General features: G+C 38.2%; 1 protein-coding gene and 1 long non-coding RNA gene across 4 annotated transcripts; one reads left to right on the forward strand and one right to left on the reverse strand.

Moving 5' to 3' along the window:
- Window positions 1-2,183: 2,183 nt before the first annotated feature.
- Window positions 2,184-53,282, reverse strand: DAB2 (DAB adaptor protein 2). Of its 3 annotated transcripts, XM_045566358.1 has the most exons (15): window positions 52,875-53,282; window positions 22,816-23,008; window positions 21,682-21,821; window positions 20,877-20,975; window positions 19,118-19,249; window positions 18,531-18,611; window positions 18,048-18,074; window positions 17,773-17,826; window positions 17,303-17,365; window positions 11,532-12,185; window positions 10,376-10,538; window positions 5,580-6,209; window positions 4,923-5,032; window positions 4,275-4,345; window positions 2,184-2,576 (listed from the first exon to the last, which is right to left on the reverse strand). In XM_045566358.1, the coding sequence occupies exons 2-14, from the start codon at window positions 22,904-22,906 to the stop codon at window positions 4,280-4,282; spliced, it is 2,310 nt and encodes a 769-aa protein (XP_045422314.1). In that variant the 5' UTR covers window positions 22,907-23,008; window positions 52,875-53,282; the 3' UTR covers window positions 2,184-2,576; window positions 4,275-4,279. The 3 variants fall into 3 exon arrangements, with proteins under 3 accessions (XP_045422314.1, XP_045422315.1, XP_045422316.1); XM_045566359.1 differs by lacking the exon at window positions 17,303-17,365; XM_045566360.1 differs by lacking the exon at window positions 11,532-12,185 and having other exon boundaries at window positions 52,875-53,276.
- On the forward strand, window positions 52,496-78,399 carry LOC123648501. Its single transcript, XR_006738641.1, has 3 exons — window positions 52,496-52,666; window positions 76,555-76,613; window positions 78,123-78,399. It is a non-coding gene; the product is annotated as an uncharacterized LOC123648501 (long non-coding RNA).
- Window positions 78,400-144,179: the final 65,780 nt, after the last annotated feature.

A 144,179-nucleotide genomic window follows, 5' to 3' on the forward strand; every position in this document is an offset into this window, starting at 1 on the left:
AGCCACCGTGCCCGGCCAAGTGTGTAGCATGTTCTCAGCAGCCTTCTCCAGCTCATCCATGGCTTACTTTCTGTTTTCCTGGAAGCTGCTTTTGTGTAGAGTCTGTTTCTCTATATTCCACCTTACTATGTCAGAAAGAGACCAAATGTTCCCATTAAGGGAACAGGTAAGGCAGTAATATGAAACATTCCATAATAGTGTACACCAATAGATGACCCTGCCCCACAAGTTTGTCTTACTCCTTAGAGAAGTTAGGATTAACACTAAGACTTCTATAACCAGGCAAAGTCTGGCCTTAGGATTCTCTTCCTTGTAGTTGCAGGGCTTCTTGATACAAGAACCTTGAACTTTTATAATAGGTAAGTGTTTAATAATGTCCTAATGAGGAAAACATCTGATCCTTAGCTGCCCACCTCACACAGCAGCTCTCCTGAGTGGCCTGCACCAGCCTAGAGCAGGCTTGTCTTGGTGAGGTAAAATATGACTGAATAAAAAATAAGTGGAGGCAAACAGTGAAAAGTTCATGCCTTAATAGTTCACTAACGAATGATTTTTATCATGGATATCAGCTGAGGTTGTTCTGCTGTAGGTCTTATCTGCTGAACTCCATTAAACTCCCAGTGTGGGTCTGAGAGAGGAGCATAAAGAGAGTGTTGAAAGAGATTAGATGATAATTTACTTATCTAATTCTATTTCATGGATCTCCACTTTCTCTTCATCTTTGTGATAACCCAGAATGTATTATAACTAACATTTGCTCACCTTAGATTGGTATGTTTTATAAATTGTTGCTAATGTCAACTCAAAGCAAGGTCAAATATTAGAATAAACTGATGGTAACACATGAGATTCTGCCATTTCAGTTTATTAAAATGAGTAAATTTATAGCTTTATTTGCATACAGAAAAGTGCATGAGAAAATGAGTATGTACAAAACAGCTGCGTGGCTGATCATGACTTTTAAAAATTCAACTACCTAGAAATAGTTACCTCCAGTTTAGCACATTTAGGTATTTGGACATTTAAAGTACTAATTCAAGTCTGTGTTTATGACTGAGCAAGAAGCCTGATGGAAAATTATGCCATATATGATCTGCTATTACCATTAAACGTAAAACCACAGGACTTTAGCTTAACTACTGAGGTTAATCAATAGCGGTTCATGAGGCCACCATCTTGTTTAGATCCTGAGCAGTCATCCTCTTCTTCCACCTAAAGGTAACATTGTCTGAGGTTGATTAACATCCACAAGAACCTGAGCATTAAGGGTCAGGAGACAACATTAAGAATCCAACATAAAACAAAACAAAACTCATTTTGGCAAGAACGAACTCTTCAGAACCCTGCTAACAGCAGGACGAGAATGAACTGGGAAAGTTTCCAAGGTTGTGAGGGGAAAAATATTGCAGACATCAGATTTTCAAAGATAACCCCAAATACCCTTTCTACAGCTTTTTTCCCCTTATTTGTCTTCCTACTCACTATGAGACTGGGGCTTCAAGAAAGTTTTCCAGTTACTTGATAAAGGCCTAGCGTGACCCCAAAGAAGCACCTAATGTATTTGGCACAAACACAGTTAGCTTTGTGATGTGTTGCTCTTCAGAATACAGTCCTTCATTGCTGAGTTGAGTTTGATTTCTCTTCAATATTAACTGCTCTTCCAGAACTTCAGCTCAAGAGAATGGCCTCCTATTCCATTGGAAAGATACAGGTTGTGCCCATTTGCAATTCTAGTTACTGGGACTAGCAATTACTGAGAAAGAAGAGGCTCCAGATCTGTGAATCATTAGGTTTTTTTTTTTTTTTTTGCCCCATGAAAGTCTGTCGCTTGTGAAAGGGAGGTAATGCTATGTGAACCTGGACGCAAAACTGACTGCAAAGAGAATCAGAGGGAAAAGGAGAGGAGAGATGAATATGCTTTTCCCTAATTTGTAATAGCTAGCAAGAGATTGGAAAAAGGACATTTTTGGCCTCAGGAGAAATTGATCTTCAGAAAGAGAAGAAACTACATCTTTAAAAAGGTCCTTCAGTGTGTTTGATTCCAAAGTGTCTCAGAGGAATTCAGACTTGCTTCAACTTCAAAAATTTTTTGTCAGTGATGGTCTGAAGCAAGATTTAAGAAGGTGCCTTGTTCCATAGTCTTTACGTTTTATGCTCTAAAACAGAACCCCCAAACAACTTTGAACAGTAAGGATTTGAAAATTTATTCAAAACAGCATCATAGGAGGGGTTGTGATGGCTGCATCTCCCAAGCAAAAGGTAAAAGGTAAAGTGTTCTAGAAGGTTCTAGGGACACAATAGGCAAGGGTTCAGTAGGTAAACTAGTGTACTTCATTTACATTTAAGCTAGAGAGTTTAGGATCTTGATTTATTTAAAGCCATAGATTCAGTTTACCTTTAACCTAGACAGAAAGTGAAAGACATTTTACAAGTGGAAGAGGCAACAAGAAATAAGGCAACAGATAATATGTGAAAGCCGGACAGGGCAGAGATCAGGGTGTGTCTGGCTATTAGCTTTGTCCTTGTCTTCTAAGGCCAACCTCTTTGTTCCTCTGGATAGTCAGCAAACCAAGTTCCTAGAGAAGTATGGAGAAGAAAAACCTGTGGTTAGTATTTTGAATTGAGTATCAATGTATTAAATATTAAATATCAAGTCATTATTAAAAATATCACTCATAGTATCTCCTAGGGTTGATGTGAGGATTCAATAATATAATAAATGTAGAGCATGTAAGCGATTAACACAAGTGCTCAGTAATGTTACCTATTTTCTCCCATGATAGTTCTCCCCACCCAATCTATTAATTTAGCAGGTTGACCTAACTATCCCTCCTTTATGATATAAAGAAGAAAGGGCTCCCAAAGGAAAGTCTAGTCAATTCCATTTAGTCCAAACCATCCTCCTTGACTCCAGGGTAATTATTCCTTTCTGTTAATATTTGGGTATGTCTTCCCTTGAGTGGAGAGTGAGAATGAGTCACTGGCCAGACTTCTAATTCACTTCTTTATCACCATTAGAATCCCCTGGACTCTTGTTAAAAGGAAGCTTTTTATCAGCACCAGAGAGGAATTCTAAATTTAGGGCTGGGGTAGGGCATTTTTAACAATTCACCCAGTTTACTGAAGCAGAATTTATGGAAAGGTACTGTAAGAAACACTGTAGAACTGGGGTGAGAGAGAAGGATCCAAATACATATAAACTCAATTTTATTGTTGGCCAAGTGCAGTGGCTCATGCCTGTAATCCCAGCACTCTGGGATCGCTTGAACCCAGGAATTTGAGGGTACAGTGAGCTATGATGATGCCACTGCACTCTACTCAGGGTGACAGACCAAGACTCTGTCAGATTAAAAAAATCTTATTGTTGATGCCACATTTAAGATATTTATCTATTTAAAATAATTAAATTCTAGATGTGTCAAAGCATAGTTAAGTAGTATTGCTTGGGTGAGGCAAGATTGAAAAAAATGGGTTTGGGCTTTTTTCATTCATTTTATTGTTTTACCCTTACCAGCTGTACTCTACCTTCTCTAAAATGGAGATAAGCTTCCTTTCCCCTACTAAGTTCAATCTTTTAAGATCAGAACAAAGTTGCAACCACTTGCTGTTGAGAAAGAAACGGTTGCACTGAACTCTCACAGTTCCAATCAAAGGTGGTTATACCTAATAACTTGTCTAGGATAAAGTCCACTAGACAAAGAAGAATCAACCTTTGGACCCCTTTTGGGCTTCTGCTTACAAAGGAGATATTTAAGAGCTGTTAAAGCTTTTAGATTTAATACTGTCAAACTATTTCAGACTAACTTTAATTGAGATTGCACACAAAGAAATAAATGGTAGAAGAGTTGTGATCATCATCTGTTTAGCTTACTTGTGTGGTGGCTTCAGAAGGTCTTCAGAACCTGAGCTTTTTAAATAGGAAACCAAGTTATTATTAGGATGCTTTGCAGTAGCTTCAGTGTGAAGGTAAAAAGGCTAGAAAACTGTTATATGTTATTTTGAGTTTACTTCTATGCAGAAATGAAAACCCAAAAACAGGATAAGGTAGAAATCCATATTCTGGTGGGTATATTACTATTTTTTGATGTGCTTAAGAATTCTATCCTTAAGTTCCCTGCCTAGGTATTCTTGATTAGCTAAGTATAGATTTCCATGTCTACTTTTCCTAAATTATTGATATTTATTCTCTTTCCAATTTTAAAATTAAAATTTCACCTTTTTTCCCCTCTGTCACCAAAACCCCCAAGATAAGCTTAATAGGATTTTCTACTTACAAAAGTTAGGCAAAAGGATTTCCAAAAGGATCCCTATACATATCAGAAGATGCAGATTGAGGAGAAGTCATCTAAGAAGATAAAACCATATAATTGCAGTCATAAGAAAAAAAAATCTTACAATCAAGCCTTCCCAGATTCCTTTAAAAATCACTTAGGTTATAGGCTAATCAGATACTGTAGGGGTCTACAATGATTTGTGTCCAGTTGGTTGTGGGTGGTGATATATATTATTTACATCAAAATCAAGTTCAAGTTAAATTACATTTACTTCCCCCAAGTAGAAAGTATGTGATATAAAACCATGGGTGGAAAATTAAGAACTTAAATCTTTGAAAGGTTTTTTTAAGAGAATATTTTGGCTCAGTTTCCCCCCCCCCCAGAATACTTTCATAAGCCAGGTTAAGTGAGATCTGAAGGGTATTTTCTATGTGATATTATTTTTCAAATTCAGAAGATAGTACTTCCTATAAAAATAATCTTCCCCTAGTTTAAATGAATGTTTAGATTGTGAAGGTTCTCAATGATAAATCTTAGTCAAACACACTTTACCCTCAAAAAGTTATTATAAAAGCAAGGTTAATTCAAGAGGCAGTAGTTCTATGTGGCATGTACTTTGGAGCAACAGCTCTAGTAGTTGATACTTACAGGGGCTTGTGATGAGCTGAAAGAATCTTTAGTAAAAGGGTTCTCAAATGCATGGTCAACAGATTTGGTAACTGGTAGGGCACCTTGTCTGGGAACTGGCTTTGGTGGTTCTAGAAGGCAAAAAAATCAGAGTATTCAGTAGACAAGCTTTCCCCGAATATAGGCACAAGTCACCCAGTCAACTTATCTTTGAAATTTAGTTCTAAACTTATGAAATTTACATCAGTGGAACAAAAATCACCACCAGATACCAGGACTCCTGATGATTATTATAGGCAAATCCATCCCTTCTCAGAAGAGAAAGCCATGTATCTGAAGTGGAAGAGATGCAGAATCCCCTCATATAAGGCCAAGGCTATGGATGAGGCTTTACTATACAGCCTTCCCAGTGCCACCGCTCATTGAATTTCATTAGCTCTTGGCAGCCCTTTGAAGAACTACCACTAGAGGGCAGCATTGGGTCATCCCTTAGAAAGGGCTAAGGTACCTGGCTAGCTCTAAAAGGTAACTGGTTAAGTTGTCTCCATGTCCCTCAATTACCAAAAGAAACAAGAGCAAGACTTTCGGGGGGGTGGGAGAAGGTTCATCTGAAGGACCCTGTGGGCCCACCTGACAGTGGCAATATTGGTACAGTAGGCAGAGTAGTGAGTAGCTTACCATTGATCTTGCTCAACAGTTGATTCGCATCATAGTCATCGTGGTCTGCATTCTCTTGAGGAATGCCAACTTTGCTGTTGAAATAACTGGAGAAGGCACTTGAAGTCCCACAGGGAGTATGCTCCCCTTTCCGTGCAGGCACAGCAGGTGGTTGCCGCAGTTGGAAGTCCTTAAACATTTCTTTCACATCCTTGACTTCTTTATCCCCAAGTGGGTCTAAGGCAGTGAAGGCATCACTGGAGATGTCCTTTGGAGGGCCAGTTCTGGGAGGCGGCTGAGGAGTGACCAGGAGAGAGGACAGCATAGAAGGGGACTGAGTGGACATAGCAGGAGATGGAAAAATATTGCTCTGAAAAGGATTCCCCAAAGGGCTTGTTGACTGCCAAGTACTGGTTGCCACAGATGCAGAAGGGCCCCAAATGGCAGGAGCTGGAGGGGAAGTTGAGGCTGCAAAGGATGAAGGCTGGTTCCAACCTGGAACGGCTGGACTTGTACCAAAAACAATAGGCTGACCGAAACCTGAAGGCTGGCCACCCATCATGGCTCCCGGGACCATAGAAGTGGACTGATTGAAGACCGAAGGTGTTGCGCTCCATGGTCCTGCCTGAGGGAGTGTGGCAGAGACACTACCTGAAGGAAGACAGAAAAAGCACTTATCAGCAGACAAGCTTGAAGAGGATGCTTGAATTTCAGAAAGCACAACTCTCCAGGGAGCATTTGCCACTATCTTGGTGGCAAACACCTTCATCCAGCCCCAAGGCTGACCTGGGAAAAATAAAAGCTCTGGGAGATTAAATCACTCTAAAGGTTAAGTAGCTTTTACCATATAGCTGGCAGTCAAATGCTGGTTGCATTTCAAAGTCCATGTTCTTTCTACCATGCCTTTTTAACTTTCCTCATTAAAAAGGTAATACAGTAAACAGGTGCAGTGGGCCCGCTGTCTGGGGGATGGGCATGCTTGTAGCTCTGACTGGGGTGGTGCAAAGGCAATTTATGTAACCAAAGCATTTGTACTCCCGTAATGCTCTGAAATTAAAAAGAAATTTAAAAAGAAAGTGTTTATGAAGAAAAAAAAGAATAAATCAATGAATTAAGAAAAAGGTCATACGGTTGGTTCATAACTACCCGGTCGTGAAAAATAAGAGCCCTTCCTACATACGCTAGTTGTTTGATATGCCTCCAACAACTAGAACAGTCTGTCAATAGCAGGAACTTACTTGTTGAGTGAATACATTTACTTATACAAACCGCACTGATTATGAAGTGGTTAATTGAGATAATCCACTGGGCTTTCTGAGTCATGGATTTGATCTTTTCATTTGGCAGCTGGCTTGTGTCTGGAGTCTTATGAAAACCAGTGATCACACATGTGCATAAGGCCCCAACATGCTTACATCCTGAAGAAACCATTTCAAAGTTTCCTCGCTTTTTAATGCTGCCAAGGTTGACACAGCTATATAAAGGGAAGATAATGTTTGGCTGATGCCAAGATAGTTTTAGACTTTTATTATAAAAATGGAGGAAAGGCTGTTATCCTGAGAGGGCTGTTTCAAATAAAGTGCTTCCTGCCATGTGTCACTCACTAAACCTTGCCAGGAGTTAGCACAGAGTATTTAAAAGAGGAAGGGAGGGAGAGAGAACAATGGAAATAAAAACCTTCCGAGGTGAGCGATGGCCTGTGTCATGGCTTCTGATCTTTGTGGGTGAAAGGCTCCATCTCCTGAATCCTTGCTGTGTTCGGCAGGAATTAATTAAATCACTAGAATCCAGGTGTCTCCAATGTCTGTCCCCCTCTTCTGGAGAAGCTCATTCCCTGCATCTTGTTCCAATATATAGGGCATTTTTTCCCCTGCCTCTTCCCAAGTGTAATAATGATTCAGTTAAATGGTCACCACTAATAAAAGACCTAAATTCAACCTCTTATCTATTCACAGATGATGCTTTGCTCTGGAAACCTATTTACTTTGAGCTTTGTAGCACAGCATTCTTTAGTTATGAAAGTCTTTTAATTCAACTAAGAAAAGGCCATCAAACTTGGGTTAGGAATGTTTTTGTTTCCAGAGTGAGAAATATTTTGAAAATGGTGTTTAGGGGTATGTAGCACAATATCTATCTTAGATCCCCTCAGTATGGGAGACTGGTGTCACTTGACTCCACTCTTACTATCATGAATGCTGGTCATCTGGCCACGAATGCATATGTGTACTCAGTAGAGAGTGGTGTGGTTCAGAAACCACTTACTTACCAACATACTTATGTTGAAGGTGAGGAAACTGGGTACAAGAATATTGTTAAAATTGGGAAAGTCACAGCCTATGACAGTAGAGGCTGAAAGCCAGGCACACTGGCCCCAGACCCAGCACCCATCCTCTTGTCCTGCTTCCTTGGCAGAAAGGCAGGGGACTATTTTTTAAAAACTAGTGTGTTAATTCAAATACTGATTTCATAGATACAGAAATTAGACTTCATTTTCACTAAAGAATATACCCCTTTCATAACAAATCAAAGAAAAATTCCTCTTAGATTCTACAATACAGGCTCTAAAAGTGGGTTTAATAGGAACAAAGTTATTGCTAGCATTTTAAAACAAATTTTTAAATTTTATTAACAGGAGCCAGATCACTCACTAATAATTTCCACCCATTGAATGTGCAAAAAAAAAAAAAAAAAAAAAAAAAGAGGGGAGAATTTGATCATCTTTTATGTTGGACCACTTGCCTTCCCTTAGGAACATGCATGGCTTTAGTCATAGATCATAGTAGTGAGAATGGTGTTTGTAAAAGAGAAAAATATTGTATTTGCCAAAAATTAAAGACTTTCCTACTATATGCTTATGCCAGCCTTCATTCCCACCCACCAGATTCCGTACATTGTGTTTCAAGACATCGAGGGCCCAGCCGGAGAAAGCAGGGGCAAGAACTAGGAGAAAAGGGAACATAGGTATAAAACATCAATTTCATTACCTTCTGAAGCTAGATTAAAACACAGGATAGCAAGTCGAAGCTGAGGGCTCAGCTTTCTACAATACCCTCTCCCCACCCCCAGTGCTCCAGGGGAGGCAGTCCCCCAGCTGGGTCTAGCGGAAGCCAGACCCACAACCTTCCACGCCTTGGCTAAGGATCCCTGCTAGTGGACAGGGACTATACTGTGGAGCTCAGTTTGAGTCCCATGTCTAAACTTGGAAGAGTCATCAGTATTCTGCAGTTGTATACCCCAAGGCCTCAACAGGGGCACCTAGCCAAAAAGCTTCACTTCGTCTGAATAAATTAACAGTTATAGGGTCCAGCTGTATTTTCAGGCTGACTTGTTAAATATTGGCTGTAAAAATTCTTCAGGGCATTGATGTTAGATACAAAGCTCTGTGATGTGATCTAGTTGCAGACACTGCCTTGCAAGTTCTCTGCTTTTCTGTGAGGGAAAGGCACCAAGCAGCTCCACTTGGGGGTGCAGAGAAAAGAGTGATACAGAAAGGGAGAAGCCCCCAAGAGACACAGGGTGTTCAGGGAGAGTCTCCTGACAATATAAATCTGAGTGGAGACCTGGGACAAACTGGCTTCTCATACCCACATGGATATTAGCCACTCGGCAGGTGGGTAACACCTCCTCCCCTTTTTGCCACCCTACTCTAGATATGATTAAGCAGATTTCTTGTAAAAGAATCAAAACATTTTCCTTTGCAGGAATACAGCAGAAAAAAAAATATTAGGATCCTGATGACTGACTCTTCAGGAGGCAGAGAAAGCCAAGATCCCTGGTCAAATTTTACCAAAGGGGAGGAGAATCCTTCTTCATCTATAATCCTCCACCTCCCATGCCAGAGTCTATTGGGAGTTGGCAGAGGTGCCAAGAAGCAGAAAAACAAAGAGAGTCCCCAGCAGGACAGCAAAGACCATTGTTAGGGTTTCTGAAAACTGTACCATGCGGTCCAAAAAGAAGTGGCAGCTGTGGTCAAAGAGCAGCTGGCCAGCCCTCAGTCGAGCGCCTTCCCCATTGTTCTGCCAGAGTGGTTAGTGGCTCACCGGAGCTACGGACACCTTCATGCAGAAGGGCACCAACACATCCTAGGCATCTGACAAGATTCCATCTCTTGCCTTATCTCTGTGCTCTTTTCAACTTCAGCTTTTTAGTCCTTATGTTCTAACTCTAGTAAGACTGTCAAGCCAGCCAAAATATTGGCAAGGGGCTGCGAAGGCTTGAACATTCAGAGACTGCTCAGGGTGGTTGCCTGGCCCACCCTTACCATATGCCTAGGAACAGAGCCAGGCCCAGAACCCAGGACTTTTCATTCCATGACTTACACTTGCTTCAGACTTAGTTTATATCCTTCTTGAGGTATCTGTCCCTTCTAAGACAGATATAGGAATTGATAGGGGATAGGCCTTCTATCCATTATAGTAACTGACATAGAAGACATGCATGTTGCTATTTTTTCCAATAGTGATGACGGACAAGGCTCTCTCATCTCAATCCCTTTGCACCATTGAAGCTGGTCTGAGCATCAGGATCCCTTAACAGTTGTCTCCCAGGAAGCCATTACCAGTTGGCTCAAGTAAGTACAGTGTTGAAAATGGATTTCTTGGCACATGCCAACTCAAGGAGCCAAATTTCAGTTACGAGTCAAGAGTATCCAATGGAGCTGGAGATGTGCAGGAGTGAGAGTGGGAGAAGAGCTCTTGCGAATGCTTAAATCTTATGCCTGTGGAACTCCAATGGATGTGAAGTGGCTTCCCCCATACATCATCATTTTGTGAGTGAAAGTAACAGAGTCACGCCTAACTCTATCTCCAGACACCTACCTAGGCCTGCAAGGGGTCCCACTGGGGCAGAAGCACTTGTTTTGAAGAGATCCAGAGGATTGGTCTGTAGGGTTGCAGATTGTCCTGTGGGTGACATCTGGCTCGGAGGTTCTGAGACGGGAGGAGCAAAGATGTCTGATGCAAGCAAGTCATTGGCTGAAGACTGCCAGGACAGGGAGGGAGGGAGAAGTGTTAGTTACTCTGTAACAGCGAAATACAGCTTTGATCTATCTCCTACTTTTCACCCCAAATTTGAGAGCCACAAGAAGGAAAACTTTTTTTTATTACTGATAAACTACAACTGATTTAAAAACAAAAAGAGAGAGATTCCTGCGATGGACAGACTACTGGGGAGTCACTAAGGCAACTCCTACAACTGAGGACTTGCAAAGTGAAATCTATTTTGCTCATTTACACATTTGTATTGGTCTGGTCTCCTTATCAGCTAAAAGCTTGAAGCTGGGAAAGAAAGGGCAACTATAAATAAGTATCTTGAATATTTTTGATTATTCCATTGGATGTATATCAGGTTACATAGAGACGATATGGTGTTAATCATTAGATGAGCCTGCATATTCCTATGAGAGTTCCAAAAAGATATCTGTAGAAGCTGCATTTTAAATTGCTCTTGAATGAAGCTGGTCATGGCAGTAGTGGTAATAATAAAGATGTAAGTTTCTTCTGAGACAATGGGTTAGTAAGTCAGCAGTTAAAAGAGGAGACACACACTCTAAAATTTCACACCACCACCTTGACATTAATGCAACACGATGAGCGTGCAGGGCGTGTGTTAGTGTGGGGAAGGTACAAAGGGAATCACAAGAACTCTTGCCCTCCCATCCCAGAACGTGATGATCGAACTTACCAGAGGTACAGAAGCATAGCAGCATTAAAAACGAAAAAACTTGTGTTTAGTTTAATCATAAGTGACAAGACATGCAAATGGAAAGCAGGGTGTGACAAACACTGCTGAGAAGCTTTAAAAGGCTGGCGATTAGAGGAAAATACTCCTGAGAAACTGATGTGCCTCATCCCACCTTCTATTTCACAGCCACATGGGAAACTACAAGAGCAGCAGGAAAGAGAGCTTGCATCACACCACCCTTTGGTACCGAACATGCACTCTGCTAACGGATATGTGGAGAAGACAATTCACCTTAGCAGTCCTTCTGCCTCTTCCCGGTTTGGTACTTTGTGGAGGTGGGATAATGGCTATGGAGTCATGTGGTGAGGACTGGATAGAGCTTTCCAAGTCCTGCTTTACGCCATTCGGTACAGACAGTCCTTTGGGAGGGCTTCCCACAAAAGGGTTCGGGGAGGATTTGACATGGAAGCCGTTCTGTTCTCTTTCAGACACCCCATTTTGAGTTCTCACTGCTGGCTGGGTTTGCCCACTCGCAAAGGGCCACGGGCCTGCCTGTGCTTCCTGTTTGCCAGTCCGGTTAGAGATCTGGTCAAACTGCTGACCGAAATAATCAACATCACCATTCTGGGGCCCATTGCTCAGTGGAGCAGACAAGCTACTCAAATTCTCTTTCTTCTGATCTGGAGATTTGAGAGAATCAAACGAAGAGGGTGTCGATTGGTCTGGCTGTGTGAAAGGATCGTCACGGAAAGGATCAGGATTAGGGGTGGGAAAGAAGTTGAGATTGGTAGAAAAGGCGTTTTCAGGCAAGAAGGATGCCTGAGGCTTTGGTCGAGGAAGAGAGCAGGAGGTGATGCCATTTGTTAAGAATGGATTTTCTCTTAAAGAATTCTGATTGGTGTCGATTTCAGAGTTTAGATCCACTAACAGGATATCTTTGCTTTCCTATCACATTTGGAAAGAAAAAAAAAAGAAAGTGTTAGTCCATGTTGTGACTTCAAATAAGAAAAGTACATAAGATGACCAGGATTATCAAAAGTCCCATTTGAATTTGGTCCAGACAAAGCAGTTGGATGTTGCCTCCTCCCATCAGCTCCCTAAGTCCACAACTCTCTAGCTGTACTCTAGGTCCTCCCTGCCCCTGCACCATCCCATGCTCGTTTAAGTCTCAGCTTCATTTAGTGAAATCTTACTGTTGTTTACAGCCTGTCTCTGCTCGCCCTGATTCACACATACAGACTGGCTGAGTTCATTGTCAGCATTGTTTCAATTCATGCCTTGGAGTCTTAAAGGGACTAGATTAGCACGTTACTCAAAATGATTAGGAAAGTATGTTGAGCTTGAAAGTAAGTGACCTCAGAAGCCTATCCCAGCTTCCCACCTGAGGTACATACAGTCTCTTCTATGGACCCCCAGAGTCAGGTGGCATCACCTCTCTAAATGAGCAAATGCATTGGCTAACACATACACATTTTATAGTTCTAGCTGTGATGAAGTTTCAGGTCAATTACATTTCCCTATATATAATTGGTCCAGCTCTTTCCTCCAGCAGGACAGGGGGAAGATTTCCCTTTATGTCACAGCCTGCAGGTATGCCTTTTTAAATATTTAAGGCTCTTGTTGAAGGTGCTAGCCAAATAGGAACTCTTTTTCTTATCATCCTAGTCTCCCCTGTGGACATACATACCCTATTTGTCTATGTCCTATAAAAGTGACACTCAAAATACTGAGCTAATCTAATCTATCACACAATAAGGTCTCATATTTGTATGTCTTTTCATAAATTGCTTAGATTTGCCTTTGTAATCTCATCTATTCAGTGGTTAAAGTCAACCAATAACTAATATTTAATTTATACACAGTTGTCTCCCCTTATCCTTGGGGGATACATTCCAAGACCCCCAGTGGATGCCTGAAACCACAGATAGTACCAAACCCTGCATATACGATGTTTCTTCTTATACATACATACCTATGATAAAGTTTAATATATATTAGGTATAGTAAGAGATTAACAATAATAACTAAATAATAAAATAGAATCCTTATAACAATATACTGTAATACAAGTTATGTGAATGTGGGCTCTCGGTCTCTCGCTCTCTCGTGGTATCTTATTGGACTGTACTCACCTATTTTCATACCGAGGTTAAACACAGGTAACTGAAACCTTAGAAAGTGAACCCTGAAGATAATAGAGCACTACTGTATAAGGTAGAGATGTGTATTTTTAAGAGTTATTTTGAGTTATTTTAAGACATACCAAATGCAGAGCTGTACTAATTCTATTCCCTATCTATCATTTGTCTGGCATGTTATTTTGGGGGGATTTTCAATTGTTCAATAAAAAATCCTCTTCAGCAAAAAAAGCAGCAAATTTGATGAATCTGACATGTCTTTATTCCAGTTAATGACATAATTAATTATGATTCACCCTGGGATAGATCTTTCATACTGACATCCCTTCCTTCTGACTTTGATCCATTAAATACTTAACTGTGCTAGCCAGAGAAGAATATAAACAGTGAAAAATGCCTAGCTGAAAGTGGAAGTTAGAGTAGATTTCTAGCAGTACCCTGCACAGACTACTAAATACTTTAATAAAAACAACTTCAAAGAAATATGAAATTTTCAAACTAGTAAGTATAAAAAGGGTTCAAATAGGCCTCCTTGGCTTTTAAAGAAAAGAACAAATTTTTAGAAGGTTTACGTCCTACTTTGTGATCATAGAAGAGATAACAAAATCAGACCTACATGGTATTCTATCTTTTGGCTTCCTTTACTGTGAGGTATAAAAACACAATTTTTAAAAGCCAGGTTTTCTCTTTATAAGCAGAAGAATTTGTCACAAGAAAAAACGTGTAATTAAAAAAATTTTTTTTTAATCGAAGAAATGGATTGGAAGATCTCTTAATGTAGGGAAATTTATACAATCAAAAGGTAGGATAAAAATGTATTACAAAAGCTCATGATTTCAATATTTATTCATTTGTTATGAGCCACCTCTGGATTAGAACAGTTGGGCTTTCACAGCTGGTAGAGTTCTCCTTTTCAAATACTTCAGAAGAAGTTCTTAGGACATCAAACAGGAGCCACAAAGTTAGACTTCTGAATAGTCACCCTATAAGTAAAATGTATAAGGCTCTCTTCAGGTTGGGTTTGTCGTTAATCCAAGATTAAGAGTGTAGTTCATAGACTACCACTGAGAAGACGTAAGACTCCTCATCCACCCTCTCAGTCAGAGCTTTGCTAATTTTTGTTGGGCTGTCAACACTGCATCCACCTGGCCACTGTCTAAGCACCTGAGGGGCAAGCCCTGGAGAGCAGAAAGTGAGTTACAGTCCCTGCTCTTAAGAGCTCTAGTAAGGGGGGGCGTGCAGGCAACCCAAAAGGCATCTTCATGAAGACAAGTTTCAAAACACGGAGTTCCATAGCCTACCTCTTCTCTAATCTCGTCTAACCATTCCAGCTTATGACATTGAGGACTTCCCTACTCAAAGCCTTTGGTGACTTCCTGCTATTCCCTGTACTAAAATAAGCTTCTTTAGGCAGACTTCCAGAATGATCCACCACAGAACCCAATTTGTTTCTAGCCTAATGATTATTTTCCTATACACCTCAAAGGTCCAACTCAAATTCCTATTTTTACAAAGCCTTTCCCCACTGATCTTTCTATTCGTACTTCACCTGTGCTCATCTCATGACATTTTATGGGGTATACACAAGTGTATACATGACACCTGCACTTTGTACCCTGATCCCATTGTTTGTACCAGATTTAATCTCCGTGGTGGTAGATCATGCCTTGCATTCTTCTGATAATAGCTTTGCTTTCAGATTCAAGTTTTCAAGTTTTTAAAGTTAGAGAGCATTTTTTATGCTTGTTTTCTTTTCTTTCTTTTTTTTTTTTTTGAGATGTAGTCTGGAAGCATAATGCTTAAGTGGTTTTCCGATAAAGATTATATTCTTAAAGGATGCCACTTAATTTGCAACATGAGCATTATTTGAAATGCATAAAACTTTTCTGTATAAATTTTGGGGGAACGACAGCCATCTGGAACCAGTAATTGAGGCTAGATAATTTAGATTTCTTCCCTCTTCACATCTTTCAGAGCAATTGTTGAAAGAGTTAGATATTTTTAAACATGCTGGTGTTACTGAGTAGGGGTAAATCTATTTTGTGACCTATGAATGTAGAGTCAATATATAAGAACATGTTGTCAAAGTGTAACCAGCACATAGTTATATCCCTGTTAGCTTTCTCATACTTATCAGAGATCATCTATTTTCATGGTATTTATTACTTTAATTTATTATTAGTTTAACCAAAACTTGAATTTCTGTAAATCAAAAACTCATAGACTGTATGAGTTCTAATAAAAATGAAACTCAAGATTATCCATGTTGTTTTTCATTTCCTTTTTTCAGGACTTTCTAGAAGTCTATAAAAGCATATTAAATAGTCAGTGCTTCCTCGCCTATCCCACTGGAATTCCACTTCGCATCTTTAGTGCTTTGCTTTCTCTCAATATACTTGTTTGAATGTCAGTTATACTTAGGAAGCAGGTCGTTCAGGTGTACCTACTCACTTTGAGCAGACAGCTGCTGATGGAGAAGAGGGTGAAGTTGCCTAGGAATCAAAAGGGTCTCAGAGCTAGGATGGACCTTTCAGGGTCATCTAATCTAGTATTCAAAAAGTTTATCCTTAGAACCATAACAAACATGAAGAATGAAAGGTTCTATAGACCAGTGAGTCAGGACTTACTTCTAAAAGGAACATTTAGCAGGCTTCTCTAGTAGGGTCTTTTTAGGGCATTTAAAATGCTGTGGTGCTTTGTGATTCTCATATGGTTGGGGTCAGAGAAGAGTGCAGGCAGCCCCTGTGACTCCCTATCTCACTTGGAAGTTTTATGCAGTGAGGACTCACAGGCCTAGTGTTCTCTGCAATACTCCGGGAAGTGAGAATCTTACCCAGTCTTGGATCTGCTACTTGAATTCCTGTAACCTTCTTGGTCATATAATCTTGCATGATAATTTCCTGATATAAGAGACTTCTATCTAGATATTTTCCCCATTATTCTAGACTAATTCTTTTTGTCTAGTTACTGCCTTCTCATTTTTCATGTTCAAGTTGAGAAACTCACTTCCTCAGAAGCATCATCTAAACCTCTAAACCAGATAAATACCCTGTAATTAACATCAATTAATTAGCTTTGGATTAGTTTTAATGTTGGTCCCCCAATAGACAGCAAATTCCATGATCATGGATGTGTGCCTCTTACTGCCATACCTTGCAAATAGCAGGTACTCGGGAAACTATTAAGTAAATAATAGAAATTATAAGAAGGTATTCAAAATTACATTGATATTTTCATTTGAGGCCTTTTTTGAAAGGTTAGAAGACTTGGGCATAAACCTTGAATCTGGACTTCTTCCTTGGGTAAATCGGGTTTTTTTCTAAACCACCATTTTCTTATCTGTAAAGGAAAATATTACTCCATTCTCATAGGGTTGTTACAGATCAGTCAATATTGAGAAGACTCAATATACTATAATGTCCTTTAAAGAATGAGCAATTTGCTAAGAAGGACAGGCTTTGGCTAAACATAACTAAGCTGAGCTTCTTGTTTGTTTTAAGTCTTACTCCACACCAACCTTATGCTGCTAAATTACAACAGATGGAATGGGAAAGAAATGAAGAGGCTAGGAAGCTTCATGATTAATCATCTAACAATCATACTTTCCTCAAGGAGGCTTATGCCAAGGACTGACACTGGCCTCCTCCTTCTGATCCTAAGTAATAACAAGAGGGACTACATTGCCTGACCTATTGCTCATATTTAACCTTTAAGCAATATTAATATGTATGTCAGAATTAGTGCTAATAGTTTCCTACGGTGACTTAAGATTAAAATTCCTTCTAAAAGCCATTTACACTTTGTATGCAAAAATCAATAGTCACCTTCCGAGTTTCAATAGATGCTTAAGATTTCTGGTCAATTGCCAATTTGAGTTACAGATGCCATTTCCATTACATTGCAAATTTTAAAACAAACACTTACTTTTGGACTATTTAGGTCAGGAGGTGTAGACATGTCCCCAAACAAATCCATCTGGTCAACACCCTTAAAAAAGTATTTGGATTAGATTCAGATGTGTCTACTAAAAAGATTACTTTGTATATCACTGTAATTGTTTATTTCCTAAACTGAAGTTTAGGAAAATAGTTGGCACAATTGGATTTTCATTTAATTAGAACAAATTTGATACTAAGCTATTTAGGTCAGGAAGTGTAGACATGTCCCCAAACAAATACAACTGGTCTGCACCTTAAAAAGTATTTGGATTAGATCCAGGTGTGTCTACTAAATATATTATTTTGCATATAGACATGAATGTTACACTAACATTTAGAAAAATAATTGTCACAATTGGATTTTCATACAGATTCCACACAGATTTGGTATTAGCAAAATCTACAGGAAGTAGAACCCACATTCAGGTGAATAATTATAAAACATCGCATACATACCAACTTCAGTTTGTTAGCCTGGTCATCAAGAATCATTAGGGCCTCGCTCCCATTCTGAAAAGATGGCAAATATTTAAAAGTTTAACTGATGAGTTTTTCCTGTAGAATTTGTTTGCTTTCTGTAGTGGCTTGCTAAACAATTTTGGCATTGATCATTTAAATGTGTACCTCCCATGACCAGAGAGGTCATAAACACGATTAGCCAGGAGGTGAGAATGCCTGGGCAGGTAGCACATTACACACACAGTTCACAAGAGATAAATATGAAGTTTTACCTCTACTGCTTTGTTGGCTTCTTCCGTCTAAAAAGAAAGATACAGATGGAGCGATCTTAGTATTTGTAGATAAAGGGAGGAGTTAAATATAATATACCTATGGGTTCACAAGCATAAGGCAAGAATGAGACTTGCGTATTATTTCTGCCCTATGTTCTCCTCCCCCTTTCATAGCAATACTGGATTTGAATAGAGTTTCTGGATTTAAACGTGGTTGTCCCATATATTTCCCAGAATCAATATGAAACTTGTAGGAAGAAAAACATAAAAGTCAGGATCTGGAAATCAGAAGTGCCTCACCATAATACCCACCCATTACCCTACTGGTAAGAACAGACAACATATTTCTACAGTTTCTATACTTTGAAGAGTCATATAGAAGCCGACTCTTTAGACAGGCCATATGTGTACATAACATTAAACGCGGTCCTGAATATAGTTTTAGTTTTAAGTTCAATAGAGCCTTTATCAGGTAGTACTTGCCTTTTTCTTTTCTTCTTCCTTTTTCTTTACATTATAGATAACTTGAAAAAGGTCTTTAAGATCAACAACTAATGGCTCAGCCTGAAGCAAGAAAAAACATTGTTATCAGCATTTTAATCTTATTATTTTCTCCCCTTTGTCCCCCATCAATTTAGATTAATACTAGTTTTTTTATTCTTTTAAATCTCCTTACTACCCTACCTAGCTTACAGGGGATCACCACTGTCCCAATCCCCACCCTCAGGTACATAAAGGACAGCAGATTAATAAGTATTTAGACAAAACAAGAGGTACCATGACCGTTTTTGAAGTCCCTTCAAGGTTTCTGAGAATAATTCACTATTGTTCTAAAATCAGCATTGGCCTTATAACAGAGTCCATTCTCACAAGCCTTGTGCCACACACTACATGGGTATCAATGACATTTTTAAAAGATTCCTTAGACTAATAAAGATAGTTCCTCCTTGAATCGTTATTTAGCCCTCCTACATCGAAGTGTTTCCAGCAAGTTTTCTAGTTGAGAGGCAGACATTCCTATGCTCAACAGAGGACAAGTCCACAGGTATACCTCAAGGCTTACAGCTCACCTGTTGCCCTGTTTTTATGGCAAAAAACTGATGCTGGCCTTCTCCTCCACACACGTAACCAAACGCCCGGTTGTCTGTCACGTCACGGGCAATGAAAGAAATCTTATTGACTGGATGTTCATGCTCTATTACCTTCAAAGGAATATACAGAATGATTTAGTGAGAAAACTAGAATCTATTTGCCAAGCTAGCACAGCTAAGCATCAGACACATAGATGAAGACATATGAAAAGTTTAAGCCATTTGAAGAAAGACTTTTTAGTCTCTAGATGAAGGCTGGAGAAATATCCTTGTTAGAAAGGGTTTCAAAAGAAAGGAAGAATAGAAAACAAGAATTAAAAGAATGTTTCTTCTTAAAATATTGATACTTGATTCTGCTTACACCATAAAGCAAGGAAGGATTGAGGATTAGAAGACTAAGAATTTCTAAAGTGAAGAGGAAACATATAACCCAAGAACTACCAAGTAGGTAGTTCTCCTTTTCCAACTCAAAGGCAAACTTAAGTGAACAGTAACTGGGATCCTTTGACGAGGGCTCCTGTTGGCCAAGGAACCATGCTATATATTATTGGAACAAGTATCTCCAGTATATTCTGGAGGTTACCAAATATTGTCATCAAGTATTTATCTACCTCACCTAGACAGCCCACGTCATTATCCAGGAGTTATATGAGGCAGGGAGTTCACTGGCTTAGTAGTGTCTTTCCCTCTATTTTTCCCCCTTTCTGGTGATCCTTTCAAGCAGGTTGCACGGTTGAATTCTTCAGGGATATTTGTTGGTGACAGAATGTGTTTTGCTTTTGTTTCCAAATGCCTAAGGCCACTAAAAAGTTTATACTGAATATTTTAGAAGGTTTGAGGAAAGAGAGAACCTTGTGAGAAAAATCTGCCACCATTCTCTGATGAGCTTGGGAAAACAAGAGTTGAGAGAAGAGGGAGAATGATGGAGACAGAAGTGCCTGAGGACCCGAGGACCAGCAGGCTGAGTGAGTGTGCACCAGGGGGCCTAGGTTTGGCCAGTGGATTTTGCATATTAGATAATGGGTATCTTTCTAGGAAAGGATGAACAGTAACTGGAAGTCCCCCCAAGGTAAACTGATGCAATAGAGTATTTTATAGCAATGAAAATGAGCTACAAACAATATTTTTAAAGGGATGAATCATGATGTTTTGTTGAATATAGAAAAAAGTCTCGGAAGACTGGAAGTATGATAGCTTTTGTATCAGGCTCAAAAACAAATAATCAAGACTTTCCATATGTGATAGAATGACAGCAACCACAAAAAATGAGAAGGGTTGTATCTGTAGAGAAAGGAGGCAAGGAAGAGAGAGATGAAAAAAATCTAAATGTGTTATGGTTGATATTCTAGCTTTAAGTTAGCTGGTAATTCACATGTAATCAATATATTAAAATAAAATAAGAACCATACATAGACTTATACGAGTGTCACAATCCAGGAGTTAGGATTAATCTAATTCTGTATAACTGAGGTACAAAAAAAAAAATACCCAAGTGATATTTGTAGCATACCTGTGTTTATGGACTTAAGATTCACATCTATTATAGGAAATGCACTTCAAAATAAATTATCTTGACACCTTATCTCCTAGTCTGTTTTCTGCCTGTTACTTTTTGAGAAGTAATATATGGTATTTTTTCCCCTACGGAATTTTAAGAAGAAAAAGGGGAGTTGCAATTCAAGTAGCAAATTGTCAAACTCAGGTGGTCACACAGGTGTCTGTGAACATGAATTCTTACCCCAGTTTTCTCATCAATTATTTTTATTCCAGAAAGGGAAATGTTGACCCAGATCCTTTGTTTGTGTTGTCCCTGAGACCGACCAGCTGCCGCCATTCCCTGATGAGGTTGGGAGAACAAGAAAAATCTAATTAAAAGTACCCTCCAATGCTTCTAATACTAAAATTTTAAACAACAGTCAGCTCTGTTTTCAGCTTGGTTGGCCATCTATAGAAGAGTTAGGCACAAGTCACTCTCACTTTCTTGGCCTCAGAACAGTTATTGGTAAAGATGAGAAGACTGGACTAGAAGATCTTTAAAGATGTTTCTTCTAGGCCCTGCATGATTTAGCAAGTATTGATTTAGTTTCGCATAGTGACATAGTACTAAAATTTAAAAATTCAAAGAAAAGAAAAGCTAACCCTAAAGAACACCAGTTTCCAAGTAGAGTCCTGACTACTTCCCAGGTCTAAAATAGGGGATTCTGTAAGTAAGGCAAATAATATACATATTTGCACACAGACTTTCTAATCATTTAATGAGGGAAATGGTAGAGAAAACTTTGGTTTGTCCAACTGTTCAGTCTGTCAAAAGGAAAAGGCATCCAGAGTCCTGCTATACTTGATTAAATTAGGTCTCTAGAACAGCACTTGAAATATGTAAACAAACTCATGGCTTCTCTGAAAATGAGGCATTACTGGATCAATAATGTGATCAGAAAAATTTTTTCAAATAATTTGAGAGATAGGTCAACAAGAGCTTCTAACATAATTCACTGTGTTGAACTTTGACTAATATACAGACAAGGCATTCTTTTCCCCTTTACCTTCAGTTTCATCATAGAATCTTGGCTCATTTTGTCCCCTCTTGCATCTGGCACATCATCAATGCCGATTAGTTTGGCCTTGTATTTTACACCATCACCTTTGAACCTGGCCAAGAGATATTCATCTGTCTTTTCAGAGCCTGAGAAAAGAAAGAAATACAAGATAAAGTTTATATTTAAATACCAGTCCTAGTTATGACCAAATATGCTCCAGAATCTCCAAATTTTACATAGTATATATCCTGATTATACTACAATTGATCATACATGCACTATCTACCCCGTCTGATTGTTACTTTCTTTGAAGCTAAATCATGCTTCACAATACCATGTATAGAGTTGGGATGGGGAGAAAAATAAACTCTTAGAAGTGCAAAATTGACTGAATATGAGAAACTTATGGGAATATGTGAGGTGGGAATTGGGGATATTCTTCACCATAGCTTTTTTTTAAAAGATCTTGAAAGAATGTAAGGAGGATAATAGATATTTTTTGATGAAAGAAAAATAAGCCACCACACAATTAACCAACATTTTGAACTATCAATAAGGCAAAAGGGAATTATGGGTAAATTCCCTTAAAAATTATTAAGATCATTGTCCCATCTTTATTATAACTACGTTTGTTCCTCTTAAAGGCCTGTGCAGTCTCATTCCCAGAGCTAAAAAGTATAATAGTAAAAGACAAGCAAGTCCTAACATATTCCAAACCATGGGTCATTTAAGGAATCTGGTACTTTCTTCTAGTGGTACTTCAGGTCAAAGGAAGAGGGTCTCATAAATAAAGGTCTTGATTTTTAAAAAATAGTGACTTTAGGAAAGCAAAGTGGTAAGCATATTACTGAAAGATAACCATATAATAATAGATGGTTGTATTATTAACTAAATAAGACACTCTGAAAGTTTCCCAGCAGGACCTACGTTGGTACAATCACAGATTCAGAGATATAGCTTATCACACGTGGGGAGAACCAATCTCTTCTGCCAAAGCACAATTTTCCTGTTTAGATAATGAAACTAAACTGAAGATGAAGCAAGGCAAGAGCCAGCTTTTACTTTACCCTGAATCTCACATTTTTCCAGAGGTAACCATTTCTAGCTCCTGTCATTGGCCTTAAGAGGACTCCCCCATACCTTTCTTCTTTTCCTTCTTCGAGGGTGCTTTTGGTGCAGTCTGTTGGTCAGGCTGACCGTTGGTGGTACTTGTTTCTACTTCATTAGACATGGCAGGAAAGCAGGCAGCAGGTCCCTACACCAGCAGACACTTAGTGACAACAGGCGATTCCCGATGGAGAAATCTCAAATAAACATAACCTACCACAGACACCTGTAGGCAGAGTTAGAGGCATAATGATGTTAGAACACGGCAAACCCAGACTTTATGCCATAATAGGCCTACAACTAGTGATTTCCTTTTGTAGTCCTCTGGACTCACTTTGTTCCTTCTATATCAGACTGAACTCTGATAGCAGGAGAGTGGGTAGGACTGTTCCCTTTGTAGTTTCCAAAGTGGAAGAAGTGTGCTTAATAGATTTTTCTTTAAACACTTGATATCTGGTAAGATTTAAGGATTATCTCGCTATGCAGTATGTATTAGAACTTTGCCATAAACATCTAGTATTAAAGATAGGGATCAAAAACTTGCTAGGTTTCATAGCAAAGTAGAAATAAATTGAATGTGGAGGCTGATAAGATTTCAGGGGTGCCTGAAATTGAGCATGATCAATTTTGGTTCTTCACAAGATTGCTTAATTGTAAAGGCAGTGACAAGAGTAGATTATGAATTTTATCTTAGTCAAATTGAAAAATACTTTACAAAATGTTAGGATTCTGCATATGATCTCAAGGGCTATCCAAACACCATCCTTTACAACTGTGGTCCCCAATCCCTGGGTCGTGGCCCGGTACCAGTCCATGGCCTGTTAGGAATCAGGTTGCGCATCACCGCCTGAGCAATGCCTCCACACACACACCCCACCCCCCATCCATGGACAAATTGTCTTCCATGAAACCAACCAGTCCTTGGTGGCAAAAAGTTTGGGGACTGCTGCTTTAAAAGACATCCATGTTTGACACTAACATTTATAAGTACCAGAGAAAGAATGAATTTATGGGGTGCTGATTGCATAATTCAGTATAAATTGAGCATAAATACTTTTATGCTGTTATTTAGCATTGCCATCTCCAAACAGTTGTGTTATGTGCTCTTACAAAGCTTCCCCACATATCACAATAGGTAAAACAGAAAAACGTGGTCACTTTAACCATGCAGAAGTGAACTAATGTTCCAAAATGTTCTTTCACCTCCCAGGAGTCCTACACAGTTCTAGAGAGAAGGTAGGGCCAGAGAGTTAACTTTCTACACTGACTGAGCAGCAAAGGCAAAGAAAAGCCATTCATTGTTTTGTAATCCTGTTCAGACCACCTGTGGGCTGGTACATTCCCCACCAAAAAAAGCCCTTTTCGTTCTGTGCCTCCAACATCCATTGATATGAGCTTTTTAACTGAAGGACCAAGCCAACTGCATGGGCATGTATGTTGTTTGTTAGATACTTAAAGAATAAAAAGTCAGCCTCAAGTTTATACTCAGCTTAAATTGCACTTAGCTTGCTTCATAAATGTCAGCATGTTTTCCCAGGGGTCAGTACTTAATTCTTCCCCTTATGAGTTTTTATTAGTCTTTATAGTATTAACAGTCTTTAAATACATACATACATAAAATCTATGTATGATTAATGTTATGTGAATTGTTTCACTTGGAGATTTGGTAGTGAATTTTGCTCAAAGACACCTAACTGGTACGCTGCCAGGGAGACAGTCTGTTTACAGATGAACATCTTACTTAGCAGAAGACTCAAAGTCACAACTAACTCAGGACTTAGGTGGTGGCCAGGCACTTTCAACCTTTGACTTGCATTAACTCTAAAAAATTCATAATAACCCTGGGAGTTTTATGATGCAGCATTATTTCATTTTCCAGAGGGAAAGCCAAAGCACAGAGATTCTAAACTACACACCCACTAAGTGGTAGAACCAGGTTCCTAACGCAGACTGTCTGGCCCAAGCCGGAGTTCCTCAACACTACATTGACGAATCTCATTGGAGGAGCTGCATTCTAGCCACAGAGATCCTCTACTATACACCTCTAGTGTCCCCCAAGATGTTAAAACCTTGAAATGTGACCTTCTATGGGAAAAGGGTCTTTGGAGTTATAATTAAGTTAAGGATCTTGAGATGAGATCATCCCGGATTTAGGGAGGCCCTAAATCCAATGACAGATGTTCTTATGAAAGAAAGGCAGAGGGAGATTTGAGACACAGAGACACACAGAGAAGATGATGTGTAGAGAGAGGTGGAGACCAGACTGGTGCATGATCTGCAAACCAGGGAAAGCCAAGCATGGCCGGCACCCACCAGAAGCCAGGAGAGGGCCTGGGACGGCTTCTCCCATGGAGCTTCCAGAAGGAACCAACCCTGCTGACATCCTGATTTTGAAATTCTTGCCTCCAGGACTGTGACAGAATAAATTTCTGTCACTTTAAGCCACCCAGTTTGTGGTAACTTGTTACAGTAGCCCTAGGAAATAAATACAGCATCTGTAGTTGGTGTGCCTTGATTGCTTTCAGTGGTTCCCAAATTTGTTTCCTGGCAACGCAATAAATGAATCTCCTAGTCGTATCCACACTCTTCTAATTTCAGGCTAATCATTACTTTCCTAATTTTAGAGAATTTATTCCAAATCAAAAGAATATTTTCCCACATTAACAGCATCAGGAGGTGACTTTAAGCTCGGACCCAAGGGGGGATACATTGACATTCATCCTTCTGCATCCACCACTTCTCCCCAGGTGACCCTTTCCTGTATAAGTCTCTCAGATCTCCCCTTAGAAATAAGGAAAACACTTCTGTGTGACCCTGTAGCTCTCTAATTATCATCTCATGATCCTTTTAGTATTAAACTTCTAAAACTGATGGCCTCCCACCCTCTGCCTTTCCACCTTCTCTTCCCCTCAAAAGACTGTTCATCTCCACTCTTGTCTCAGAAAGGCAACTTCAACTGCTGACGAGTCTCCTGACTAAATACAATTAATTACTTTGCTTTTCATCCTTTTGGGGGTATCCTACGTGATTCAGACACCTACACCTTTCTGTGAGCCTCCCCCCCCCCCCCACAACCACCACTTTTTGCTCCCATAACAACCTTGAAGCTCCAGCCCCTGGCTTGTGTACTGAATTGGGATAATCTGGATTTTTTTTAAAACAATGTTTCTCTAAATATTAGAATAAAGTCAAAAGCTTTCCTGCTTAACCCTGTGGTGGCTCCCCTTTGAATTTAGGGCAAAAATATAGACCTTTTCATTTTATATGTCAGGCTCCTTTATATTTTTCCCCTCCTTGTCTTCCGCCTCGGTTCCTTCCACTCCTGTGTACCAACCCCCAAGTTCCTTATTTCTTTTAAAATGCTTTTTGTTTTTGATTCATTATGTTCTCAGATTTTCAGTGCTCCCCTCCCCCCACATTCTGCCCACTCCAGTTACCTGTTTGTCCCTGAAGACAGTAAGTGAGACCTCTCCCTGAAGCCTTCCCCCCTCTCCTCAAAATACACACGGCCATTGCATGATTTTCACACAAGTTTATTTACTTGTCTCTTCATCCACTGGACTGTAATCTCCTTGAAGGTAGGAGACTCATGTCTCAACGTCTGGCATGTTAAAGCCAGATGGTCTTGAGGACGGTTGTAGCTATGCAGATTTTCTTTCTTGCTTGTTATGTATATAAATTTGCAGGTGTTATCTATCTTCTTGTCTCTCTACCTTCTCTTTTAATACAAGTTTTTTAGAAGTCAAATGTACGATTTTGTCTTTAGGTAGCAGATTATTCAGATGGGACTCTGACTGAATTCTAGGGGCGGTTAATATAGCCCAAAGACACTAACTGTTTTCCAGAAATGAATGTAACGCCTATTGGGTCTCTGCAGCTTGCCAATTTGGGGAGAGGGAGAGAACATTTTCCTTTGAATGATGGATACTTGCATCTTGTTAGATGGAAACACTTGTGTAGTTGTGGGGGAAACGGTTCAAATGTGTAGAAGGGTGTGTGGATGCTGAGTAGCTAAAGGGGTGATCTGTGCCAGTTATTAAGTTGTCTCAGCTTCAGAACAACCCTCCTGTACCTAGTGCTGTGATTCTAGGCCTGGGCCTGTGCAAAGGTTCGTTTAGCTAGAGGGCTGTGTGTTAGCTCTGCCAGCAGGGGGTGCTAGAGGGAGACTGCCAAGCTCAAGACTGGACATGCACATTTCTGTTTGCTCCACGTGGACTTCCTCACCTCTTGCAGCTCCTGTAAGTGGGATTTTAGCAGAGCTACTTCACTCCAGCAGCAGAAGTTTCTTCCTAAAACAGCCGCTGAATCCAGTTTTCAGTATTTTCTACACTTGCAGAACTAGCCTCATGGTGTCCATCTGTGAGACGCCAGCATCAGTCCTCAGTGCTCTCTCTCCAGGCCCAGGGGTCCCAGGTCCTCAGAGTGCAGGGCGCCATCCCTAGGTCAGTGGCACCCCCTTCCTGTGGTCTCAGTAGCAGCCCCTAGAGATCCTCTCCTTCAAGTGTGTAAGCCTCAATGACTTCCCTTGTTCCCTCAGCCATAGAGGTGGTAGCTGCTTTCTGTACTTTGCTTACCTAGTGATGATTTTGTGTTTTCTCTTCACTCTTTCAGAGTTTTCTAGCTAACACCTTTATACCTGATTAATGCTTAACATTAAGATCTTTTTAAATATTAATAACTAGTGTGGTCTGAACTCCAACTAATACCATGGTAATGCTAATCTGTTTTGATTTTATGGTTTGAAGAACAGTTCTTTAAGGATACAGATTCAAGGGTTTCACTTAAACATCAATCCTTATGTGTTTTTGGACACTATATTGTTTTGGCTTTCAAGGTTATATTTATATAGTTTAGTATACCCACTTTCAATTGCTTAGGCCAAGAACAAGAAAGAACTATAAGAATGTTTCCTGAAATAGAATATATTCTATGCATTTTATAGGAGGCACCTGAAGTATTTGTGCAAGTATACCTTCAAGTGTGTCTTGCTTAGGTCAGTATTATGTTGAGTTCAACAATGCACATGGTGATAGCAGAGGCAAGATGGCCCAGAATTGGGTGGCATCATTGGATAAAAAAGTAACCTGGATGTAAAAGTTTGTCACCCATCTTTGAAGCCTGATATCATACTTTCTTACAGGATAATATTTCTGACAAGAAAAGATTTAGCTAATTAAATTTAGCAATTTGTATTCTAAAGTGAGAATGTTTTAAAGGAGTTTGAGAAGTGCCACAAAGCACTTTTAGGGACTTGGGAGAGCGAATGGTGGTGTGTAGGTTTAGTCATATAAGTAATATAAGATATAAGCTACCTCATAACTCAAGATCAGGTACCAAATCTAGTGTTGGCAGACTGGGCCAAATGGAAGGGTTCTAAGGTGAGTGCTGCTACCTTGCCATAGCAAAAACTTTATAGCAAAAGCTTCTCTCTTCAGACACTTAACAGCATTGGAATCACTTTAATGGTTTCCTTTGACAACATCCATTCATCATTTGGAGATGAGTGGTTATAAGGGACAAGGGAGAAAAAAAGAAGGAGGAAAAGTTTCTTTAGCATAAATTCCCTGGAGAAAATGGATGTGTATGTTGAGTTGCAGTAGCTAAGGGTAGGTCTTCATTGTAGGGCACACAATTGAAAATGCATCTCTACTCTCTGAAATGATCAGAAGGTATTATAGACTCTGCCCACAGGCCCCAAGACTATAAACTCCTCTACAAAACAAATTTTCAAGATTTATTGGAAGATTTTAACAGAAGCGTACATCCAGTTATGCATACACCAGTGTGATGATTCACCTTTCTGCCAAAGTTTTAAAGAGCAAGTTGCCCACCACAGACTTGTCAAATGCCCAAGTTACCATTTGACATGTGGTGAATGGAAGAAGTCTTGCTTATAGACTTAGATCCCTCTGTAGAGAATAATCAACTTAAATCCAGAATTCAGTATTCAAATCCATAATCCTTTCAGCAATGTTATAGGATTGTCATTTGTGCCCATAAAACTTTTAGCAGGTTTTATAATTAATTGATTTTTAGAAAGGGATCGGACCTGGAAAAGGGATGTGAGGGCCAAAAGATTCCCTACAGGTAATCTTTGATTACCTTCCCAAATGAAGGCATTGTTGAAGAAAGTGTCTAGAATATGTTAAGCTATGGGGTCGTTTTTAAGGCTCTACTATGGTAAAAAGTTTCTTATAAAGGGGAACAAGTGAGTGTAGGACAAGGAGGAAGTATACAGCCTTCTCCTTTGTTGGGTTTAGTCCCAGGACCCTTCTGACCAAGGAAAACAAAATTAGTCAGGAAACACACACAAGAGGTATAATCATAAGGCAAGGATTACAAATTAAAGCTCAAGAACATATACAAAGGGTCACATGAACAGTTCCCCATCTAAACATAGCTGGTTTGTTATTCTAGTTCTCAGAGTCAGGCTGTTTGCCTCATTAGAAGATGAAGGAAGAGAAGAGAAGAAAAAGAGAACTAAGAGAAATAAGAAATAACATATCTGGAAAAAAATGAGAATCTAAAGTTACCATATATTCCTGACTCATTTTTAAGGCCTCACATAGAAAAGAAATTTGTAAAGGAAACTTCGCTAATTTAATAAAATTGGCTTTCATTTGAGTGAAGATATCTAACTTGGATTTTGGACTTAATATAAACTTTCCTGAGAGAATGCAGAGATTTTTCTCCTTTCCATGGCACTGGCATCAGATGAGTAGGAGAGATTTGGGAGCTTGCAACATCTCTCTTGGTTTCTGAGAAGGCTCTGGGAGATGTATACCAGAAGACTGCATGAGTCATCTTAGCATGACTGTGTCCTTTGCACTAATAAAAATCAGCTATAGTTTATTTAGTCCTTAAAGTGATTCATGTAAAATGTCTAGTATTTTGAATCCTGGGATAGCTAATATGGTGGATAATGATCAGTCTAGGCTTTGCAGGGATAAAGGTGGCTAGCTGCTTCTTACACCTGCTCACCGTTTCCCCCAGCAGGAATATATGGGGATCAGCAATGGTTCTACTTCATGATTCCAGGGTTCTGAAGCGATATCATGATACAAAAGTTTGCCAGTCATCCTCCCTTTCAACCCCCAAGTTTACCTTCTTACTCTAATTATACAGAGCAAGTTGGAATTTGCTTGATCAGTCTCAAAATGCTCATAAAAGGAAAAATTTGAGTTAAGGACTCATTCTACAGATGGTAGAGAATCTGTTTTTAATATTAAGGGGAATGGGACAAATGCCTAGTATAGCAGGCACTTATAACACATTCTAAAAGCCCTATAAAACAGGATGTGTTTCTATTTTATGAATAATGAAATGGACACAGCAACACAAGATCAGCCCCTAATAAGCTGCCAAGTTCAAAATTGAACATAGTCTGCGTACCCTCTTCTATTATATATGCTGTTTCTCTTGTCTTGTTCTTTTCTTAAATCCCACTGATTTTAACCTGTGTTTTATAACCTGCTTTCAGAAAGTCATAATCCCATTGAATTTAACAAACCAGTTAATTTTTCAGAAGGAGCCACATAAAACAGACACAGGGAAGGGGATTAAGAAGGCTCAAGGACAAAACAACGTAAACATCTTTGCTTAGAGTATCTGGTACTTTGTACTGGACAGAGAATGTGCTTCCTTGTCCTTTGGAACTTTATGCCTGCCTCAGCTGAAGTGCTGAATTAGGACATGTGAAATATTAACCTCCAAGACAGACCTTGGGGTCCAAGAGGACACCAAACAGCCTTCATGGCTATCTTCACAGTAGCCTTTGGAGAATAAAGGGCATTGCAGAGATGCTGCAGCAAAGTTAGGCTATTTCTGATACTTGATGTAAAGCCTTCCTCCCTTAACTGCTTGGATTCCTATGCTTTTCTGAAGGCTATTTTACTCCGCAAAAGCCAAATTGAGCAGACAATAAGATTTTTGCAGCCTGTTTCATTGGAGAATGAGACTATGTTAATGCATACTGAAAAGGAGTCCTTAGAGGATTTTCCTGTAAATGCTGACAGTGCTGTAGGGGCCTCAGTAACAGAACGTGCTTGAGTCATCGAGCTATACACAAGTTATGCATTTACAGCAAGCATGTATCATTGCTTTTAACCCTTGAAAAGAATGCAGCAGGACTTAGAGGGCATAAAAAACCCTGAACCAAGAAGCTTTTCCCTATCTTTGGAACCAAGTCAGACCAGAGTTAAGAGTTTCCCACATAATGTTGGGTAGAGATGAGATAGTGTAGTAGCTAAGAGCTCGGGCTTGGGAGTCCCACCCACTTGAGATTCAGCCATTTTCTAGCTCTGTGGCTTGAGGCAACTTATCTAATGTTCATTTCTTCATCTGTAAATGGGAACATAGTTTGCTGAGCTGTTAGAACAAAATCAATAAGAACGTATGTAGAGATCTCTGTGCCTAGCATAGAAAGTGCTTAAAAAATGGTAGCTATGGTTAAATTAAAGCAAGGTTTCACAAATGCTGTGTTGTTTAGTCTTGCGCTATTTCTAACATTGCTTTTTGACAGCAAGTGTTTAAACACTTTTAGAACAATAAGAACCAATATTCAAATGGCTAGTAAGTAGAAACTTGGAAGGATGTAATACTTTAATTAGTAAAGCCTGAGTTAAAACATGAAAGAGTTTGCCAATGTGAGAGCCACCTCCTGCTTCCAACTCTGGCTTCTGAGCCTACAGAAGGTCGGTTCTGATGGGAACAGGACTCGGAACAAAAGCTTCTCTAAGTTACCCAGAGAGGCCTGTTCCAATGAAGCCTGAGTCAAACCCTTCCTACATCATCGTCATTGAGAGTTTAGAAGATCTACCTCAGGTCACCCAGGGAAATTTTACTGGAGAGCTCTTAAAAACGTTGATGTCCATGCCATACCCAGATTGATTAAATCAGAATCTGGGGGGGGGGGGCAGGGACTTAGGCATCAATAACTTTTAAAGAGTCCCAGATGATTCCAGTGTTCTGCCAAGATTGAGGTCCAATGGTCTACTCTAACAGCCCTTTGTCTGCTTAAAGAAATACCAAATGGGTTAGACTATTGAGCTGGAAGAAACCTAGGGAATAATTTGGTCATATCCTTTCATTACAAAGATTAGGAAACTGTGGGCAACAAGGAGTGTCTGACTTGTCTAATTGTTAAATAGCTGTTTGGGATAGAGCTGGTATCAGGAAAGATCTAGATCCTATCATGAGACTCTAATGCCTTGTTCCTAGAGATTACATGTCAGTTTTTAAAAACATTTTTAAAAGCAGGATGTACAAAGCCCATTACATGGGAACTGAACCAACAATGCCTTCCATTTAGTAGACACACTAAGCGAAAGAACAAGAAGATAGGTTAGCACAGTAATTTGAATATGGTATTTCATAGATATTTTCGGAACCAAAACAGAAAAAGGATTTCACATGGTCTAATTATACATTGCCACTGGATTTTTTTCTTGCCTATGTAGCAGGAGTCGTACTTGGTCCAATTGTCTTATTAATGTTGCTTTGGCTGCTTTGGCTGGGTGGGAGACACAACTCACAGATCAAAGAATTTAAATTTATTTCAGTACATTGTCTACTAATCAGTGCTTGGCCTTTTAGGTTTTGTTTTTTTGTTTTTAAGTCTGATAGGAAGTCTGAGTTCTTGAGTTGGCAGCTTTCAATATTCCTTACTCATATGACCTCTCCTAATTTTATACCCACTCCCAACCCATTTTGTTTTTAAAATAATTTTTTATTAAAAAATCTCCCATTAGAACTTAAAGAACAGCCATCATCGTAAAGAATGCTTAGGAGAGTTTAAGCTTTAGAGGAGCTTTATGCACCCAAATAAGGGCCACTTCTTTAGACTGGGTAGTGACACCCAATTTACTGAAAGTATCTGAAAAGTGTCCACAAATTGAATTGAAGTATTAAGTTTATGATCAATTTTTCAATCATATTTTCACTTAGTCATTTCAGTACAATAGCCATTTGTTTGAACACTCAACTCCACTAGAGCTGAAAAAAATAGAAAGTGTAGTCTTCACTACACAGTATGCTCTAGCCTCTTGGCAAAGCCGGGCACAAGTTAATATGCTCGTATGAACAAAGACACACATAGAGGATTGATTCTGGAATCCCTCCTTATACTTATTCAGATTTTAAGAAAGAAGGCAGTGTTGAAATATCCCTTTGGTCTTCTCATCATGTGGAATTTTTGTGAATATGGACACATGAGGCTTGAGGTTGAATTAATTGACATTAGAAAGTACACCCATTTCAGCTTTAATGTCCCAGGCAATCACTGTGGGAGGAAAAACTGATATTCCACCCCACTTCTCAAGTGTGACCTCCTCTAGTGTGAACTGAACAGAACAGGAAAACTAGAATCCAACTTGCTCCTTTAACTCACTTCTACAAGGGGAAAGAAATAATATTGAACTGGGGTTTACAGGAACTACAGAGGTTAAAAAATTACATTTCTGTCATTGCTTTACTTTGCTGGCATTGGATCACTTGGGCTGTGCTCTGCCTTTTGTCTGGACCCATATTCATGTAGCTCCACCAGACCACGGAACATGCAGTCTGCTGGGCAGGGCAAGGGAGCGGGCACAACTTGACATGGAAAAGAGAGCAGGGATTTCCGGTCTAGTGTGCAGTGTGCTTCCACACACCTTTACCAGACCTGTGCATTTGGAAGTTACTAGGCACTGATCCCCCCAGTGATGTGGTATTTGTTTCCTTATATGCTGTTCTCCCTTTTGTGCTTGTTCCTCAGGAGCCATGTAGAGAGGAAAGATTGGCAAGGTAATGACTGCATTTTTGAGTCCAGCATCATAATATTAAATGCCATCTTGAACCACTTCATTAACTGCTTCTTGTTATATTTTGAGAGATATCAAGTCACCTATGGAAGGAGCCAGGAGTAATTCCCATTAATTCTGAGGAAAGGCTATTATGAAACCATCATTCTGGGAAAAAGGATAATATGGCTTTTTGGAGGGTAGGTTGAGGGGGCTTGGCAAAGACTACTCTTCCCCATATACTTTGGGCTTTAGAACTCACAGGTGGCTGGGAACCTGGTGGACAAGTTTGTATAGTGAGCCAAAGCAATTCTATGAAATGGCCAGTGGATTGATGTGGTCTCACGAGGGACAAGAGGGTGGTTGAGGGGCAAATGGCTTATGGGAAGAAGTTGAACAGTCCGGAATAAAGACCTAGATTCAAGTATCAGGGTTCACACCTGACCCAGCCAAGAAGACCCCGGGCACCTTGCGTATGCCTTGGTGCAGTGGCTGGTGAGTAGCACACATGGGCACACTGAAGGAGCTGTGTGTGCTTATGGGGATATGACAGAACTCTGCTGAACACTTCTCTCTGTACCCAGAGACACTACTGCAGGACCAGAGTTGGCCACACCTGCCTTGGTCACCAGAGTGCTTTCTCCAGAGGCTAAAACCCACCAGGCTTTAATGGCAGCATTGAACAGGGTGGCTGCAGTGAGGCTGGAGACACCATGCCGTGGCTACAGCGGCAGGAGGGTGCTCTCCTAGGGTTTGGTATTTCTAGTTTTGAAGTGATAGTAACCAGAACATAAACCAAAAAAGCATCTGGAAGGAAGATTTTTAAAAAGCTGAAGTGTTCATAGACAATGGGAATATGTAAATGGAATAAACCAGTGTTAAAATTTTAATTGAGAAGAACTCTACTTTGTATCATAGATGGTAAAATAGGACACTATACTTCATTTTGCTTCCCTCCCTTTCTAAATATTTGAAAGAATAACTAAGTTACATGAATAACTTTAGAGTTTTTAATACTGACAAGGAAGCCTCTAGAATTTTTCTATTGTTGGGTCTTTGGGGGAGTGATTTGGGGAGAAGAATTGTGGAACTGATTAAAAAACATAGTAAACACATGAGCTTTAAATTTGGCATCTAAATGCACAGTGGATATTATGCTTCATCCTTGCAGGAAAAGGTAGTCAAAAAGTTAGTAAGTGAGGGTCAAGACATTTACACTATTCATATGTTTTCCAACAATCTTCCCTCAAATCTTCCCATACTCACCCAAATTGGCCAGTAAGTATTTTATTGCTTTCATGTCTATGCTTCCTAAGTTAGGATAGATAATTCTACCAAGGCTAACCCCTTTTCCTAGTTCCAGGCTAGGTTGGTTTCTCTCCCTCTCCCTCTCTCTCTCTCTCTCTCTCTCTCTCTCTCTCTCTCTCTTTCTTTCTTTTCTTCTTCTTCTTCTTTTTTTTTTTGAAACAGGGTCTTGCTCTGTTGCCTGGGCTAGAGTGCAGTAGCATCATCATAGCTCACTGCAACTTCAAACTTCTGGGCTCAAGCGATCTTCCTGCCTCTGCCTCCCAAGGAGCTGGCACTACAGGCATGTGCCACCATTTTTTTGTAGAGACAGAGTCTCGTTTTTGCTCAGGCTGGTCTTGAATTCCTGGCCTCAAGCGATCCTCCCAATTTGGCCTCCCAGAGTGCCAGGATTACAGGCATGAGCCACCGTACTTGGCCCCACGCTAGTTTTTAAATGACTCGTATAAATATATAAATCTTTGTTTCCCAGAGTACATGACATCAAGTTGTGCTTTCTTCTTTCCATATGAGATAATCCCTAATTAAGTCAACATGGATGTGCAGCAATCACTTTATCTCTGTCCCTTTATGACTTCACCTATGATGTGTATGCACATAAATCCTAATTGTTAAATGCTTCCCACTTTCTACTCAAATGCCATGATGTATCTTGAAAGTTTATGCAGATGTTAGGAGAGTTAAAGAAAGTGTGTTGTTTAGAAGCATCTGTGTTTTAAACATTAAGCTATAAATGCAGAGCCACATACATTAGCAGAATTATTTTATGATATATACCACACCAGGGCACTTTAAAAGCAGGTAGGTAATCTTAAACTTTTCCTCTTCCAAAAACCAGTGCAAGAAATACTGCCTGATATTTGGTTTCTTCTTTAATAGCCTAGTTGAATTATATAAAAACCCCAGTGTGGTTTCCCTTTCCAGGCAGAGCCCCACATGTATATAATCCTCAAAGCCATTGCTCAAGTGTTGCTGTACCCTTTCTGCAACTCATGTTTCAGAGACAAGCTGTTTGAAGAGTTTAAAGGAAGAAGAATCCAGCTGCCCTCCACATCAGCACAGAGCAGTCAAACTGAGAGATACGTAGTAATTATATACAGACAGGTGGAACTTTTTTTGTGTTACATTTCTGTATGTAGACTAAAACCATGAAAAAAAATTTTACAGTTAGGCAGACTCAACACAAGATCAGTTCAAATTCTCTGATTCTAATACACTGACTCTAGGTTCTAGGTGGCTTTTTCTGTAGAATATGCCCTTTGTTTTGGTGTTCAATCTGCCCTTAGAGTCAGCATTAACCTTCCATTAGAGACCTGCCATTGAATCACATTTCTGTATATGATGTGATCTATCCTATTTGGGGAAGACATCCACAGCCAACAGGACATGTAGGCTTCATCTCCAAGAATATTGGTGGCTCTGCTAACCCCAATGGTTATGAATGGTTCTGTTTTGTTTTGATTTAAAGTCACTTATTGTGTTTATTGTTATTTGGTATGCTTGAAATATCAATTTTCATTTTAAAAATGATTCTACATGATTTAGCTGATTTCCCTTAAAGCAGACGTGGTTGCTTTCAAATTAGATGAAGAAAAAAGGAGTCATTTAAAAATAAAAAGGGATTTGCTATTTATTTGTCAAATTTCAGAGAACCAGCAACCTAATAACGAGCCCTTTCCCCTCTTGATGCCAGTGTTCAAGCATGCTGAAGATTAGGAAGTTTCCAGAATGCTATCTAAAATGTCGACAGAGTTCTTCCAGAAGAAATAAGAATGTGAAACTCATTTGCTTACTTCTTGATTGCTGGTCAAATTAAATAGGGTAAGAACAGATAAAAAATCCCCTAGGTCATTTTATTTTTTAGTATGTAAGGGAGAAAGGTGAATCTGTCAACTTGGTATCTTGCTTCTTGTGGTGACATATTACTATTACCTGAGTCTTGAAAATTTAGGATACTAGATCCAAAAAAGGTCCTGAAATAGCTAGACTACCTGCTTTGAAGTTGTGTTTATACATACATATATGTATATATATATACACATAAAAGTAAAACAAAACTCTAATAAGCTGCTACAGAGTGAGTACAAGATGAACAAAGTTGGCAGCAATGCACAAGTATCCTTGAATTAAAGTTCACATCTGTCATCATTCTTTCATCTTTGGGAAATACTACTGGACCAAATATGTATATGGAAATAAATAAATGCACTTTTAAACTGAAGGATGGAAAAATTCTAAATGACAGCATATTAACCTATGCTAAATTAAATAGATTTGGAATTTTAATTGCTGCACAATTAGAGCCATTGCATTGAACAACAAAGTGTTCTAATGTATAGAAATATCTGTATAGACCTCATTAACTACAAAGATAGATGAGCAGAGGAAAATCCAATTACAATAAAACACCCACAACTTAATATCAGACTTTTGCTTATAAAGTCTAAATGAGATAGGTTTTGATTCATGAATTCCATATATAAATCCAGGTTAATGTACCTAAAATTATATCTGTTAGAATCATGTTAAATCATCACTATTAATTAGTCTACCCTTCCACAAACAACACTAGACACTACCTTTGGAATCATAAAGGATATGGGCAAGTTTGGAAGAGTAATTCTAGGAACTCTGTCTCTAGTAGAGATTTCAGAACAAAACCATCCCATGTGATCCCAAACATTAAACATTATTCCTATTCTAAAGAAGACTTCAGGAAACCAATTTCTATACCATCTTTGGCAAGTCATTTAAGTGACATCTACAAATAAAATTAACGTGGATGGTTGTGTTTCAGAGAATCAAGACTTCTTAGAAAATGAACATACAGCTCATTTGTCTTCTTTCTTGGTTGTAATAATCTAAGAACACAAGGAAAGACCTCAAGTATCACCTTAATCTGTACAGATTTCAAAAAGTTTATTTTGGGATTTAAGGAGTGACTTTGACGATTTTTTTAATATACATATTCCACTGGGTTGTTTTCTTCGGTCATCTTTTTCAGCATTATAATTATTCCAGGGCTGGGGAATGGGAGAAAAATCAAATTTGTACCAGCTGCATGAAAACAGGATATCCAAGAAAACTTTCCTGGTTATGTCATTAGACAACATTTTCAAAGGCTCAAGTCTTGACCACTCCATTTACTTTTTTTAGATATGCTCTTGAGATGTTAACCAATGATTTTCAGGCTCCTAGAAAAATATTAGTTTTCTTCCCCAAGTCCATCATAGCATTCTTTTTACTTTTGATCTAGATATCATTCTATAAGATTGAAGTCATTTGTGTCTTAACTATATGTGAATAGGAAATAATATCACATGCAATATGCTGTTTCTTATAAACGATGTACTGTTAGCCTGATAAACAACTCAGTTTGGATATTTACAAGGCAAATGCATGAATTAAACAAATCATCAAATCACAGGGCACTAAATGAATTGCTGCTTCCCAAAGGGCTTAACTTATTTGAAATGAAAAATTTATATACTAGGACAATTTAGTTTTTCTGGTTTTCTAGGCTATAAAGACTCATTTATTAGATCTATGTCTGTGTCTTTTAAAATGTGTTCTTCAAAATCACGTCCAGCTGCAGATCTATTACTGGGTAACCCTCTGCTCCTTCCATGTTAAATGAGTTTGGTTTATGTTAATGGTAAGACTACTGTATTGCCTAACAGTTGTGCTAAAAAACAAAAAAACAAAACAAAAAAACAACCTATGAATTACATTCTATTTTCTGTAATAGTTCACAGAGCACTGGCTAGAAATCATGTTGAGTATTTGTCCTTTTCAGTATATCTACAAACCTCCTTGGCCCTCAGGGTTGCATGTATCATTTAAATGGTCAAGGATTGACATTAGGGCAAAAGTTTGGTAAAAAATATGACTTACCTACTGGGAGACTCTCCCAGAGTAAGCAAATGGGTATAGGGTTCTTCCTTCTCCAGGCCTGTTGAACGCATACAATTCTTATCAGGTTTCACTATCTTTTTAATATGACTAATCATGGGAGTGCCAGTCTGGTACACAGTTCTAGCATGAAGGGAGCTATCAGGAATGGTTCTTTATCAACTGCCAGTTAGCTGAGCTTTAGCTGAGACCTCCTGGCCCTTTACGAAATATTCCTATTTGTACTGAACTATAAAAAGGCTTCTGGTCAGTCTACACAGGAATGCAACAGCAATGAGTCACTATTAAGGAAGTTTCCTTGGTTCATAAAAAATGTAATATTTAAGCAAGATGTTTCATTAGTTTTTATGTTCTTTGAGAGCAGTCTCCTCTGTTCTCTGAACCACTAATGACTTGTTGCAAAATTCCGTACCTGTTAAGCAATTGACACTTTGGTACTTAAAAAAGAAATGGGATGGACATAAATGATTAGATAAGGGCTCCATTTGTAGCCTCTCTTTATGATCCGTATTATGGTCATTAAATAAAAGTAACTTGAGTTGGTCCTCGAAGCTTTTGGAGGATTCACTCCATGGTAGCATCTAGTACTTTCTACTCCTATTATGCAGGCATTTTTTAGCATCAGAGAATGTAATTAAATCATTTGTTTCCTTAGCTGAACCCTGTAGCCTTATGCAAAGACAAGTCTTCTTTGAAAGCCACTATTAACTTCCTAATCCAATCTTTATTAAAAAGACTGAATGTTGCAGACAAGGAGGTTAAGACAAATCCTTAAAAAGTAATGATCAAGCCTTTCCATACCCCACAGAAGCCTAATAATGCAGCAAAATTTGCAATTAAGATAATGTTTACAGTTGCAATGTTGTTTTAACTAGCAATGTATTCCTTAACTAACAGACTGTAGAAGCATGTAAATAATTAGTTCCACCAAGGAAAACAGTGAGAGAAACAACATTTAACAAGTTTGCTTAGTCCCTCTAAAGTAAGCAAAGTTCTAGTTTTAGAGTTGTCAGATGTGGGATGTGAATAAAGTTTCCTTCTCCAAGTAATCTGTCTAGTGTGAGGTTCCCTACACTAAATGCCATTCTATATTTGCACCCCTATCTAAGAAATTCCCTTAATGGAATTAAGGGGGGGGAAATAAATGCCTTTTGACTCCTCAGAGTACGTCATTTATCTCACATTGTGCCTAACCAGAGTGACAAGACAAATGATAAGTCATTAGCTATTCTAGCTTTCTTCTGAAGCCATGACTATTAGAAAATTAAAAAGGTCTTCAAATACTGACAGCCTTTTATTGATGTTCAGAGCACATGGGGTCTAGAGATGGATCCCAGTTCAAAGCCATTACAATTCAGAGACTGGAAATAAAATTTGCCCCCGAATGCCAGTTAATTCACGGAATAAATCTGCATCCCTACTATGTGCCAGGCATTCTTCTAGAGCTTGGGATACCATCAGTGAGCAAAATAAAAATCTATTCCCTTATAGGGTTTACACTCTAGCAGGGAGAGAAACATAAATGGATTATAGTCTTTTAGAAGAGGATAAACGCTCTGGGAAAAAAAGAGCAGAGTAAAATGGATTTGGGAGTGCAAGGTTGGGGATGGCTGGTACAGGTTTCTTAGAAACAAAGAGTATTTTATTTTTAAAAGTTAAATTTATTGAATCTTTATGATATACCAGGCATGATGCTAAGCCTTTCTCAGTTAATCCTCTGGGGAAGGTATCTTCATCCCCATTTGATCAGAGAGGAAGCTGAAGCAGAGGAGTGAAGCAACCGTCTGAGCGTCACATAGGTCTAATGCATATGGATGACCTCTCTGCTGTAGAACAACATAGGCAAAAGAGAGAATTAAGCTAGTTCTTTGAAGATGCATGGAATGTGGTATTAGCCAGAAAATACATTTGGGAAAGAGGAATACATAGCAATGCGTAAAAGATATTTATGTCTGCTTGGCCAGTATGCAGGGCCTGTGCTGGGTTATACCAGGGGAAAAGGTTGAAAGGTGGGTCAAGCTGGATTAGGGTGGGCTTACAGCAGTCTTATTTTGTCTAGATGGTGCTGGGAAAATTTTGAAGTTTTGAGCAATTGTGAGGAGGTTGGGGTGGTGGCAAATCTTCGTAAAGGGATATGGCATCAAAGAGTCAGATAGCTTTGTAGTAAGATAGTTGCATGTATTTGCCTCTTTGAGTGAATCAACACTGCCGGTTTCTTTCATTTAAATACTTGTCTAATCTTCTGGAAATAAAGCCTTTTAATTGAAAGGTTAAGGTCTAACAATCTCAAATGTCAGATTCAAGGTTCTCCCATCTTGCCAAGCTGTGATGCTAAGTGACCCTCAAACTGCAAATAAACAAAGTGTCCCAAAGGTAGTTTTTAAAAAAGTCAAAGGCCATTATGTCTTACAGCCTTCATTCTAAGATCCATTTCATCCTAAAAAGAGGACCCCCCCTTTATAAAAATTTATATAAGTGAAATGAAATTTTGAAGTGTGAGCACCATAAAAAGTACAAAGAGGAAAATCTTTTGTAAAAAAGCAGTTATTGACTAAAATAGTCATGTCATTGTAGCTTCTTGTTTGAAGCAGAATATATAACATTTTCCCATTTTATGTATGTTTTTCCACACAACTGTTCAAAGTCTAGAAAGATCAGTGCCAAAGAAATGCTGGTCAAGAAAGGTGGAAGTAAGGTGAGAGACAGATTTTGCTTCTTATACATTTAGAATAAGTGATATAAGGGTGACATGTGCCTTTGTATATTTTAAAAATTAAATTCCTTAGAGATGTGCTAATTTGTCAGATAGCAATATTTAAAATGTAGGTAAAGCTGTAGTCTAATTTAGGCTAAAGATAGAATCATGAAGATACTCTAGGATTCAGCCACTTTCGGTTAAACTCAAAAGCTAAGGGAAACTATGAAGAGAACATGAGTATATCTGAAAGCATGTAGAACACTGTCCATCGTCTGCTTTCGACACTGTCATCTTAGACATCATTAACTGATACCTATCCAGAGTCACTGAGGAATGCTTCTGATATTTTAAAAATTCCAGAGTAAGTTTTGAATCAAATGCAAATGCGTTCAAAAAACTCTTTAATGCTAGGATTTTGAAAGTTGGGCAGGGTATTGCCTATCATTGGTTTCCAGCCTGGGGTTCTTGGACACCAAGGTCTGTGTGGACAGTAAGGAGTGGACAACCTAATTTTAGCATTTTAAAGAGCCTAAAGGGTATCACATCTGATGTGATTTCCTTTTTTGTTCCCTCCAAATCTCATGATAGAATTTGAACCCCAATGCTGGAAGTAGGGCACAGTGGGAGATGTTTGGGTCATGGGGGTAGATCCCTCATGAATGGCTTAGTGCCCTCCCTGAGATAATGAGTGAGTTCTCCTTATTAGTTCCCTGGAGAACTAAGAGCCTGGCCCCTCTTCCTCTCTCTCTCATTCCTTCGCTTGCCATGTGACACACCTGCTCCCCCTTCACCTTCTGCCTTGATTGGAAGCTCCCTGAAGCCCTCACCAGAAACAGACGCTGGTACCACACTTGTACTGTGCAGAACTGTGAGCCAAATAAACCACTTTTCTTTATAAATTACCCAGTCTCGGGTATTACCCTTATGGCAATGCAAAATGGACTAACACAACATCTTGACTCAATACAGCTGCACAGGCACATTTTAAAAAAACAGATTTCTTTCATTTGGGTAGACATTGTGTTACGTCAAAATAACAATCTTAATTATCCAGTGCTGAGCAAAAGGTCTCATCTATTTTTCAATTTTTATTATTTATTTTATAAATAATTTGGTGAGCACTGTTAAAAGGAGAAACAGAAGAAGAAAAAATTGTCCCTGGATGAAATATCAGCTTGAAAACTATTCACTACAATTAGTTAGCCAGGTGATTACATCAGTCAGGTCATATAGATGTATGAACAATGATGAATACTCCATTGGTAGAAGTTAAACCAATGACTTGGAAAGATCTCACCATCTGGAGAATTTCAGTAACAGCTTGTCTGCCTTTCTCAGGCCCTGAGCAGATATAAACTAGAAGAACATATGGCTATTGCTCAATATAAATAACCTTAAATTTAAAAAAAAAAATGCTCAGAACAGTTTTACTTATACCAATAGATGATAAGGCAAGCTAAAGTTTTCCATTTTGCTCACTCTATAATAAATTACAAGTAATTTTGTAATAAGAGTGGCTTAAGTTATTCATTCGCTTGGACATCTGGTTGTTGTTTATTAAACACCTACTATGTGCCAAGCACTGCATTCGTTATGCTATGTATACAGTGACAGAATAGACATGGTCTCTACTCTCAGGAGGCTTAGAGTATAGGCAGGGGAGAAAGAACAGGCAAGTCATAGTTGCAACTGATGCTAAGTGTTTTGGAGGAAATGTTTCTGATTAGGGTAGAAAGTTTCATCACCATTAATAATGTTTAGTAAGAGAAAGCAAAATTAATATTAATTCAAAGAATTCCATATGAATTGCTTTCTTATTGATATCAACTGTGGAAAGATGCAAATTTTGTCTTAAGGGCTAATTACCCACTTCAATGGTTTTGAAATTATAACATATCTTTAAAAAATTAATTAGATGAGGATATTTACATTTAATATGAGTCTTCTATAACCATATTGCAATCTGGAAGAGCATCTGTGTGGCAATGCCAGCAGACAGGAAAAATTTTATAATACACAAGGGGGTATTAAAGAATATCAATATTTTCTGCAAAGTTGTCTTAAAATACAAATTCTGAATCGACACTACATTCATAAACACCCTTTGCTCATTTGGCATTCAGTTTTGCCACTTCAGAAATAAAAGCAATTCAGAGTTGACAGGAACTTCAATATTCTAGAACCAGACATGTTCTAGTGCCAGCCAGTCCCCTGTGGCACTCTTAATTACCAGATTTCCTTAGAATATAATAGTGTCACTTACAAATCAGACCAAACTACTGAATTCCAGATTTCAATGAAACAATATTATGAAAATGTAGCCAGGGTTCCGTACAGCTGGCTTTGGTTAGTTAAGGAGCACTACCAAGGTACAGGACCATTAGCAAAGGACTACCAAGTAGCACTTGGTTAATGTCAGCCTTCATCAAGAAAACAGGTTTAGTTATTACCCCAAATAGTAAGCCCTCCATAAATGTTGGCTGGATGAAGCGTTGAGTCCAGGTCTTAGAACATGGTTGTATCCATTGTTTCTATGAAGGAGTTCTTGTCCAGCAAACTGAACATTTGCATTGCTATATACTAACTGGAAACAGAATTATAAAATTTATTTTTTACATAGATGTGCCCACAAGATCTGTGTAGCTTACAATGAAGCTAAGATTTTATCCTAGACTGTTCACACGTCTTCTGAATCTGGCAAACCTCTGACCCTTTATTTTCCTTTATTTTCATACCTCTCCTGCATCCCACCAGATTTTTTTTACTTAGTTCCAGCATTCCTCCCCAACCTTGCCTCATTGCCACCCTGAGTTTTTCCTCTCCGAAAAGCTATGACTTTGTATCATGTACCTTGTCCCTCACGATTAGCTGACTGATACAGTGTATTTTGATCTTCTCTATACACACAGCATAGGTACTGCTTAATATATTTAAAATACTTGAAATCAAAAAACTCTTTGTGGGATGAGCTTTCCTTCTATCTTTTCAAAAGGGTTCTAATGAGAATCTAAGTTATAAGAGACTTTAGTTGTAACTGACCCACCTTTATGGATGAATTTTTGTAAGAGTGCTGTACTGGCCTAGCTTTCCTGTTTTGTATTAATCAGGTACCAGTGTTTAATTCCTCTGTTCATACTCAAGGTGAGATTCAAAGCCCTTGCTAATCAGGTTGCATATTATACATACAAACAGCTACCTGTTCCCTAGAGAGGCCGATCTCTTCATGTCCCCTAAAGAGACACATGGGTACACTATGCCTTCTTATGTTGCCTCCCTAGCTGTACTACTGCCTTCACCTACTTCACTTCATACCTTCCTTCAAAGTTCACTGGAGATGTGTGGTCTCAGGAAATTCTTTGCTGGCCTCTCACTAGCTGTACCATTTTCCCATATTTGCCATGACCTACTCTTGCCCTCTGATTCATGTAGAACTCTTCCCTCAATTCAGTAAAGCTTCTGAGGTCAGAGAATTATTTGTCCTACTTTTCTAGGCTCTACACAGTCTATTAAAGAGCAATACACTTAAAATATTAGGAGTAATATATATTTCCCTTTGCTCCTTATTTAGTTTAGGCAAAACTTTTCTCTACTTTGCTGATTTTTAATGAAACATGGGTTTTTCTTCAATTGCTAAGCAACCTCCACTCAGACTCATTCTGCCAATATGGCCAGGTTAACTTATCTATGAGTCAGCATTTTGTTTTCCTGCTTTAATGAAGAGATCTGCTTAGCAAATAAAGATTGAAATTCTTATCCTGATATCCAGGGGTCCATAAATATCCATCTCTCCTTTTCAAGCTATCACCTCTTAGCATTCTGCCACCTGTCCTCTCTGCCAAATTGGCCAGTGTTCTTTGGGCATACCCTGTGCTCAGCCACCTGCGCGATTTGCTTATGTGCTTCTGCCTAAATACGTTTTCTCTTTCTACTTTAGCTTACCTGAACTTCCATTGTTCCTTTAAAGGCCAACTCCATTATCACACCTGCATCTTTTTCTTCCTCTGGACTCATGTAACACTCTGTACACTTATTAATAACTATAATAAAACCACATGCTAATTGAGCAGTTGTCATTTTCTCTAAATTTCTTGTAGGCAGCAATTGACATCGATTGTTCCCTAGCACCTATTAATAGCAGGTGTAAGGTAAATATTTGCATCCAACTTTCAATTACCACCAACTTTTAGTCATTGGGAACTTTAGACCAGCTAGAATCAGAAATTCCAAAGAACAAGCTATCAGGCAGTTAAGTAGGCATCTCTGTATCAAGATATCCTTCAGAAGATAGCTTGGGCATTAAATAAAATTATCTATCATTTCAATTCTAGTACATATGTTCTATGAACAGCCTCAGCTATAGCTGAATGTTGCTCAGGCAGAAATCAGTATTGAACCTCCTTATTATCAACCAGCTATTGACAGAAAAATGTGTTCTATCAGCTACACATTTGTTTTCTACTTCAAAAATGGGATTGTATTTAAGTTGTCTAATTTTCAAGGTAAGGGAGGGAAAACAAAACCAAATAACAATAAGAATGAAACCCAATGCTGATGTAATTAAAGCACAGCTGAGACTCTCCTTTAAAGGACAGATATTTGAGCACCCACTGTGTGAAACCATTGTGACTTCTGATCCTCTGAGCTAGAGGGCAATTATGTGTTTCTCTGATAGGTTAATATGGTGCCCCAAAGTCAAACTAGTTTACCGTTCTTCATATGACTATGCCAACCCTTTGACATATGTTCAAACACTTTTGTCTTATTTCTACTGCACTAAATGGTAACAAAAAGCACTTTGGCATCTGAATTGCGTATCATAGAAGATAATAACAGGCCTTGGCCCCCTAATAGGGCACTTAAAATATGGAAAATAAGTGAGGTCATTTGGATGAAATGTTTAGAACAGGGAGGGCAGCTGTGTTCAATATGGACACAATTAGGGACAAAGTTATTCTTTACTTTCTAGTTCTTTGGGTATGGACTAACTCTAGACCTTAAGAGGACTCACTTGTCCTGCCCAGATGAGGCTTAAGTGGTACCTTAAAAGTTACCATTGTGTGCCTTTACTGATTTGTGAAGCATTGCCACATTCTCCTGCTTGGTATTCATAGTTAGTAGTTTCAAGATAAATAGGAAAGACAGTCTTCTAATTTTCAGCCTGAATGTGCTCATCTCTAGAATTTAGCTTGCCTCACAAATAATGAGAACAAGACCATTTTCCAAGCATCAGCTTAGTTATTGCATTGAGAATTGTAATTCTAGAACAGGTACATTTCTGAAGCAGCTCTGAGGAGGGTTTTGGTTGTTATGGCTTCTCCTTTAATTTTAACATTGAGGCAACTCATTTTCCTGATAGGGAGATGAGGCTCAGCCACGATGTAGCTTCTCTTACCTGACAAAGCTGGGCTGTGAACACAGTCATGTGCAGTTTAGAGTCCAAACTCGTAACCACTAACCTATGTTGGCTCCTCAAAATTAGAGTTCCAATTTGATACTTCTAGATCATACTTTTGTATTTTTCAGTTTGAGGTGTAATCTCTATTTGACATCAGTCATTCTTAGGACTGTTTTTCAAGGTAGGTGAGGCAACCAAGGGTCAGAGATAGTGAGTAGCATGACTAAGAAATTGCAGAGTTGCCATTTTAATGCAAATGTGTTTAACTCTAGAGTCTGTTCTTTGCCTCACATGATAAAGACTTTCTTCTTGATTTCTGCTCACTGGGAGATTTTCCATTGACAACTTAGCACCATGTTTCACATAATAGGTACTTACTAAGTATTCAAATAAACACCAAGATTCAAATCATAAAGATTCATGCTTGAATCCTGGCTCTACCATTTAGTGATAAGATCTTGGGCAAGATATTGATCAAACTGCAGCTAAGAAAGGGACATCTTTTCTATTTCAAGTTATTTAAAGTGAAAGTCAAATGAGACAATGGAACATCACTTCACAAGCCATAAAGCTCCTTAAAAACTAAGTGAAGTAGATTCATTTATGGAGAAGCCTTTATCTGTACTTCTGGACATGGCATGGAAAACCAAATAAAAAGTTTTATAGGTTAGAGAAAACTGTCTTGTTCACGGGTAATGATCTAGTTTACTGGAATCTTTTTTAAAGGAAGTAACTGTGGAGGAAGGGGGGGTAAGGGCAATATATGTAAACCTAAACATTTGTACCCCCATAATATGCTGAAATAAAAAAAAAAGAAAGAAAAAAAAAAGAAGTAACTGTGAGTCTCCTAATAAATGGAGATTAATTACATATTCTTAAAAAAAAAAAAAACCAGCAGAGCGGAAAGGATTTGGAAGTGAGGTGATAATATAAAACTAAGGAGTATATTAGTTTTCCCTAAGATCAAGAAAGCAATACTTTGGATATGGGGAAAAGTGTCCAAGATTTCATCTTTCTGTATCCTAAGATTCAGTGAAACTGCATTGTGTTTAAATAATTTTGCTTTATTATTTCCAAGACTGAAGGAATTCAAATACTTTGTTATGCTTTCCACTGAACAACTGAATGATAAAACAACTGAATTATAAAAATGACTTTTAGACCATGTAGAGGGCTTGTTGAAATATAGCTGGATGGGCCCTAGAGTCAGAGTTTGGCTCAGTAAAGCTGAGATGGGGATGGAGACTGCAATTCTGACAAGTCCCAAGGCAATGCTGATGCCACTGGTCTGGGGACCACACTCTGAGGACCATCTTAGATGAGTTCTGTCTAGCTGTGAAATACACCCTGAGCTAACTGAGTGTCCCATCTTTGGGCTGAATTAATTTGTTAAATGTGAACTTACATATGGCAGCTCATCTGTCACATAAAGATCTAAGTCTGTTTGGAAGTCACACTTTGCATCACGTGCTAGAGAGAAAACAGGGTAGCTTTTTACCATATATCCATCACCCACCCAAATTTCTTCCAGATTGAACAATGTTTCAAACCAAGTTTTCTAGGATTGTAACTTCCTATTTTATGCACTCCCTTTACACTGTGGTTACCTGAAAATCTAAGTGACAGCCCTCATACATTCTACTTTCTGGTAACTTCTATGCCACGTAACACTCAGCCTGCCCCATTCGCTCAGAATTCTTATCAATTTAAGGCAGTTAAAAGTCACTTGCCTCTCACTAGCTTGCATAAATTATGGTATTAATAGTAGAGAAAAACTGCCAGGCTGCTTCTATATTGAGGCAATAACTTTTGTGTTCCTGAAATTTCATAGGCTTTATGTTTTGCAATCTAGATGATGTAAGAAAATTAAGAATTGAGATTAAAATAAGTGTGGGGAAGGGGAGGGCATTGTAAGTAGAGAGAAGATTCTATTTCACTTAGTAATTTCCATTTTTAGACCAGGAAGCAATTTGTTCAGATTCTGCTTGCCCTGGAGAGACAGGCTTCCTTCCAGGCTAGGAGAAGGATTCGGGAAGGGGAGTAACCATGGCAACCTGCCCAGCTATGTGGGCAAGGATAGTATGGGGCCTGCACACACTCAAGAATTTTTATTTCTAGACTAGTCACTCAGTTTCGTCCGGGTGGTCCCTCCCTTCCCACTTCCTTCTGTTATAATGCTGACTTCAGGGGGAAGGATTGCTCCTTCTCTGTAGGGAGTCTGGGAGGGTGTGGGGAAGACTTAAATGAGACCAGCAAGGTCATCTTGACCAAACCAAAGTGCCAGCTTCTAGGCCCAGAACTGAGAGTCACTCCCTATCTGTTCTAGCGTGAGTACAAGCAAACACGCTGGCTTTGTTAATATTAAATGCTTGAATAATTAACTTTTTCAGGTAGGTGAGGAGTATCCAATTTTGAGGAAGAAATTCTCCATTTGCCTTCAGTTTTCATCAAGACTACACATACTTTAGTTGTTCAGGGGGGGCAAAAAACACAAACAAAAACCTTCAAAGTCAGATGGAATAAAGTATTCTAAATACATTAGATTAACAGTCTTCCCACGACCCCTGAGGTAGGTATTATTATTCTCCCCAGATAAGAAAGCTGAAGTACAGAGAGGTTATGCAATGTGCCCCAGGCCATGTAACCTGCACTGTTGCAGCCGGGATTTGAACCAAGGCAAAATTCACTCCCAGCCACTACCCAATTATGCCAGATGAGAGGTAGCAGCTAGCAAATGAATGTCCATACCCAGCATCATTTGTTCCCCTCATCAGGACTTTGTCTGTTTTTTGTCTTTATGAAACGACTTGGTAGGCTGCTTTCCTTCTGATTCCCATGATTAATCCAGTCAGGATATGTTATCATAAATTAGGTTTCCCTTAAACACACATATGTGACATTAAAGCTATTTCATCTAAATGTGATTTTGGCCAACCTCTGTGCAATTCAGTGGCACAGCTTCAACTTTCGAATTATATAGCATCATCAGAGAGAATGCTAAAATATGCCACATCATGTTACTCGGGTGTTTCATATTGCCAATCTGGTTCCCATTCTGGTTCTGTCTGAAGGGTAGGAAACCTTATGTGTTGGGTTAGTTACCTAAACCTCCTGGCTTGTCAGCTTTCAAACCTTTCCAGCTGGAGAGGTACATTCTGATGAGCATTAGAGCAACTTAAAACCCCAGAACAGCTCAGTTTTCAAGAGCCTTCTCAAGTATTTCACCATCTCAGTTTTGTCTTTAAGAAAAGCAATAATTAAATCCTCAAGACAAGAGAATGAGGAAGAGAAACACATGGACCCCTCAAAACTATCCAGGTAAAAAAATCAGTGGTAGCAAAGTTAGGCTTATGGACATATGAGGTACAATTAGAAATGAAGCAGCACATATTCACTGTACTACAAGAGCCCACGTCTCCACAAAGCCTCCTGCCGGCCAGGAGCCACTCTGCAAGGCAGATGTTTTCCTGCTCTCTTAATTTCAGGTAATCAAGGAATGGTTCAGCTGGCCAATAAATATCACCCCCAATCAGCAGGTCAGCAACTGCCAGAGGTCCTGGTACCACCTTCATGCCAACAAATCAACAAATGCCTTAAAAGCAACACCCTTCAACTCAAACAAGGCAGCTGAAATCCATTCAACTTTTGAAGCAAGACAAAAATAGGCCTAATGTACAGGAATTTGGACTTTCAGTTTAATCTAAAACTATAAAGTAGAAATGCAAACGGTGGATTTTGTCCTTAACAAATTAGGCAAGACTTTTAACAAGTGCTCCCTACCCTTGCTTACATCCTCAGGTGAAGATCAACTTGTCCAAGATCACCAGAATGGCAAATACCTATGTATTAGAGCTCTTACTCTAATACATAGGCTTACATCTGCTTACTGTATTGTAGTCGTACATTAAAACATAGGAGGGGCTGGGTGCAGTGGCTTGCGCCTGTAATCCTAGCATTTTGGGAGGGTGAAGCAGGATTGCTTGAGGCCAGGAGTTTGAGACCACCCTGGATGATAGCGAGACCCCCATCTCTACAAAAAAATTTTAAAAATTAGCCAGGCAGTGGTGTGTGCCTGTATTCCCAGCTACTAGGGAGGCTGAGGCAGTAGGATCGCTTGAGGCCAGGAGTTGGAGGCTGCAGTGAGCTATGATGATGGCACTGCACTCCAGCCTGGGTGATAGAGCAATACCCTGTCTCAACAAACAAACAAAAAACAGGGAGTATAGCTTAAGAAGAACCAGTTTCCAGCACAGTCATTTGGATAAGAAGGGATTGATCTAGCTGGGAGTGGGAAGGAAAGGAAGGAGGAAGTTAAGTTATTCACTAACAACAGGAAAAAGAATCCAATTGGCCTTAGGAGGAAACTGATTAAGAATTTGGAAAAAGTGGTCTGTCTCAGAAATACACACTGGAAAGACTACTAGGCCTCCTACGTGCTTTCTCTAGGAGACTTTCTCCATTGCACTCTCCATGTTGTAGTAACTGTGGAATTGTTAATTTCCACATATCCAGCACTTCACCAGAAAGTCCTTCCCAAAGATCAAGGAGGGCTCAAGCCTCAAATACTCTTGAATTCTCAAGGCAATGCATTTTTTACAGTGTCACTGAGGCCTTCAATGAGGGTACAGACAGAACCTGGGGTGGGCGGGGCAGTTGGCCCAGAGAAGAGCAGCCTAGTCAAGGTCTGGCTGCTGAGGTAAGAAGTGAGCATGGTCACAAGTCTTTTGGTAGCTGCAGTGCTCCATCCTGTCCACTAGTTCCTTCCTCCCCAACAGCCAGTAGGTGCTTCTGTGTGAAGAGCCAATCTCAATATTGTAAGGAGGATTAATTATACATTCCTGCAAAGCCATTCCAGGAGCCTTATCAGACATCTAAAAGGTGTTTTTTGCAGCTGCCTTCTTTCCTTTGCCATTACTTTTGATTGAGTTAGTTATGTCTTACCTCCTTCTCCCCCACTCCCACTGCCCTGCTTTGCCTGATTAAGGCCAGAAATTTTTTCATTAAGTCACTTTATAGAGCAATAGCAACATTTACTATTCATGAAGTTGCCCCTCCATAATTTTTAAGTCTTTCCATGTGTCTGGAAGCTTGTTTCTGCTCTTCTCATTTTACAGAGTGGCTCTCTTCCTTCCAAACACAAACTAAAAAGAAAGGGGCAAAGGTGGGGGTGGATGGGGTGGAGATAACATCCAGATTCTGTAAGCATTTTTAATCCAGTTAAATTTCCCTTTGGACTCAAACAGCTCCCTGCTGAAACTGACTGCAGACCTGAATTCCAGGCTCAGAATTAAGTCAAGAGGGAAAGATTACAGAAACAAAAAACAGAGTCAGCTCTATACTATGAAAACTGCTATGTTGACTGGGTCTCCATGGTTTTAACCCATTCATTTTTCCCCCTTTTCTAAAATTTTTACTTAATCTTTTTAACCAGCTTACAGCAGGCAGGCAAGCACCATCTAAACACTGCTCTCTGCACTGGGGATTTAAAACAAGTTTGTTAAGTCCCTTGGGCAGATACTTCCTTAGGAATGCCGGTGTAAGACAAAGTTCACATTTTAATGCCATATGTTGTCAGTCACCAGGAAAAAGCTTCTCTTGGGCACAAACCAGGTCCCCAGCCTTTGTCACACGGCAAAAATAAACACCCATGGAGGAGTTAATTAGGCGGTCAGCGGCCACACCAGCGTCCTACCAGGGCTGCCCGCAGACCTTTTAAACAAGCACTCACACACACACACACAAAAGGAGGCGCTCATTAAATGTCACAAGCTGGGCATCTGGAGTCCGACCCCAAAGGTAAAGGCATTCCGTGACAACATTCCTCAGATGTCAGGCCACAAAACCGCTGGTTTCCCCAAGTACACCGTCTCATTTCTAAGATTCCCCACAGCCCAAGGTCTGCCGCCCGGGGGGCGGGGGGGGCGGGTTGGGGGAGCACAGGAGAGGAGGAGGTTTCAAGAAAAAAAAAATGGAGCCAAGGGAAGAAGGGTTCCAAGCTACTCACGGGCTAGCAGCGCCTGTGCGAAGCGAGCATGACTTCCCCGAGCCCGGAGCCTCCAGGCTGCCGCGCAGGCGACACGGCGGCCCCGCTTAAATAGCCGCCGGCCGAGCTCCGAGCCGCGCGGCCACTCCCGGCGAGGGATATGGTTCTAATCAGATGCTGGCAGCTGAGGACTCCCCAGGAATGTGCCGGGATGTTTTTGCTGCCTGGCTTGGTAACTCCCCCTCAACGTGTCTGCTGAGTCTTCCAAACTTAACTGTTTATTAACTCGCGCCGCAGCCACTCGCGCTGCCGCGGACCCGGCTCCCCTGGGCTCGGAGCCCCACCGGCGGGGGGCGATCGCAGGGACGCGAGCGGCAGGGCAGAGCTCTGTGTCGGGGCGAAGGCGAAAGCCCCGGGAGGACAGGACGAGGGGCGGAGGAGGGTGCAAATAAGGACAGGAAAGGGAAACTCCGGAGGAAAGGGGTGGGACCCGCCGAGCTTCATTTCACAAATCAGTTCCCTGAATTGCCACTTCCAGCAATGTGGCACACGAAGTCATCCTAACCCGTAGGGGCCCTTGGAACAAAGGGCTGCCTTTACTTCTGACTTTCCTGACAAGGAGCAGTGGGTCCTAGTGCAGATCTGCAGTTTCTAAAGTCGAGCGTGCGTTGCCCCCTTTAAAGAAGTTATTGCAGATGTGGGTGCACTTGAACTGGTGGGAAATCTATGGGTGTATATGTAAAACTTACTGTATTTATATATGAAATACAACCCTGCATACACAGATATAAAAACAATATTCTTTGTGAAATTGATATAAACAAAACGTGTTCAAGTCTATACGTCCTCTTTAAATAAGCTATATTTCTGATATAAACAGATTATATATTGGCTTCCTTTACAGTATATAACATCTATATGAAAACACATAACATGACTTTATCTGCATTAATTTCCATAGCATTTCCTATACCTCTATGAAAAACATGAGCTGTAAGAAATAAAATATTTAACAATATTGACATACAGTGCTCAGCAGTCTGGGCACTCTATAGCATATCTTAGTGTATATTAACAAGCTGGGAATTCGTTTTCTCCATATTTTAAAATCAGGAACAATTGTAAAACATCCACAGGAGCTGTTTCTTTTTAAAGAATTATGAAATTATCCTTGTGAAAGCCATGTCTCTTTTCTTCTCATTCTTTTTCTTTTTCTTCTTCTTTTTTTGGGGGGGGAGGGAAGCAGTGTGTAGTAAACTTTGACTCGGGTGGGAGGGGGTTATTGATTTTATTGAGTAAGCAGAACAGGAGATTTGCATTTTACCTCTAGAAACTGAAGGTTCAAATCGGGCTCATGGGACGCCAAAGATGTATTTTGTGGTCCACGCCTAGCCTCGACTGCTGAGCCACTGTGTAATTTGGGGTAACTCAATGTGAGTGGCAGTGTCTGCTCTCAAGTAGGTCAGGCTTGGAATAGCCACTGTGCAGGGGGACTGAAGGGCACAGAGCAGCACAGCTGGCCAAGGAGTCTACCTCTGCTGGCCTCTACGATTTTTGCCATGGGTCTCATTGCCTGACACCTAGAGGCGTGGGGGAAGGAAGGGTGGTGCTGACAGTTTTCAATATTCCTCTGAGGTAATTTGCTATTATTAAAAGCATGAGGCACAGAGGCTCACACCTGTAATCCCAACACTTTGGGAGGTTGAGGCGAGAAGATAACTTGAGGCCAGAAGTTCAAGATCAGCCTGGGCAACATAGTGAGACCCCCCATCTCTGCAAAAAATAATAATAGAAAAATTAGCTGGTCATGGTGACACAGCACCTGTAGTCCTAACTACTGGGGAGGTTGAGGTGAGAGGATTGCTTGAGTCCAGGAATTGGAGGTTACAGTGAACTATGATCATGCCACTGCACTCCAGCCTGGGCAACAGATTGAGACTATCTCTAAAAAACAAAAACAAAAAAAAATTAAAAAATTAAATTAAAAAGTGACTATGTGTGAATGACAAGAAGGATATAAATTTTAGTCCTAGGATGATATATATAATATTTTGGCAGAGCACTTTAATTCTGGTTCATCTTAGAACATAAGGCTTTATTTCTAAAATCCAGAAATCCAAGAGGGATGGTGTCAATTTTAGGCAAATAGAGGCTTTGACAATTTCAAAGAAATAGGTCTCTCTTTTAACCTCAGTATATAATATTTCCTCAATTCAGAAGTGAATTACTTACTTTTTAAATTGAAAGACTTTTCCCAGAAATAATAACTTTCTTTGCTCTATCCCACCAAATGAAAGAGATTTGTCTAAGAAGCTAGTAGAAAATGATTTCATTTGCTATAGTTTCAAGAGAAGATGTTAGTGAAAACAGTTCATTTATGAGCAGCAGACTCACACATACAACTTAAAATGGACACCTCTTGTTTTATGCAGAAATCTGAAGAGCTGACAGTGAGAATTCTGGTTTGAAGTGTATTTTTATATCTCTGGGGCACTGATATTGCTTCTGGCAGTAATTCAATGTCCTGCTCACATTAAGGAAAAAAAGGAATGAAAATAAATTTAACTCTTTTTATCCCTGGTGAAACATTGTCTCTGTCATATCTAAGTTGTTTAATTTTCAGTAGGTCTAAAATGAACATCTTTGCATCTGGAGAATCACACCAAAATCCACCCAGATGTTCACCCTGCCTAAACAAACCATGGTCTCTTCTTCTCACCACTGAAAGTCATGTTTAGAAAATTAAGATGAGGGAAATTCAATGCAATATTTGAAAAACTATGGTCTTTGAATGACAGTTGTTCCTTGCACAAAACTTGCTTTTGAAGGAGGGAGAAGGAAAACATAAAGCAAAAGACTGTGCTCCCAGCCTAGGAAAAGGGTGGTTAATCTCGTGATGGCTTGCTGAAGAATGCATGGTTTATTATTAAAGTAATCTCTTAAGATTTCCCTGGAATGTGCTTCCACGGCAGCTCTGCCTGTTCAAGCTATCCTATGCATGTATCTTTTCTTCCATAATTAAGCTTGCCTGTTCAAGCTATCCTATGTATATGTCTTTTCTTCCATAATTAAGCTGTTAGGTCTGTAAGCTCACAGACCTAATACTTTACTCCTTCTCCACCTCTTTCTTCTCTCCTTTTCTCTACCATTCTTGTCTTCCTTAAACTTCCCATTTTGAATCCTGCCATTTCCCATGAATTGTAAATGGCACTTTGGGGTTGACCGGAAGGCAAACTGTCTGTGTATCTTGATGCCTGCCCAGACACTTAGAGATGTTCACATCAAACAAGGATTGGTTGAAGTGAATCTAGCAAGGTCACATCTTTTTTTTTCCTCCTCCATATCATTTTTTTTTTAAATGAAGAGAATGGCTATTGTTCCCAGAAAATATCCTTTCACCTTGACTGGTCCTGCATATTTAACATTGCAGAAAAACTGATGCTATCAGATTTGGCAGCTGGCAAGACAGGGCAAATATTGGAGGTTTTTTCATATCTCTATGTATCTATGTATCTATCTGATCTATTGAAGGGTAGTCTCATTGCAGGCAGCCTGGTTTTGTTTTGTTTTCTTGCTTACATTCCCATGGCACTCAGAACTCAATACTTATATTCTTGTTTTATGCTATATTAGTGAAACTCAGGTTGTAGAGCACTAGGATACTTGGAAAAATTGGAATGTTGTAAAATGAAGTGCATTTAAAATTCAGTGTTATAAATTTATGTAACTAATTACACTTTGTTATAAATTTATATAACTCATTACACTTTGCTTACTAATATAAATTTTTATAATGAGAAGTTGTAAAGGGGGAAAATACTCTTATATTAATTGCCATTCAAATAAATATTGTCTTATTTGGAAAGCAAACTGACAAGAGTTATCAAAAATAAAAATGCATAACCCTCTGCAAAAAATAATATTATCATTATTATAGTTATAATATAATATTATAACTATATATAATATTATATTATAATATTAATCATTATTATAGCAAACACACAACTATCTGTCCTATGAGTAAGAATCTATCCCCCAGAAATAAAGCATATATAATAATAAACAATAATGTTAATTGCTATATATTCATAGCAGCAGGAACCTGGGAACAAAGTATTTCTGTTGATGGGGAATGACTGAAGAAGTACTGATGCATCCACACTGTGAAATCTTATGTTATCTTATGTTATCTTACTCTTTAAAAGAGTAAAGTGGAGTCAAACCTTGTAATATGGTAGTATTTCTACTAGATTTTGTTGAGTGAGAAAAGCAAGATACAGAAAAAAAGTAAAATATGTTTCTATTTTAGAAATACAGAAAGCAACACCTACTCTTATATGTTTGACTACATATGTTTATATGTGTGTGGAGGGTTATAAGGAAGACTAGAAACTAGGTTGCAATAGATTTCTAGGGGCCTGGGGGGGACAAGGGCAGAGAAAGGGGTGGGAGCCTTGCAAAAAGGAAAAGAAATGAAAATAATCTGCATGTAGATATAGAGATATAGATGTAGATCACATTTATGCATCAAAGTGAAATGATATATGCACAGGTTTGTGTAATTTTTAAAAATAACACCATATGATTTTAAGATAAGAAAAGAGATGTAAAAGAAATCTCACAAAATAGCTTTCATGTAAGTCTATCTCTAGGTCTTCCAAAAGTGAGTATTCATTAGTAATATCACTGTTTAATTTATCCTCAAAAGCAATAGCACTCAAGTTTCAATGTTCACAGCAGCCATCCTGGGAGCTGGCTAGAAGGGCAGATTCCTGCCCCCAGCCTCAGAGACCCCTCTGGAAGTGTGTGTGTGTGTGTGTGTGTGTGTGTGTGTGTGTATATGTGTGTGTGTGTGTGTGTGTGAGAGTACCTGGGAATCTGTGTTTAATGAGCGTTTCTGGATGATTCTGATGCTAGAGTCTTGGGGACCACACTTTGAAAAACACTGCATTTCTCCTGAGGTCAAGAAGATGCTCATTTTGCTATTCTGTACAGGATGAGAACTATGTGGAGAGACTGAGAGAAGGATTCACTCACAATCAAAGCCACAAGATTGGCTACCAGCCCTCTTTCTCTGCTTAGCTCTCTGACGCCTCAGACAGGATGCAGGCTGTGGCGGTGTCTTTCCTCCCTGCACTTCCCTAGCAAAGCTTGTTTCAAAGAATGATCTGAAATCAGCCATTTGTATTTACATATGTCCAGATATGTGCATTTTCAATCCTGTCTCTTACTATGAAATGAAAGGCACTTCTCATTGTTAAAGAGACCCCAGGCATCTCTGTAAGAGCAGAGACAGTTTTTCCCCCCTGTTTTTTAGTAGGTGGAGGCAATTGTCAATTCTGCCCTGTACTCAGCTTAAAGATACCCAGAAAGAGAAAAGAATATAGGACTTCCAAGTCCTGGGATGACCCTCTACTGTCCCTGTAGTCATAATATATTTTGCCTTCAAAGTAGACATTTGAAAATTAAAACTGTATATTTAGGGACATGATTGCCTTCATGATACAGCAAAGGAAAGTGGGATTTAGAATCAGATCTATGTTAAAGTAACGGCTCCGTCTCTTACTAACTGCCAGATTTAGAGCAAGTCACCTTACTCCTCAAGGACTCAATTTCCTTATCTATAAAAAGGTCACTCTCCTATCTCCCCAACCCATTTTGACTTTTGGTGGGAAGCAGAGAAAACCATATTCGTGAAAGGACTTTGGAAAGTTTGAAACTATAAAAATACAGTAAATTATATAGAATGTGTGCAAAAATACATTATTGCTGGAAAGGTGTTCTTGTCCCAAATTATTTCTACCACCCATATCAGAAATTCCATCCTCAGTAAATCATGTGTTTAGGTAACTATATTGCTCTGGCTGTAGTGAAATTTCTTAAGTCTGACCCCTTAAGTGGGATAGTCATAAACTCTGATTTTCTAACATATTAGTCAGGATTACTTTAATAAATGAATTTCATTGCATCAAAGAGAGATGAGCGACTTTCTGCTGAAATGGAGATATTGAAAGGAAGGAAAAGGCAGAAAATAAGAAAATGAGTATTAAAGACCAACCTCATTTACTTCTGAGATCGTTGCTACTACTGTGAAAGGAGTCTAACCATCCAAGACATTCAATTCAGTCCCCCAAAACTTCCCCTTTACTCTAACTATGTGCATGTGATATGCTTAGGCTTCTGGACTGGCTTAGTAGCCTCAGGTCTGAAGTGGAATGGCCACCTGTGAATTAAGAAGGAATATCACTTGCTGTATTCATTTAATGCTCAGACTCAAAGATCACTTTTTAATTAGAGAATGGAGGGAAGCATATCTGGACTCCAGGGTGATCGAACTCCCCAGTCATTGTGAAGCTTATGCATATGTGTGTGCTCGTGCATACGTGCACTTTCTGGGGAGGTACACGGTAGAGTTCACTGCATCATCAAAGTACCCCATAGCATAAAACAAGGTTAAATTCCATTGTATTATGGGTTTATAGCCATTCCACATTCTTTCTATTTGTTTTTATCTGAGGATTTTATCTGAATCTTTTGTACCAGTCGGATATTTATCCTCACAACATCATTGTCAAACAGGTTAGGGCAAATATTCCAGTTTCCAAAGGGTAAGAAATGTAAGGGCAGAAACTGATTTACTTCTATTTACAGAGTGAGAGACAGAGCTAGAAATATTACCCAAGACTCCTGAATGATCTAGTACAGTTCATGTAGCTGAGACTTAACCTTAATGCTAGTGGTTAATGACAATTCTTAAGATTAATTGTAGCCCAAGTTGGTCTGTCCACACCTGGAAAGACATTTTCTGCTTTGCATATCCTTTACGTAAAGACACTGCCGAATGGAAGGGTGCCTAGGGCAGCGTCAGTTGGACAGTGAGAGGACCTCTTGGGAACTAGAACTGAAAGCTCTGCCAGTGTGGCCTCACCGAAATGTGCATGTGGAACCAGGGCAAGAGAACCTTGGGCCTTCAGGGTAGAGGACGGAGAGGAGATCTGTGGCTAGCAGAGCTCTTTTCATATATTCAAAGGCATGTCATGAGAAAAGTTTCCCTCTTTGGCTACAGACAGTAGAAAGAGATCCTGCACTGGGTTGAGTAGTGTTCCCCAGGATTCATGTCCCCCTAGAACCTCACAATGTGCCTTATTTGAACATAGGGGCTTTGCAGATGTCATTATTTAAATAAGGTCATACTGGATTTTGTATGAAGTCCCATCACCTTCAGTGAAACCTTTTTATCTGTCTTGAAATACTTTTTGTTTGGAAGATCTTGCCTTTTTATCATATTCTATCGTATTTAGCACAGTTCTGGAAACAGCATGTCTAGGTATGAATCCCAGCTCCATGGCTTACCAGTTGTGTGATGTGGGAAATATTGCTGAACTATAAAGTAAGGGAAATAATAGAACTTCCTTCATAGTGTTGTTAGCAGAATTCAATAAACAAGTATGTCTAAAGGTTTACAGTTGTAGTTAGTACAGTGCTGATGATAATGTGAATTTGTCCAAACATCTTAAAAGAATAATTTTTAAAATATCAAGTAAATTTAAAAAGAAGCTTACCCTAAAACTCAGAAATTTTCCTTCTAGAGCAGACTGGAGAAACTCCTACTACTCATTTGCCAAGAAATATGTCCAAGAATGCTTAGAATACGTGGAAACAGTTTAAATGTCTATGAAAAGGAGAATGGACAAGTCAATTGTGGTTTATGCATCCGTTGGGAATATTCTAACAATAATAGGAATGGTGGGGATGTGTGGCCCAGAACTTCTTGTATTAATGTGATAGACTGAGTAAGCAGAAGACATAAAGCATAGTGCCACTTATATATGGCTTAAAATATGAAAAGTAAAATTATTTTTTACTTGGAGATACAAATATTCATAAAAATGGGGGTGACAAATCACAAATTCAAGGTAGTGGTGACCTCTGAAAGTAGGAGGATAAATAAAAGGAAGCTCCAATCACACACACAATCAAAAAAAATAATTTTTTCCCTTTGATCCTGAGTACCTGGGCGTGTACTATTTTACTTTTATGTCTGTTTATATAGGCACTCTTCTAAGTACTTCACAGATACTAATTTATTTAGACCTCGTAACGATCCCATGTGTTAAACCTACTATCTCAATTTTACAGATGTGGAAACTGACTAAGGTTACAGAACAAGTTTTTGGCAGAGCCAGGCTTCCAGCCATGTAGTGTGGTTCCAGCGTCTGTGCTTTTAACCCCTGTGCAGCACTGACTCTCCTTAGACTTTTACAAAGAAATGGAAAGGCTGGGAGTGGCACTGACTCCCCAGCCACCCTTCACAATGTCCTGTTACCGCTCTTTGCTTTCAGTCCACCAGGCTCCTTGTCCTTCTCTGCCTCACTGTAACTTTGTACCTCAGCGCCTGTCATCCTTCTCTTTTCCCTTTATCAGTGCCTCATTTGGATGCATTTTTCTGGCTTTGACTGTGACCTTAGCACATTTTCTGGACTATCTCTGGTATCTGGATTTTCCCCGTGAGACTCTAAGCCTGGGTCTGGCCCCAACTGCACAAAGGTTGGTGAGAGGGAGAAGAGAAAATGCAAGTTATACGTTACAGTTGAACACAGGCATAAGGGGACACTGAAAGAGGAGTGTTCCCCTGAGAAGGGGTTTAAGAGAGTTTAGGTAGAAGTGGAGGTGGTGGCACATGTGTGTGTGTGTGTGTGTGTGTGTGTGTTAGTTTAAGATATAAGCTGCTGTTTTTTAGAATACATACTAGTGGAAGATACACGTTGTGGGGCTAATCCCAAATAACCAGTAACCCTCAAATAATTTCTACCTGGCTTTCAGACATAACGCCATCTAATTGGGGCTACTCTGATTTTTTTTTTCTCTATGGCAAAGAAATCATGCTTATTTTGCTTGATATTCACACTGATTCTCCGCTTTGGTCTCTCTTGGTGAAAGGACGTCCCTCCAGGCTAGCCTAGAGAAGGAAATGTCACCACTTGCTTCTGTTGAAAGAGGACTCAGAGCTCCTGAAATCCACAAAATGGGCTTCTGCTGGCTTGCTATTGTCTTCCTCTTCTGTGGAGGAATTGAGCTTACCAAAATTGTATTTGCTGAAGACACACCACCTGGGAAGGCTATGCTCGGCATGGGTTTAGGAGGAGGGAAAATCAACCTAGAACTCTCCCAGCTGCTGCTGAAAATGAGTAAGTCTTACAGTCATTTTGCTGAGGCCAAGGAGGAAATGTGAAATCCTAAAGATTAAGATGCATTTATCTGACAAATAGGTGCTTTTTGTTATTATGGCTTATACTGAACATTAGGCAGTTTTAAAAATTAATGTTAGTCATTAACCACACCTAGTACTGTTGATAATACATACATAAGTTGGAATTCTGGCTCTGTCATTAACTGTTCATATGACTTTAGATAAATTCTTTAACTTCTCAGAACTTTAAATTTTTCTTATTTATAAAATGGAAAATCATGCTTGTACTGCAAGTTTAATTTGAGGATTAAATAATATTATTATATTATTTTACATCCATTATTGGATGTAAAATAAACTCCTGGCAAATAGCAAGCTCTATGGTAGGTATCATTGTTAATTGCAGGAAAAAGGAAACATTCAGATTCTTCCTATTTTAAGATTTGTCTCCTACAAAGACTTCTTAAACTTTTGGTGCTTGCTTCCCTTGTCTGGTAATGAATACTAACTGATGACAAAACACTTGGATAGGTAGCAGGTTAAGTATTGATGGAAAAAAAAAACTCTGAATGTCTTTGTGTATTATTCTTATTGTCCCATAACCTCTCACTATCTCCATTGCTACTACTTTGGCCTAAGCCATCATTGTCTCCACATGGATTATTGAAATGAACTCCAACTGCTTTTGCTCTTATTCTTCCCATAGTCTGTGGTCAGTACAGCAGCCAGTGATCCCTGTGAAATATGTCGTCATATCACACTTGTTTAGAACCCCTCAATGACTCCCACTCCTACCAGAGTCAAAGCCAAAGCCCTTACAAATGGCCCCCAAGGCTCTATTGATCTGCTTCCCTGAATGCCCCACTCTACCTTTTTAACTGCTTTTCATACCAATCTTCTTCTCACTGCTTTACCACAGCCAGCTGGTCTTCTTGCTCTCCTTTGAACACATCATGCTCATTCATATCTCAGACCTTCACGCTTGATAGTGTTTGCCTGGACTGTCTTCTTCCACTTTAATGACTGGTTAGGTCCCTTAACTACTTTATGTATTTGCTCAAGTGTTACTTTCTCATGGAAAGTAGTTTTGACCGTTGTACTGAGTTGAATAGTGTCCTCCAAAAATCCCACCAGGAACCTCTGAATGTGACCTTATTTGGAGATAGGATCTTTGCAGATGGAATTAAGTTAAGGTGAGGCCATACTGGATAAAGATGAGCGCTAAGTCCAATCACTAATATCCTTGTAAGAAAAGAGAAATTTGGACACACACGGGGAAGAAGGTGACATGAAGGTGGAGGCAGAGGTTGGAGTGATGCAGTTGTAATCACAAGGAACACCAAGGATTGCTAGAAACCACTAGAAGCTAGGAGAGAAGCATGGAACAGATTCTTCCCTATAGCCTTTGGAGGGAGCATGGCCTGAATGGCTTCTTGATTTTGAAGTTCTAGTCTCCATAACTGTGAGAGAATAAATTTCTCTCAAACCACGTAGTTTTGGTACTTTGTTATGACAGCCCTAGAAAGCTAATAAAACCAGGTTATTTAAAATTGCTGCCCTACTACCTTATCTGTCTTCTCTGATTTACATGTTTTCCATAGCAGTTATCACAAACTGATAGAGCTAGATGATTCCTATGTTTCCCTTCAGCAATATATTTCACTGACTATCAGCAAATCACTGTAGTCCCCAGTCATCATGATTTAGCTCTCCCTTCTCACCTTCTCTTCCAACCTGGCACTGTTTATCCACACATGAATGACACTCTAATAAGGGGACTGCCAGCCCAACTTTCACAACTTCTATTGTCCTCTTGTCCCCAGTTTGAGAATATAGCTGCATATAGTTTGTCATTGCACCAACACAGATCTATTAAAACAAACCAAACCAGAAAAAGAGAGAGAGAGAGAATGTATATTGTTAAATTTGAGGATTTGATTTCTAGTAGGCCCAGAATATAGATCTGCTATTATTCTGTACTTGGCATATATACAAGCCAAATTGATTCCTGCCATTTGGTAAGTTTTAAAAGATCACTTCTGTTAGACACAGTGGGAAGTACACAACCAGCTATGAAACTAACTTGAAGTATATTGAATCTAATCAAATCTCAAGATATATCTACCAATTTAGAGGAAATACACTGGTTGACAGTAGACTTAAATGGCACCACCAAGCATGTCAGCCAAATTCAGAATGTGGTACATTCTACAGGACACTCAATTTGTTGTCACCAACAATTCAATGGAATTAACAAAATAGAGTAGGGTGTTGTGGGAAAGACTATTAGAGAGTTATGGACACTTAAAAAAAATGCAATTTTGTGTGTGAATCTGTGGACTCTGGTTTGAACAAATCAGTTGCTAAAAGATAGTTTTGAGATGAGAAATTGAAATTTTACAAAATATTAAAGAATTATTAATCTGTCAAGTGTGTGAATGTATCACCTTTATGGGGTAGAGTTATATAATAAAGTATTTATGGGTGAAATGACAAGATATCTTGGATTTTTTAAAAATATAACCTAGCCCACCCCTAAAATTGAGGGGAAGTAGACAAAACAAGATTGTCAAAGCAGAGTGGTAGGTATGTGTAGGCTCACTATACAATTCTTTCTGTTTTTGTTTATATTTGAAAATTTTCGTAACAAATAAAAATAAAGATCACTGCTACCATTAGGTGTCCAATGGAGTTCATCATCCATTCATTCATTGATTCCTTCACCATTTTTGATGTGCCAGTTACTGCTGGGTCACCAGGTGGGTGCTGTAGATACCAAATCATAACCTCACTCTAGGATTTCTATGATTTATTTCAGAGAGGTTCCCACACTAAGCTATTTTATAGAAAAACCAGTATTATGTCAGCATTTAGAAGCTCAGAATTCAGACTCTGAATATCATAGTACCTCATGACTGAGAGTGTGTTTGGCTTTGTTTCCCCAATTCCTGTTCCCCCACCTCTGAGGTGTACCCAGACATCTGTGTATGCTGGAGGAGTACCACCCTGGGATCAAGGATCAGTTGAGTCATTTTTACCACTCTCCAACCCAAATTAGGCCTTATTAGAATGCTAGGCCGGGGCCTCTCTTTGATGCCCCTGTGCTCAAGTGCTTTTTCCTCTGGGTTACTGATTTCAGACAGGAGTCAGATGATTTGCAAAATGACCTGGTCTTTCTTGTCTGCTTCACACCACCAGGGCGAAGAGAACAAATAGGTACAAAGTCTGTTTGGCTTCTGAGCCCTAAGAAGAGGCCTGTATTGCTGTCATGTGCTTGTCTGATGAGATGTTCCAGAGTCTGTTTTTTCGTTCTCCTGGCTTCGTAAAGTCAGGAAATCAAATCTACAAAACTCCAAGAAGATTTTCTTTCAGGGGCTTCTTTAGTAGTCAGGACATAGTTGCAAAGGTGATTCTACATTGTGAAGGCACTGCTAATATTTGAGAAGGGGGAGAAACACTTCTCTTCTTTAATCTCCTGTTGCTCAAGCATAAGTAGCACCTCCACCAGTGGACAGAAACAGGAATGGGATAGAACTTGGAAGCAACATTGATCTTGATGAAGATGATGCCCAGTTTGCATTATTTGCATGTAACTGTATAGTTTAATAACTTTAAAAAAAATTCTCATTTGATCCTTATATTCCTCTCACAAGTGAGACCATTATCATTATCAAATGTTTTATCATTTTAAAGATGGTAAAATTAGATCTCAGAGAAGTGAGGGACACTTTAAAGTGCATGTTGATTGCTGGGGAGGGTACCAGGATTCAAACCAACTCTCCTAACTCTTATTACCCTGCCCAGCGACTTTTCAACTACTTTGTATGACCTCTTAAATATTCGATAAAAGAAAAGGAAGAAGGATATAGATATTAAAGTTGTAAAATTATCCATAATGTCTCCATTAGCACAGATGCTTTGGATTTAGCTATGTTTTAATTTCCCCCCCCAGGTGCATATCTTTGTAATCTCCAAGTATCTCTAAGCCTTATAATGTCAAATCATAGCATTTTTTATTTCTATTTTGCCTAAAATATTTTAACTAGGTCAGAAAATTATTTTGGTACTATATGCAATATATAATAGAACTTGGTCCTCATCTTTCTCTTTAGGGCTTTCTCTTCTTGAAGAAGTAGATTTCTTGCTACATAAAGGTAGGATCTTTCTGGCTTAGGCCTGCCATCAAGATAAAACAACTATCCTTTGTTACTGGATTAGTGTAAGTCTCAGAGTAGTGGTAAATCAGCACACTTGTGCCTTGTGAAGGATTGCCCAGAGGAGATGTGAAGGGGAGCATTAACTTCTCTTCATGGCCGTCTGGTTCTTCTTAGCTGAGGAATGCCCACCCGTTACAGCAGTTCTGAGCAAAACTCAAAGAAAGAGATATAGCCTTCAATCTAAGCAAGGAAAAAATGTGAGGGAATAGAGGTAGGGCTGGCAAGGAACTGCTATTTACAAAAAAGTAAAACCTGATAAGAATCTAGTTAGAAAACTCACCCTTTGGATTGGGAAATATTTTGGGGTGAAATAATCTTTTTGGAAAATTTGTACTATTCATTTTTATTGAATAGTCTCTAGGCTGAACTGCCATAGAAGTCTGAACACAATAAAAATTCAAGGATTTTTTAAACAATACAAATATTATGTATTAATAACTGAAGAAGTGAAGATATTTGTCATTTAACTAAATGGATCTTAAAATATAAGATACTCTAAAGAACACAAATGTTAATGAGGAAGTGAAATCATAGGATCATTTATTCATAACAAGGAAGGCTAAAGTTTGATATTCCTCAGTGGAAAAGAACCTTTTTCCAGTCTAATAGAGGGTACATCAGATTGGTGTGTGGTTGACATGGTGTCTGACACTGGCACACCCATTACATCATGTCCTATGGCAGATGACTAACCCTGATCCAAAATGTCTAACTTAATGACACATTAGAAAGATGTGTGGCACACATCTGCTTTAAAAAATACCTGTCCTGCATGCCATGATAAAAGAGATAAAATCAATCATGACAGAAATGTTATACAAAGTACTTCTATTTTTAAAAGAGCTATTATTACATATTTTTGTTGTGAAAAGGACACCTAAACATATCAAGTTTTTGCTTTCAATTGATTTATGTAAATTATAAATGATTTCAAACTGGAAATCATTTGACAATGCTCTGAGTTAGAGATCATCTTAGTTTTTAGGATGCTTGCTAGCAAAGCTCATGCTTCTTAACCCTAATCCAAATTGCAGATTTAGGACCAAGTAGAGAAGATGTTGTTATTTTGTTATTTGCATTGAGTATATAGTACGACTGCAGAGTTGAAATAAATGCACCACCAAAATCCACTGTCATTGTGAAATTGAAAGTAGACTATGATCTGTTTAATAATAATGATGTTAGATGATTTATTTATGTCTTCTAGCAAATAAATAAGTTAGAAAGTGTTCTGTACATGCCTTTAATAAATCATTATTATTATAATAAAAAACAAAGGGTATTTAAAAAATGTATCCATATATACATTTATAACTTTTAACATAAACATTGTGCAGCCCCAACTATATAGCAGTGAAGCCAGATATGCCAATTAAAACTTCTAGGAAGTATTAAATGGGGAGATTTTTTTTCTCTTGTTAAGTCTATAGGCAGATATGGAATATTGAGTAGAGTTTTTTACTCTTCTAACAGCTGTAGAATTCCTTATAAAAATTTATTCTGGCATAGTCCCACTTTTACTCTTTCATGCTGTCCTTTCCCTGAGTGTCAACAGAAGTTGGATTTTCTAATAACAAAAAACAGAGTTTCTGTTAAAATTGTTAATTTTTTATCATACATCACTATATAAAGTGAATTTAACAGAATTAGAAACATTCTGCTTCTTAGGGATAATTTTTGGGCCTTACTGAGTGCTATCAGTGTGTCAGGAATTTTTGGTCTAAACACCAGGATTTACTTTCTTTTTAGTTTTATGTTTTTTTAGGAGGTGGGGCTGAGTAGGAGAAGAATATCTCTATAAAAGTTACTATAGCAATACAACTTGCTATTAAAACTGTAAACATTAATGATGGCGTGGAATGTGACCCACTCCAAAAATATTTCAGTCATTCTGAATAAGAGTTGAAAAACCATTTCTACAACATTTAACTTTGGGTAAAAGCAGGAGGTTTGGGCATCCAAACAATGCACCCTCTATGAGAAGCAAGCCTAAAATGAGAAGGAAATCACATTTTCTTTCATTTCCCTCTTTTTGCTCTTTCATAAGAAAGAAAGAAAAGAAAGGGAGAGAGAGAAAGAAGAAAGAAAAAGAAAGAAAGAGAAAGAAAGACAAAGACAAAGAAGGAAAGAAAGCTGAATCAAGCAAAAACTATCTGGACATATTTTAGGAATGTTGCACACACATGTGTGTGTTTATGATTGCATGGGTATGTGTATGTTGGATTTCAGCTAGAGAGTATTTTCTCCTTGTCCACAGTTTCTACACCAGCTTGAAACCAAATAATGTTTAATCACTTCCATAAAAATGCCAAAATAATAAAAACATGCATGAAAAAGGCAGCAATAAGATGAAAGAATGCTATATATGTTATAACTGACCACAAACGTCATTCATAAAACAAGCAAGTGGCCTAACCAGGAATTTTTTTAGGAGAAGTTAACTCCCATACAGAGAGCTTCAAAATAGAAAAGGAAAATGACAGGTTAGTGTGGACCCTTTTTACTGATTTTTCCCTAAAATAAAGACTGCATCTTGAATTAAAATGCAAATCCCCAGAATCTGCTTATGAGAAAGCATCATAAACACAAATAATAATTTAGGATGCAGACCCTTTTCACAGAAAAGAAAACCCAGTCTCGACCAGAAAGAGACCTCTGTGTAAGAGGCAGACCCTGCTCTTCCAACCTGGCCCACCCTGTCCTGGTTTTGGAAGCTTTTCCACTTTTGATTCAGTTTGCTTCTCCTTTTGGTGTTTTTAGAGAATGACAGGGTTTATCCAACAGGAAATACTGGAATAGTTTTTGCAAGACTTCCATTTCCCCATCACTGGCTTGAACAAGGATGAGAACTACCACGTGGTGTTTCTGAACTTTGCTAGGAGAACTTTGAGGCATTATATATTAAATCAGTTTAGTTACATTTGGGTCAAATTGAAATGGTGTGAGTCTGCATAGCTCTGCGAATCAGAGCCTCTCAGGATCTTAAAAAACTGCAGAGCTCATGTAGTCCAGCATCCCATACAGTCCTTTCTCCCTACCCTAAGTGGTGATTCAACTTACCCTAGAAGACATTCAGCAAAGGGTATTTCCTGAGGCATTCTCTTGTGTCCTTAGGTTGAATACCTTTTCTGTTTGGTCTTCATCAAAAGCAGATACATTATAAAATTCAGTTTCTTTCAGCCAGCTACAGGTTTTACATGCATTTCTAAGGCTCAGATGTCAGCTGAGTGGGAACCTGGAGTGCCTTCCTGTCTCTCTGAGGATTCTCAAGGGGGTATGATTTACAGTTTTCCTGGCCACTGCTGGGCTTGGAGCTTTTATTTCTGCTGATTATTTTTTTCAGTTTATGGTTTACTCTGCTGTTTCTTGCTTTCCATCTCTGTTTTTTACCATATCAAACTCATCATCCTTCTTTGATCAGTTCACCATACCCATCATATGAAATCCACCTAAACCAAGACCTTGTGCCTGTAGCAATCTTTTCTGAAGGTGTGTGGAAATGAATGAGATTTATTTTGACATATACATATATATTCACACACATATGTATTTATTAAATTTATATTATATATTTTAATATATATTAAAATACATATATATTTATTTTGACATACAGTGATGCCCCACATAACTATGTTTCCGTCAAGGATGGACCTCATAGATCATGGTGGTCCCATAAGATTACAATAGAGCTGAAAAATTTCCATTGCCTAGTGATTTTGTAGCCAGCATAGTCTCATATTTGTAGAGCAATGCATTACCTTTTCTACATTTAGATATGTTTAGATACACAAATACTTAACCATTGTGTTACAATTGCATACAGTATTCTGTACAGTAACGTGCTGTGCAGGTTTGCAGCCTAGGAGCAATAGGCTGTACCATACAGCCTGGGTGTGTAGGCTCTACTATCTAGGTTTGGGTAAGTACATTCCATGATGTTTGCACAATGACGAAATAGACTAACCTCGTATTTCCCAGAATGTATTCCTGGTATTAAGTGACACATGACTGAATATGTACTTTAATATTCAACATTCCTATAATTAAAAGCCTTATTCTTTGCTTTCTTGCCTAGCCACACTGTTTTCCCATCCTCAAATTCCTATTCTTTTCACATGCAAAGGATTTAGAAAGCTCTTTTGTTTGTTCCGTGCTGTCTCTGCCAGCTGCCAAATCCTTATTGGTGACAGGCTGACATTTCTTTGTCACTTTCACCTCAGGCCTTTTCATGCCATCAGGTTCTGATCATCCACCTCAAAGATTTGTCAAGACCTTTTAAATAAAGCCTGTTCCTTTCTTGAGGACACATGTATCATACTTAAAAATTTTTTGTGTTTGACAGCCTTTGTAGGTATTGCCCCCTGAGAGTGCATTTATTGAAAAGGTTACAAAGAAAAGGGAAGATGTCAAATAATTGAAGGACTAGAGAGCACTGGATTTAACTTTCTGAGCCTACCACCAAGTGAAGGTTTTAAAACCTTAGTTGTTGGTTCAGTTGTGTAGTGTCCAATATGAAAAAGAAAAAGATATGTTCTTCTGAGCTAGGAATGGAAAAGTTGGCCTTTATCTAGATTAAACATTTGTCTAGGTCTGAAATTTTATAAATAAATCCATTGAAGTATTGGTGAACATACTCTGAGGGGAACTGAGTGGGGAAGTTGGGATGGGGGGTGAGAGTCTCATGGGTTCAAGTTTTTCTGACATGTTATAATTCTATGTTGGCTTGTGACTTTGGAAAATTTGGTTAAGGCCATAAATATTATAACAATAGAAAAAAGCAGAGAGTAGGAGTTAGTTAGGAGCTATGGCTGTATACTCTGAATTTTCAGGATAGTTCTGACTTGAGGTATTCTGTCTTTATGTTTCTCATACTTGTCTTTATGTCTCTAATGTTTATTAATTTATGGTTCAGAAAATATGTTATTCCATATATGAGCCAAAGTAATTATTTGAGCTGAAACACTGCAAATCTAAATTGCAAATACAGTATTCAGTTAAAGAAGGCAGATTGAATTCACATGTTTATCCTCTCTGTCCCCCAAGTCTCCACTAAATTGTTATTAAGTGAATAAAAAGCTATAAACCCAGAAGGACAAAGAAAACAGAAGAAGGGCTTCAGCAAGCAAGCTATTTGTGCAAATCATTGAATGATGAAATGTGGATGAAGGGGCAGAGATAGATTTATGAGGGAAGAGGAATCCAGACCTCATGTTTATGTACGGAGTGTAGCAGTAGCCATAGTAGCAGTGCACCCTGCACAGCCACAGAAGTAGCTGGGTTGGTGGATGAAGGGGTGAGGCATGGGGCTGGGCTGGGGAGCAGATGGCGACATTATATCAGCTGATCCTCTCCCCAAGAAATGGAACATTGATAGCCAGGTCCTTCTAACCCTCCAGTGCCCACCATGAACAGAAAAGTAAATGTGCACAATACACCCTCACTTTTCCCATCATTACCACAGGAGAACAGAACTTTATTCATTAACTGGAGAGATTGAATGAAAGTGCCTGGTGATTCAAAAACACTAGGCATGGTAGAGGATGAAGGAGCTTAACACAAGGGAACTAATAGACATCTGTTTTTATTAGAAACTGCTAGAATAGTTTGACATTCCCCTTACCTCGTTCCCTTTCCCTTCCCATGCACAGAATACCGCAGCCAGGAAGCTGCCCCTAAGATAAGAGATAAGATACTTCTCTAGAAAAACTAAATCACACAGAAGAAAGACCCCTACGTAGCAGTGGTTGGGAACCCCTAACGGAATGGCCAGCTCCCTGCAAGATCTCCCAGAAGGGAAGTCAGCTAACCCTGGCCATGCTCACTGAGCTTCCACCCAGGTTCTGAAGCTCCACTCATATATGCATGAACAACTTTGGATCACTAGAAAGATAAGGGAAACCCTCACCAAGGAAGAGAGAGACCAAGGTAGACAAGGTGAAGACAAAGAACAAGAAGAAAATGGAGATAACGCAGGGATTATACAAACACTAAAATTGTTTATTAATATTCTTGGGGAGATTTGAAAAGCTATTAAATCCATAAACAATAATAGATTGCTGTGAAAAAAAATAGTGTTCTTGGAAATTAAAGATATGATAGTGCTGTTCCTCCCATCAAAAAGTAGTAATAGAGTTGGATAATAAATTCTAGGAGTGCTTTTAGAAGTGGAATCATAAGATGAAGAGATGAAAAATTTGAATAAGATACGAATCATAAAAGATCCATTTAGAGAACCTAATATTTGATTAGTGGGAGTTTCAGAAAGAGATGCTAGAGAGAGAAAATTCTAAAGTACTCAAGAAAATTTGCTAACACTGATGGATAGGCTTCTAAACAGAAAAGACAAAACTGAGTATCCAGTACAGCAGATGAAAAACACTCACCCTAAAGCTCACTCAACTTCGGAAGCCAAGAATATGAGGAAGATCTGAAAGGCTTCCAGAGAGAGAAAGGGATTACATTCAAGGAATGAAATTTAGAAATGAAATACACTTCTAAACATTAACACCAGATGCTAGAAAATGAGGGAAAGAAAACTCTCAAAATTACGAAAGAAAGCTATTTTGACCTAGAATTCTATACGAAAGCTAACTGAGACTAGTTTGGCCAAACTGAGCCACACTGACACTAGCATAGAAAAAAAAGTGAGACTAGAATAAAAAAATTGAGAAAATTTATATCTGTCACACTTCCTTAGGAATTTATTAGCAGATGCACTTTAGAAAAAAAAAGGGGGGCAGGGGGAGGCGAGGCTAACTCAGAAAGTGTTTTCAACCCAGAGAATGGCAAAGAGAATTCCCAGGATGAAAGCCTTGTGTCAGGTCTAGACATCAATGTATTGGGGAAGGAGAATGAAAGTGTCTCTGAGGGAGGAATGTGGGGAATGAATGGAGGGCTGAGTATGGCACAGTATTTCTGATACTGTAACTGGCCATGGGAGAAGAAGAAAAGAAGATGGTTCACTTGCTGGAGCATTTAAACACTTTAAAGAATACTATTTATATAGCCAACAATAGTGCTTTAACGATATTAAGAAGATAGACAGGGAGAGGTGGGAATGGTATAAGAGTTAACTCCTACAGAAGGAAAAATCAAAAGATCACTGGATCATATCTGAAGTTGTAAATTTAAAAACGCAGCATATCTTGAGTCTCTCATTTTGCATTATAATAGAAATAATAATAAAGAATAAGTTGAAAAATACGGTGCCAAAGTTCTAAGTTGTCTGGGATCTCTTCTTTTACTTTTGAAAGTGTATTTTTGTTACTGTTGGCTCTGTTATCACCCTCATTCCTACAAACTTCATTTGTACATCTTTGAACTTCTGATCTAAAACTGTTCAAAGGAGAAGTTAAAAGGCTTTATTGTGTCAAACAGAATCAGCAGCATAGCTTAAAAATGAATACTGAGATAGCTACAAGAAACAACTGAAAGAATTGAAGATGATTTCTTATCAGGATCAGGGATGGAAGATGAGATGGCTGGAGCAGGAAATTATTTTCCATGATAAACTTTTTATTACAATTGGAATTTTTAATTATACATGATTAATTTGATACTTACAAAGTAAAAGTAAAACAAATTAAAGGGCTAGACTGATCTTCTCACCTTATGCTTAGGCCTTTCTCTGGCTCCTCTATTTCCTTAGAATCAGTTTTGAACTTCCCTGCACAGTAAGCAAGTCCCTTCATGAGCTCACCTCGCTTCCTCCCATCCTGTAGTCTTAAGGAACCCTTCGCATTTGCCAGAAAACAGCACAATTTGTCTTACTGCCTCCTGTTTCCTTTACCTGCACTGTCCTCTCCTTTTCATCTGTCTTGTCCCTACAAAGGACTAACTGTTCTTTATTCATCTTTGAAATCTTGACTGAGACACTGCCTTTCTGGACAGCTCTCCATACTCTCTGAGAGACCAAACTAGGCCACCTTTCACTGTGCTCCCACGAGATGCTGTACTTCTGCCTAGTATAGTGACAGTCACTCTGTTGTCTTCTCTAGCCAATTTTTTTATCCCCTCCCAAAATGAGCACTCCTCCAGCACAAAGACAGCCTCTTGGTTATTGCATGTCCCTGGCATGTATCACAGGGCCTGCATATGGGAGGCATTGAATATTTTTTTGGAATGAAGAAATCAAGTGAAGGAAGAAATGGGCAGGGCTATAGATAACCAGTAAATCCAAATGAGAAAAAGTCAGTAGTTCTATAATTGCCCTTGTAAAAATATTTAAGTTCTTTTCTTTCTGCCTCAAATCATCATAGTTTATCAATTCTAAGGTCAATTTTTCACTTCTTAATATCTCAAGTTAGAATAGGTCATACCTTGGATGGCATGCATAGATTTTATTTATTTTTTGAGACAAGGTGTCACTCTGTCACCGGGGCTAGAGTGCAGTGGCATCATCATAGTTCCCTATAACCTCAAACTCCTGGGCTCAAGCAATCCTCCTGCCTCAGCCTCCCAAATAGCTGGGACTACAGGCATGTGTCCCCACACCTGGCTACTTTTTCTATTTTTTTGTAGAGACAGAGTCTGGCTCTTGCTCAAACTGGTCTCAAACTCCTGGCCTCCAGCGATGCTCCCAAAGTGCTAGGATTACAGGCACAAGCCACTACATCTGACCCATGCATAGACTTCTAATTGGCAGCATTTCTACTCTTTCTTACTGGTAGATAAAATAATGATGCATCTTACAGTTAAGTTTTGAGTTGGACTTATAGAGTGTGAGGGGCAGGAACTATAAGAACTTTGAGATATCAAAGTTTCTTGGCTGGGAGAGAAAGGAGGGAAGAAGGTCATGGAAGGAGAATGAGAGGCAGTGTAGGAAAGTCATGGTTTCTTTTCCAAATTAATAAAATAGGCTGCAGATGGATGAAGCTCCTCATCCCAATACACTTATCCAGGTTTAGGACAAACTAAGCAGTAAAGGCAAAAGGTTAATTTCATTTCTTGTTTGGTAGTGATGAAACAACATGTTTTAACTTGGTTTCACAGGCCACCCTGCCAGAAGGGGAAAAATTATTGAAAAGAAAAACAGGGATTCTTGTTTCAGGATGCGTCACCAGTCAGTTAAAAAACTTGGAAAGTGGAAACCCTCCATGTTCTTATAGGCCATGATGCCAAAACCAAAACCCAAATTAACCATTGTTGGGTAAAACCCCTGAATTTGCAAAACCCAGTCCCAAACCCACTCTGGCTGGTACAGTCAAGTGAGGGAGAATATTTAGAATGTATTTTTTAGAAGAATAGCAGAATGTTCAATCCAAAGAGAAAAAACCCTACTATTGAAACAACTAGTAAAAATTAGGGAGGGCAGGTTATGGTAATAGTAGAGTATGGATTGTGTTAAAAAATATTGGTTTTGGCAATTGGTGAGCAAATTAATGGTGTCTATCTCCAGAGAAGCAGCACTTCTGCAGTACTAAAGGGACACGTGGATAAGCAGAAGGCTCAACCCAAAATAGAATTTAATTGATATCCTAATTGCATATGCTCCCTACTTTCACCCCTCTTTCATTAAGATTTCTAAGCCCAATTTTCTTAATTTTACATTTTCTCTGGGTTTTATTAAGTTCTAAAGGACAGGCATGAGTAACTACAAAAGTTATCCTGAAGACAGAGAAGTAAACAACAATCCATTTTTTAAACATGAATTCTAGATAGAGCTAAATAATAATGTCTCTTTCTAATGCTGAGTAAACTGATCTTTGGCAAGTAACTGCTCACCACCAGGAACTCAGCCAACTGTTTCCTGGTAAGAAAATGCCATTGAAGTACACCAGAAGAAGCCCATGATTGAGTGCTGCTTTTGCAGAGAGATGTATCACTAATGTGCTCACAGATTGTCTAACCACTAGTTTTTATCACAAGTCAGTCATGGATATTGTTAGAAATATAAAATTTTTATATTTTAAGTGGTATGTCTCCCCCCTCCCCACTCCCACTGTGAATTATTTCCAGGCCTTAATTATCATGGTAAATTTTCTTTAAACTATAAAGATAATAAGGAAATGTTTTCCTTTATAATATCTGGAAGAAGGAAATGAGGTAATTTTGGACTTTCAGTTTTCTGAGCCACTTCACTGTACAATTGGGTGGCAAAATTACTTTAATACTGAGCTCAATTTATCTCATCAGAATTTCATCTTTATAATACAGTATGTGTTCAGTTTGATTTTCTGATAGCTGCTAAAAGTCCAAGTCACTCATGATTTCACCTTCTAGCAGCACTTCTGAGAGTTCTAGAGATGTTTCATATTTCCAAAAAGGAATCATTGTTGTGTTTTCCCAGGTATAAAGAGTTTTGTGTGAATTGGTGCTCCAAGCAAACAACATCTATCTACAAATTGAGTAAGTATTTCTTAGACAAAGATGGCCATTGTAGCCTCAAACAAGCCTATTTATTTGGGTGAAGGGAGTGTTTTGTGAAGGAATGACAGGCTGACATATATTTATTAATGTCTCTCATACTGTGTGACAAAATTTGGCAGAGTAACTGTGAATGGAACAATTTGTCACAATTTTGTGGCACCCTTTCACACATAGAATCTATGCCTTTGTTCAAGCTGCCTTGAGCATTTAAGTTTTCTAAACGATTTCTTGGGCAAAATTCCCACAAAAATTTCCCTATTATTTTCAAGGCTTTCAGCTCTCCCTTATATAAATGAAATAACTTTTTTGTTTTTAATATTTTTCCCAGAAGAATAAATTTTTGTCAGGACATTCTGGAAATAAGACTTGAGTCTTCAATGAAAAGTTGTAGAACTTACATTTATATTGGGTATTTTCTTATAAAAAATTACATGATGAGTATTTTCTGGTGACAAATGGATTTGCAAGGGTCAATGTTAATGTGTCCACTTATTTTTTCCAGATTACGTGATTACTGTTCCTTAATTATTGTGCTATCCAATGCTTTTGTTCTGGTTTCTGCTGGCCTCACAACTTTTTCCTTATCTGGTTATTATGCCTATAATTCTGATTTTTTATATTTACCTATAAGAAGATGTTGGATTATAATTGCCATTCAGATAAGACATAGAATAGAACCCAAAAGATGTCCCCCAAATGTTTGAGTAGTTATAATGTCAAAAAGTATATACTGTACATATATATTTCATGTAATATATATAGACATATATGCATGCATTATATATTTATTTATTTTTAATGTATAAATAATATATGTAATATATATGTAATTTTGTGAGGCTTGGATGGCTGACCAAAGACAAACTGGTGAAAATTTTAGGAAGGCAGAACTTGGCTCACTGTCAGGACTATCCTCCCGCAGGAAGGGCTGTTTCAGGGAACAGTGGATTTTTCATTCCTAGAAGTATTCAGGTAGAGACTGGGCCTCTTGTTGGAGACACTGTCAAAATGCTGAAGGCATATACTAAAAGGTCTCCAAAGACCTTTCCAACTATGGGACTCCAAGAAATAAAAATATCGTTTGAAGGAAATTGGGTTTTAACTTCAGGCTATTTTGAACCAAAAGGAAGTCTTCTGCATGGGGGAGAGAAACATCGTTAAAATTAATTGAACGCCAAATGTTGAGATTTGGACGATCAGTTTATACAACATGGTATTTGTATTCCAAATGTTTATGTTAGAAGGGAACAGGACCATAAATAACACTTAATCATGCCTGGATTACTTAACTAGTAATCTTTTCTTATTAACTGATTTTTAGGCTTTTCTCCAAGCCTAGAATGGCCATACCCTTTTGTTATGGGTTGAATTTTGTCCCCCCAAAAAGATATGTTGAAGTTGTAACCCCAAGCACCTCAAAATGTGATTATATTTGGAAATAGGGTTGCTGCAGATATAATTAGTTAAGATAAAGTCATACTTGATTAGGGTGGGCCCCTAGTTCATTATAATTGCTGTACTTGTAAGAAGACCACCACATGAAGACACAGAGACACAGGAGGAAGTCCATGTGAAGATGGAGACAAAGATTGGTGTGATGTAGCTACAAGCCAAGGAATGCCCAGAACTGCCAGCTGTTACCGGAAGCTAGAAGAGAGGCGTGGAATAGATTCTCCCTCCTCATCCTCAGAAGGACCCAACCTGGCCCACAACTTGATTTCTTACTTCTAAACTCCAGTACTGTGAGAGAATAAATTTCTGTTGTTGTAAGCCAACCAGTTGGTGGTACATTGTTACAGCAGCCCTAGCAAACTAATACACTTTCCTCATAGTTAACCACCTTTAAGAGTCTCATCCTGGACATATTCTTCCAGGAAATTTTCTATGCAAGTGCACACACACATATGCATACACTCACACATCTTCTTTCTTCCCAGTATAAATTGGAAGCATATCATAAAACTGCTCTGCACTTGGCTTTATTATTTATTTTTTAATTAATATAATAGAAGATTTTTGATATCAACACACAAAGAGCTACTTTGTTCTTTCTAATGGCTGTATAGTAAGCCATTGCATGGATTTAATCATTTTTTAAAAATCTATCTTCTATTGATAGTCATTTAGATTTTTTCAGTCTTTTTCATACAAACAACATTGCAGTGAACATTCTCGGGATAAATGCCTTTGTGAACACATTCAAATACATGCATGTAAAATACACATATTATACAAATATTATAAATTCCAGGAAGTGGAAATATCAAGTCCAAGAATATATGGATTTTAAAATTTGATAGATTTTGGCAATTTGTCTTCCAAAAATGTAGTTCTAGTTTACATTATTTACATATGAAAGTGCCTACATCTTAGCTCTCTCATTGACTGACACTGTACAGGACCACACTTTTGATTTTTGCCTTTTTCTAAATTAAGAATGAAGTTAAGTATCTTTATATTTTTTAGTTGTTTTTATTTTATTTTCTTACAAATTAGCCAATTTTTAATGGATTGTGTTCATTTATATGTAGGAGCTCATTTTAGGAATTTATTTCTTAGCCCTATTGAGTTGCTAAGAGGAGGGATAGTACAGGTGACAATTATTAAATGTGAATATTTTTATCTTAAAAGTCATTTTTGTATGCAGAAAAGACTACTCAGAAACTTGCTTTTGCTTAAAAATTTAGCTAGCAATTTATTAAAGTTCAGAATTCAAAAAGCTAATTCTTAGTTGTGACTTTTAAATCCAGCTTACTTCTCTTATTATTCTATTTACAAATCCAAATAATTTTAGCAACTACATTTAGGGGAATTTTGAATCTATACAATCACATTTATGCACTTTATTAACTGAATTTCTCCAGACATTTTAAAACTAATTTTGTAAATTTAATATACTTGACTTTCTTTTTAAGTATGTTAATTATCTAACTGAAAAACTTTCCCAAGTACTTAATATTTTTTAAAAAATCTTTTTTAAAAAAGCACATAAAAATGGTGAAGCTTAATCCTCTTCCAAAGCTTTTATAAACATTATATCTGAGTTAAAATCACAGGTCTATATCAATTACTTCATTATGCATTTCAGATTGGAATTACCCAGCTCATATCTCATTTTAATATGCCAAATTCTCTGAAGCATTAGTAATGTTTTATAATTACCAAATATGGATATATCACATAACCAAAAGTACTAATAAGACTGTTTTGATTGTCTTAAACATTTCTATATTTAATTCTAAATTTTTCTGGGGTTGATGCTTAGCTACTAAAGAAATTATGTCATCTGCCATCATTTTTGGAGTTGCCTTTTGAGCTTGCTCGAGGTTGTATAACAACTAGAGATTTAGGTCAGGACATTTAGTGAATTCTGATAGAGCACACTGAGCCCTTTTTAAGAGTCAATAATGAGGACTTTGCAGTTTGAAGGCTGCTCTTTTAGTTCTCATATCCCTAGTAGTTGAAGTCTATGTAGGCTGGATAGACTTTATTATCTTCCATCCAGGTTGATCATCTGACAGGTTCAGCTTTTCTTTTAGGACAGAAATTGTTTTTCCTATCTACATCCACAGGTGGTAAAACTTGATGGGATCCTACATTCTCTAAATATACTTCCAAACTTAATTCTTGTAGATGTTAAAATAATATCATTGAACTTGTATATTTTTCTCATGGCTTTCCCTTACTCTTCTTTTGGTCACAATTCCAAAGGACATTCGGCTGAGAAGAAAAATGGCTTGGCCTTGGTTATAATCCATATGTGTCCCAGCACCTTTAGCTAGTCACTTGTGATTTGTTTAAAGGCCTCATACATCTTGATAATACGGCACCAAGTGAAGGTCAGATAAGTACCAAATACACATATTCCAATGTATTCATGAAGGTGTTTATTCAAGAGTGCCCATTGCAGCATTATTTGTATTAAACAGTTGGAGACAATCTGAAAGCTCATGCATAGAGGAAAGGTTATATTACCCATTAAAGATTATATCACTCATTATTATAAAAAACACTCATTATTATAAAAAATATATCTGGATGGAAATAGAGTCATCCTGATAAGTTATTGCTCTTCTATCAGTATATTCATCTGGTCTACTTTCCCACAGTGTGATGTTGTGATCAAAGAATATACAGCATTTGAAAAGGAGTAGATTTGAACATCCTTTTGCCATAATGAATAAGTCAATAGAGTACATTTTACTGTATATACACTTCAAAAATAGGAACCATTGAGGGGTTAGGGACAGCTTCCACCTTCAGGAATTTATCATCAGAAGGAAGAATATCTATTCTAATACCACTTTATATTATGGGACATAAAATGTTAGAGCTGGAAGAACACTTAAAGTTCATTGTTAAACCTCCCCATTGCATAAGTAAGGTGTGACCCAGAGAGGCTAAATGACGTGCTCCAGATTCCATATGCAGTGGTAGAACTGAGTGGTAGGACTCCAAAATCTTGGATCCTAAGTAAGAATAGTTCATCTGTTCTTATAGCATTCTGAGACTGTGGGTAAGGATAAATTCCAAACTTTTCTGAACCACAGGTCAGAATTCATTCAATACTGCCATCCATTAATGCACAGAGATGTTTAAACAAAAATCTGTGAAGAACTTACAGCAAAAAGATTTAAAAAGCAGTATTTTTTTTTTAAAATCAGTTTGTAACGTTGGTATATATGAGGTAGTATTTTAGGAGGTAACTGATAAGAACAACAGGCATTGATAGCAAGATTTGGGGGGGCAGGAATGCCTGGATATCACATTTTCCAAAATATGATAAATTTTTAAAAGCACACACAATAAAACTGGGATTCTTAGTATAGGAGGTAAATAAAGTCCCTGAAATGTTATGCAAAAGTTTTCATTTAAGTGAATATGTACTTCTTTGACTGGATAGAAGACACACACTTTTAATAAAAAAAAAAAAGATTCTCAGGGGTTCGTGAAACTAGAAACAGAAATCACTAATTATTTCCTCCTAGGCATTATGACTAAAATTCTCTGCTAGCAGAAGGGTGTGCCACCAAAAGGTAGCTCCTTCCAAGATGTTGATTGCTGAGGCCCAGAACATTTAGTTTATAGTCTAGTCAATGCTTTAGTTTGTTTTTTCCTACAGATATTGTAACTCTTTAATAAAAATAAGGACTTCAACAAGGATAGTTATAAACTGTTTTTGCAATCTATAAGCATACATATAACATTATACCAGACATGAAAATAGCTGTGTTGAACATTAAATAATTTCTCTGAATGAATTTAGCTATTATTAATCAATGCTTATGTAATCTGAACAACAGTGTATATGGTTGTGTGTGGGGGGGTCATCTTCTTGTTAAGATTTAAATAAAAAGTGGTTTTGTTCTTCATCCTACATTCTTATTGCTCCTCCACATAAATTCAGAGATTGGGTTGGGGGTGGGGGATGCTTTTTTCCCCTCTTGTCTCATCTTCTCAAGTTCCTGGTTTCTATCTGCTCCAGGCCATTCTAGGCTTGAATAAAGCCATTTTCTTTGTTGTTTTCTAAAAACATCGGCACGTGAATGCAGCAAACTATACTGAAGGTTTTGGGCAATGCAGGGGATTACAGCACTGCAGAAAACTTTACATTGAGTATTGACACCTCTGCTCATAAATGACCCCTGGCTACTCCACTGCTGGGACTGTCTCATGGAGCCTGCCACATTTCTTAGCTCCTTCTTTCCTTCTCTCACTTCCGTCCTCTTTTCTTTTCTTCCTTATCGTAACCAATGAAGAACTGTTAGCTCTTTGTGAAGAACAGCTTACCTAATCTTTTTAAAAAACTGTCACTTTACACACCATGTTTTTGGAGGGGGTCTCATTTTTTTCCACTCAATACAACCTTTCAAGCTATTTTTTCTAAACAAAGGTAGTTTGTGTTTTTAAGAGAAACTCTGGTGCCAACTAGACTATTAAAATAATTTATCTTTTTTTTTCTCCCATTATGCTACACTTAACTTTCCTTTTTACAGCTAGGAAGCTGTTATTTCTTCTCACCTGGTGTGTGACCAGCTGCACTGTATGGATGTTATAAACAAGTCCTTGGTTTTATCTCATACTCATTTTGAGATTTCTTGATGGCTTTTGTGTGTTATTTTCCAATTCTCAAAATTGATATTTCTCTGTCAGAAACAGAGTTACTTTACGATCTTTGGGGAAGGTTTATATTTATGTCTTCTCCATGCTTACTGAGTCTCAATTTTTTCTCTTTCTTATGATCAGAAAAGTACGGGGGGAAAAATTCCCACTTTTTGTTTTGCTAAACCCATCCTCCAACCTGAGATGCTTTTTTTCCAATTAGGAGAAAATATCTAATAAACACAGACTAACTCATTCAGTTTACTTTGCTCTCCCTAGACTTTATTAATACTCAAGTTGCAATAACTCTTTTATAATTCTAAATCTTTAAAATAAAATCTAGTCTTTATTAGGGAACTAAACCTTTTATTCTCTGAATCTTTAAAACCACCATTTGAGCAAAGCACAGCAAACATATTTTGTACTAAATCATATGGTATCCTATACATATCCCAAACAGCTAATGTTGTTTTGAAGATGTCCAGGAGGTTGATATTTCAAGTAAGGCAGTGTGGAATGCTCTTCTGGGGGACCAGACATCTAGAAAATGGAATTAGGAATGAATTAGAAAGCCGTTTTAGGATTTCCTTGTAATAGGCAAGATGTGACTTTGGGGAATGCAGTGAGGACACACTTGAAGGGGATGGTGTTGGGAAAGGGTTGCCCAGAAGGAGGAAGGTGGTCCAGATGAGAGATGGTGAGTCCTATCAAACCAGAACCATAGCTGTAGGACTAAAGAAGAAGGATATGTGAGCTACGTAAAGTAAATATTATGTTTGGCCAACTTTCTGAACATGGAATGTCAAAGACAGTGAGAAGCTGAAGATTTCTCAGAGTGTCTGTACCCAGAATATCTGAGAGATTATTCTGAGAGTAATGATCATTTTTTGCTCTGGGAGGGACATAGTAAATGGAAGATAAATTGTTAAAGCTTTTTGACATCCAGGGTCAGTTGATATTTGTACATTCATTTCAGATAGTGCATCAAATATGACTGATTTCCTGGAAAAATTTATGTCTCCTAAGGAAAAGAGTGTCTAATTAACATCTGTTTCAGTCAGACCATGTAAATAGCAAAGACGATTCAGGCAATCTATCATGTGTCTTAAATTATTTGAAAAGCTGTCTACATTAATCAAATTAATTGTGTAGAGCTGGCCTTCGGGTTCTCAGACTATTTTGTAACACACACACAGACACACATATACAATGTTTCTACTTATTTTTTAAAAAGTCTATTTTTTAAAATGTGGTTATGTCTAATGGCTTTTTCCCCTTCAAAACCCTGTGTTTACAGCAATCACTAATGGCTTGTAATGAATTGTTTCCAACTTCACTCTTTTCTTAAGCAATGTTATCCAAATCCATGGTTTTAAAAACCATTTATATGCCAACAGTTCCTAAATTTATATCTCTAGCTCTAACCTCTCCTCTGAACTCCAGACTCATATATACACTGCCTCTTTATATCTCTTCCGGGAGGCCTGAGAGGCATTTCAACTTGACAGGTTCAAAACAGAGTCCTCCATTCTGGCCAACCTGCCACCTCCTCATTCTTTTCTCTTAGTAGATATTGCCACCATCCACTTGGTTGCTAAGATAAAAATTTAGAAGTCATCCTTGGTTCTCTTCTTTCTCGCATCCTTGACACTGACAACACCATTAAGTTGGGTCAACTCTATCTATAAAACTCTTTGTGATTCTGCCCACTTTTCTTTATCTCCTTGGCTGCTACCCTGAATTATTTTCCCTCCTAATGTTCAACCCATTGTCCAGTAAATTGCCAGAGTAATTGTTAAAAAATTCAGATCAAAGCATGTACATCTCCCTCACATTTGGAATAAGAATCTGTGTGATCCTGCACCCATATACCTCTCTAGATTTAACTCTGACCACTCTCCCCTTCACCCGTGATGCTACAGCCACACTGGCTTGCTTTATGCTCCTTGAAGAGTCCATGGTTATTCCAGCCTTATGAACTTTCATTTTCATCAGCCTGGATTGTCCTCCTTCTAGAGTATCTCATGTCTGGATCCTTTTGGTTGTCTAGCTCTTCTCTTAAATCTCACTCCCTCAGTTAAGCCTTACTTCATTCCCTGTCTCAGTTAGGGTCCACCCAGGAAAACAAAATCCCTCTTAAGTAATTAAAACAGAGGAAATGCAATACATAATACTGGTTATACATGTAGTTGAAGAGCTAACAAGCCAAACAAGGAGTGGTAAAACACAGAGATTAGCAACAGCAGAAAGCCACTACCAACCTTAGGCTGCAGGGACAAAAAGAAGAGGTAAGTATACTGGAGTTCAGGAATGACAGCAGAAGCTAGAACCACAGCAAGCATGTCTGGTGACAGCCAGGCAGGAAATGCAGCTTCTGGTGAAGACACCATGCAAGGCAAGAGAGAGGGGAGAAATACCCTAGCTTTTCCCTTCTGCTAGCACTTCAATCCCACATCTGGGTTCCATTGGTTAAACCCAGACGTAAGTCAGCTAACACAGGAGTCTGTGAAATGTAACCTGCAGGAGTCAGTCCCACCACAGTCCAGAGCGGAGCAGGACATGAGAGAAATTAATCTGAATGCAATCATGCCAAGGATGGGCATATTGCCCAAGTTAAAGTAGTCCCCCTTTTCCAGACCCATCTTATCCCATCATTGTAGTTTCGTTGCAACATACATCATCATTGCATAGTTTCTTGTTTGTTTATTTTTTATTATATATCTCTCTCCAGGTCACGTCCAACACAGCATCTGGCATATTTTATGTGCTCCATAAATGATTGTCAAATGAACACAAAGAAAAGAAATTTTTTCTCTATAAGTCACAGTAGAAAAGCTACATAAAGCATTTCCTTAATAATATTCCAAGTTTGTGCACATTGTAACTAGAAAGAAAAACTGGATTATTCGTTAGATCAGTAGTAGACACTTACTGCAGTGGATTCTCCACCTTAGAAGGTAGGTTGAATCATGAGGGAGGTGAAGAGAAGTGTCTGCTGCTGTAGTTTTTTTTTCCTAAAGAGATGATTATAAAACTTTTAAAATAAATACCTGTTGTTTTGGTCTTATATTTTTCTTTCCTTAACTAAAATTCTTCTTTAAGGGTAACTTCACTGAACTAGTATAATATGTTTTAAAAATATTATAGAAATGCTTTTTGTCACAGGTAAATGTCCCTAAAATCAGGAAATGCTAGGGTAGATTTAAATACCTAAAAATTGAAATTAAGAATTTGAATTTCAGAGTGCCTCCTTTTCCTCCAAGTCACCAATTTCCCCAGTTAGTAATAAGTGCAATGAATCCATGCTGTTTATAACATCTTTGGCATGAACATCTCAAAGCTGTAGATGCAGTTTAGCATGACCATTCTCCTATTTTTAGCTGAGAAACATGAGATTGAGGAATACCAAGGTTTCTCTCAGAATTATAGCATCAGAGGACCAAGATAATCAAATCCACTCTCTTTGCCTCCAAGGTTTGCATTGAATTATCTAGCTAAAGCAGGATTATACTTAAATCCACATTTGTTGAAGGCTTTTGGGGGAGGCAATTGTAATGACCCCATTTTAATACAGCATTTACTGTTCATAAATGTTTCCTGATATTCATGCCACATCTTTTACACTATAATTTAAGCCTATTTGATCTCCCTCCTTCCTGACCTCCCATTATAGCCTCAATTTTATATTAATAGATTCCTTTAATTTTATCATGTATAAAAATCCTATCTCTATAAGAATTACTTGCTTGATGTGGTTTCAGTTTTTCTCAGAGTACAGGTTCAGAGATTCTTCAACTAGCTGATGGACACCTTTTATATGTTCAGAAGTTTTGCAAGAGCATAGCAACAAAAGTACTTAAGAATATCAGACTTTATTCCACTTTGAATCTTTAGGGTTGTCTGTTACATAGGGTACTGCTAAAAGACTTCTGTAGTTTCCTAATTCTTAGCAAGATTTTTTTCCAAATAGTTAAAAAGGCTAAGACTGAATGGTAATGTAGTATTCTTTCATGCTTGGTATTGCCATTCATATTGACACATACAAGTAAATATACATAGCAATACTCAAAACAACTAGTCTATTTTGAATGGAGAAACTTATTTAGCCAGTGAGTGTTGTACACATTTAATTGACATGATATTAGGACATAAAGAGATTAAACAATAATAATAGTAGGCCAACACTTATTGAGTTCGTGTTATTTGCCAAACATTCTTGTAATTCTCTTTATATGTAATAACTTAGTTAATAACAGCAACCTTCTGGGTTGGTAGTATTATTATCCCATTCTTAAAAAAAGGAAAGCTGATGCACAGAAATGTAAATTGTCCAAGAGCACGCAGTTGGTAAGTTACAACACTGATGTTCAAACACAAAAACCTGTGCTCCTAACCACTAAACTATAGCCTATGTGGTGAGAAAGGAAGGGAACTTTAATATTTAATAGGAATGTCCAGGAAATGGCACATGATGGTTCTGGTTTCAGTTCTCACTGCAAGAAGAAGTGACTGTTGCTTGCCACAGCAGACAGAAGACCGCTGTTCTCCCAGAGGAAACACAGCTGTCAAGGAGAAGGCACATATAGACACAACAAAGCCGTGGTCAGCATTTGAGGGGCCTATTGGAGGGAAGCAGAACTTTATAAAGAACTTGATCAATAAAGATGATGCTTTAAGCTAGTACTGGCATGAGCAGTGACTTAGACTTAGAAATAAGGACTCTGAAGCAAGAAATGGACAATCCAGCCCAACCAGGTAGCATAGTATGCAGATCACTGTGCTCACACAGAAGAGCACCAGATAAGGTTAGACCTCTTTCATAGCCCGTAGCCACAAAGAGGAAGTGTTATAACTAGTTGCTCAGTTAGTGGAATACATTGATGGTCTCCTATAGATCATTGTTTATAACCAGAAAAATAAAGTACATAAAATTCTTATGCAAGAGTGTGGATGGAGTCATTCTTAGCAAACCCTTTCATCATCTTCTGAAAGTTCCAAGTCAAAAGAATCCTTCTATGTATTGCTAAACATGAGTTCTTAGATGGAAGAGTAGGGTGAACATGCACTCTGACTCTAAAATTCTCTCAGTGTTTTTGAGATTTAGCTGCCATATGCTGCAGATACATATATATTTGGTATATCGCCTGGTGTCATATTGAAAATGGAAATGTCAACAGTTTCCCCAGCTAATAAATACACATGTGCATAGACACATAACCATACATACATTTGCATACTTATTCCTCCAATACATCACACTCTCCTATTCCAGTCTTCTCAACTGATTGTTAAAATCTTCCCATAATCCTACCCCACCATACTCAATGAATATTCTTTTCTAATTTTATGTTACTTTCTGCAGACACAAAATCATGCCATGTGCCTTCTCACCTCCAAACTTGTTGTTCTTGGTGCTTCTGCTGGGAATGACCTTCCCACTTCTCTAGATTTATCCAAATCCAGTTAGTTACTCTTCTAGGCCCAAATCAAGTGCAATCTCCTGGGATGATATTCTCCACCCAGCCTGGATCATTCCCATCTCCAGCACTTCTTCATACTTCTTGCTCATGGCACTTTGGCAGTCAATCACATGTGGCCCTGAACATCGCCATATTTCCTGTGTATATGTCTTGCCTGACCAATCAATTGTGTATTTCTTGGGGCTAAGAACTGACTCTTAAACCTTTCGCCCTTGCACGACTTCTAGGATAATGTCAGACATATAGCTGGCTCTCAATGCACAATTGTTTGCAATAAAATGAATTGAAAGCACTTAATTGTTTTACTTCAGACTTGCTGACGTCAATTAACTACATTATTTTTGAAGGACTTTTTTCCCCTTGGGTTCCAGAAAGACCTGCAGGGCATATTATATATCAGAGTCATGGCTCCCTGCATGTTCAATGAGAGCAATTGAGTGTATTTTCTGTCCCCATGTGCTTTTTAATTTGGGTAATTTATGAATCTCTAATGTTGGACAAAAAACCATTTCATTGGCAGGAAAATGGAAGGGAAAAGTGCTCTTATTATAGAGGCACACAATATGTTTGAACATATTTTGATGATAGACCTGTAAGTGAGTTTTCTCACATGGAGTTGATGCTATGTCAATTTAAGTTCTCTAGTCCAGAAATTGGTACAATTAAGCTTTATTGGCATTGGCATTTGGGCAGGCAGCTATTGAACAAACTTATGAGAAATGAAGAACATAAAATATAAAAGATTTACCTAATGGCTTAAACTCAGTAATCACAGCACAGTGAAATGCCTCAGCCTCAGTCATTCTAATGTATCTTGATAACTACAATACTGGTGGATCCACCAACTATGAAGTTACCTAGAACCTCTGATTTAGAGCTTAGTCTTGACTACTTCCTGGAATGATGACTTAGAAACACTAATAATACTAGCAGTTAGTGTCTGTCAAGCACTTATATGTCCATAATTATCTCAAGCAATCTTCACAATGACCCTGTGAAGAAGGTACTATCATTACTCCTCTTTATTAGAGATGAGGAAATTGAGGCCTAGTGGGTCAAGTCTCTTGGTCAAGGGTGCACCATTAATAAGGAATGGAGTCAGGATTCAGTGCTCTTTGATTCCTCAAGGCTGGATAATCTAAAGCCTCATGATGCTCAGCACCAGCATCACCTGGGAGCTTGTTAGAGATGGAGAATTTCAAGCTCCGCCCATACCTCCAAACTATAATCTGCATTTCAACAATTTCCCCAGGTGATTCATACATACATTAAAGTCTCAAGCAACCACCAGGTTATAATGCTTCCCTTCTTCACTCTCTTTCTGTCCAGTTTGTGTCTCCTCTTCTTATTTGTTGTGAATTCACCACTCCAAACTTCAGGGGGTTGTCACAGTCTAATTTATAAATGTACCTTTGATGGTTCCTTGGACTTTATTTTTTCTTTCCTCAGCTTTTAGTTTTTTGAGTGAACTTTTTGCGGGTCTCCTTTAACCCTCAAAACCGTATCATTTCAGTTGCATTTTGAACTCCTGACCTCAAGTGATACTTCCACCTTGGCCTCCTAGGGTGCTAGAATTACAGGCATGAGCCATCACGCCCAGCCAAATAGTTGCATTTCTATGGTCATTTTCCAGCTCTTTATGAATTTCTTAAAAAGGAATAATGTTAAAAATACATCATATTCTAGATAGAGATACAGTTTGTCTTTGTAGAGGGAAGGTATAGTGGCTCCTAAAACCATTTCTTACACACCCACAATTGTGTTGGCTTTTCTTGTTCTTTCCCTTGATTCAGGGGCACACACTGACCAGTCTTATTAGGGAACAGTGACTGTCTTGGCTAAAATAGGTGCTCACTAACCATATCTGAAATGAGAAAGAATGAAGGCAAATAGATAGTTTCTCTTTCCTGAGCCCTAATTAGTCATTCACAACCATTCATTTTATATGCCTGCCAGAATCCCTGAGTCCCTATACCACATGGGCCTCACATTATTTCCTAACTCCGTGGTAAGACACCATCCATCCAGTTATGGAAACCAGAAGTCCAGGAGCTGTTCTTGTTATCTCTCTGTTCTTCATCTTTCTGTCCTTCTGTTCATGATGTCACCTTCCAAATTTCTCATGAGTCATCATGACTGCAGTAGTCCAAGTCGTCATAATCTCTCACCTACACTATTGCAGTGGTATCACATGTAGTCCTTCAGCTCCTTCCTCCCTGCCCCAGTTCTAATTTTAAACACAAATCTGATGTTACCTTTCCCTCTGGCTTGAAGTACTCAGCAGTTCCCCTTTGACCTTAAGAAAAAAACAAGACTCCTTAACTGGTTTATGAGTACCTGTCTCCCCTTAGATCCCAATCCTATCTTTCACCGATGACCCCATTCTCTAATTATGGCAACTGCCACCACCCCTGGCCTCCTGCCTTTCCTTATGTGGGCCATGCATTCCCCGTTTACTCAATAAGCATCCTTCAGAAGTCAGCTTCATTTAGGAATCCTCTTTCCTGACAACTCCATGTCAGATCCCCCTGCTGTACACTTTCATCCATTCATTCACACAAACAATTCAACAAATACCTACTGAGCAACTCCTCTGTGCCAGGCTCTGCGCCAAGTGCGGGGAACACAACAGTGAGCGGATGTTAAGTTCCTGATCTCATTGTCCAAAGTAGAAATCAGAGCACAAGTCTCCCTCTTTTCAAAGGACATATTGTAGGTACAATTGGACACTTATTTTTATATTAGATTTACATGTTTCCAACAAAGGCTTTAAACTCCATGAAGGCAAGGATTTTTCCTCCTTGCCTTCATGGAGTTTAAAGCCTTTGTTTCTAGAACCTAGCACCATAACTGACATATAATAGACACCCAATAAATATATATTGGGTGAATGGATTTTAGATATTTAGAGCTAAATGTCCACACTAAAATTTATCTGCCACATTCAGACCTCAAAATGTTTATTTTCCTCTTAGTCTTGTCATTTCATGAATCATCTTAGTGTCAGTCACAAATGTGGATTTTTAAAAAAATTTATTTTAAAATGTTTATTTATCTCTTACTGATCAATGCTAGCTCATTTATCTCTATAATTTCTCCAGATAATAAATGATATCTGTTTGGAGAAACAGTCCTGAAATATCTTGGAGCACTATTTCCTGCAGAATTTGGCCCACTTATTAATCACATTGAGTTTTCTATTTTTAAGCCTTATTCAAAGTTTCTTATTCATGTCTAAATATTGCTCTCAATCTCTCAATAACTGAAGTTCTAAAACAGATTTTATAATAGCTCTTAAAGTCTAAATATATTACACATGCTTTTTACACCCTTCCATTTCCTTGAGAAAATAGCATTTATTAATTTGAGTTCAAAGGGTCCTAAGGTCAAATACTACTGGAAAGTAATGGTTTAACAGCAAAACAAGTGTCTTGTTGCCACATCTTTTTTTGAGCCCTTTAACCTGCTATTTCACACCTTGAATTTTCAGGTGTAGGGGGATATTTCATACTCAGAACACCAGCTTTTTCAAAAGTTGATACTGGGACTCTTTTCTCCAAGGTCACTTGTCCAAATGTTTTGGGAAGTATTACTTTTAAATCAGCCTGACTCTAGATGTGGATAAAATGTCCATAATTCATTAACTGTTTTTGATTATTGTTAAAAAAAATGAACTTAGTTTTCTCTGAAATTCAGCTGACTCCTGAAAGAACATGTGTCTAATTGAACTCAACAAATGGTTATTGAACATCTAGTGGTTGGCATCTCTCTTGACCAAGAAGAGCACAGTGTAGTTCCTGCACCTGAGGAATAGGGAGCAGAAGAAGATAGCTGGGATCGAGTCCTTATTCTGTCCCTGGCCTGCTGCAATGCTAACACACAGCACACCCCTAAATGGCATAAATTATTATTCCTGATGAGAAGACTACAGGTGCTCAGGGTCACATAGCATTTAGGAGGGCTGAGAATCAAAGCCAGGCCTCTTCCCTTCCAAAGCTTGTCTCCCCTTCCCTAGCCATATAATCCATGACTTACGTACAATCTTGTGTGAGAAATTCACTAAAAACATTATGAATATTATATAAATAATGAGTAAAGCCCTATGGAAATCATCAGTGCTGTTTTGCTGTTTCAAAAAGATGGTATTCTTTTTCTTCTCCAAACTGGGTTTCCATACAGAACCCAGCTTGGAGAGTGTGTTTTGGAAATTATGTAGAAAGAAAACCCTCTGTCTCTGCTGTTCTGTCTTCTTTAAGTAAGTTGTGAAATTTCCATGAATGCAGAAGTAGAACTACTGCTCAGCAGAAATTCATAACTTGTGCTTGCGGTTTATATTGGTGGCAGATGTGATTTCCGTCACAAAATCTTAGAACTGGAAGGAAACAGAGAGAATGTCATAAGGTCCCATTCATCACGGCCAGGGCAGTTTAAGCCTGGAAAGAGTTAGTGATTTATTTGTCTAGAATCACATTAGAAATAATAATACAAGTAAATATTAATGATGATGCCCAAAACATAACTTGTTTATTGAGAATCTACTAAATAATGTGGCCTTTATAATGTACTTGTATATTATGTATTATCCATATTTTCAGATGAGGTGTTGGAGGCTCAGACAGGTTAAGCAGCATACTGAAGGACACAGGTCAGAGGTGGTAGATCCAGGGTTCAAACACAGTCAGTCTGACACCAAAGTTTAGGCTTTTTCCACCATGCTGCTCCCTGTTTCCATACTGCAGGCTCATCAAGATAAGCAATCAGGAGTAATTCAGTCTAATCTCCCTTGATCCAAAATCAGATAAAAAGTTTGGGAACCCAAGAAAGACTGGAAATCACATCATTTATATGAGATGTGATTGAAGAACAATGGGCCTGGATTTTAAAAAATTAAGTTGAAGACCATGGATCCAAAGTGAGGGATGGTCTCTTCAAATGCTCATCATAAGAAGATGCTTTATTTCAGTGATGATACCACAGCCTGAAACAATTTGGAAATTTCTTTTTTGCAATTACCTTTATAACCTGTAGTATGTTCTTTTGAATAACCTCAATAATGGTAAAATCCTTAATTCCATTCTCCTTTAAGTAAGAATAGATTTAATTTTTCACATTTTTTTGAATCTATTTTTGTGAATAAGGGACTGAGTGGTGATGGTCAATATCATGTCATGAGACTGGTTTTTCTCCTTCCTTCCTTCCTTCCTTCCCTCCCTCCCTCCCTCCCTCCCTCCCTCCTTCCTTCCTTCCTTCTTTCCTTCCTTCCTTCCTTCCTACCTTCTTTCCTTCCTCTCTCTCTTTCTTGCTTTCTTTCTCTCTTTCCAGACAGGGTCTCACTCTGTCACCTGGGCTGGAGTGCAGTGGAGTCATTGTAGCTCACCGCAACCTCAAACACCTGAGCTCAAGCTATCTTCCTGCCTCACATGTGCACCACCCATTGCCCGGCTATTTTTTTCTATTTTCGGTAGAGACAGGGTCTTACTCTTGCTCAGGCTGGTCTCAAACTCCTGACCTCAATTGAGCTTTCTGCTTTGGTCTCTCAGGGTGCTGCAATTACAGGTGTGAGCCACTGCACCCAGCCAGAGACAAGTTTTCTTGAGTGTCTTAACACACAGACTCACAGGGTCTTATTTAGAGTTCACCTCGGTCCCTTGATTCCACATAACAGTGGTGAGTGGAATCCAGGACTCTCAGATTTTCATGGAATCTGAGAGAGCTTCTAGACCCAGTCTATGTGTGCTGTACAAAGGTAAAATAATTTAAAACAGCTACATTTTAATAAACAACTTCTGTGTTTATCACAAGTGAGTGTAAGATTATGATGATAGTTACAATCACTTAGTTATTTTTCATGGTATAATTAGTTCCTTATTTTGAAATCTTACCTATCTTTCAAGGCCTGGCTGAGTCCCAGTTACTCTATGACAAAGGCCCTACCAGAAAAAAATCCCTGAAGCATTATAATATTGGCTGTCTGCTCCAATTTCTTAGAATCTAATCAAGTACTACATTATATTTTTATTTCACCTTTCATGGTGCATGGTGTTTGTCTTATCTTCCTAAAAGACTCATATTTTTAAGGAAAAGAAACACTATTTTTTTTATTTTTTAAGTTCTTTTGTGTTTCTTTCTTTCTTTCTCCTTTTGCTTAGCCCTGTGGTGGCTGCATGGTAAAAATGCTCTTAAGATGTGATGCTTCCTTCAAGCACTTCCTCATTTTTGCATATCTGTTCTCTATGAATACAGACTAAGTTTCTGGAAGATTGTCTGCATTCAATGTTTCTTCCCTTTGACCTTATTCACTCTGATGTTCATTTTCCCCGAAAAGTTCCTTTTACTGATATTTGTTTTTCATATGAGAAAACTGCACTGACTATGGTCATCGTCAGTGGTGGATTGAAGGGTAAAGTTGAGCTATTTCAGGTGCTTTTGGTCAATGTAGGCAGTCTTCACCACTAATCTAGGCCCAAGCTTCTATAGAAAGTGTAGATATTTAGAACTAGAAAAGTTGTATATGTAGCTGGGATAGGCAGAAGTTCTATTCTACTGGGTTATGATTCAAGTCTTTTTTCACTTTGTGGCCTAAGAACTGTTGACACAAAGGTTTGTTGTTGCTGCTTGATAAGATTGAGGTGAAGTCAAAGGTATTTTACTGAAGTGTGTTTATGAAACACCTACTCTCTGTCTAGCTCTGGCGTAGGCAGAGTGTTGAACTCAGGAATACTAGTACCATCAAAAGTACTTCAGAGTCTTGCAGAGTGTCTACTTTTCAGTAGTGTTCGGTTGACCTATAGATATGATTGCATTCTGAGAAAGCCTCAGAACAAAATAAGGCAGCATGGGTCAGTACACAAATCCTAGAGTTTAAAACCCATTAGCTTCAGGCAGATGAAGTTAGTGGTGAGTGGCAAGTAGACTTTTCTGCCAGTGGAGAATCCTCTCTAACGAACATGAAGTGTGCTTTGTCTCAGAAGGACTGAAGAAAAATGTGGAGAGGGTACCTTTCCACTTTTTCCGTTGTAGGGAAAGCGTGGATCAAGAGGCCTACAAAACCACAATGAATAAAATATTGCTGGCCAATGAAAACAGATATATATGGAAATCAGGAAGTCAACCTGCTGCTCCGGAAGTGGTGTCCATGAATTGTGCCCCAACATTCGGAGGTCCTTTTGGAGAGGCCAGTAGTCTTTAATGCCTGCTGATGGGAAACCTTCAGAAGAGTGAGTCCACAGGAGAGACTAGAAAGGTGGGGTGATAGATGAGGTAGGGCTTGAGAATTCTATCCATGATATTAATAGATGTCAGTTCAAAAACCAATGCCTTTGCACTCTACCTGGTTCATAGAGACTCATGGCCTGAGCATTTATAGAGCATAAACAGCAAGGAATTCCAACATCCCAACAAAGGCACATCTTTATCAAAGCAGTCCCATTATCTTGTAAATTTGACAGGGAAAAGCCATATGGAAAACAAACGAATTGTTTTGCAACAAGCAAGGTCAAGGTAATATTTTCAATAAGGATGAAAACAGTCTGGAACCAAGTGGTCTGATCTAGCTGATGATTCATTTAGCAAAACAAAATATGAAGTGTCAGAACTGTTCCTAAGAGTCTAAATTGTCAAATGAAGCGGTTTCCCATAATGTGCTCTAAAAACAGAGATTTCTACTCCTCACCACCACACCACCACCATCAACCCCCTCCTCCACCCACTCCCACCACTAAAAACTCTGATTCAATCCCTCATCTGTGCTTTCAACAGCATTTATCAGCCATGTTTGGGAATCTCTGGTCAAGGGAAGCCAGCAGGATAATTCACGCTAGTGGTTCTCCATCCTGACTGCATATTGGATCACTTGGGGGATCTTTTAACAATACCATTGTTGGGGGTTCCTCTCCCAGAAATTATTTTTTTAAACTTTTAATTATGGGTACATAATATTAATAGTTATATGTCTTTATAGTACACATGTGATATTTTGATGCAGGCATATAATGTGAATTAATCAAATCAGGGTAATCATAGTATCCATCACCTCAGGTATTTAACATTTCTTTGTGTTAGGAACATTCTAATTACACTCTTTTAAAGTATACCCTAACTTATTATTGATTATAGTCACTTTGTTGTACTAATAACTACCATTCATTCTATCTAACTATATTTTTGTACCCATTAACCATCCCCACTTTATGCCCCCCTCCCCACTGTCCTTTCCAGCCTCTGGTAACCATCATTCTACTCTCTGTCTCCCTGAGATCAATTGTTTTTCATATATAACCCCCACATATAAGTGAGAACATACGAGATTTGTCTTTCTATGCTTGGCTTATTTTACTTAACATAATGTTCTCCAGTTCCATCCACCTTGTTGCAAATGGCAAGATTTCATTCTTTCTTATGGGTATATAGTATTCCATTGTGTATATTAGCACAATTTCTTTATCTATTCATCTGTTGTTGGACACTTAGACTGATTCCAAATCTTGCCTATTGTGAATAGTGCTGCAATAAACATGGGAGTGCAGATACCTTTTCATATATTGAATTCCCCTCCTTTGGATATATACCTAGCAGTGGGATTGCTGGGTCATATGGTAGTTCTATTTGTAGTTTTTTGAGGAACCTCCATACTGTTGTCCATAGTGGTTGTACTAATTTACATTCCCACCAACAGTGTACGAAGGTTCTCCCAGAGATTCTGATTTAACTTATCTACAATGTGAATGTTCTCCAGTCAATTCTAATGTGGAGCCAGGATGGAGAGCCACCGATGTTATCCAAATTAGACCCCAAATTTTCCCTGCTGGGCTTTTCTGACCTGCATCCATTTGACTTTTGAAATAGTGACATCGAATATTTAAATATTTCATATGTTATTACTTCTACTCTTGATAAAAAAAATCCCAAAATATAACATTAAAATTAATTATGTTTTTATGACTACTGTCCTTCCTTAGGGTATTGTCTGGCTGCAATAGCTACCGTGGATGAGTCTTGGACACACAGGCTGTATTCCTTAAAATGTTTAACTTTTTTCTGCAAGTTCCCTATGTATTTTTAAGAGTGTGTACCTGCCAAAAAGTTGATACAGTAAGAAGATAACTTCAGAATATATGGGAGATCCTGTGAACCCAAAAGGCTAGCCAGGAGTAAGAAGAATGAGCAGGAATGCCTCAGGTTTTCTATGAGAAAAGGCAGCGAAAGACTTCTAGAAGCAACAGTACAATTCTTGCCTGAGATGTCCTGCTGTTCCAAGCTGAGTCTGTTGGCTGTCTCATTTGACTGAAATCCTCTGCACTGTGCTATAGATTGTCCAGACACCACCTCAGTCTCAGCAAATTAAAATATTTGCATCTTCTATATATATTACATTTGAATCCTTGTGATCCTGGGTATTGCCATCCTCATGACTACCCAAGCCCTCATCATTTTATTTAATTCATAAGCATTCATGTTTTTGAGCTAAAGAGTGCAACCTTTTGCCTGCACCACTGGCCAGTGGACCAAGACGCATAGTGAAGCAGACATTCTTGACTATCCCTAGATGGTTATGCCATCTACATACTCTCTACTTGACCTGACTGAGCTCATGGTCATGACTGACTGAGAACTTGAAAATGTTAACCAATACATGGTAAAGCCTTTTTGGTAAGAGTTCTAAGAGTACATGAGGGCATTCTTGTTGTCAGAAGCTTGTGCAAACATGTTGTGAATGAAGCAGTTAGAATAGACTTCTTTTGACAAACACAACCTCCAAAAGTGTTTTAGGAAAGGGAGGGTATGGGAAGGGAAGACGGTATTCAACCAACTCAAAATAGCTGGTTTATTACTACAGGAAAAAGATAGGACGGGGGTATATTAGTCACATTTCCTTATTTGTTATTGTACTAAAATTATCCAGTGAATTGCAATGTTATTTTGCATTGCTGTTAAGACTTCTTAAATGTAACCTATCACTGCAACTGTAGCAGAAGAAAAAATCATCTAAATCAAAGCACAAGCCTTTATAACAGTGTGACTAGTGTCAATAATTTGTATAGTCTGTCCTATGTATCCATGATTTCCAAATTCCTGAATTCAACTAACTGGGGATCAAAGATATTTAAAAAAAATACAAAATAACAATACAGCAAGAAAAATTAATACAAATAAAAATACAATATAACAACTGTTTATATAGCATTTACATTGTATCAGGTATTATAAATAATCTAGAGATGATTGAAGTATATGGGAGGATGTGTGTAGGTTATATGCAAATACTACACTATTTTACATCAGGGACATTAGCATTCGTGGATTTTGGTAACTGCTGGGATCCTGGAACCAATCCCCTACAGATACTAAGAAACAACTGTATTTGCTTTTTTTGTTGTCATTGTTGGCAGGAAGCCCAGCACTGTTCCTTTAAGCTATCTGGTTTACTCCTAGGTGCATAACTGATAATAAAACCAAATTTTGGGCATCTTATCTTGCTTCAACCTTCTTTTCTGTTCATATACACATACGTATTTGCTATAGATCTTCCTGGTCTACAACTGAGACTCTCACTAGTTAATATATTCATTTAACATATATTTATTAATCATCTATCTTGTGTCACTACTCTCTGTTTTATCATCTTGGCTTCTGTCACCTCATGTCGGAGTGACTCAGATACAATAGTGATGTCTCCAGCTTCCATATTGCTTCTCTATTTGCCAATAGCAATAAAAATAATAGCTTGTACTCTATGGAGTTTACCTTGTGCAAGATATTGTTCCGTGTGTTTTATACATATTAACTTTTTTGATCTTTATGAGAACTTCATGAAAAAGGCCCCATTTTTATCTCCATTTTCTAGAAGAGAAAACTGAGGTCCAGTTTAAATGATAAATAATTAATAATTTCTCAATTATCCACAGTAATTTGAGGATAACACAGCTAGTGAGTGGTGGAACTGGGATTTGAACCTGGGCAGTCTGGCACCAGCGGCCATTTTCTTAATCCCTGTGGTGTCTGTGTTTGTATCTATAAACCTCCCATTAGTGGGTAGACCTCTGGACTCTATTTTAACCCAGCCTTCCATGGAAGTGCTTCCCCCTGACTCACCCAGACTCTCATGTAGGACTCGGAAAGAAGTTTTGGAACTGAAGAACTGTCTACTGCATACTTTTAGCCCTGGTTACAAAGACAGTTCCTGTAGCTATAGTGTATTTTTTCCATGCTGATAACTTTTTTCTATAGTGTTAGAGCATTTGCTTTTTCCTCAAATGGCGACAGTGTTTTCTTTATTATAAAGATATCATATGTTTTCATCCCAGCTAATTCTAAGATTATTTGTTTCTCTAGTGTCAAGTGTTTTTAAAATATGAGGTCTTTCTGTGTGCTTGATTTTTCTTGGCTAATGTTTAGCATAATCATTTACACATTAAAAGAGGTGAAAGTTTTAATTCAAGGTAACAGCCTTTGGGTACACATTACAGTCAGGGTAGATAGTCCCCTCTATGGCAGGAGTCATGCTGCTCAGCTCATAATGCAAAGCTGGTATCCAGGAGCACATGAACCATTTGTCATTGCCACTCATTTCTTCCCTGACACTTCCTTGGTTTTCTATTGACTTTCTCTGAGATTCACCAAGATTCCTCATCTTTCACTCATCAAATTATGCTGATTCATACTAATGCTTTTCTTTGTCTTTTGATTTGAGAGACTTACTGACATCTGAACACATGATTGAAAGGTTCTGAATAAAAAAATATGTTAAAGGCAGAGAAAGTCCTTTCCCACATCAGATAGCAATCGGTAGTTTCACAATATCCAGAAAATAGTCACATAAACAATCCATAAAGAGAAAGAAAACAAAGGTTTTAGAATTAATGAAGAAAAGGACAATGATTGCTTGTGTCATGTGTGTTTTGGTAGAGAATGTTTGTTTGAAGTCTGTAAGAACTCTCAAGACCTAACTGACAAATAATAAAGTGGGAAGACCTAGGAGCCTGCATGTGGCATCTGCTAATTACCCACACCCAGTGTTGACATGCCCTGCAGCAAGGGAAACCCTCCACACATACAGCACCACACCACACACACGCCTCAACTGTCTTCTCCTTTCTCTGCAGCAAGCTCTGGCACTTCCATCCCTCTCTGAAATAAGTGGAGGAATATGCACTTAATTTCAAATGGTAGACATACTTTGACAAAATTGCTTCACTTGGAAGTAAGTTATGGTCCAGACAGGAAATCAGAAGGTGACTTTGTGGTCTCAGCTTTAGTTAATTGACTTCTGGAGACAGATAAGTTAAATGATTCCAATTGAAAAAAAAAAATCACTCAGAGCTGAATCATCCAGTTTGTATCTCTCTTGATCCCATTAACTGGACAAACGCCAAATCCCCATTTTACTTTATGCTGTGAATGCCTTTTTTGTTAGTATATATTGTGAACATACTTTGTGGGTTCCTACGGGGAAGGGCACCCTGTGGTACCATCAGCAGTTTTTCTCCTTCTGACTTGTTATGATAACAACTTCTGTTTATACAGTCAACACTTAGAAATTCAGGATAATGTGAAACACTCTAAACTTATGACCCAATTTTTCTGGAACTATCCTGATTCGAAATATTTTATCCCACTATCCCCACAAACCACCGTCTTAGAGAAATGGAGCTGTTAAAAATGCTGTCTTTGGATTTGGAAGGGCTGAGAGTTGAATCACAGCTCTGCCACCTACAAGGCTGTGGGACCCTAGGCAAGATACTGTGCATTCTGAAGCCTCGATTTTTTTTTTTTATATGTTCTTCCTTCTTAAAGTTTAAGTGAGGATAAAATAAGATTATACATGCAAAGCAGTAACGCAATGCCTCGTGTATAAAAAAAGCTTATACATTTTAGCTGTTATTATTAGTTAATTCAAATATTTTTGTGTCATACCACTTGTTCTAAACTGCCTTTCATATGCAGAAACTCCCCAGAAATTATTTTGGAAATCCCACATTTTTAATTTGTAAAGTATGGAGTCTGTACCTAAAGAGAATGGGGGGTATATTAAACACATAATCTGTATGTCTGTTTTAAATTAGTATTTTGAATTTTATTCTTTTCAGTGACAAAGAAATGAAAAATAACAAAACGGACTTACTTGAAATTACTTTTAGTCTTTCTTTTGCTATTGGTGTTTTGTGAAATTACTAAGTGAAATAGTGTAGAGGAGGCAAATGACATAAATAGGAAATTGCATAATTGTTTCCCAAATTATGTAGATAAGACAGAGCATTTCTTCCAAAGTACTAGAGTTCATTCCCATTCATTCTAATTGCAACCTTGTGGTCTGCTGAAAGGGAAGAAGATTGGTCCATTTTATAGAAGGAGAAACTGAGTTATGGAAGTTTGGGCAGTAAACTTCCCAGAAAACCTTGGCTCAGCTGTTCACTGCTAACTAATGAGTTGTTGCTTCCAATCACGGAATCATACTGTCTAGTGGCTAATCCATTCATTTATTTCTTCATTCAGCAAATACCTATTGAGCATTTGCTATGTTCTAAATGTTGGAGATATACCAGTGAACAAAGCAGATGAAAATGCCTGCCATTTTGGAGTTGACATTTTATGGGGAAAGATAAACAATAAACAAAACAAATCAACTGTATGTTATATTGCATGCTGATGCATACTCTAGGGCAAATTAAATTGGGCAAGCAGGATGTGGGGGAGGATTGCAATTTTAACAAGTGTGGTCAGTAAGGATGTGCTTGCTGGTAAGATGTCATTTGAGTCAAGACTTGAAGGAGGTGAGGGAGAGAGCGCTTTGGGGACCTGGGGGCTTCATATTCCAGGTAGAGGAAAGAGCACTTGCAGAGACTCCCTGCAGGAGGGTGCATGGCAGGTTGAGGAACAGGGAGCTCAGGACTGAGAGGACAATGGAGGAAGGAAGTGGAGGACAGGATGTGTGGGATCTTGCAGGCCATTGTGATGACTTTGGCTTTAACTGAGATTAAGTTGTGGGGGTACTTGGGGGTTTCTAAACAGAGGAATGGCATGATCTGACTTTCGTTTTGTTGGGGTCACTCCATGCTGGGTGGAGAATAGACAGTGGGAATTGAGGATTGAAGCAGGAAACCAGCTGGGGGTGACTGGAATAATTGGTGCGGGTTTAGCAGAGTTGGTGGTGAGAAGCAGCCAGAGGTGAAGTAAGAGCCGGCAGAATTGGCTGGACACACTGGATGAGGTTTGTGAGAGAAAGAGAAGAGCTAAGAATGACTCCAGGGCTTTTGGTCTGAGAAACTCAAAGTGTTGAGTGGTCACCATTATGTGGTTGTCTGAATAATGTCTTGGTTGCAGAAATGAAGCTGCAAATTCAATCAATGGTAAAATAATTTTATTTGCACATTACTCATTTGGAATGTGTAAATTTTATTTGGAAAGGACATGAGATGACATCTACCATTGCTCTTTCTTAAAATAATAGACTATCTAAAGACATAAATCATATACACTAGGCTCCAAAAAGAATCTCTGGACAAGTATATGAGAATTTACCAAACAGATTTTTAAGCAAACATACTTGCCTGCCTCCATCGCAGACTTAGGGGAAGATAATAGACAAAGTGGGTCCTAGGTCTGTGTGTTTTTAAGGATCTCCTTAGGTGATTCCAATGCACAGATCCTCAACCTCTGGCCTCATGCCTCTTGTTGCTATTCCTTTCCTCAGTCTGGTGAGAACTACAGTGTTTTATGAAGCTAGCAGATGTTTTAAGTCTGGTGAAAACCAGTGTATTTGATGAATCTAGCTGATGTTTTAAGTACTTATAACTTGAAAAAGGTTTGTGTATTATAAACCGTATACAGGTTCCACCTCTGCATTCCCAGCAGTTTCCTCAAGGCTCTGTAGTAGCATATTGGAATTTCAGTGCTAGAAGGAACTTTGAAATCATCTAGTCCCATAAATAGGGTTAGTATTGTGTGCCAATGTTGACAGATCGATGGCTGTTTCTTGGAGCTCTGTGTTAAGAAACATTCTGAGGCTGCCTCTGGGCTAGAAAGTTCACTGTACAGATTAGCAAGATCGGCTGTGGGAGCAGGACAAGAAGTGACTGTGCACATACTGCTCTATTCCATTCCAACCCACCCCATCCCATTCCATTCTAGTCCAACCGCTCTTTCCAGGGAACCTTGGCGCAGCCTCATAGGCTGTCAGGGGTCCCAGTGGTTCTCATCTCCAACCCAGTTCTCCTTCTAGCACACATCAGGCACTAGGCCATCTGTGTTACCCCAGAGCATAAACAGCCTCATGCAGACATGCACGAATATTTCTATATATGATAAAAACTTAAATATTGAAATTCAATAGCCTGTAATCCAGACCTTTCACCAACCTAGACAGATCTGAATTAGTGAGCTTTTATTATATAGGAAGGGCAAGTTCCTTAAACTTAAAAGAGCCTTTCTGTTATTTTTATTTATTTCTTTTAATTTTATTGTTAAAAATTTTATGATTTGGCATGAAGTAGAAACAATGAAATAAAAAGTATATTTTATAGACTCCGATAGAGCAGACTTCCAGCTAACACAGTGATCTATGAAAACTGGCACAAAGAAGTTTTTCTTTTTGTCTCCAGGGCCATGGAATGTAAAGGAAATGGCTGAGCAGCAGCTGCAAACAATTACTAAGCATTTTCAATGGTCTTGTGAAATGTCATGAATTCAGAGCATCACTTCAGAAGCCCGGGATTGCATCCCTCTGAGGAAGTGCGTGGCCATAGGGCCAAACCTATATCCTGCTTCTCCTGGGCAAGGTTTATGGATCAGATTTTCTTGGAGGCTCTGTCTCCTAATACCTGAAATAGTCTCTCTCTTTTCTTCTTGACTGCTCTCTCTCCTTAACTCACTTTTATTCTATCTTCCTGAATATAGTCCTTCTGATCCCTTCGGTTTTAGCACATCACAGTTCATAAATGCAGAAACTGGCTGCTGCTACAGAACCACAACCCCACTCCGCACATGCACCAGGAAACTTTCCTTTAGGCCCTGGAAGCACAGTCCTGTCCAACACCAGCCAGCAAATGGTGAAATGCTGCCTGTATGAACTTTCCTATTATTGCACTGGGGATTCCTGGGTTTTCGTCCACATGAAGAGAAATTTTTCTGAAGAGACTTCACTCCTTAGGCTAACATGTGAAATCCACAATATAAAATGCAACTGAAATTTGCATAGTAAACTATGGTCGCCACAGTCAACTTTAACTGGAGTTCAGAGAGAAAAGGCTTCATGGGTGACTGAGTGGAAAGAGTGGGAGACCTGAAAGAAACGTCAGTGACGTAACTGAAGATTGGATGGAAACTGACGGCATTCCAGGCCTGTCCTAAAATATCCCTCCAGCCTCTTGATCACACAGTGGCCCCAAGTCACATCCTAGAGAAGGTCAGCAATTATGGACCTGCCCAGACATTTGTTAACAATTTACCTTTCCGTCATCGCCACAGTGAAAGAATAACTTTGCACTGTAATTATTCAACCAAACTAAGCCAGGATATGGGTGAACAGAAAACTGGCAGAGGTATTAGAAAAGACACTTCAATCTCTCTTCTATATATATATATATATATATATGCACACACACATATATTATTCTGTATTTTAAGGGAATAAGTAATTGGTTTAAAAAAACCCAAAAAGCATTCCTCTGACTGCCAAACCTGCAGGTGTCCTATGTGTAGGTAACAGGTCAGATAAGGGCCAAGGAGAAGGGGGCTGATTTTTATGCTCTCCGTTTGTCTGCTGGGTTGTAGGAAGAGTGTCCTCCCTCCAAAGTTATAGCATAAGGAATGGGAGAAGGAAAGGACCAGGACATCTCCCTCTCAGGCCTCCTCCCCATGCGACACTTCTCTGCCCCGATATTGTGCCGGTGTGGCCTAGATGCTCTTAAAGCTGCAGAAATGGGCTGAAGGGGAGGGGAGTAGAGACAGCTCTAGAATCTTTGTGACTTTAACACTAGGTGCTCTCAGATGTCAGGGCGAATTCCATAGTAAGGATAAGGAGTCTTGTGCATTTCCTACTATTTGTAAATCCAAAACAAGATGAAATTTTTTGATGGTCTGTCCCCAAGTATGGAAACTATTCATGATTATGTCATATATTAAGCTTGAGCGAACGGGTGCTTGATTGTGAAGTGTCAAAGTTGAACTTAAGGATGCAACTAAGAAAGCAGAATGAAAGTGTTTAAATTGGATAATGAAAAACATGTAGTTATAAGTCAGTTTTAGGATTAGAAAGAAAAGTATCCCTGTGACTTTGGAATGAGTTATTAGGAAACATAAACATTTTAAATTGCAAACATCTGAAGCAAAGTTTTAGTTGTTGTTTGTCCCCTCCCCGTCTCCTCTCTTTTTGCCCCTAAAGAAAAGATGTTTTTGTCTACATGTGGTGTTACATCCCAGTGGGCCACAGGACAGGATTGTCACCCTCGTATGCTGGGTACCCAGTGGAATGCATGAAAAGACAATTCATTCTTACATCAGGATTTTTGGGTATGAATGATCTCTGGATTTATTTTTTCTGAGTAGTTCATATTTTTAAATTTAATAAACAATCCTTATAAGAAGAAAATAAATGTCTGCATTGTGGATATATATGTTATAAAGATTGGCAGAAAATGAACAAAAAATAATTGGGGAACTACTAGGAACCTGTGAAAAACTGGAATCATTTATGCTCAAGTAGTTAAGGCTGAGGATGTTGTATTATTATTGAAAGAAGTTGAAGTCATGTATATGTATATCTAGGGCTTGTCCATTTCCATCTTCTATGAAGATAGATCAGTTTAAATAGAAATACAGAGAAATTAGGTAAACTACGCAGAATAATAGATTATTGATGAAAATAAGAAAAAAAATACTGAACTAGGATAGCAGACAAGTATTTGGGTGGATGACTCATATGTGGGAATTTGAAGAGAGTGAGTCCATCACCTTTCAAAGATCCATTTGATTCTCCTGCATTATCAGTGGCTTTACAGAGAAGTTACTTATTATGTTGAAATCTGTAACTTGCTTTGCCATTTGTAACCAGGGCGACTGGTTACTCTCAATATGGTTGTGCACATAGAACCAGCTTAGATCTGTGAATTCCTTTCCAAGGAAAGTAAAAGTAAAGATAAAAGGAGCATTTTTGGCTCACGGTTTGCCTTGTTCTGGGAAATAAAAATGCTCCTAATCTTAGTTATAGGTTTTCTAATTTTGGAATTTTCCTACCTCAGCTCTTTGACTCCAAAATGTCTTTCATTCAGATTCAATTACCAACAGCTTTCTTCCACAATATAGATTCTAATTTTCACTCATCAACTGCTAATTTTTTCCTTCCTTCCTTCCTTCCTTCCTTCCTTCCTTCCTTCCTTCCTTCCTTCCTTCCTTCCTTCCTTCCTTCCTTCCTTCCTTCCCTCCTTCCTTTTCTATTAAACACTTTAAAATTGTGATGTAATATGCATTCAGAAAAGAACAGAAAACCTAAAAACTAGGGTTTAACAAAGTGGCTATAAACAGAACACCCACGTCACTGTCATGCAGGGCAGGAAACACAAAACATCACCTACTTTAGAAACCCCCATGTGTTCCTTCCTCATTACAGCATCCCCTCTCCCACAACATAACCACTTTTATGGTATTTGTTTCTTTCATTTTCTTTATAGTTTTACTACAGTTGTATGCATCCTCAAAAAATATAATTTTATTTGTCCTGTTTTAAAACTTCATGCCAAGTTTTAATATAGTGTTTTATTGGACAGATATATATATATACACATAGTGTATATAGATCTTTTAGATGTTCAATCTAAATATATATAAAAATATTTTTTGTATAATATATAAATCTTTTATATGTATATAAATCTTTTTTCAGAGGGGTTGAAGAAAGGGAGGGAGGGTATCTGCACTCATGTAATGATTGAGATGGGTTTAGAGGACAAAGGAACGTCATTTATGCCAGCTTGATGTTAACATTGCACTGCCTTCTTCTCTCCTACTATGCTGTCAGATTCAGAGCATATGCAATCATTAGCAGAACGGTGTTAGCATTGTGCCTCAGAAGAACAAAAGAAGATTCTAAACCCAGAAGGGACCCTGAAGGTAAATATATCCTCTCTAAAACTTCATGTTGCAGATTTAAAAATGGGCTCAGCAGTGGTCCATATAGTGTTCAAGGACTCACAACCGTGAAACACAGGTCTTGACTCCTCTGCACTTTTCCTCTCATGTTTCCAGTTAGCCTAGGTCTTCTCTTTGAGGCTTGCTCTCTAGAAATTGTTCTTAATATATATATATTTTTAAATAGGCCTGAAGGGATGGCAGTGAATTTAGTTGTTCTGCTACTTCTTCTTAAAACAGGAAATATTTGGGGAGAAAATGTCCCTTAGTTATTTCCTATAGAGACTGGCTTGTTAAGCTTTCCTGAGCAGGCTTCCTGTCCAGAGGGCTGGGAAGCTGAATTCCAGAAATCTGCCTTGCCACTCGGATTCAGAATCCATCTGCAATCGGTGGATGCTTTGAGGCCCAAGGCCCCTGACCTGTACAAGCATCTTCCCTTCTTGACTCCCAGGACTCCAGGCAGTGTGTTTACTCAGGGCTTTGGCATTTATGTTTGCTTGGCACATTGAGTAAAATGGAATCTTTAATGGCCACTCCATCTGCTCAGTGCCAGTTTCCAAGCTGGGCCTCAAAGGACAGCAACAGGGAAAAGGAACAGAATGTGGTAGGGAGGAAGAAAGTTTTAGAGAAAGTGGATTTAAAAATTTTTCTTTTTCTCCTATTCTTTCAGTAGTTCTTTTTTCATGATAGCATGGATAGAAACATTTGCCATCTTATGCTCATGCATGAGTCTTTACAGACTATATTTTGTACTATATTGAAAATGGAAAAGAGTAATAAAATTGATTTTGAACTTTCTGTGTCTTCCTAGAGCAGGAGAAAGATCTGGCACAGGATATGTGAAGCCAAAATTGATCATGACAAAATAATAAAACTTTGTTATTTTTAAAAACAAGTTTGCTATTATGGCACATAAATAGATATAAAATGTCAGTTCACAGAGCATGGTCTGAGGACCACTGGTGGGCCTTAAGGATCCTCCAGGTGGCCTTTGTGTAGGCGGATCTCTTGTAATTTTAACATTTAGATACAGCCACATTTATACTTCCTTTGTAGTCTAGAATAAATTAGTTTGTAGCCTCATTAATGTCTCTTTAAAAAGTGTGCCTCAATAATTTCAGTTAGACTATGTGGTCTATGATCCTTTGTGATATATGGAAACTGTGGGTCAGAAATATTTATGAAACCTGGAATCACATATATAGACCCTTTAAGTCATAAGTTGACATTTGTTACATGGGCAATATATGCCAGGGATTGCACCTGTTAGTCTCAGAAAAGGACTTCTTGGTCCCAATTACTTATCGTCCACTCTCTTAGTTCCCCAGAAATTGAATGAGATAGCTGTGGGCTCTTGGCCTAGAAATTCACCTATGTTGGGGGCTGAGGGGAAGCCACAGTGATGGCCAATGGAACAAAAGAAATCAGTTTGTAGAGAAAAACTAAGGATGGAAAGAAGCAGATGCACAGAGAATGAAAAAAAGATGCAAGTGCAGGAGAGAGGGAGAGAGAGGTCAGATGAGCTACCTTGCCTGTTGATGACTTGGCTGTCCCTGGTTTCAGCTCAGGTGCAGTTTATGTCCTTGGTTTCTAAGGGACGGTCCTCTCTCCTTCCATTAAATGATGTTCTTCTTGTTCTCTCCATTTGATTAGCCAGAGTAAGAGGATGTCTCTTTCTTGCAACCCAATGATTCTTTTTGAGTCTAGTCAGAGGGACGGGTACTTAAATAGGTAATTACAGTAGTGTGATCATATCTATAATAAAAGCTGAACAAAGTAGTGTGAGGGCACAGAGGAAGCTGCCAATTTCTCTGCTGGGAGTGTTCAAGTAGGCTTCACAAAGCGTCAGTGATGAGTAGTGGATAGGGTGGGCCACTCAGGGCAGAGGTAACAACTTGTGCAGGGTACAGTATGGTGAAAGAATATGTTGTAGTAAGAGTGTGGAGGAAGGGGTACGTTTGTATGTGTGAATGAGGAACTAAAAAGTAGGCTGGAATCAGATTATAATTTACCAAAATGCTATTGATGGTAGACAGGAATTTAGTTGTAATGCTGTAGGAAATGGGAGGATAATGGAAGGATGCAATATTTTTGCTATACCTAATACTTGTACAATCATATAACAGTATGCCCACTTTCAAGTTCCACAACTAAAGAGAAATAGGGATTATTTGAAATAGATTCAGCTCAATAGCACCAGGATGAAGTAAATGGTTATAAAATTCAACTTGTCAAGGAAAACTAAATGGTTTAAAATCTTTCTGCCTGGAAAAGACAAGTCTAAAGAGAAAATTAGTACTCATGTCTGTTAAGGTTAGGAAGAAAAAAGAATGATATTAATAGTTAGGGTTATAGCCCATCATTTAATACAGATCTCACAGAAAATAGGGCATTCAACAAATATTTGTGAACTGAAAAGCAATGTGTTGTTGGCATCTTTTGGTCTTCATCTCACTTCAATTTAACAAGACTTTTAGAGACTTCCATATGCAGGCATTGACTAATATATAATTTAACTTAAAAAGTTAGTAACTTTTGTCTGAAAAAAAGAAAAGAAAAGAAAGAGTACCACGAACTACATTAAAATTCAAATGATGCTGTGGGCAAAAATATTTGAAGCATATAGCAGAAAAAGTCATAAATTTTTATTTTCGCAAATGTGAATTGTTCTGTGATAAACATACAAGTGCAGGTATCTGTTTGATATAATGATTTCTTTTCCTCTGGGTGGATTCCCAGTGGTGGGACTGCAGGATTCAATGATAGATCTACTTTTAATTCTTTGATAAATCTCCATACTGATTTCCATAAAAGTTGTACTAATCTATATTCTTACCAATGGTGTATAAAAGTTCCCTTTTCTTCATATCCAGGCCAGCATCTGTTATTTATTTATTTACTTTTTAATAATAGCCATTCTAATTGGAGTAAGATGGTATAATATCTCATTGTAGTTTTAATTTGCATTTCTTTGAAGATTAGTGATGTTGGGCATTTTTTCATGTTTGTTGGCCTTTTGTGTATCTTCTTTTGCAAAATGTCTGTTCATGTTATTTGCCCACTGTTTAATGGGGGTGTTAGTTATTTTCTTGCGAGTTGTTTGAGTTCCGTTTAGATTCTGGATATTAGTCTTTGTTGGATGTATAGTTTGCAAATATATGCTCCCATTCTATAGGTTGTCTATTTACTCTTTTGATTATATATTTTGCTGTGCATAAGTTTTTTAGTTTAATTAAAATTAATTTTTGTTTTTATTGTATTTGCTTTTGGGGTCTTAGTCATAAATTATTTGCCTAGGCCAATGTCCAGAAGAGTTTTTCCTAGGTTTTCTTCTAAGATTTTTATGGTTTCAACTTTTATATTTAAGTTTTTAATCCATCTTGAGTTAATTTTTATATATGGTGAGATATGAGGATCCAGTTTCATTCTTCTGCATACGACTATCCAATTTTCCCATCACCATTTATTGAACAATATGTCCTTACCCCAGTGTATGTTTTTGCCTACTTTGTTGAAGATCAGTTGGCTGTAGATATGTGGCTTTGTTTCTGGGTTCACTGTTTTGTTCCATTGATCTATGTGTCTACTTTTATGCCAATACCATGCCATTTTTATTACTATAGCCTTGTAGTATAATTTCAAGTCAGGAAATGTGATGTCTCCAGTTTTGTTCTTTTTACTTAGGATTGCTTTGGCTATTTGGGCTCTTTTTGTGTTCAATATGAATTTTAGAACTGTTTTTTTCTAATTTTGTGAATAACATTGGTATTTTGATAGATATTGCATTGAATCTGTAGACTGCTTTGAGCAGTATGATCAGTTTAACAATATTGATTCTTTTGATTCATGAACATGGGATGTTTTTCATTTGTTTGTGTTGTCTAAAATTTCTTTCGTTAATGATTTGTAGTTTTCCTTGTAGAGGTCTTTCACTGTCTTGTTTAAATTTATTCATAGGTATTTTTTTTGGAGTTATTGTAAATGGGATTGTGTTATCGATTTGGTTCTCAGCTTGGTCATTGTTGGTATATAGAAATGCTATTGATTTTTGTACATTGATTATACAACCTAAGACTTTGCTGAACTCCTTTATCAAATCTAGGAATCTTTTGGAGGAGTCCTTACAATCTAAATGTGCAACAACTGGTCAGTTGATAAAGAAAATATGGTTTTATATATATATACCATGGAGTACTATTCAGGGATAAGAAAGAATGAACCCGGCCTGAGCAACATAGTAAGACTCATCTCTACAAAAAATAATAATAATAAAAATTAGCCAGGTATGGTGGTGTACATCTCTAGTTCTAGCTATTTAGGAGGCTGGAGCAGAAAGATTGCTTGAGCCCAGGAGTTTGAGGTTGTAGTGAGTTACAGTGGCACCACTGCACTTTACCCTGGACAAGAGAGTAAGACCCTGTCTCAAAAAATAAAAGAAGAGAAAAAATAAAAGAAAGAATGAAATAATGTGTTTTGAATCAACTTGGATAGAATTGGAGGCCATTATTCTAAGTGAAGTAACTCAAGAGCAGAAAAACAAATGTCACATGTTTTTCTTTATAAGTGGAAGCTAAACTATGGCTACACAAGGACATAGAGTGGTATAGCAGACATTGGAGGCTCACAGGGGATGGGGGTGGGTGGAAGGGTGTGAGGGATAAAAAATTACCTATTGGGTAGGTACAATGTACATTACTTGGGTGATGGGTGCAAAAGCCCAGACTCCACAACTATACAATATATACATGTAATAAAATTTAAGTTGTACCCTCTAAATTTAATAACATAAGAAAAGGAAGAAAAAGCCCCCATAAATTGGACCATATCACCGCTCTGTTGAAAACCCTGTAATTCTCACGAGGTAGAGAATAGAATGATAGTTGCCAGAAGCTGAGAAGTGGGTAAGGGTGGGGAAATGAAGAGAGGTCAGTTAATGAGTACAAACTTACAGTTAAATAGAAATAGTAAATTCTAGTTTGTTAACACAGCAGGGTGACTATAGTTAACAATAATTTATTGTATATTTCAAAATAGCTAGAAGAGAAGATTTGATTCCCAACACAAGGAAATGATACATGTTTGTAGAGATGATGGATATACTAATACCCTGATTTGATCATTACACATTGTATGCATGTATCAAAATATCACATGTACCTCATAAATTGTACAATTCAATTAAAAATTTAAAAAGACATAAATTCATAATTTGATAATATTTTCTGAAAATCATTAAGAAAATGGGCAAGAATTTTTCAAGATAGGCAAAAGCTTCTGAAGAGAACTTTCCTAGAAGAGCAAATAAAAATGGTCTATTGATGTATTAAAAAGATTCATCCTGGCAGTTAAAAATTAACCAATGAGATATGATTATTTTTGATAATCATTTTAGCATTTTTTTTTAAAGTTGAGTGATATTTAGTGCTGGTGAGAGTAACTTGGTATAGCCTTTTTGTGGGGTAATTGGTCAGTATCTACCAAAGTAAAAGTAAGAATATCCTCTGAATCGTATTCTGTTTTTGTCCTCTAACCTACAGAAAAAATAACATATATGTACGTCTATATGTACAATGACATTCATTGCATCATTGTAATAGCAACTTAAATGTCCACCAATGGCAAAAATTTGGAAAGTGACACATTGACTGGTAATAGTGGTTATGGTGGAAGTGTTCTAGAAGGTTTAGAAATGTGGACTGTAATTTTTAAATTTTATATTCTTTTGAATGTTTCAAAAATTTTCAGAAAGCATGCATGTGTTTATTATTTGTAAAAATTAAAAAATATATAATGCTATCTAAAATTAGTTTTTTATCCAGTACAGGTACCATTCTAAAGCCTTACATATATTGACTCACTTATTTTAACTTAAAAAAATACTGAGTTTGGTCAGGGCGTGGTGGCTCACACCTGTAATCCTAGCATTTTGGAAGGCTGAGGTAGGAGGATTGCTTGAGCTCAGGAGTTCGAGGCCAGCCTGAACAAGAGCGAGACTCTGTCTCTACCAAAAACAAAAAAATCAGGGGGATATGGTGGCATGTGCCTGTACTTCCAGCTACTCAGGAGGCTGAGGCAGTAGAATCACTTGAGTCCAGGAGTTTGAAGTTGCAGTGAGCTACAATGATGCCACCGCACTCTAGCCTGGGTGACAGAGTGAGACTCTATCTCATAAAAAAAAAAAAAATACTGAGTTTGGTGCTATTATTTTTCCCCATTTTCCATGTTATAGCTGAGGAAATTGAGGAGGCACGTAGAATTTTCTCAGGGTCAGACAACTAGTAAGTGATGGAGTCAGGATTTAATTTCAAGTGGTTTGACTCCAGAGCCTTGTACCAACTGAGACTTTGCACTGACTTGATTCCCTAAAGATTTTATATTTGGAGAAAAAAAAAATCAGCAATACAGAAACAAATACAAAACCAACATAAAACCAAAAACCAAAAAAAAAAAAAAACCAAACAAACCTACACAAACATAAAAGTCTATCATAATCAGTGTTGTGTTAAGGAAGTCTATGCAGACTCTTGTTTGGCAATAGAGAACAGTGATTTTACACTTTTGCAGGTCCATTTGGACACAAGACTATGTGTTCAAAAGCTTACATCAAAATGTAACCCTGATGTCACCCTGACATGGTTACATCAAAATGTCTTACTTCCTTGGGAGCACACTCCTAGTACTCCATTGAACTGCTTGGAGTTGAGCAGCATTTTAGTACCCGTGGGAGGGATTCCTGTCATGGGCATAAGCCACAGCACAAGGGGGGCATCAGCATGACTGCTGGGCAAACAGGGATGACCAGTCAAGGGCTGCCCGGATGTGAAGGCCCATCAGACAGCAAGTCCAATCAAGCACCGCAGCTTCACCAGGCAAGACTGGTGCAGAGAATATCATGGGGCTTGCCCATTCCTTGGGGTTCTCCCGTATCCGCCTGGCTAGTAATCCATGTATATCAGTTCTCTGGCTTAATATCAGAGAAAGGATTTTTAAGAGTAACCTTCAGACCTAGAAGCATCTACCTGCTCTGTTTAGAGAATTCCTGGACCTGGATGTCCATTTTCTCATTGACACATGAGTTGCAGAAGCAAAAATCATGGGGTCCATTCAAAGGCTTTCATAATGTGGAGGAAGAACATTTTGATAAAGGTACTGTGGGAACTCTAGGCATTTGAAGAAGTGAGATTTAATTTTCCAAATACCTACTTTGAATCTTAAAGAAAATCAGTAACATACGAACTATAGGAACTAAGAGATTAAATATGAGATGATAAAACAGCAGACTGAGATTAAAAAAAAAACCCACATACACACAGAAATAAAACTTTTCTGGCTGGGAGGCAGGCAGAAATAAAAAGAGAACTGTAAATGTGATAGAAAAAGAGTAAGAGAAAACCAAACTGTGACTATGTTCACATTAGAAGAACCAGCACAACTGAAACTTCAGGAAGTAAATGGAGTAAGTTGGAGGACACAGTTGAAAATGTCTCCCAGAATCAAAAGGGGCAAAGAGAGAAGTGATGTCAGAAGAGATTAGATATGAAAGACATAGAAGGCATCTCCAAATATGAATAATGTGTGTCCCTGAGGAAGGGATCAAAGTAAATGAGAGGGAACAATGGCAAATACAATAGAAAACAATGTGTTGAAGACAAATCTGATTCTCTAGGTTGCCTGTCCTGTCCACTTTCTTATAAAACAAATTCAGAGACCAACACTTTAAAGGATGTCTCTTGTTTCTGCAGCCAAGGATCCATTGCCTTTCTCAAATTCTTCTCAGGTAGAAACTGGGATGACCTCTTGGTGGGATTAAGGATGACAGTCAAATAAAAATAGAAACACAGAGGTGAGCTCTCAGACATGACTTTTGCTCCAGGAAACTAAAGAGGGATATAATTAACATATAAAATGATGGACCACCATGTATTTTGGATATATTAATAATTTAAGAATAAAAATTAATCTGAAGCTTTCATTTAGCTAAGCTCAAAGGATTGTTAACTAAATGCACAGCCACATATTTCTATTTATAATCTCTTTGTCTCACTTTCCTCCCCTGTTAAACTGGAAGACAACTAATAACTGTCTAACCTACTACAAAATGGTGACATGAGCATGTGAATAAAACCACACGCATACAAGTTTCACACAAGTGTAGATGTTATTGTGAGCACAGGGACCAATACATCAAACCTAGTAATTGGACTGCATCCCTTAAGCTGAAAGAGCCGTACCAGCAGATTTTTTAAAAAGGATAACCTAAGTTTAAAACCAAGATCTCTGCTTTGTGAATAAAACAGTTTTCATTTGTGAAGAAAGAAGCATTCACTAACCCAGGAATTTGCAATTCCACAGTTCCCAGACATAGCAGATAAAAATCATTAAACACGTATCAATCATGTGGAATAATAGAAACAGTCACAATAGCAGAAAGTTATTATAGGACCCATGTCTCCTGCTTTGAAAATAAACTTGTCAGCTTTGTTTCATCATTTATTTTCCATAATGTTTTCACTTTGCCTGATCAGCATTCACATACCATCAGGAGACTATTATCTTGGAATAAATAATATGTCCCTTGAGACATTCTCTTCTTTGGACTTCACAATTTTGTACTTATTATCAGAGCACTTCACAGCAAAACTCAACACAAGAACAAAGAAATAATGTTCTAGAGAATGTGTCTTTAGGTTATACCCAAAAGTTTTCTAGAATATTCCCAGAAGAATCCCATAGAAACAAAGCTACAGGGTAGAAAGTTAGGCATGCTATTGCCTGTCTGGGTTCCAGTACTACTGGCTCTGCACTAGGGAGTTTATTATTGGAACTTCATGTCTTCATAGATATATTGATACTTTCAAAGAGTTTTGACTCTTGACCATGACTGAGGGAGATCAGTGGTGCACCAGTCCCTGAAAATGACCCTACTGATCAGTCAGGACGAGGGCAATGCCAGGAGTCACTTGCTTCAGGGACAAAATTTACAGGGGTGCCATAAAAAAACTTAGTAATTAAGATAATTGCATTCAGATAAGTAATATTTGAATGCAATATTAAAAAAAAAAGAATGCAAAACTCCCATGATGAACAAAATCTGGAGGGACTCTAGAAGGAATTCTTGCATCAAATTGCAAATAGAGACAGGATCTGAATATCATTTTATGCAGCTGAAAGCAGATGCAACGAACCCAACATCAGTCTTGAAGGGGGTTTCAAGGTAGGAAGGACAGACCAAGATGAGCATGCTGAAGAGGGCAGAAAAACACTCCTGAATGAGCAACAGTGAAGTGGTGTTCAAATTGATTATCGGCACATGCACCACAGGAAATTTTTTATCCCTGACTAGGGAGAGCCATTGCTCTGCCCCAGGCCAGCTGCTTTCCTGAGCCACTGCCCAGTTACCAATCAGTCCCTTTCCAGACCTCGACTTTGGGAGGAGATGGTGGGAGCACCGAGCTCCCTTGCCTTCAAAGCAATTTATACATATTTATTTGGAACTAGCAATGTGCCCTCCTCTCTGAGGGTCTGGGTGGGTATTTAAGCAGATGCTCATCCAAGAGAATAAATGTTTATTCTAGAAGACAGAGCCCTTAGCCACACGTTTGCCAATCCCTGCTGGCCAGTGAGCGTGGGTGGAGCAGTGTTCCTATTGAGAGGGTACAGTGAGCACCTTTGGGGGTAGCTCCTTTGCCACATGCGTGGTTGCTGGCTGTGCCTCGGGCCATTTCAGTAATGTGAGGGTGGCACACTGCCATAGCCCAGCAGGTCAGCTGCCGGGTCAGCCGGTGGGCAGGAGCCATTCTCCCACCCACTCCCGACCTAAAACAGTTATGGTTGCTCTGGGCATTCATTCCATCTCCTTCCCTCAAAGGAGAAGGGAATGAGGAATGCGATTGGTAAAAAAAAAATACATTTGAAGCCAAGAAGTGAAGAGACAATTCAGTAGTCTTCCACATTCTTTCTGCTGCCCTCTCAAAGTAAATGGAAGAGGTTTATTTTCCTTTTCTTGTTAAATTCAAGGGTGGGCTATATGGCTTTCTAAGTAGGCAGTTTATCTTTTTGGTCAAGGTTTAGCTTTAGTTAGTATCTTAGTACCGAAATATGTGTGTGTGCTCCTGAATTAACATCTACTCTAAATAGCCACCTGGATCAAAAGGGTTATGACAAAACTCAGGGAAAAGAAGAGCCACAGCAATATGCAAATCACCTTTTTAGTAGCTGATGGATAGGTGGTGAAATTTAGAATTTGTCACTGGGCCCTTAGCCAGTGAGGAGTCTGTGCTGGCCTTCCTATGGGTGAGACTGCCTCCAAGCATCGAATGTACAGTGACTGCAGCTCATTTTATCACTCTTTTGTTTCCCTTGAACATAATGGAATGTATCTGTAAGACTTGAAAAACCCCCTGAAGTAGGTTGGGAGAAAGAATCTATAATCTTAGCCAGAAAAGGCTGGTTTGACCACTGTTCATCATTGTATGTGTGAGACATTTCTAATAAGAGATGGCTTGGGGCTATTCTCCTCAAAGAAGCTTTTCTGTGGATATTTCATGTGGCATTTTTATACTGCCCTGTATTCCAACTACTTGGGAATATGGCAACTATATAGATACATTTCTATGAATTCCTGTTGGGAATCACTGCATTCTGTTCATCCTGGAATTCCTTGCCTGGTGTCCTGAACATAGGAAGTGTTTGCTAAAAGTGTGTTGAATAAACAGATGAATAAAAGAATGAATAAATAAAACTAAAGTTTTATGAATTCAACAGAAATAGGTCAACCTGTCATTAGGCAAATACATGTAAAAGAAAGTTGGGGCTTGTGCCTCCCTGATGATTCTCCATTATCTGATGCCAAGATGGCTTCAAAGCAATCACGTGTGACCTTTGCCAGTGCTCCCTCCTTGATGAGTCCGATTTGGAGATGGTTGTGGGACAACGATTTGGAGATGGTTGTAGGACAGTCAACAGTTTGCATTTTTTAAAAAGATAACCACATATCTGATATACTGCCGTGTTTGGGTTTACTAGTTTGCTATGTCTGACCTGGTATTGGAAACATTTAAACAAAATAGTAATTACAACAGCTTTTACTTATGGCTTACTGTGTATTCAACATTGTTCTGATTGCTTAATCCCCACAATCACCTGACGAGGTAAATACTGTTTTTGTCTCAATTCTTCACGTGAGGAGACAGAAACCTGGAAATGGAATTTGTGCAGTGGAGCTGGGATTTGGACTCAGTCTGCTCCCAAGTTGGTGCTCAAGTATTACACTGGCCTTCCTCTCACCTTAACTCCCAGAGATAGTGGTCTGAGCATGTATTTTACCTTTCCTTTTACTCCATATCCTACTGAAATTACAGAAAAATATAAAAAATAAGAATAAAACAGAATGCAGTGATTTCCTCCTAGATGAAGAGACTTCTGGAACATCAGTAGAAGGAACTCTATTGATCTGCTTTCCAGCAAAAGAGCCATATCAGGTAAAACTTATGTATATAGAAAACCCCAACCACGACAGGTCTCTGGGAACGGTCTTAGGGAATACAAAAAATAAAAATAAAAACATTTATTCATGAAAGTCTATTAAACCTTAGTAAGAACAGTGAGTCTGTGGCATTTGAGCTATGGTTCCCACCCTGTAGTCGCCCAACTCAGCTTAGGAGGAGCTACACGGCAGGTGGATGTGGCCAAGAAGAAGGACGTCCTCTCAACTCACCTCCCCGTCAAGGATGCAGTATCTCACCGCAGCCCTCCAGCATTTCTCAGCCCCCCACCAATACCCACACAAGGGTAGAGTCTCTAACCCAAAAAAGTTAAATTGGGAATACTGGGGCTCTGATTGCCCTTACCCCAGATCTTTTGTAGGGTTGAAGTTCTACACAAGAAAAGGCAACCCAAGAAAACTAGAGTCTACTGACCTACCCAAAATCCTATTTATAAAGCAAGTGGGTCACTCTGAAAGAAGTGGGCCATGGTCCCTGTTTGCAGGTTTGAAGCAAGGGCTCTGAGATTTTGCTGAAGGAGAGAGGAAGTCATAAGACCAAAGAGCTTTAAAGCTCTCCCTAAATGAATTGACTTTATTTGCAGCAGAGTGTGGGGAAGTTCAAGTTTAACTATCAAAAACAATGGAAATTTTGGTGCTAAGCTATTAAGAGAACTGGTTGTTTTATGAGAGCAACAAGCTAAACTTGTTTACCAGAGAAAACCAAGGAAAGAGACAGCTAAGATGAGATTTCCTGGGAACAGAGCAAACTTCAAAGCCTGGCCTCAAAAACTACCCTTGCAAAGGAACCCAAATCTAATTGCATGAGAGTGTGGAATACTTTATGCCACAGGATATTGTTAAAAACAATAAAGCAGAATACCCAGTCTTCTAAAGTGTACATGGGAAATTTTGCAGGCTAGACTATATGCTTAGTCACAAAACAAGTCTCAATAAATTTAAAATGACTAAAATTATTCAGAGTGTATTTTCCAACTACAATAAAATGAAATTGTAAATCAATGAGAAAGAAATTTTGGAAATTCACAAATATGTGGAAATTAAATAACATTTCCTAAAATAACCAATGGGTCAAATAGTAAACCATAATAGAAATTAGAAGAATTTTAAGATGAGTGAAAATGAAGAGAAAACATTAAAACTAATGAAATGCAACTAAAGCAATACTTAGAGGGACATTTGTGGGGACTATATTAAAAAAGACAAAACGACATCAAATAAATAAATTTTTCACCATAAGACACTTGAAAAATAACTGCAAACTAAACCCAAATCAAGCAGAATGAAAGAAATATAATAAAGATTATAGCTAAAATTAATAGAATAGAAAGTTTCAAAGCAATAGAGATAATTAAGAACCTGAAAGTTAATTCTTTGAAAAGTTCATCAAAGTGGACAAACCTTTTATCTAAAAATGACCAACCAGTGAGCCAACCAATCCAAAGACTCAGATTCCTGAAAATTAGGAATTCATGAATGAAAGAGGGGACATTAGTACTTACTTCACAAAAATAAAAATAAATGCAGGAATACTAAGAACAACTGTATGCCAACAAATTATATAACTTGGATGAAATAAATTATTAGAAGGATACAAACTACTGAAACTGACTCAAGAAGAATTCAAAAAATCTAAATAGACCTATAAACTGTAGAGATTAAACTAGTATTCAAGAAATATTCCCCACCCCACTCCGAATCTCAGTATCTTATGCCTTCGTTGGTGAATTCTGCCACACATTTAAAGAATAATTAATACCAGTCCTTCACAAAATCTTCCCAAAAAATGAAAAGGAGGGAGTATATTCTAACTCATTGTATGAGGCCAGTATTATCCTGATACCAAAACCAGACAAGGATACCACAAGATAGATAGATATCACAAGATATCCTTTTCTTTAAAAGTATAGATCAATATCCTTTATAAATATAGAAAAAAAATCTACAAAAATCATTCAAGCAACATATAAAATGGTAATATACCATGACCAAGTAAGATTTATCCCAGGAATGCAAGATTAGTTTAACATTAAAAAATCAATGAATGTAATTCTTTATATCAATAGAATAAAGGATAAAAACAACCTGATTATTTCCATAGACATGGAAGAATAATTTGACAAAATCTAAAACCAGGTTATGACAAAAGTACTCAACAGACTAAGAATAGAAGGGAACTTCTTTAGCCTGATAAAAGGCATGTACAGAAAACCCACAGCTAACATCATACTTAATTGTGAAAGACCAAATGCCTTCCGCCTAATATTAGATGTCTGCTCTCATCACTTAAATTGGACATTTTGTAGGAAGTTCTATCCAGGGCAATTAGGCAAGAAAATGAAAATAAAAGTCATCCAGATTAGGAAAGAAGAGGTAAAACCATCTCTGTTTGCAGATTACATATTCTTGTACTTAGAAAATCTTAAGGAATCCATAAAAAATCTGTTAATTGAGTTCAGCAAGGTTGGACCATATCTGCAATATACAAAAATCAATTGTACTTCTATATACTTGCAATGAAAAATCCAAAATAGATATTAAGAAAAAAAATTCCCTTTACAATAGTATCAAAAAATAAAATACCTATAAATTTACAAAAGAAGTACAGAATTTATATTTTAAAAACTACAAAACCTGGTTGAAAGAAAGTAAAGAACACCTAAATAAAATGGGAAAGCATCCTATGTTTATAAAATCAGGAGACCTAGTATTATTAAGATTGTAATGCTTCCCAAATTGATCTACAGATTCAGTACAATTCCTACCAAAATAAATCCCAGATGGCTTTTGCAAAAATTGACAAAGTGGTCATAAAATTTATATTGAAATGAAAGGGAGCCAGTTAGCCAAATTATCTTTGAGAAAGAATAAATTTAGAGGATTCACACTTTCCAGTTTTGAAACCTACTACAAATCTATAGCAATTAAGACTGTATGGTATTGGCATAAACATAGACATACAGATCAATGAAATAGAATTGAGATTCTAGAAATATACCTTCCATATTTATAGTCAATTAATTTTTGCCAAGGATGCCAGGCAATTCAATAGAGTAAAAAAGAGTCTTTTCATCAAATGATGTTGGGACAATTGGATTTCTGCTTGTAAAAGAATAAAGTTGAAGTTCTATCTCACCCCATACACAAAATATAAAATGAATCAAAGACCTAAATGCAATAACTAAAACCACAAAATTCTTATATGAAAACATAGAATTAAACAGTTTTGATCTTTGATTAAAGATCTTAGATATAATACCAAAAACATAAACAATAAAAGATAAAGATAAATTAGATTCAAAATTCAACAATTTTGTGCTTGAAGTGCTTCACGGTCAAGAAAATGAAAAGACAAACGACAGAATGTTTTGTTTTTAATCTACTAACAAAGAAATACATCTTGAAACTGGATACTTTTTTCCAACTAGAACAAAAAATATTTTAATAGTGACACAATTCAGATTTGGTGACAGTGTGGGAATATAGATGTTTCTTATTCTCTGTTGCCTTTTTATATAGTACTTTGGCAGTGCTTATCAAAACTTTAAACTTTCCTTCCTTTTTATTCAGCAAATCTACTTCTGCTAATCTACTCTACCAAAATGCGGAAAGATTAATGTATTAATACAAAGATGGTGAATGAAGAAGCATCATTTACAATAGCAAACAAATGGAAACAACCCAAAAGTCTGTTAATAGGAGAGAGGCTTAATAAATCCTCTATAGGATGACCGTTTTCCTGTCTCCATAGGAATGGAGTAAATCTGTATAAACTGACATTGCAAAGTTGTTCATGATAGATAAAACGTGAAAAAATGCCATGTTACATGACAATATGTACAATGTCTTATGTTATCATAAACATAAAACAAGGTCATTGTGTCTACTATTTCTCAGGAAACATCTAAACATCATTAATTAGATAAACATTTGCTGTGATTATCTTGGCTCATGTTGTAGATCAGTACCTATAAGAGAAGCAGCTCAATCCCAAATTAAAATACATGAACTTTTAATATTTACCCTTTGGATGTTTGATTTAGGGCACATATTTGAAGCTGCTCTTTGTTTTATGCTATCAATGATGTCTTCAAATGTACACTCCAAAGTTGGTGAATATCCATCCAATTTCATGTAATACAGTAATAGACTAATAGGCAGAAACATGATTCAAATTTATAGATGTGCATATGTAACAGCCTGGAAATATATATACCAAACAAATTTCAGTGGTTTCTTTGAAAGTTCAAGTTGAGAAAAAAATGAAGAAATGAAAGGAAGCATGTTTTGCCTTTTACTCTCTATGCTTTTATATTTGAATTTAGTGTGGACATTTAATATTTTCATAATTAAAAAATAAGGAAAATGTGATTAAATGTGTGTTAAAGAAAATTAAAGTAACTAAAGGATAAAAATACTATGATTGGAAAATAAGACCTTTTTTAAAAAGGAGTTTTGTTTGCTTTTTAAAATTTTTACTTTTTTTCCTTTCCTCTTTCTATTCCTGGAGCACTCAAAAATTGACCTCTTCCTTGAATTCGGGTTTTTTTCTATAGATTTCTTTCTTCCCTGGTCAGCAAAATTGAGACAGACTAGTTTAAACTTCTCACATGTATAAAAAGTCCCCTATTTGAAGTGTCTGATGCCTTGTTTTCAGTCTTTTCAACCAGAATAACATCTCATTTGTGTTCAACTTTTAGTACTCATTTTTCATTATTCTGTTGGTTGGACAACTTTGTTTACGATCACATAAAAAGATGTGCCAAATGGCACGACCCATTATTAAGAGTCTAGAGTATTCCAAGTTTTGAGACTTGCACCAAGTGTTTTCAGTATCACTTACTGTTTTATGTGTACGTTTGTCAAGAGCAATTACTCCTGATTCAGCAAAATTCAATGCTTTCTAACAAATGATCAGGAGGGTAAACAACTCATTTACATGGGGAGGTTTATATTTTCAGAACTGCCTCAAGGGAACCTTTCCAAGAGGCCAGAAAGGAATTCAGCAAAAAGGAAACAGCAGGAGGATCCTGTATTTCTCTGCAATTCAGCAGTGCTGGTTGCCAATACCAACATCATAACATTTCAGAGTTCAATTTTCCATATTTTGAAACTTCTTACAGAGATTTCATCAAGCAAGTCAATCTGCTATCAAACCCAGCTTTGTCTGTTAGTTGCTGCACTTTTCTATTTCATGGCACCTGAGCTAAGCTGCAGAAGTTTTACATCTTGAGAATAAGTCAGAAATAATGGAGACTTGTATTAACTCTGTGGTTCTCAAACTTTGGCTTACATCAGAATTGGCTGGATGCAGATTCCTGGGCCCAACCACAGGGTTATTGATTCTGTGAGTCTGGGGTAAGGCCTGAGAATTTGCATCTCTAGCAAGTTCCCAGGTGACACTGAAGCTGCTATCCTGTGACCAAATTTTGAAAACCACTGTATTAACTCTTCAGGCCACTAGGGCCCCACTTAATAACCAGATACTTTAGCTCACAAAAAGGTATGCTTCTGACTCTCAAATATTAAGGAATCCAAATATTAGTGGCATGATCTCTGAGTGTGTATTCTAAGAAGAGAAGAAAAGGATGGTATATGTTGCTACTGTTTTGGTAAAAGAACACATCTGGGTGCTGGTGAAAAATGATACATCAGTCAGTGCTGAGACGTAGCAGATCATCTTTTATGGGAGGCTGATTCTTTCAGTGTTAACAACTCTGATCTTTATCTGACACCACTGAATTAACTGGGAAGAGAGGACACTCTGGAATTAAATATATGCACCATGCATAAAATCATAAGATTTTATTATGATTCCAGCATTCTGAAAACAGAGACCTTTAACCACGTGCCAGTCTTCACTGGAATTGTCCACTGCCCACAGGGAGAGAGTGTTGACTAGAGATAGAGGCTTCTAAATCATTTCATTAGGCTTCTGATCAGATAGGTCGCTTTTTGTTCCTTAAAACACAATCTGTTTAGTTCTGGTTTATAATTCAGCAAAATTACCATACCTGAGATTGGTTTCTTCTGGTTTGGCAACTGTGCCAGTTAATTAATAATACTCTTATTAATTAAAAGTGAAAGCTGCTATTATTACAGCATAAAACTGGAACTGTGCCAGACAAACTGGGAACATAAGAAGGTCCAACTTATTCAGCATATCCAATGCCAGATGCAGTGTCGTTTTATGTAAACATAAATGTTTTCTTTTTAATATGTCATATTGAAATGGACAGAGCTTTTTTTTTTTTATCACCACTTTAGTCAAATTGATTTTCAACTGAATCATACCCATTGGCACACACTTCCAAAAAGTTGAGGTTTGCCTTATGAGAAGCCAAAGGCAGCTCCAATTTTTACTGAAAATGTCACTTAGGGTGGGGGGAAGCTGTTTGACTTTTCTCTCCATATACACCTAAGTTACAAGAGAAATAATAATTCATCTGAACTGTGAATTTTCAGGAATGTAAAATGGGAGCAAATTATTAAATCAATAATGATATTTACTATTTATACATGTTTTTGTAGCATTTTTATCATTTTTTGACCATTTAAGCATTCCTCTAAAAGTGCAATTATCATTCCTCTTTTATCTATCTCTTTTGTTGAGATAGATGAAACATAAAGAGGTAAAGTGGTTTCCTTAGGCCCTAAGCTTTGTGTGTGTGTGTGTGTGTGTGTGTGTGTGTGTGTGAGAGAGAGAGAGAGAGAGAGAGAGAGAAGAGGATATCATACACTGCAACTAGACCCAAGGTTCCCTGTTACTTTAGATATAATAACATAGTAAAACGAATGGCCTTCCTAGTCAAGCACAGCTTGTTTGGATTCCAGCTCCTGTCTTTACTAGCTATATGACACTAAACAAATGGCTCAACATGGTTGCAATTTTTGTAAAGATTAGAGCTAATCTATGTAAAGCACCAAGCACATGAGTACTCAAAGAATATATTAATATTATTAGCACATATTGGCTATTGGATTTCTAAACTATAGGTTCTGTGGGGCCAAGAAACATGTCTCTTGGTCATAATATCCCCAGAATCTAGCCCAGTGATTCTGGGCACAGAGAAGGCATTCAATGAATATGTGTTGAATGAATAAATGCATCGTTAAATAGTAGCTATTTATCATTTAATTAATCACATGGCATGACATGGAAACCCTTATACAGATTTTAAAATGTACTAGGGTTCTTTGGCATGAAAAAAATTACCTAAAATGTTACCACAAGTTATACAAAGTGACCCTCACCGATTAAAGATTCTCAAGGCATGTCTTCAGCTTCTTCATCACTGTGAGTATTCACACGTAAAAGCACACAAAGTATTCAGAGCAGTACATGGGGAAGAATCTTTTTCTGGGGTGGATTTTGGAATGTGCCTTGCACTCACCACCCCTAAACTGTTCATCAAAATTGATTGAGTCTGTGTTAAGTGTGTGGGCTTTGAAGCAAGGTAAGTCTGGATTTGAAACCCAGCACTTCTACATTATAACTCTTTAACCTGTGCAAATTACCTAAACTTCCTGGGCCTCAATGTACTTATATATTAAATGCAGATAATGATAGAACCTAGATGCCTATTAGGGTGTGGGTGTTAGATGTGATAAAGGATGTGCAATGCCTGGCACAGGTTAAACACTTGATAGGTGCTAACTATTATGTAGCAAGTTAGAAAAGACCCTGAACATGATATACTGGTCAGGGAAGCTTGTGTAGAGCTCAGGATATGGGGTCTTCAGCTGGGTGAACAAGGGAAAATTGCTGCATGTCAAAAGCAGAGATCAGGGCACCTAAACACACTGTCATCTACATAACAGTTTTACTTGAGGATAACCCTAAAGAGGAGGAACCTCGGTGGAAACTGCCCATGGTTATTCAACTTGACAGGTTGTTGTTACCTAGTTTTTCACTGTTCTGCAAAATCATGATTTTAAATGTGTAGTTTTTTTTTTTTTACATACTTTTGCAATGACAACATAAGGAAAATGCCAGAATATGTTCAGAAATAATTATCCTGTTGGGTCCTAGCAGATCAAGTTTATCATCACCATTTATCTCACTGATGATGTTGCAACGTGTGCTTTTTTCACTGTCTCTATGTGGACCACAGGCAAACTTAAAGTTTATCAGGTCTGATCCTTTTCACCTCCAGGCATCTAGTGATCCCAATGTGACATACTTTCCTCTTGTCTGGTAATCAAGAAAGATGTGCTGATAGCCTCACCCATGCACAGGTGCTGGTGATGTATATGTTTCTCTCAAAGGAATGGCAATTTGTAAAAAAAAAAAAAAAAATGCTTGGAGTGGCTACTTATCTCAAAGGAATTAATATTTTGTGATGGAAGTTCAGGCTTTGTAGTACACAGCAATGAGAATCTGCCGAAGTAGGAACAAAATATGAGTTGGGAAAAAACTAGGATAGTTTCTTCTCATCCTTATTATAGTCCCCCATTTCTATGTCTTTATCATCCCTGTTCTATTGCCACATTCAACCATTAGAGAGAAAATCCACAAATACAAAAGGTTTGTACTAGCTGTGGGCACAAATATATTTAAGAAACACTAGTTTTATACTATTGTTCAATCCAATGTACTAAAATTTAAAAAATTAAGAGTAGAGAATGAGTATATTTATTTTATATGATTGTAAGAAAGTTCTATGCAGACTCTAACAAGCAAATGAAACAAACTTAATTCCAAAACAAACACTATAAATTAAGATCTAAAAATAATCATTTTCTTAACCATTAGAAGTGGGCAGCATGTCTTTAGCCTAAGAGATCCTCAATTGTCAGGCAGTATTTTCAAGGCAGTTAATGCCGTGCACAATATGTTCTTTGAGTGCAGAGACTGAGACTGTTTCCTCTGCGGTCTATAGTACTGAACACGGCGCCTGACACAAAGGGGATCAATGCAGATGTATTGAATAAATGCACAAATGTATTCCACACTCTTTGGTTATGATAATGCTTATATTAAGAGTGGTGACCATTAAAATGTATTGCTCATGTCAACTGTTGTAGCGAATACAAGGGGTGACAGCCTCAGGTGCTGTCTCTCTGGATCCATCACTGTGTTCGTGCTGAGGTCGTGCTTCCCAAGAACTACTCCAGCCAGTAACTGAGCACAGAGCGTGGGGTGGGGATGAGGGAGGTTAATACAGGCTAATTCCTGTGAGACCCAAGACTTTCCAATAGGCCCAAAGAGTACCCATTGACCTGGCCAGACCTTTCTTGGAATTGTGCTGCTGTCTGAGACTCTTCTACCCAGTCCTCCTCCTTTCCCTCTCTTCCTTCCATCAGGCTCAGATCTACATCACCATTTTAAGGATCTCCTTGCCTTCTCCTGCTTCCTCCCCTAGTAAATTTCTTGCGAATCTAATTCTGTCTTGGTGTCTGCTTTTAAATGGTCCTGGAAAAACACTCAGATATACCGTGGCTAAGTCAAAGAGAGACATGGGAAGGTCTGCCCTAGGAAAACTTTAAATTTAACCTGCGTTAATCCAGCCCTGCATGTTGTTTTTAAAAATTTGAGTGAGTAAAGACATTTACATTACATCAGTTAAATTGTCATTAGCCTCACTTAAGTGTACTTTGTGACAACCTTACTCCTTAGAAACACCCTCTCCCACTACTGCCGTCACTAGAGAGTCGTCCTATAGATATGAAATGAGAATGCTACTGATTTAACTATACACTGGGAAACAACAAATGCATTTATAGCACCACCAAAATTTCAGGTTTAAATTAAAATCCATCCACCACAAGTTAAAAAAAAATGTGGGGACAGAATTACTTACATGTTGTACATGTTAAGCTTATTGCCTAATATTTCTGCACAGACTCCAGTGTTGTCTGATGCTCTGGGCATGTGAACCAAAGCTTATTTTTACAGCTGGGCTTAACATCCCCACTTTGGATGATTTGTGACACAGTGACATCGTATGTGTCTAATAAACTATAAAAATGGTAAATCTTTTGGAATTTGAATGTCTATTTAATTTAATTTTGACACTTAATAATATATCGAATCTTACATGAAGCAAAAATTGTCAGCTGCATATAGGTCTTACAGTTCCAGTAGAAGGTGGGCATTCAACACCTACGTGTGGATGAAAATATAAAAATGTCGATTACTAAGATACAGAAACAAATTCAAATGGACATTTTGGTATTTAGATCAACCATCCTCAGCAGACACACACTTGGTTGTTAAAAACCAGCAACGAAATGCAAAAGATGATATTTGTTCTCGAACTTAAAAATGATTCTTTCCAGAAGACGGGGGAAGGCCATTGCCCAAAGGGCCTGTCTTGCCAGGCCCAAGTCGTTCCCAGTGAGCTTTCAGCAGCCAGCAAGCAGTCATGAACTGGAATAACATTTACTGGAATGGGATGGGGAGGCCCCCTTTTGGATGACTCTAGAGTGATTCACAGGAACAATTTATAAAATTTTCACAGGGTTTCAAACTCTTTCCTGTTTTTAAAAATATATGTATTTCTACAAGCAGGGCAGAAGAGGACAAAGGGTGGGTGGGGGGAATGCGGATGATTCCAATTCATTGTCCCTGGTGATTTCAATGCAAACTTTGTGGTTGCTCTTTTATTCTATTTTATTTTATTTCACATTTTATTTTATTTTTTAATGTAGCCCCAAAAGCTACAGGGGACAAAAATCTATCAGCTGTGAAGAGTGACTAAGTGCCAGCTGCTTGCACAGGTATTAACCATTGGACTCCTAAATTCTGATGGTTTAAAAAAATAATCACTATGGGTTTCTTTTGTGTGTGTGTGTGCTCACATGTGCGTGTGTGTCTTGGACGTGGTTAGGTTTGCTCTTGGCCTAAGTCTGCACAGCTCTAGTTTCAGTCCTAGGCAGCCATGGACAATTTGCCTTTTTGTTCTGCTTGGAAGCTCTGTTGATAAAACTGTTTAAAGGGTTCAGGTGCTGACAAGCTGGGTACTGTCAGTATCTGGGATTACAGGAAGTCCATCAAATTACTGAGCTGTGTTCACTCCACACATTGTTGTAAGAAAATGAAAGTCATTCATTGTGCTCTTTCCTTGTTCCCTGTCGCTGGCAGTCCAAGCTCCTTCTTCAAACTCTCTGATTCAATAGTAATTTTATATGCTAATATTTTAGCAAAATTACACAATGCTCTTACTATAAAGGATGGATAATAACCCCTTGCATTTTCTTTTATGTTTAAATTTTACAAATTTAAGGTATTTTCGAGAAAATTATATTACCCTCTCCTACTCCCCCATATTCTGACGCCCAGCATAAATACATCCCGACACAGAGGCTACAGAAGCCTGGGATATAAACCGGGTCTTTATCACATTCACATATTCTTTATCATAATGGGTCTCAAATTTTGATATACATCAGAATCGTGGAGTGAGATGGGAGTTGTTAAAAATACAGACTCCTATGTGCCCGGGCCAAAGACCCTAAATCAGGATCTTTAGGAATGGCTATCTGTGTCTGCTATACCAAAGTCTGAGAACAGTCAATATATTAATTCTCTAATGTGGTCTCAATTCAGTACAAATAAGACTTTCACCTCCCTTTTAAAGCCCTTTCTCCAATCACCCTGCCCCACACCATGAGCTATTTCTGTGAGTCCTTCGTGGATGGCTCATGTATGTGCCTGAGTGCGGCTATCTTGGCTATCCTGTGGCTCTGTGGTGCTTCTCCTGCTTCCCTCAGCTTCCACTGGGTAAGTCTTGCGGAGGCACGTTCATAGCTAGTGGCTGTTCCCATACCATTTACTCCCCCACTGCTGTCTGTCGAGCTTGCTGCCCGCCCTGTACAGCAAACTCCTATCAGGTAAAGTGGAAACTGCTGCACCAGTCAGCTGGCTTTTCAAATTGCCAGCTCTGTGATCATGGGGAAATTGCAGATCCGTTTCCCTGTGTACAAAATAAGAGTTGAGTTAGATAAATTTCTAAAATGCTTTTCTACTCTAAAATCCTGTACTTCTAGACAGCTAATAGTTTTCTGTCCCACAGCAGCTGTTTTGGCTCATATGATTTCCCAATCTGTCTGTTGGCTGCTTGTTTGGGAGGTGTCTTCTCCCATGAGAAAGAATTTAGCAGAAATAGTGTCTGGGGTGTGGCTACTCAGTTACCAGAGGTCAAGGAGAAGGCTACACTAACTCAGAGCTGGAAGGGCAGAGCCACAGAAGGAGCCAAATGGCCAGTTGTGTAGTCTAGGCTAGTGGCAGGTATATGCAGACCTAAATCCACGAGGCAAAGCCCATTTAAGAACAAAAGGATTTCAAGTATTATAAACAAAAACTGGGGGTGGGGTTTGCAAGAGAGATATTTGGGCAGTATGGGCTATTGGCAGGCATACTCAGATCTAACATCCAAAAAGCAAAGCTCTTTTAAGAACCAAGGGGATGTTAGGTATCATCAACAACATCCCCTTGGGGTGGGTTGGGGTTTGCAAGAAGGCATCAGGAAAATAAATGCAAACTCAGAGCTGGCTGGCAGTAATTTCTGATTCAGCATTCTCCGTAAGATACCAATTGCAGATTGCTATCTTTCCCTACAGCCAAAAAGGGCTGCAGCTTTTGTTCTTAGCCCACCTAGTCCTTGAACTAGTGTGGCCAAAGCATTCAGCAGTTGCCAGTGGGTAGTGCATAAGGTCAGCCTTGCTCTGTTTCTAGTATCTGGATTTGTGAGGTGGCACTGAGATGGCTCTGCCAAGTTGCAACTGTCCCCTCCTTTTTGCCACAATTGCCTTGTCCCCATGCCTGCCCTTTGTCTCAATTTTTGCCCCAGTTCCCTCGAGCTTTACCAGTTGGCTTCACTGGGGTTTATATTAGTCTCCTAAGGCTGCCCTAACAATGTACCACAAACCTGTGGCTTAAACCACAGAAATTTATTGTCTCACAGTTCTGCAAACTAGAAGTCTGAGATCAAGGTGTCGGTAGGGTGAGTTCCTACTGAGGGCTGTATGGGAGAAATCTGTTCCTTGTCTCTCTCCAAATATGGGTGGTTTGCTGGTGATCTTTAATGTTCCTTGGCTTCTGTTAGATTACCCTGATCTCTGCCTTTGCAAAATGTTCGTGCATATCTGTGTTCAATTTTCCCTCTTTCATAAGGACTGCAGTCGTATAGGATTAGAGGTCCACCCTACTCCAGTATGTTCTTATTTTAACCAGTTATATCTACAGTGATTCTACTTCCAAATAAGGTCACTTTTTAAGGTCTTCAGGGGTAGGGCCTTCATATATAAATTTTTTATGTGGGGGGAACAATTTAACTTATAACAGGATTATTGCCTAGTTTTTGTCAATCTGTTTTTCTTATACCTGGAACTTCCTACCTACATCCCTAGCTTTTGACAGGAGTTGAGCTTTAAAGCAGATAGACCACTCAGAACCAGTACGTTGATTGCAGCTTGCCTGACTCAAATAGCATCCCCGCCTAAAACCCTGCCACCACGCTCCAGCTACCAGATCAGACCTCCTTGGATAGCCATGCCAACCTCAGAAAAGACTGAGTGTACCTGGAAGCTTCAAATCTGTGCTTTGACCTATTTCCTTTCCCCTTTTTTGAGACCTGTCCTATAGACTGGTTAGCACCCTCCACTTTCCTTTAGTTGTCAGTGCCTCCTCTACTTACCCATATGCTACTTTTCCAGACAGGTCTGTGTAGACAATGTCTAGGAAAGCCTCACAGCTGGCCTCACAAAGCAATAGTAGTGCTTCCACAGGCTGTGTGAACTATCAATTCAATTAATAAATTGTATATGTTCAAGCAATGCTTTTGTGCTTTAAAATTCACAAAATACTACCAACAAGTCATGTGCAGGCTACAGGTACTTCAACCATGGGTGATCTCTGGGAAATCTGTAGGTAATGTGACTTTAACCATGGGTTGAATTATCAGAAAATTACCAGATCTCTATATATGTGCAATATCTACTTCACCTTCACATTTAACTTGCTGGAACATTTCTGAGGAAGTCCTCATGAATCACTCCTTTGGCAAAACTTCTGTTTTGAGCATTAGTTCTGCACCAACTACTGTGCTAGATTTTGGGGATACAGACATGAATAAAAGATGGTTTCTGATGTGGAGGTCATCAGTGTCACCCCCCCCCCCCCCCCCCCCCACACACACACACACAAGGATTCAACTAGATGATATAATAAATGAGAGAAGTTACTGAATTTTTCAAATCTGTAAGACAGGTTTGAGAAAATTGATTTCTTCTGTCTGGGAATGGATGAACAACAGAGGTGGGGAGTTTGGCCTGTGCCTTTCGTTCTAACACCAAGACTGTTGCATTCTCTAGAGAAGGTTTGTTATTAGAGGCTAATTAGTTCTCTTGGCGTGAACTTGGACATCTCCTCCCTCTGACATAACTGTGAATCCTCTCCAGGGTCCCGGTAAGGCTCTAACAGATCAGTGCCAATTCCTGTGGTCGGCTGACATACAAAAGATCATCTCCAACAAAAATAAGGCAAATCCAGAGAAGGAGCTGGGGTGGGCATGGGCAGCAGGGGTGTCAGGGTGGGAAGCTGCAAGAGGGACTAGAATAAGGGCGATGAGAAGCTGCTAGATTTTCGTAAAAACACAGTAGTAATAGATTCTGCCAAAGCAGCTGCCCTGAATTCTCTCCTGTTTACGGTAAAGTGGCAATGAAGGGAAATTGTAGATCACCCAAGGAACAAGTTTTCTCAGAAACCTAAGTACATACAAATAAATTGACCTTAAGGCAAGTTAAGAAACACGGAAAAGAGCCGAGTTCCTACATGTGATAAAAGCGAACTTTCTGTCAGGTCTGGCTGTACGGCTGGACCCACTTCAATATCCTGGGTGGGACCGACCTGAACTTTTGCTCCATTGCCTGCGGGCTTGGATGGTGCATATCTACAAGCTTCCCACATGGCACCTCAGGGCTTCTCCTGTCGCAAATCACTAGGACACCACTGTGATCTCAGGACAGCCATGCTAGGCAGGCCAGAGACTGCAAACCAGTGTGGCCACTCAGCTACATAGGATAGACAAAGATTTTGGAAGTCACTCCTACTGATTTACATGGTTCTGGGTAGCTGTGGGTATTGCTGTTCTACTCTTAACCCCCACTGTACAGCTGAGGTTCCTCCACTGTTGTAATCTGAGCTGGGCTGGCTCTCCAGCACGGAGACCCTTTCTCACCAGTCCTAGCCTTCCGACAGAATGTTTTTCTCTTTTTCCAATTCTTCCTCTTCCTCTTCCTCCACTTTCTCCCACATTCCTCTTTATTCCTCAACCGTGTTTCAACGGATAATGATGAATCCGTCTTCTGTGCTCCTTAGGTTCTATGTGAAAAGCACTGATATTACATTTCTTGCCTTTATGAGAGTGACATCTAGGAAACTCTTCCCCTTGCCCATCTCCCCTCCTCCCTGCCACCACCTGGACTTTCCTGGTGGTAGAGGCTGTGCCTCAGCCACCCAAGCCTCCTGCACAATGTTTGGCAAGGATGGCTGTTCATTCTCATCTGGAGGCAACAGAGGGACAATTCTGATTTCCTCACAAACATCTCCTGGTGTTGTACCACTGGCATTTCACATCAAATCAAGTAGTCATAGTATGTCCTTAATTAATGAAAGTTACTATTATTTTTTGGAAAACAATAGTTTTTTTTTTTTTTTACTTTTTTTTTCTTTTTATTTTAATTCACCAGGACTGCTTCCAGAGAAAACAATAGTTTTCAAAGGAGTACTCTGTATATTCTGTTAAACCTACCTTTCTGTGTACTTCCTGACTAAATCATTTGATGACTCTTTGTTGCAAAAAAAGCAAAAATCAAAGATGATTCCTTCAAAGGTGCTGCGAGCCAGGTGGATGAATCACAGGGGAGTGTATCTGGGGGAAGCAAAGCCAGTGGCCGAAGGGCTGGAGAAAGAGATGCTAACATGGGTTTCGTTACTTCCCCTGGGGGTGCATGGCCGGTTTGTGCTCCTGCTCCAGTCCTTCCTGTACATTCCTGCTGTGTGGACAGCTTTGCCACCTTATGACAATTCCTTGCTCAGAAACCCTCAATGATTTCCTGTCCATTACTGAATTACATCCCAACCCACACAACCAGGTTCAAAAGTCCTTTAAAACCTCTTCCCTACTAGCTCTTCTTCATGTACTCTAGCCAAACAGGACATGTTTTATTCTCATCGCATGTCCTATTCTTTCCTGTCCTGGGACTTTTCTGTATGTGCTTTCCCTCTCTATAAATCTCTGAAGGAGCCCAATTCAAAGTATGATCTTTTCCCTAATATTTTTCCCTGATCCTGCCAGTAAGAAGAAATCTCTTGGACTTTTGAATTTCTGAGTTCTTTTCATATATATCTGTAATGACTGTTAAAACGTTCTATATCATATAGTGTGTTTATTTTTCTAAGTTTTATTTCCCAGACTGAATTAACAGCTACTTCAGGTACTAATAACATTTTGATTTTATTCCATGCAAAACCTAAAACATTGTTGATGCTCAATAAATGTTTGCTGAATAAATGAATGAATAACAGTGCTGGTATTAAAATATCTCAGTGTGGCTGAGAGACAAGATAAAGGCCTACAAATAAATGGCAATGAAATATAGGTAGTGCTAGTGCCAAATAGGGGTCTAAGCAACAGCTCAAAATTTCAGAGGAGAAATAAGTAATGAAATTGACAAGGAGATTTAGTCTAGGCCTCTGAAAATTTTAGTAGTCTCTCATAGGACATTGACAGTTGAGAATAATGCTGAGATCTTTTCATTACTCAGAAAGTAATTAAAGCCAACTAGAAAAATCATTTTGCTCTACATACCAAAAATTACTGTATTTTCTGTGTATAAATATGATTGTGTAAATACACAAAGAAAATTTTCCCTTGGGACACAGGAACATTCTAGAACTCACATGTAGAACCCATACACTCTCTTTGCTGAAATAAGCTCCCTCTTTTGAGCTACGGTTTGGGTTACAAAATCTACAATTTCTACTCCTTGAAAAGAAACATAGCAATGGCTTAGGGCTTAGTAGTTTCTAAAAAGCAGTAACATGTTTGAATGAATGGTAAACATATGGATTAAATTTTCTCTTATGGAAATCATCAATATTAAAATAATGAGGGTTTTTACATATCTGGGTTTTACTGAAGCTTTTAAAAAACAGATTCAAGAACTGAATGAATGAACCCATAAGACAGTGAGTGGGAATGTTCTCACTTGCAATTATAATGTGTTAACTTGGCATTATAATGGCGTGAGAAAGGCTGATGAAAGGGAAGAGGATACTTTTTGTCATGGCTTAGGTCAAATGTTTTAGGAAACCAGACATGGACATTGTTAACTCCCCAGGATTTGGGGGCCGAGGGTCCATCTTTCCCCGGTGGCGCTCCTATCAGTAGCACTGCCTCTGAAGACACATTCAGCAAGCTCCTGTAACCACAGGGCTGGTGAAAGCCAACGTAGGAAGTGCTCCCTGAAAGGGGAAAAAAAATCTGCACTGACCCCCTGCAGAGAGTACACAAGGCAGTAGCCCTATAGTTAGAGTGACCAACTTGTCCCAGTCTGCCTGGGACTTCTCTGGTTTTCACACCTCAAGTCTTATATTCTATGTAACCTGGGACAGTTGGACACCTTACCTCTGGTGCACATTGAAGTGTGCACACCCAGCACCTGTGGATCTTGTTAAAATGCAGATTTGTATTAGTATGTCTGGGGTGGGGCCCGGGATGGTGCATTTCTAACAGGCTCTCAGATGATGCCAGTGCTGCTGGTCTGGAGACCACGCTTTGAGTTTCAGGGTTTAGAGTGTGCCTTCTGGACTCAGGTGGACTGAGACCTGGCTTCACCATTTATTAATTTTGTGTCCTTGGTCAGGTGACTTAACCTCCCCAAGCCTTATTTTTCTAATCCCTAATAGAAAGTAATAATAGTATCTTCCTTGTTGTGATGATTAATTGAAATAATTATGGACACAGAATAAGCACTACATAAGTATTAACTGTTTTTATCATTATTGAGATTTGTATTGTGTCTCCAACTCCTGGCCTCAAGCAATCCTCCTGCCTCGGCCTCCCAAAGTGCTAGGATTACAAGTGTGAGCCACCACGGCTGGCCCTGAGATTTGTATTGTGTATCACTGAATTCATCTTCCAACAGGTAGGTGGCTGGGACCAAGAACACAAATAAGCTGACGAAGATTTCAAGTTAAATCTGTCGTTGAAACACTCATTAGCACTGCTGTTTTCAAAGTGAATTATTAATAGAATGTTTGAGGCAGAGGCATTTTACCAGGTTGGGTGTGCATTAGGTTTGCCTCATTATGTATGTCCTAAAGTTTATGTTCACTATGAAATACTAGTCTTTTACACTTTGCCATACAATCTACTTCCCTATTCTGAGTTGCCTTGAATAATATGCTTGTCGCAGAAGTTTAAAAATCTGACTCATGCAGAGGAAATTGGACCCACTGAGAAGTTAGGCCCAAGGCCCAATCTCAGCTCCACTTGGACTTTATGGACTCTGTTGCCATTTACTATGTGAACTTGAAGAAGTTATATAATGTCTTTAAACTTCAGCCCCCTTACCCTAAACAGGAATAACAATCCCTATCTCATGTACCCATATGAAAATCAAACATAAACTGCCTATACAGGCCTGACCCATGTTAAGCACTTAGTAGATATTGGCTAGTGTTCTAATTATCCTATTGGTGTAATAACAGGATTTTTTCTGCTTAATATTCATTTAGAAAGAAGAATTGCTGGGTTGACTGTGTCTTGGATGTGCTGGTTCTCAAAATGTGATAATGCTTCTAGACCTTCATCTTCAGAACTTGCTTGACAGCCTACCTGACAACATGGTTAGGAACCTTTAAACCTCAATTCCCTGTTCTATTATGTGAGCTTTTGAAGCATAACCCACCTTCATTCTCACCCACTGGAGCAGGGGTAGAGTTTGATTATTTGTCTGTAAAGGATAACCATTGTTGAGCCAATAGCCTGTGTCTGAAAGTTGTGATTAGCTAATTTGACCTCTTGTATTTTTGGAGCTGAAAATTTGGGTTTGAGAAGTGAAAATTTATAAAACCAATGTTGGGAAGTAGCAATCCCTGATGGGCCAAGGAAGACAAAGGAAAGTTTTAGATTGGAAACTGATGAAACAGTGATGGCCATGTCAGCAGCTGGGACCACACCCATTTATACCTAAATCTTCCCTTTATGGGCAAGACATATATTCTAGCCCTAGGTTTCATCTCTGATGCTGCAAGAAGGAGGAGCAAAAAAATTTAATCTCAGGTCTAAGAAACAAAACTTCAGATGCTTAGCAAGCCCTTTAGTTTGCCACTTTTCTCAAAAAAAAAAAAAAGAAGAAGAAGAAGAAGAAGAAAAAAGAAGGAAAGAAAGAAAAGAAAAGAAAAATAAAGGAAGAAAGAAAAAATGAAACAGCAGCTGTCAAACCCTTTTTTGGAATTACTTGACCAAACCCATGAAAATGCTGTCTTGTTTTTCATGCCTGGAGGCTCTCACTGGATATAGAACCAGGTTATATACTCAAGCTTCTTCAAAAGATATTGGAAGACTTAAATGATACAATGTTGGAGTGACTTCCACAGAGCTTAGCTGATAGGAAGGCACTTAATGAATATTTATATTCTTCCTCTCTTCCGTTGTGTTTGGCACCTTAATGTGTGTGTACCTGTTCCAAACATTACTGTCTGTCGTCTACTACTCCACTTTTGAGATACAGACAGTCTAATGCCTCACTAGAGATGTTCGTAATTGATCTGGGATATTGTGAGTTTCTGTATTGTTTAGATCGGTATTGATCACTGGGTACCGTAGGCCTTCAGTTCAGCTACCCTGGAAAATTGCATCATCACCATTAAACCCTGCTGTACTTCAAAAATATGCTTCTTAGTTTGGCAAGAAAAAGATTTTTTTGAGGGTCTCAGTTCTGAAATCCCTTAAAACCATGAATTTACCTGAAACTTTCTTCAACGTATTTGTGTTTTTAGTCTCAACCACCTGTTAGAATATTCCCTCACTGATACACAATATAAATCCCAATAATAATAAAAGCAGTTAATATTAATACTTATTTAGTGCTTATTCTGTGCTCATAATTATTTCAATTAATCATCACAACAACACTTTGAGGAAGATGCTATTATTACTCCCTATAAGAGATGCAGAAATTAGGGCTTAGTGAGGTTAAGTCACTTGACCGAGGACACAAAATTAGTAAATGGTGAAGCCAGGTTTCAGTCCTAGGATAATGCCCTCTGGCTGTAACCTCATGGGCCACCTTGATGCACAACTGCCATAGCTTCATACAGTTTTAACAATAGGTGAGTCTAGGACTCTAATTATAGCCTGAGAACTGAGATCTGTGCTCATATTTACCCCAAATCCCTCTAAATCTTTGCAAAATGGGACCACTTATTTAGTCTTTATTTTTTGTATTTTAGTACTGCTAAAATATGAAAATACATTGATGATGAAGCCTACACTGTTAGAAGCTTGGATCAGTAAGGATTCTTTGGTTCTAGATAAATGTTCAATAAAATGTTCTCAGATAATAATGATTGAATGAAAACCTTTATTTTTCTTACAAGTCTTCATAAGAATCCAATTTCCTTCATACGCAGCAAACACACGTGTCCTTGTGTTTCCATTTAGAAAGAGTAAAAGTCAGGGAATTAGGTGATTTGAAATTCAGTTATAAACCTATCTTTTTGATTTAAGTCATTGTGTGAAGGTGGCTTGCTTCTTTGAGTTTAACCTTCTTCATCTCTATAATGATGGCCTGAACTAGTAAACTTCAATGACATTCTCCAACCTGGAAATTTCATAATTTTATGAAAATCCCTCATTTTTAAAATCTAAAATGGTACAATTGATATTTTTGCTATCAAATGTTCCTCATTTATAATAGAAATTATTCCTAAGAATATGTACATTGTTGTTCATTCTATTAGATAGCAACATTCCTTACAATAGATCACAATGTCTTTATAATTGAGTAGGTAGTGATTTAAAAGCTTGGGCAATTTAACTAGAAAGCTGAACAACCATCAGTAATCCAGCATAATTACTTGTGAAAAGGGGGTGGGAGGTTGAGCATGAAATTCTAACTAAATAAACTTTTTATGACTGCTTCCCTCACTGACAAGTCATTGGGCACATTCTTTGTTCTAGGTTTAAAGAAATCCATCTATAAATTTTTAGTCAAAAAATGAAATATTTGATACAAGCAATGATTTTCAAAATGTGTAACAAAATGTATTGCCTGCGGGTCCCACCAATCAGGATAAATGCCAGCTATAAAGAATTTCTACCCTGGACACAGCCTTAAAAAAACCAAACCAAACCAAAGAAAATACAACTTAAAAGTACTTTCCATGTTCCCACCCTCAAATAAGAATACTTAAAATTCAAATATGTTGGTGTCCAGTTTAAAAAGAAACAATTAAGTAAGGAAGCACACATCTGATCCTTGCCTACCTCCTATTCCATCGCATCCACCTTACACTCCATCCACACCAGCCTTCTTCCCATTTCTTGAACATAACATGTGCATGCTCAGTTCTGCCCAGAATGCGTGCCCTGGAGTGTGCACAACAGCTTCCAATGCGTCATTCAGTCTCAGGAGTGTATCATCTCACCTCCTGGAATAGGCTTTCTCTGGCCATCTCAGTTAATGCTGCCCACTCCTCGCTAACCCAGCAACTTCCTGTTTTATTTTCTTTTCAGCATTTAGTGATATTTGAAATTGTTTTTTATTTACATTCAGCACTTGTTTATTTTTTGTATACCCCACTAGGCTCTCCACAGATCAGGGAACTTGGGCCATCTTGTACACACCTGGCCAATAGTAGGCCACCAATTAATATTTCAATAATGCTAATAATAACAATGATAAATCTAATAATTTATGGCCACCTACTACATGTCAGACTCTACATAGATTATCCCTCTAAATCTCAAATTATCTCTATGAAGTGGATCTTTCTTTTAACGGATGAGGAAAAAGAGTCTTCTTAGAGTTTAAAGAAGATAACAGGACCAAGATCTCAATGTTCTTAAGGGTGTAACCACAATTTTAATTTAGGCATCTGACTGCATTCCTTGATGTGTTGCCTCCTTATGCAATCCATATTTAATAAATCAAGTAAGATGTGTCCATTATATTATCAGAGATGGTTGGATTGTATTACTCTTCAGTAAGCAATAACTCTTAACATTTTATCTTTAAGTTCTTTGCACATTTTCCCTAATAAACTACATCTGTAAAGAAATAATGTTACCATGGTGAATCTTTTCTTACCATGAATAATAATTTAAAAATGTATTACTTTTGAACACTCAGATTACTATATATAATATTTTCATTAAGCAGACAGCTATTAGAAAATTGAGAAAGATGAGCTGCACAAATATTAATGAGATTTTAACAAAAGGATAAACTGCATAAAAATAATTTGGAAGCCAGTAAATTAAAAGAAAAAGTTAGGAATAGTACATTTGATGGCTGTCTATAGATGTAATCTTAGTTTTTGGCTTTTGAAGTGTTTCCTAAAATTTCCTAGTTTTTATATTGGGTCCTAAGAAACACTCGAGGTAATTCTTAAAAATAGAAATTCCAGGGCCTGACTTCAGATGTACTAAATCAGAGTCCTGGAATGGAGGGGGAGCAAAAGTTATCTTATATTTCAGCAAATTTTGGACTTGCTGGGCTAAAGAATGCTATTCATATGAGTAATGCAGGATGTACAGAGATGATAATATTAGGTAAGTAGAAAGACTTTATGTAATTCTTTAGCTGGAGACAGTAAGGTAAAAAACTTATTGTCTACTCACTATTGTATTTTTGTCACTTTCCATTACTTCTTGTGCGTGTGTGTGCGTGTGTGTATGCATATATATGTATGTATTTAAGATCAGAATTTAACAGCTACATTGAATGAAAGATTTAAAAGCTTAAACATTTAAAAAGTCCCATTACTGAAATTTTTTGGTTAATTTATTAACTCTAAGGGCCTGTTTCTTTCTTTTACATTTAATCTGCACACACACACACATTCACACAGTTCCACAGCAGCAAAGAAATCCTCACATTCCAAATATGTCTTAGTGAAGCATGATGGTTAAGAATTCTCAATATTTTAACGTTACTTAGAGCACCAGTAGGTAGGTTACCCTGGCCCCATTCCCAGAATTTAACAGTAGGGGCCTTGTGAAATGCTAAACGATGTGTATAACAGTATTCAGGCTCTCCAAGAGCCAATCCGTCAAAACATTTGCTGCTTTGAAAATGCTTTCTTCAAAAAAATGGGCATATGGAACTTATTACTTAGCTTGGTGGAGTTCAGGCAGGCGGCTCCAAAACAAGCACAAAACCCTTTTGAGGACACAATCCTACCTAAAGGTAACAGGTCTCTGAAATTGTCCTTCCCTGACCTAAGAGGTATAGAAATCTTATGGGAAATAGCAGAATTCCAAATATTTTCATGGGATTCAAGTGTTAGAATAGCACAAAACTAAGAAGTTTTAAAAAGACCAAAAAGTAATACATCTATAAAATATTGGACCTGTTTTAGTAAATAATCCCTCAGTTGGTATGTCTTTATCACCCATTTCTAGCACAAGCCCTTGGCACATAATCATTGTCTAATAATTATTTGTGAACAAATAATTTTACTGCTATATATTCAAGTAGAGTTTAGAATGCATAGCTACATACTTATGGAAATTTGGTGAAAAAGAAAGTGAATTCTTTAATCTCCATGAAAAATAAGGAAACATTTTCACAAAGAGAAAAACAATAGTCGAAAGACTATGATTAGCTTAACTTTATTTTTTCCCCTCCCTGTTGATACCTGTGTTACCTGGACTTTAAGAGAATAGTTTTTTTTTATTTACACGTTCTTAATATTTAATTGAAATATTAAAATAGCAATGGAAGCTGATGGATAGAAGTTATGAAGGATTAACTTACTTTTCTCTGAATCTGTATAACATTTGCTATTCTAGTTATTAAAATAATACCATTTATATTAGTAGAAAGGACAGGAAATGCTATTATCAGTCATTGCAGACAAGAACAGAATTTCGTTTTTGAAGCTGAAAAGCCTCCAACTCCTTGCTGTGTTTTATTACGCATAACTGAAATTCTTCACAGTTACAAAAGTGTAAACTCTGTTTGATTGCATCAATATGTACTTGGAACCAGGGGATATGTAGGTCAGTTCTTGTGAAGGAAGTCTGTAGCTACATCTAAATTTGCTTTGAAGGAGTAAAAGTAAATCTATAAAGTGTACCTTTTTTTGGTAAACACCGTGAAGGCATTCCATTTTTTAACGTCTTTCGGATCATACGATGGATTTATTTTTCTCGTTGTAAAATCCCCCTTGCTTCAAATTTCCTGACAGTGACAGATAATTTTTCCTAGAATGTTTGATCACCTGAATAACACTGTATGGACCACTCTTTGATGGTTTATAGTCTCCCTACACGATGCTCACTTCTGTTTATTACCTTATTTTTTCATTATTTCATGATTTGTCTTTCATATTTTATGACAGCTTCCTTTGGGATTTTTTTCCCCCTAGAAAAATGACAAGAATGATCCACATAAGTCCATAAGAGAGGCTGTAAAATAAACATTATACCATGTGTGAGGTAAAAAAAAAAAATAAAAATAACTGCAAATGGCTGTTCTCACTTTCTGGCATTTACACACATGGCCATCTGTTTGAGGGCTGTTTTACTTGGCCCTCCCCCAACATTTATGTAACTGGCCAATTGAAAGGAAATGACATCACCAAGTTTCCTGAAGACTATTGCTGGAGCCACAGAAAAGTTAGGAAACAAATTGCTTAGTAAAGAGAAAGATGTTTTTCAAATGTCTCTTTTCTTTTCTACTTCTTTCTAGCATTTCTAACATTTCTTCCCTTCCTGGGTGCTTTCTGTCTTAATACCTTTTAATATTTTCACTACTTTGGGGCTTCTACTCTTTGAATTGTGAGGGAGTTAGAGAGAAAAGCATGTTCTTTGTTGGGTCTGTCTATACAATCTGGTCAGAACGTGCTGACAAGTAAGGAGTTTTCTGACCTCTTTAACGTTCAAGAATGAACTTGATTGACTTCTTCACTCCAGTGACAGCAGATTTCGAACCTGTAGACCTAGGCCTGGAAAAGAATGGAAAATATTCTGACAAGACTTAAATTGTTCTGCTACCAGGGAGCTGCTTCAAATGCCCCTCACAGCTCAGACCATAGAGCATGACTGAATGAAGAGGAACATTGGAAAGTATATCATATTTGTTGGCAACACCAAGAAATCA

Source organism: Lemur catta, chromosome 12 (genome assembly GCF_020740605.2).
Source record: "Lemur catta isolate mLemCat1 chromosome 12, mLemCat1.pri, whole genome shotgun sequence".
Lineage (NCBI taxonomy): Eukaryota > Metazoa > Chordata > Mammalia > Primates > Lemuridae > Lemur > Lemur catta.

What these genes read in the sequence shown, in the direction of transcription:
- DAB2 (XM_045566358.1), bottom strand. Translation starts at nt 22,906, where the DNA reads ATGTCTAATGAAGTAGAAACAAGTACCACCAACGGTCAGCCTGACCAA. An exon ending in GAAGAAGGAAAAGAAGAAAG is followed by an intron (nt 21,822 to 22,815) that starts GTATGGGGGAGT and finishes TTCTTTTCTCAG; the next exon opens with GCTCTGAAAAGACAGATGAA. An exon ending in ACTGTTGAGCAAGATCAATG is followed by an intron (nt 5,033 to 5,579) that starts GTAAGCTACTCA and finishes TTTGCCTTCTAG; the next exon opens with AACCACCAAAGCCAGTTCCC.